The sequence below is a fragment of the Phalangium opilio genome, unplaced genomic scaffold, assembly GCF_054372755.1.
Source record: "Phalangium opilio isolate 3A_F unplaced genomic scaffold, DU_Popi_V2 ptg000225l_1, whole genome shotgun sequence".
In the NCBI taxonomy this organism is placed as follows: Eukaryota; Metazoa; Arthropoda; class Arachnida; order Opiliones; family Phalangiidae; genus Phalangium; species Phalangium opilio.
This window is the reverse complement of record NW_028324219.1, coordinates 2,464,983-2,609,161: the sequence shown is the minus strand read 5'-3', so window position 1 is coordinate 2,609,161 and position 144,179 is coordinate 2,464,983. Positions and strand designations below refer to the sequence as shown.

The 144,179-nt window shown below is 37.7% G+C and overlaps 3 protein-coding genes, 1 long non-coding RNA gene, 6 other non-coding genes and 4 pseudogenes across 36 annotated transcripts; 12 read left to right on the top strand and 2 right to left on the bottom strand.

Moving 5' to 3' along the window:
• The first annotated feature begins 29,050 nt into the window (after positions 1–29,050).
• On the top strand, positions 29,051–30,121 carry LOC149615328 (uncharacterized). Its single transcript, XM_089857870.1, has one exon. It carries the CDS (start codon positions 29,051–29,053, stop codon positions 30,119–30,121), a length of 1,071 nt encoding a protein of 356 aa, XP_089713996.1.
• An 11,943-nt stretch (positions 30,122–42,064) lies between these two features.
• On the bottom strand, positions 42,065–44,005 carry LOC149615327 (uncharacterized). Its single transcript, XM_089857869.1, has 3 exons — positions 43,937–44,005; positions 43,198–43,317; positions 42,065–43,120 (listed from the first exon to the last, which is right to left on the bottom strand). Exons 1-3 carry the CDS (start codon positions 44,003–44,005, stop codon positions 42,065–42,067), a joined length of 1,245 nt encoding a protein of 414 aa, XP_089713995.1.
• A 2,931-nt stretch (positions 44,006–46,936) lies between these two features.
• Positions 46,937–47,942, bottom strand: LOC149615325 (uncharacterized). 27 transcript variants are annotated; one of them, XR_016376190.1, is made up of 6 exons: positions 47,830–47,942; positions 47,664–47,742; positions 47,486–47,578; positions 47,390–47,412; positions 47,134–47,318; positions 46,937–47,042 (listed from the first exon to the last, which is right to left on the bottom strand). XR_016376190.1 is itself a non-coding variant. In XM_089857811.1 (5 exons), coding segments are annotated over exons 1-5 (285 nt in total). In that variant the 5' UTR covers positions 47,908–47,935; the 3' UTR covers positions 46,937–47,065. The 27 variants fall into 27 exon arrangements, 7 of the variants coding, with proteins under 7 accessions (XP_089713937.1, XP_089713932.1, XP_089713936.1 ...); XR_016376177.1 differs by lacking the exon at positions 47,664–47,742 and having other exon boundaries at positions 46,937–47,066; positions 47,134–47,212; positions 47,269–47,318; positions 47,830–47,935; XR_016376178.1 differs by lacking the exon at positions 47,664–47,742 and having other exon boundaries at positions 46,937–47,045; positions 47,134–47,212; positions 47,269–47,318; positions 47,830–47,935.
• Positions 47,459–47,826, top strand: LOC149615326 (uncharacterized). Its single transcript, XR_016376193.1, has 2 exons — positions 47,459–47,559; positions 47,629–47,826. It is a non-coding gene; the product is annotated as an uncharacterized LOC149615326 (long non-coding RNA).
• A 7,892-nt stretch (positions 47,943–55,834) lies between the features above and the next one.
• LOC149615324 (large subunit ribosomal RNA) lies at positions 55,835–57,097 on the top strand (annotated as a pseudogene).
• A 16,266-nt stretch (positions 57,098–73,363) lies between these two features.
• On the top strand, positions 73,364–74,411 carry LOC149615323 (large subunit ribosomal RNA; annotated as a pseudogene).
• Positions 74,412–75,210: 799 nt separating this feature from the next.
• LOC149615322 (small subunit ribosomal RNA) lies at positions 75,211–77,314 on the top strand (annotated as a pseudogene).
• Positions 77,315–77,998: 684 nt separating this feature from the next.
• Positions 77,999–78,124, top strand: LOC149615321 (5.8S ribosomal RNA; annotated as a pseudogene; the record flags this gene model as incomplete).
• Positions 78,125–93,757: 15,633 nt separating this feature from the next.
• Positions 93,758–93,830, top strand: TRNAV-AAC (transfer RNA valine (anticodon AAC)). Its single transcript has one exon. It is a non-coding gene; the product is annotated as a tRNA-Val (tRNA).
• Positions 93,831–93,895: 65 nt separating this feature from the next.
• On the top strand, positions 93,896–93,968 carry TRNAV-AAC (transfer RNA valine (anticodon AAC)). Its single transcript has one exon. It is a non-coding gene; the product is annotated as a tRNA-Val (tRNA).
• Positions 93,969–94,171: 203 nt separating this feature from the next.
• Positions 94,172–94,244, top strand: TRNAV-CAC (transfer RNA valine (anticodon CAC)). The gene has a single exon. It is a non-coding gene; the product is annotated as a tRNA-Val (tRNA).
• A 341-nt stretch (positions 94,245–94,585) lies between these two features.
• TRNAV-AAC (transfer RNA valine (anticodon AAC)) lies at positions 94,586–94,658 on the top strand. The gene has a single exon. It is a non-coding gene; the product is annotated as a tRNA-Val (tRNA).
• A 65-nt stretch (positions 94,659–94,723) lies between these two features.
• Positions 94,724–94,796, top strand: TRNAA-AGC (transfer RNA alanine (anticodon AGC)). The gene has a single exon. It is a non-coding gene; the product is annotated as a tRNA-Ala (tRNA).
• Positions 94,797–94,861: 65 nt separating this feature from the next.
• TRNAV-CAC (transfer RNA valine (anticodon CAC)) lies at positions 94,862–94,934 on the top strand. Its single transcript has one exon. It is a non-coding gene; the product is annotated as a tRNA-Val (tRNA).
• Positions 94,935–144,179: the final 49,245 nt, after the last annotated feature.

Genomic DNA, 144,179 nt, shown 5'->3' with positions numbered 1-144,179 from the left:
TCCTACAAATTTTATTAATATTTGTCAGCTTTTAACTAATTATTAATAAAGATAATAAAAGTTTTCGAAAAATTCTTCAAAAAAGGCATGTCTTCTTTCCCTCCTAATAAAAGTCTCAAAACACAAAATTCCCTAATATCCCCATTACTCCCTAACTGCAATTATCACGCCCGAAGTAATATATTTATATAAATGATCGAGCAAGTAACTGAATTGATGTTTTTTTTTTCACTTCCCCTCGATGCCCAAAAATTGTGTTTTTGCCATAGAAAATAAACAAAAGAAGTAGCAGACCAGCAAGGCAGAGACTAACTTCAAGTTTTTACCGTTCGGGCTCGTTTTAGCTGTTAGCTGTTATTTTCAGTTGTGATCATTGTTACTGGCATTAATTTTTTTTCATTTAATTTTTTGGCTTTTCCATCGGTAGCTTTGAACGTCAGTTTTGAACTTCGCCTTTGCCCATGCTTTGGTTGCGGTCGGCTTTATTATTAAGCCTCACCAGAGATATATTTAATTTTAGAAGTAGGAATAGAGAACGGTTAGTGTTTAATTCAGTCCGACTCATAGCCCAGTATATAGCTCCAACCTCCAACACGTAAATAAAAGTTTAAAATTTCAGATTGGCTCACTTAAACTAGGTTTTTAACTTTTTATGACGTTATTGACAGGGACGGCGAAAAATACGTAATTCTTTTTTCCTCTGTCGTTATGGCCCGCCTCTTCTTTCATATCCCACCGTCCCGAGGAAGGGGGTCCGGGACTTCGACGCGCGCCTAGATTACTCTGTCCCCTATTCTTACCTCTAAAATAAAATCTTTCAATGGCCTGACATTTGCTCTATACGCGGGAGGCTATAGGCAACCCCAGGCTCCGTTTAGCGAAGCTCAATCGCGTAGCGAACCTTCCTAGCATAGAAGCCATCTCCTCTGAAGTTGTTTCTTAAATGGAATAGTCGAATATGTCTATTTGAAGGGATCTCGTGAAGCGCATATGCCATCATGAATGAGAGTTTCACTTGGCTGAAGACCTAGACGTAAAACTTTTCAAATATGAATCGACCCCAAGGAATCCGAAAATCGCATTTATATCCTCGAGAATCCAATATTTTCAAAGTTGATAATTTTGACATTTCCGGTTTCCGGTATAAGTATGCAAAGGACAACTGTGAAACCGGTAAAATATGAAAGAAAAATGCAAAACGTTTATAACGCACATTATTCCAGAGCGCTAGCTTGAATAGTTTTTGAAATATAGTGAAATATGTGCGAAAACTGCAACGCGCAAAGACTTTTTTAACAGTCTGTACATACAGAGGCTCTCTGGGAAATGCAAACGTATAGCCGCTACCGCCCTTTATTTGGAAAAAGAGAGAGACGACGCCAAAACAAACCAACCCCAAGCCTTTCTAAGACCATTATATGCTAAAGGTGAAAAAAATTGATATATTTCTTCCTTCCCTCCATCTCAAGAGATAGAACCATTAGAAGAGAGCAAACGAGAACTAAACAACATATGGGAAAATATTAATTGTCCACTGTCAACAATTTTAAAGTATGAAGTAAGAGATGAAGAAGAAATAATATTCAAAGATGTTTTAGAAGGGTTGGTGTCTAGCGTTGATAGAAGCGAAGAAGAGCGTTTCATAAAATCTATCTGTCTAGAACTTGAGCGAGAGTTGAAAAGAAAATCCGTTTATTACAAGTATAAAAGTTTTCTTAATGGAAATAAAATTCGTATAATAAGAGAATTTGATTATAATACATTGGAAGAGAAAGAGGCTACTTTCTGGAAAGAAAATATTGAGAAAACCTCCACTGATATTGAACAAGTTTGTTTTATATCAAGACTACAGTCAAACGATAAAACCGGAACTTGGATCAAAGTTAGAAAAATTAGAATTTCAGCGACTAAAGCTCATCGAATAAAGACTAGGCGAGCGGATTTTGAAAAACTAGCCAGTTCTTTTCTTAATGCTAAGAATATTCAAACATCCGGAATGAAGTATGGAATCCAATTGGAAAGCAAAGCGCGTAATGACTACAACCAAAGGTTTGCCCCACATTCCATTGTAGTAGTTCCTGGTGTGTGTATAAGTCCATCGCAAAATTGGTTATGTTGCAGCCCCGATGGCGTTGTTCTTAGAAACCCAAACATACTTTTGGAAAAAAAGATGTCCAAGTAATTTACGAGAACAGACAATTTTAAAACAGATGGAAGTTCGAACGTGCCTTACGTTGAAGTTGATGCACATTCTTTACCAACTTTGAAAACTAGCCACGAATATTATACTCAAATCCAAGTAGCTATGTACGTCACTGGTTTGAGCGTATGCCATTTCTTCATTTACACCCCATTACAAAGTTTGATGATAGTTGTCGATAGGAACGATATTTTTCTGACTGAAGTCATTCCAAAACTCGAGACATTTTACTTTAATTACTTTATAGAAAAACTAGTCGAGTATTCCTAAGTGCAATTTAAAATATCTAAGGGCTATGGCGGAAGATCTACGGATTCTTTCATCACCGTAAGCTCCGGATTCCTTGATTTAATCGAGGAAGGAGATGAAATTTTATCAGACAAAGGGTTTCCTCAAATTGCAACCCACATAGCTGAAAGTGGTTGCACCTTAGTTATGCCCTCCTTTTCAAAAGGCAATTTACTACTTCTAAAGTCCAAGAAACATCCAACATTGCTTCAGTGCGGATTCATGTTGAACGTATCGTTCAACGGATGAAGACTTATAAAGTTGTTCGATTTGTTCCAAGATCTCTTCTAAGGTGTTTTGATAAGATATTTCACGCCGCTGCGGTATTATCGAACCTTCATTCCCCAATTATCAATGAATTATCAGAAATTTAAAAAAAAATAGTCACAGTTTATAATTTAGGGTGTAAATAATTATTTTGTTTAATATAAATAATGTTTAAGGTTCATGAACCTTTGCGTTTTACAGTTAAAATTGCTTTTAAACAAATAATAAGAAGGTTTTAAACAATATATATTTTTGACTCAGGTACGCTCACAGGTTAAATAATCATTTAACTGTAATTTTAAATTGCACTTAGGAATACTCGACTAGTTTTTCTATAAAGTAATTAAAGTAAAATGTCTCGAGTTTTGGAATGACTTCAGTCAGAAAAATATCGTTCCTATCGACAACTATCATCAAACTTTGTAATGGGGTGTAAATGAAGAAATGGCATACGCTCAAACCAGTGACGTACATAGCTACTTGGATTTGAGTATAATATTCGTGGCTAGTTTTCAAAGTTGGTAAAGAATGTGCATCAACTTCAACGTAAGGCACGTTCGAACTTCCATCTGTTTTAAAATTGTCTGTTCTCGTAAATTACTTGGACATCTTTTTTTCCAAAAGTATGTTTGGGTTTCTAAGAACAACGCCATCGGGGCTGCAACATAACCAATTTTGCGATGGACTTATACACACACCAGGAACTACTACAATGGAATGTGGGGCAAACCTTTGGTTGTAGTCATTACGCGCTTTGCTTTCCAATTGGACTCCATACTTCATTCCGGATGTTTGAATATTCTTAGCATTAAGAAAAGAACTGGCTAGTTTTTCAAAATCCGCTCGCCTAGTCTTTATTCGATGAGCTTTAGTCGCTGAAATTCTAATTTTTCTAACTTTGATCCAAGTTCCGGTTTTATCGTTTGACTGTAGTCTTGATATAAAACAAACTTGTTCAATATCAGTGGAGGTTTTCTCAATATTTTCTTTCCAGAAAGTAGCCTCTTTCTCTTCCAATGTATTATAATCAAATTCTCTTATTATACGAATTTTATTTCCATTAAGAAAACTTTTATACTTGTAATAAACGGATTTTCTTTTCAACTCTCGCTCAAGTTCTAGACAGATAGATTTTATGAAACGCTCTTCTTCGCTTCTATCAACGCTAGACACCAACCCTTCTAAAACATCTTTGAATATTATTTCTTCTTCATCTCTTACTTCATACTTTAAAATTGTTGACAGTGGACAATTAATATTTTCCCATATGTTGTTTAGTTCTCGTTTGCTCTCTTCTAATGGTTCTATCTCTTGAGATGGAGGGAAGGAAGAAATATATCAATTTTTTTCACCTTTAGCATATAATGGTCTTAGAAAGGCTTGGGGTTGGTTTGTTTTGGCGTCGTCTCTCTCTTTTTCCAAATAAAGGGCGGTAGCGGCTATACGTTTGCATTTCCCAGAGAGCCTCTGTATGCACAGACTGTTAAAAAAGTCTTTGCGCGTTGCAGTTTTCGCACATATTTCACTATATTTCAAAAACTATTCAAGCTAGCGCTCTGGAATAATGTGCGTTATAAACGTTTTGCATTTTTCTTTCATATTTTACCGGTTTCACAGTTGTCCTTTGCATACTTATACCGGAAACCGGAAATGTCAAAATTATCAACTTTGAAAATATTGGATTCTCGAGGATATAAATGCGATTTTCGGATTCCTTGGGGTCGATTCATATTTGAAAAGTTTTACGTCTAGGTCTTCAGCCAAGTGAAACTCTCATTCATGATGGCATATGCGCTTCACGAGATCCCTTCAAATAGACATATTCGACTATTCCATTTAAGAAACAACTTCAGAGGAGATGGCTTCTATGCTAGGAAGGTTCGCTACGCGATTGAGCTTCGCTAAACGGAGCCTGGGGTTGCCTATAGCCTCCCGCGTATAGAGCAAATGTCAGGCCATTGAAAGATTTTATTTTAGAGGTAAGAATAGGGGACAGAGTAATCTAGGCGCGCGTCGAAGTCCCGGACCCCCTTCCTCGGGACGGTGGGATATGAAAGAAGAGGCGGGCCATAACGACAGAGGAAAAAAGAATTACGTATTTTTCGCCGTCCCTGTCAATAACGTCATAAAAAGTTAAAAACCTAGTTTAAGTGAGCCAATCTGAAATTTTAAACTTTTATTTACGTGTTGGAGGTTGGAGCTATATACTGGGCTATGAGTCGGACTGAATTAAACACTAACCGTTCTCTATTCCTACTTCTAAAATTAAATATATCTCTGGTGAGGCTTAATAATAAAGCCGACCGCAACCAAAGCATGGGCAAAGGCGAAGTTCAAAACTGACGTTCAAAGCTACCGATGGAAAAGCCAAAAAATTAAATGAAAAAAAATTAATGCCAGTAACAATGATCACAACTGAAAATAACAGCTAACAGCTAAAACGAGCCCGAACGGTAAAAACTTGAAGTTAGTCTCTGCCTTGCTGGTCTGCTACTTCTTTTGTTTATTTTCTATGGCAAAAACACAATTTTTGGGCATCGAGGGGAAGTGAAAAAAAAAACATCAATTCAGTTACTTGCTCGATCATTTATATAAATATATTACTTCGGGCGTGATAATTGCAGTTAGGGAGTAATGGGGATATTAGGGAATTTTGTGTTTTGAGACTTTTATTAGGAGGGAAAGAAGACATGCCTTTTTTGAAGAATTTTTCGAAAACTTTTATTATCTTTATTAATAATTAGTTAAAAGCTGACAAATATTAATAAAATTTGTAGGAAAATATTCAAATAACAATACTTCCTACGAGTTTCAAATTACAAGACTTCCTTCAAGTTTTAATTTAAAGATAGTTCGTTTACTTTATTGAACTATTTATTACAAACAAGACTATCACTTTCAGTTTCAATTGTTGCTTAATATTTTACTTAATCTCCCCTACCCCTTAAACACTTCTTTTATTTAATGAGACAAACGCTTAATAGGGTTCAAGTCGGGCGAAAGAGCGGCCCCGTGAAAAGCGTCACTTCCTTCGTTCGCCCGAAATCTTGCAACGAGTCGGGACGCATGGGCTGGCCAATTGTCCTTCAGAGCCTGAAACCATTCACTAAAACTATTTTTTATGTTAATTATATTAATACCGGTCACGATTAGGGCTGGTTAATCTTACGCAGAAAAGAATACCAGCGAACCGGGCGGATCTGTTGAATATTACAATGCTTTACCTCCTAATATCATTAGACTTTATGTCTGTCTTTAAGAATAAGACTAAGGGAGGGTGAAGTGAAAAAATGTGTTTTTATCGATTCTTCTAATAATTATGAGACTATTCTGCATAGTGAAACATCCAGGAAATATCTCAGAATGATTTTAAAATTCAAATTCGGTTTAGGTTTTATAGATAATTTAAAATAATAACCTCCGACCGAACGCGTAACGCCCTGCCTTCCTGTTGACAAAATTCTCGTGGCACGCTCCATGCCCAATGGAATTTATCGCGAGATTTAATAAAAGTTTCTCACGATGTGACAATCATGGTGCGTGATATAGAGCGGGCAACGGAAATTTTGTTAACAGGAAGGCAGGGCGTTAAGCGATTGGTCAGACTTGCTTATTTCAAATTATCTATAAAATCTGAGCCTAATTTGAATTTTAAAATCATTCGGAGACTTTATTTCCTGGAAGTTTCACTATGCAAAATGGACTTATAATTAGAAGAATCGATAAAAAATCACTTTATGTTCCTCTTCATCCTTCCTTTATGGGCTAGGGGAGGTCCAATAAAAAAATAGAGCAACAATTAAAGTGACTGCCTTGTTTGTAAAAAATAGTTCAATAAAGCACACGAACATTCTTCAATTGTAAACTCGAAGGAAGTCTTGTTATTTGAAAATTTTTGTCCAAATAATTTTATAGATATTTTTCAACTTTTAAAGATATTAAATGTCATTCGAAATATCTTTAAACAGGCTTGTTTTCTTTCCTTCACAATAAATTTTTTAAAACACAAAATGCCGTAATAACCCAATACCTCCCTAAGTTAGCGTTTTTGCCATAGAAAATAAACAAAAGGAGTAGCAGACCAGCAGCGCAGAAACCAACTTCAAGTTTTTACCGTTCGGGCTCGTTTTAGCTGTTAGCTGTTATTTTCAGTTGTGATCATTGTTACTGGCTTTCATTTTTTTTCATTTAATTTTTTGGCTTTTCCATCGGTAGCTTTGAACGTCAGTTTTGGACTACGCCTTTGCCCATGCTTTGGTTGCGGTCGGCTTTATTATTAAGTCTCACCAGAGATATATTTAATTTTAGAAGTAGGAATAGAGAACGGTTAGTGTTTAATTCAGTCCGACTCATAGCCCAGTATACAGCTCCTCCCTCCAACACGTAATTAAAAGTTTAAAATTTCAGGTTGGCTCACTTAAACTAGGTTTTTATGACGTTACTGACTGGGACGGCGAAAAATACGTAATTCCTTTTTTCCTCTGTCGTTATGACCCGCCTCTTCTTTCATATCCCACCGTTCCGAGGAAGGGGGTCCGGGACTTTGACGCGCGCCTAGATTACTCTGTTCCATATTCCTACCTCTAAAATAAAATCTTTCAATGGCCTGACATTTGCTCTATCCGCGGGAGGCTATAGGCAACCCCAGGCTCCGTTTAGCGAAGCTCAATCGCGTAGCGAACCTTCCTAGCATAGAAGCCATTCCCTCTGAAGGGATCTCGTGAAGCGCATATGCCATCATGAATGAGAGTTTCACTAGGCTGCAATGAGTCGGGCTGAAGACCTAGACGTAATTAATATGAGTTCTAAATATTATGATATCATGGCCCAAATAACAATATTTTCAAACCGCTTCTCCTCTTCAAAAGACGCGAGTTTTCTCTTAAAGGGAGGGGGAAGTGGAAATTAAAGTGATTTTTTATCGGTTCTTATAACACCAGTCTGCATAATGAAAAATTTAGGAAATACCTCCCATTGATTTTAGTATTCAAATTAGGCTAAGATTTTAAGAATAACTTTAAATAAGGACCTCCGACCAATCGCGTAACGCAAAATTCTCGTGGCACGCTCCATGTCTCGCGCCACAATTGTCACATCACGCAAATTTTTTCAAATCTCGCGATAAATTGATTCAACACGGAACGTGCCACGAGAAAATTGTTTATAAAAGAACAGGGCTCTACGCGATAGGTCGGAGATCCTTATTTAAAATTATCCATGAAATTTCAAACTAATTGACGTATAAAAATCGTTTTCCTGGATAATTCACTATGCAGATTGGTCTTATAGAAGAATCAATAAAAAATTAATTAATTTTCCACTTCACCATCCCTTTAATGAGCGTCTAAATTGTTTCAAAGTATCGCGCCACAAGACCAATCATATATATATGCATAAAGTGCCATAACATCTAACAAGCATTATTACGACAAAGATTCGATACTCGATTATGAATTATCGCCATTTAAATCGAAGTTGCCAGATTTTGAATAAAGGCTGATTACTCGTGACCTATTCATCCGAATTGAATTTGGTGAAAACCTTTCAAATATGAATCGACCCCAAGGAATCCGAAAATCGCATTTATATCCTCGAGAAACCAATATTTTCAAAGTTGATAATTTTGACATTTCCGGTTTCCGGTATAAGTATGCAAAGGACAACTGTGATACGGGTAAAATATGAAAGAGAAATGCAAAACTTTTATAACGCACATTATTCCAGAGCGCTAGCTTGAATAGTTTTTGAAATATAGTGAAATATGTGCGAAAACTGCAACGCGCAAAGACTTTTTTAACATTCTGTACATTTAGTGTCTGTCTGGAAGCACCTGCAAGTTAATTTAATTAAATTACTATATAAACATTAAATATTTAATTTGAACACTTACATTGATCATCATAAACCTTATTAGTTACAGAAGTTTCCCTTATACATCGTCCAGAGACTTCGGTATTAACTTCATTTGGTTTAAAAGTTACTCTTGCGTTAAAAATTTCTTCACTTTTTATTAAATTTTCGGCTTTTCGAAGACTAGAATCCCTAAAATAGTTTTATAAATCCGACATATTTTATAATTGTAGTGCTCCCCATTTTTGAACTGCCAATTTACCATTCGCGAATTTCTCGCCAATCGTTTTCAATTTCGCCCACTAGAGGTGTTGCGTGTTAGTTTGCGCCTCGATCCTCGGCGCGTATACCAGTTTAAACCATTTCCAATATATCAGTTTAGTCAAGTATAGGTATCGGCCAATCTCTATTCTTTAGGTAGGCTTCACTTTTTATTACTCGCACATACTTAGCAACACTATCCCGAATCCATTATAAAACAGTTATTGCAACGGCTGCCGAGCTTCTGAAATTTTAAAATACCTTTAAAATTAATTAAAGATAAGTTCTTTAACTAGCAGTTCTTTTTCTAAAACATACCTTCGCTTCGCTATCCTAAAGATCAACAAGCATCACTATTTTTAACATTAACCTAAACTGTGAACCTTTAGTTCAAGAAATGAGAGCGTAAGCCAAACTAGACACTGGAGGCTCTGGAGCTGGGGGTTCCCGCCGTCTCCCGAGAGTCGAGAAAAAGAACGTTAGAAATCTAAGCCTTGGTCTTCAAAAAACCAATATCGAAGAATATAATAATATCAATTACCTTCAGTTTTATAACTGGATTGCTTTTTTCAACAAAATTTCGACCTAATAGCAAAGTTTTTCTTAGCAAGAGTGTTACAGAAAACTTATAAAATGAAATAAATATTTTAAGGCGCTAAAATACTAAACAAGCGTCGACTGCTCAAAAACCAGTTCAACCATGGAGCCAGTATCTTCATTAGATGCAGGCTCCATGGTTTAACTTCGACAGAATGAACCAAACTGAAAATGTTAACTTAACTTGTTATCAGGCACAAAACTAGGCCCTCCCTTGTTTTCAATGTGTTTGAAAATTGAAGAAATGAGTATCAGGTTAACCCGACGTTTAACGCAAGAGCCGCACTTCTGTAATTAACTAAAATTAACATACTCAAATTTAATTGTTTGTGATTAAACTAGCCGAAAGCACACCCTGAATACTTATTTGTTAAATTAAGAGTATTCCGAAAAGTAATTTCGCTCTAGATTTTTAGTTAGAAGTGGTTAAATATCACGAAAAACCCCATGTTAATCTCCATAGGAAAACTGGTAAAAGCATGTGAATTTTGCTTTAACGTTACAAAAGAGAATCAAGTCATATCTACAATGGCCTACCGGCCCTGTAGAATAAAAGATCCTGGTATCGTTATGCTTAACACGATACTTTGAAACTTTTATGTAAAATTAGCGCATAATCATGGGTAAGTTTTCTTAATAATTTTGATAATATTTTAGTTGTCTAAATCCTTTAAAATAATAGTTATATGATCATTTCATTCGCCTTTTAAAGAAAAATGCGTCCATACCTGTCTGGGATTAGCGAGTGCAAGATATTCCTTAAGAAGTTCCCCGATATTTCCTTTATTTATAATGAATCTCCTATTGGCCATGGTTTTGTCCATTTTTGAATTCATTATTTCCCAAACGATATTAGCTTTTCTCAGTTCCTCATTCATCTGATTTTTATGTAAAGCCACACTTTCCTCGTCTTCGTAGGAGTCGAGATCAGAACACTTGAAACAGTTGATATATAAGTAAGTTAATGTAGTCATATTTCGATTCAACGTTGAACTATATTCTATTCCATCGAATATATTGGCTTGTGTGAAGCTAGCATCACTCTTGTCTGTAAGGTTGTATACGATAATTGATTTGACAGTTTAGCTTAGCTAATATTTGACTGTGTTCTTTTTTCACACTTCTAGGTATCGCCTTACATTTGAAAGCTTTCTTTGAGACAGTTACAATACACGGACGAATGATTTTTTTAAGACATTTTGGTTCTTTCGTGACTTTTGTTACATAAACTGAACTGAAAAAAAGTATTTTAAATCTTAGGTCTAATCACCTGTACTCTAACTACATTCATTATTTCGTTGACATCAGAACCCCAATTTTTCAGGTTCGGATATTTTGTAAGATCATTTTCCATATTTTTGCTTGTGTTCAGCAACAGCTCTGAAGTTTTGCAAATTCTGGCGGAAGTTTTTTAATTTAGTTCTAAGCGAATTATACCACCAGTCCTGTAAAATTTTTATAATATTATTTAATGTTTTAAGAATACTGGATATCAAAGAGGTGGTGAAAAAAATTAGCTTTTAGTCATTAAACAAAAGAATAAAAGCAACCATACTCCAGGTTGCATTTTCAAATGCGGGCGCCACCTACCCGAGAATTGCCGCGCTACTTTTCCATTTGCATAGGGCACCCACGAAATCGGACGGCCTTACAGGAGACGGACGAGATGATCTAAGTTGGCCGTGCCCGGAATTTCAAGTAGAGCGCGGCAACTAGTGGGGTTTTACCGATTTAAATTTTGGAGAAGACGGGTTATTGGACAAAAATTGGACTTCAGCTAGAAGAAACCAAAAGTAAAAATTATGTTTATTGAGGTTTGTTAGTTTTTATATCCAAGCTGTGATATTTGAACAAATGAAAAGTAAAAAATAAAAGATATGAAAATATTTAGGTTTGATTTTGACATGAAATAATTTAATAGTACTCGACTGGCACTTGATATAATTTATGAGGACTCGACACTGGGCTTGAGACGTAGTTTTGAAGTTGACTTTAGGACTCGAGGACTCGATACCTGTTATAAGACTCGACTCGAGATTCTATAAGAGCTTTTTTTAGGACTCGAGACTTGACTCGAAGCCCAAAAAACTGGACTCGCACAGGCCTAAATAAAACCGTACTGGCCCGAAGACCGTCAACAGGAAGAAAACCTTGTTGCGCAGGAGGCAAAGGTCCATGCTTTCATGAGATGTATCGGGATTATAAGATGGAACAACCTCTGTACTACACTGGAGACGGTTATAGGGTGCCAGTTGGTAGCTAGAGATTGCCTTTCTTCGGGATAAGGGTTGTCCGCGAATCCCCAAAGACCGTCGGAGTGACTTCCGAAAATAGCGCAAACGTTAAAGATTAGGCATAGCAACTCTGGGTCAAAACCATGTAGATCCGACAGTAGAAGGCCGTCAGGACCAAGGGCGCTGTCCTTACGGCCTTGGAAGCATGATGTTAGCTCAGCGATCGTGATAGGGTAGAAGGTAGGAGTTTATAAAATTATCCCATTAAACGTCGACGAATCAGGAGGTGAGGGTGAAGAAAATTAATCTGAAATGTCTTGATTAGAATCAAGACTTAAAATGTATCCATAATACTAAGGTTATCACTTGACTGAAGGATCAGATATTAATTTTTATTTTAAATTGAAACTTAAATGCATGCTTAAGAAAAAACAACGTTCCATTACCGTTTTCCATTGAAATAAATTATTTTACTGGTAATCAATTTCAAAAATTTACTTATCTCGGCTTTTCGACCACAATTCCATTCCCCAAAAACATTTTATCATTACATTAAATTCGTTTGAGAGTGTACGTGTATGACTTTGCGTTTTAAATGGTTCCTAAAGACGTTTCATCCCTATTCGTGCCCGGCACGGTTCGCAGTGGAACTTTTTAATTATTCTAAAAACGATCGCGGCAAATTGAATATGGACAGTCACATTTTTACTCGTGGTTAGGCATACAGATGTAATATCAAGTGTACTTAAAGCAACCGTCATTCTGTTCTTTCTCATAACTCTGGGCATGATTAGGGTTACTCCTCTATTTCAGTCTAGTTTCAATCAATGGTTAGAGACTGATTGATTTCGTGAGTTAACTACTGTCAGAGAGAATTTATAATAGGGAGTGGAAACTGAAGAATATTATGTAGCTCAAAAATCACGTGATCAACAAAACTGGCCAGGTCTATTTCCGGTACTATTTTTTGTGGCCTCTCCCTCTAGGGTGGGTCTAGAATGTGGCGGGAGGGTCTAGGGGAGATGGACACTACCTTTTTAAGGAAAGAGAAACGTCTGACTTAAAATAACTCCAAATGGCACCAGTCGCACTCGAAATCGCGAACCCTTATTGGGTAATTGTACAACCAACAGTGATTGAGGACGAACTTTAAAATTAAAGGAGAGTCATGTGACCGGAAATTTACCTGGCCATTTTATAGTATCCGCCTGCTAGGTAATTACGACTCCGGAAGCTAAAATGTGTTTACCTGATTTGTACTAAGAGATCCTAAAAGAAAATACAAAGGATGAACATATTTCCCCAAACCCCTTCAAGAAAAATAATATATCATAATAAAATTAATACTAGTTGAAAGGGGCAGTACGCCTTTATGCAAGAAAGTAGCATGATGAGGGAGGAATTGCGTGGTTTCAAGACACGGAAAAAGTATATAAGGTTGGGGTTGGACCCCAAAAAGCATCAGTTTTAGCTTGACGTCGAAATAAGAAAGTTTAGGTTAAGAGTTTTTTTAAAATACGAAATAAAAAATAAAAATAAAAATGGAGCAAACTTAAGCTCGACCTTTCTCAACGGTAAGAAAACTTTATGAAATTTTGTTTTTTTTTAAAGAGAAGATCTTAAAACTCTTCTCTATAGTTACATCTATGTTTATATCTACGGGTACGCTAGACGATGCCTGCATGACAGGCTGATTATCATTCAAAATCAGCTCTGGCATAATATGGAGGGCCAGAGACAGACGAAACTGTTTGTCAATGGCCCCTGCAGGTCTCGGGCTAGGGACCTAATTGCGCTCAGCAGATGGGATATTTGGCTGGCTACCAGCCTTTGACCGGACACTGTTGGCTAAATAGACACCTCCATCTGATGGGCCTTGCTGACGACCCTCTCTGCTGGTCGTGCCGGGAGAAGGAAGAAACTCCATCTCACATACTGTGCGAGTGCGATTACTTCGCCTCACTCAGACTAGATCACTTTGATTCACATACTGTGGGAGCCCTTGCAGTTCTCTTCCATGATGGTGGAACGAATTCTACGTTACGCCGTGGCCACGGGTTTTCCACAAATTTTTGATTACTCGGCCGACAATTTTGATAAATATAGTACGGATTAGGTTAATGCTTCGGTCTAATGATATGTCGTCTTATTGATTTCTGCTAACGTGACAAAAACATCTTAAACTTGTTGATTCTTGTCCGGATAATGCCCTCGGGGCAAACAACTGGAATACATTTTTGACCCTCTGGTGTGATGGTTCACCAATTAATAAAGCCATAAATCACTGTAAATACAAATTCCATTCATAACAATGCAATACAAATTGTTCGACCACGCCCTCCCAAACCCATTAAGACACGCCTGGACATGTTTACGTATAAATGAAAAACAGATGGGGATAAAGGTTCAGGCCCGCTTTTTTTAAGGTCATAGACAAACCGGAATGCCCCAATTAAAGAAAGGACAAAATAAATTCCAATGTATCTAACAAACAGATGAAAGGCGATAAATTCTTTTCTTATGAACCACGTTCGACCCCTCCTCCCCCTTAATGTCATATAACCTACACGTGGTGGGTGGCAAAAGGGGAATTTTGTAAACTATAGAGTCATTTCACTTCCGAACTCTGGAGAAAAAGGTTGTTGACAAGGCTAGTAAGATATCATGTGTTTCCTCCGATGCACGTTACGTAATATATAATTCTTTTTTGGTAAAGATGTCCCTTAAAATGTGTGCTAAATAGAAAACATATGAAACAGTCTAGCTATAGTCGTGTATACTTTACTCGGAAATATTAAAATCGGTAATTTTTTAATATAATAAGTAATATTCTGGTATATTTCATTCATCTGACCACATCTCTTTCGGTATGGCCGAAAATGGTCATAAAATCCTCAAAAAACTAGGGTATACCCCCATGCCACATACGGGTCATCTACAATTCTCTCATTGCGATGGGACTTTAAAGGACGTGCCTGACTGCGGCCAATTAAATTATTTCTGCACATCACGTGACTGTGCGCACTTCAGACGGTGTGTTGTTAGTTCAATCTAAAAACCTTATCCGTATGTCGACACTTAAAGAGCGAAGACATCTTCTTGACGAGCGAATTTTGTACTCTGTGTGGTGAGTTTAAATACCGGATTAAGGACTTGTGCCCGTGTTACGAATGGACAGACGATTCACAAGAGATTTAAATCAGGTACAGCAGTGACTTTCGAGATGAAATAGAATTGTGGTAGCATCATAGTTAATAGAAAAGAAATTTTGCTTCATAAAAAAGGGTATGTTTCACTTTGCATCATAACAATGTTTGTATTTTAGTCAATATTCATGTGTACTTTAGTTAATTCGTTTCTAATAAGTAACTTGTGCAAGGTAAAATTGGTGTTTTTTAGATAGTATTAAGTAAATTCTAGTATTTTACTCAATATTTATTTGTATTTTAGTAGTAGTCAGCTATAACTTTTGCAACTATTTTAAATACATCATGTGGAATTTAGTATTATTCGTATGAAATTCAGTTTTAGTTTATAATAAGCCACTTGTTCATGGTAAAAATGGTGATTTTTTAGATAGTGTTATATAAATGCCCGTATTGATATAAATTTTAATGTGTATTTTTGTAGTATTCGTGTGAAAAGTAAGACCTTCTCTAACTCAGGTTCCGTGTTAAATCCTTCTCGCACCTTTTCATTTAAGTCACTTATATTTGATTCGATTTTTTACCTCTCCGAGTGACGTGTGTCACGGAAAGGTTCTAATTTCGACGCGTCTGTCTGTTGTTACACCCCACGTGACCACGATTGCAGTTAGCAAATCGGAGCAAACCTGTTCTCAATTTCCGGACTGCATTTCTCGGAAATTTCGAAAATTGTATTCCACTTACACTGGCTATTATTCCAATGCCTGTCTAACACCACCTTCGCATGGATTTTTGTCCTGTACTTTCTGATTTCTAATCACCAATATTTGCTGCTGTTTGCCCATCCTATATGGACACCAGTCTGTACAAACTGGCTTCTACTCCGTCAGCATCCTTAAGGATAAGACATACGTGGCGATCGGCTAGAGTTACGAGAAACGTCTAGCCTCCCAATGGCGGGGCTTCCACCAAAGGTTCACGCAATTGCGGATTTTCTTATCCATACCTACGATTCGAATCCTTTATATACTACCTATATGAGAAAGGCGACGCAACAGGCGTATGCTTCATTTCAAACGTCGAAATTAGTCAAGTCTCTCAAACATGATTAATTGTTCTTTTTTAAAAGGATTTAACGCTGAATAAGGTGAATAACTAACGATGAAAATTTATTATAATAATTATATTTATTTTAGTATTTAAGATAATCTTGTCTCTCAACTCAAAATTAATACCTAAAGGGTGAAACAGCGGTCTATGTTTTTGTCTGTGTGTGTCTGTCCGTTGTAGTGCGCCGCGTTAGCAGTTCGCCTTGTCTTGATGTGGAAATAAATCCTACAAAACCTTAATATTTGGTTTTTTCATAATGTAAAATTAATATATGGAAATATTTTTCGTAATTTCGATGTCTTTAGTAGTTTTGTAGCCTGAAAGCTCTGTTTCATTTTGATATCTCAAGAATTTTTTTTATATTATTATTTGAAATGGATGTTTATATATTACTTAAGCTATACTAAATCTGTTTTTAGCATAATAATTCTTTAGTGATTACAAGAAGGACGCTACTCTGGCGGTGAAATGAACATTTATTTGTCAATAGGCCTAGTGAACCATAAAGTAATCGCTTGGGTTTGTTTTTCGTTTCTGTAATGCAGAGACATTAACGGTTCAGAGTGAGCCGAATAAATAATCAGGCTTAGATTTTATAATTGAATAAAGCATCATGGTGGGAATATGGGCCGCTTTCAGCAGAGCTCAGCGCTGTTAGCAGTGTCCTACAGAACGGGATTGGGTTTTTGAATTTTGACGTCACGCTGCTCAGCACTGAGCCAGCGCAGTCATCAAAGAAAATAGTCGGGTTTTTGGATAACGTGACGTAAAACGCGTAGTTCTCAGCTTGGCGAAAAGAACTTAAGCCTTGGTACCTTGCACGCTTTATTGCGCTAGCGTCATTTTTAAAACACCGATGACCGGAGAAAAGCGTTCAGCAAAGCCATGACGACAGAGCTCTCCGGTAAACGTTTTCCTAAATTCGCTGTCTTTTTTGGTGAGCTCTGCTGAACGCAGCCCAGATCAGTGGAAGGTTTGATCGTAATTGGATTTTAGTTTCGTGTTTTCATGCTTTTTGTGGTGCGCATTTATTTTCAGTGCGTGTAGCCACAAATAAGCTTTGGTGTTATGTAACGTTAACAGTATGTTGACTAACTAAGAAAATCGTTGAGGTGAAACGAGAGGATAGTGTTTACACGGCAACCGTGATGTGAATATGGCTTTGAACATAGAGGGTATACAGTTGAGGAGTAGAAAATTGGGCCTTTACAAACACGTAAAGGTAATATCCCTCCAAAGTTTTATCTCTTCATTTCCCGTTTTTTCCCCATCGGATGATTTTAATGCGTATAATTATATCCTTATTGGATGTAAAATGTCGTTTGATTTACATTTTATTCGCTATGCTCTGTATACTGCTTTAATATTTCATAAATTTTAACTTCAATATTTTTTCATAAAAAAAGAAACATTTCCATATCTGGGTAAATAAGTTTGTAAGTAGTCCTCCTCGGAGAGGTAAAATTTTGGTTTTCCCAACTTGTTCAGCAATAAGTTCTTCATTTTCATTTCTTCGAGGATCGCGGGGCAGCGTGGTATTCGATAGTCACTGGGCCGCTTAACCTGGGTTGAAATAAAGTTATATTGTAATGAAAGTGACATTAAGTTGATTAAATTCAATTGAAGTAAAAGTATAAAGTTCCGAGAGAAGTGCGGACTTCTCTGAGGAGCCTTAATGCGCTCTCGGAACGTAAATACGGCTTTCTTAGATTGACACAGAAACCTTTGTTGCTCGAATATGTCGATGGAAGTTTAAATAATTCAATATTATGTGCAAACATACTAACTACTGTAGAACGAATAGGAGGCAATGTAACAAGGAAAGTATTTTCGTAAGAACTTAATATTTCAATATCGTGGTATGGTAGATTTGGCTTTGTAAGCCATGCCAGTCGTAACTTCTCCCTTCCAATTTGATTGAAAAATATAAATTGCGATTTAAAAATCTTTGTTTTATGGCAATGTTTATTATGAGTAGACATGTTTGAGATATAAGGATTAGAATAGTTTTTGATATTGCACATAAATAGGAATTTAATCTAGTTTAGATATGTCTTGAATTGCAAATAATAGAAATATATTGGACTCGAAATCGCGGTTTTGAAAAAAGAAATATCTGGGATTTGAAAGCTGTCGTTGGGGGCCGAGAATATGTGGAATTTGATACCTGCCGTTGGGGGCATAATATTTCCGCTAGGTTTAAGAAATCAATTGATTTTGTCGACGGGTGATGGACGGGAAAAAGATAGCGAAGTTGTAAAAAGTGTAGAGAAAACTCCCAGAGTCGGATCGTGGTCATTCATGGCGCCCTACTCCGGAATAGATCTAACGCAGGACGCCAAACGACAAAACCGGTGGATGCTTAACAATCTACAAAGCTATGGAAATCGAGGATGATGGCCTTATGATTACGTGCATGCTTAATCACAAACCCATGTTTAATAATAAGAAATATTTCTACACATTGTCTAAATGTATACTATTTTCCGAGTGGATTTATAATCATAAGAATGTTGTAAATGAAAATTTAGGAGATGAATAAAAATCAAATATATACATATTATTCATTTTATTTTTCCATATTTATTATTATTATTTTTATTTCCAAAATATTTTACATTTTATTTGAGTCTGGTTATTTTTTGTTTGGAATTGCGTCGTCCGCTTAAGATATACTTGTGCGCGGACGACCTTTCAATGGTAATGTTGTGAGCAGTGATACAGTTTTTTTTTCTCTCTGAGAGCTATTTTTTAAATATATTTTTGTCCAATTTTTAATGGCTATTTTAAACTTTGGATAATTATTTATATATTTGATAGGTTGATCCAATATATTGTAATACTTAATGGCTATATACGAGGCGTGACTTTGACCTAGTGAAGTTAACATTTTGGGAAGTGCTAGGTTTCCAAGATTCACAGATCGGTTGTTTTTCTATTACATATTATAGCTTCTTGGAACCTTTTACTAAACCCGTCTAATAAGATTAAATATACATAAATTTGTTCGACCGACATGACGTTAAGTTCTTTATAAAGGAGTTTACTTGGATAATCAAAAGGTTTATGGGGGCAAATACGCAATATTCTATTAACCAGTACAACTAATGGACGTAGAACTGTTTGGGAAGCATTACCCCATGCTATTATTCCATACTGCAAATGGGATTGCACCAAAGCGAAGTAAACTATTCGTAGCAAATCTTCCTTTTAAAATTAAAGTGTTATAAGTTTGTGAGAAACGTATCTTAAGGTTTTCAAAGCTGATTTAATGTGGATGTCCCATTTTAGTCGTTCATCTATGTGGAGGCCCAAATATTTCACTGAATTAACTTTTTCTATTGTAGTACATGCGCAATTATGCCTTAGACCAGAAGTTTATGACTTCTTATCCTGGAAAGTATTGGACTCTAACCATATCCGGAACCATCTCTGTTAGCCAACTTCTTATTAGGTCCGATCACCGTGTCACCTGCGGCAATTCCCTCAATTTGAATTGGCAGGCTGATTTAAGCGCCAGCAGCCGGCAAGAAACGAAACTTTAAGGTGTGTCCTGTGGTTTGAGGTAACAAATGAGAAACGGTGACAAGAACAGCTGTTTTAATAGACTGCTAGAAATTCCGATCAAACTAGATTGGGGTCCTAGGCCAACGGATTGTAATGGATTTTCATAGAGTTCTAGCCAGACATTTCAACGATTGGCGCTGATGAAGTTTTGAACACGCCCCACAGTTTGAGTGCCACAGCCTCTCGGCGTGGGATTTTTTTCAGTAGATTGGATAGTTTTCCTAGTGGGGAGGAAACTTTCGACCCTCTTTTACGATTGCCATACTCCATTTTGACTTGCAGGGATGGATACTATATAATGCCTTAGTGTCCATACTTCCCAGTCATCAACTTCTGATTAGACAATGTGGTTTATGGGCTTTTAATTCTAGGTCTGGCCAAACGTTTTGGTTCCTAAAAGTAAATGTCATATATTTAGTTTTATTTAAATTTAGGCTTAACAAGTTTCTATTTAATTCAAATCGAACTTTGTTTAGCCCCAACGTTGCCTTTGCGTACACAATATTCCACGATTAGCCCACATAAATTAGTACCGTGTCATCAGCAAACGATATTAGCCAATCTGACACATCGGAGTCGCAAAAATGGTTTATGTTTACAAGAAACAGGATGGGGCCAAGTATGGTACCTTGGGGTACGCCATACTTTACCACTTGGGCGTCACTGTTGGTATTTCCAATTCGAACTATTTGTTGCCTATCGGCCAGATAACTTTCTAACAGTTCGAGTGTGATACCCCTTACGCCGTAATTTTTTAGTTTCTGCAATAAATTTACGTGGGGAATCGAATCAAATGCCTTGGCCAGATATAGGAATACTGCCAGGACCTTTTGTCCTTTATCTAAGGAATTTATAGTATTCTTTGTAAAGTAGTATATCGCATCATTTGTGCTCAGATTCTTCTGAAAGCCAAATTGATTTTTTGAGATAATACTATTTTTTCCAGATATCCAACCAAACGAGTCTTTAGACAGCTCTCAAAAATTTTTCAGAGCTGACTAAGAACTGAGATTGGTCGATAGTTAGTAACGTTTAGTCTGCTGCCCGATTTCGGTATTGGGGTTACAATCGCGGTTTTAAAGCAGTTTGGGTAAATTCAGTTAGTGATACTAAGATTCATTATATATTCTAATGGATCAATTTTGAAATTAACAACATTTTTAAGAATATAAGCGCTGATGGTATCATGCCCAGTTGCAGTATTTAATTTTAATTTTCTTATTTCCGCTTTTAATTCTACTTTGTCTATAGGATTTAAGTATATTGATTTAGCATTTTTTAGGCATTTTTCATCTGGAGGTATTACTTCGTTTGGTTGTGTAATGTCTCCCAATATTATCTGTGCCATTTTCTCGCCGATAGAGCAGAAAAAGTCATTGAATAAATTGGCACATAGTTTGGGGTTTTTTTTCAACATCAATTTCCATATTCTGTATGGGATCAATTATCTTAGCCATGGTTTCTTTTGGTTTAAGTCTGGAGGTGGACTCATTAATAATTTGCCATATCTTACGGCTATCTTTACCACAGTTACTAATTTTGTGCGCGTAATAATTATTTTTTACGATTTTAATTAGATTGGTAAGTTTGGTTCGATAATTAAGGTATTCTTCCTTTCTTATAAGATTAAATGGCTCTTTCAGGTATTTTCTTCTTAACTTATGTCTAGTTTTCATAGAATTAGCTAGACCTGTAGTTATCCATGGTTTAAGTAGTTTTTGTTTTATTCATATTATTAACGGTTGTGGTTAAAATATTATTACTTTTAGAAAGGTTATTATAAAATTGCATGTGTTCTATAAAAGTTTCCAGCGCAGAATCAACATTTGTTTTTTAGTATATTACTGACCAGTTTTCAAATCCCAACAACATTTGTAACTTTTTGAGGTCTATTTGCTCAACTTTTTTTATAAAACTGTTGCCCGGAATTTCGGTTACAGCCGTCTCTTGACAAACATTAATAAGTATCGGGAAGTGATCAGTAATATATGATTGCAAAACTACACTAATAGTTTCTTGTTCACGTGCAAAGTTAACGAAGCAGTGATCTAAACATGATTTTGGGGAGTCTGATACTCTGGTATAATTCTTAATAAGTGAAGAGTAGCCCTGCAGGTATAATATATCTAAATAATCCGAGTTCAAAGCAGCGCTCTCGTTAGGAAGTATATTAATATAATATAATAATGATTATGTTTTCGACATGTTGTTTGTTAAGTTCTGTTTATGTTAGATTCAAATCATGTATAAAATCTTTTAAAATACCATTAGGTGATCGATAGATACATAGTAGGCGATATGTTATAATACCTTTGTATTTCATATCTAAGTAAATTGCGTTAGATCCTCCAATACTTATTTCACGGCTTTCGACGTTGATTGTATTTTTTACAAATACAATCACACCATCACTATTATTTGAAAATGTCGTGGTAGATAAAGTTTGATATCCTTTAATTTGAAAATGTTTCGAGTCCTTCTCGGCTAGCCAACATTCGGTTAATACTACGATGTCAGGGGCAGGGTGGGCTCAAGCCCCCCCCCCCCGATTTTTGAACCTGGGGGGCTGAGCCCCCTCAGAATTTAGGCCAAAAATTTATTATAAATAATTTAAATGTTAATAATACCAGCAAAAATAAATAGATTTTAAAATATTATATTATTCAGCTGTGATTAGGTGATCCCCGTGGCTCAAAAACAAAAAAGGCATAAGTTTCCACCCCTCTCGACAAGTGCTAGGCCCCAGGTGAAAAATAATTTTGTCAGTCTCGAGAGAGTTAGGAATATAATAGACCCCCCTGCTAAGACAATGAACAACTCCCTTTCCTAAATAGGCCCGATCCACAATGCGGATAGAGTAGATTTTACTTGCTTTTCTCAAAATCTCACTAGGTGCTATTCACAAATGTTCTATGGCAAAAGTCGTCCAATTTTGATACTTCTCTTAATTTGAGCAAAGAGAATGTACCAAGAGGAGCAGAAAATTTGTAAATAGGGACCGGCTCTGAATTTGGAGAAACTAGTTCCGGTTGTTCACGTGACCGTGTCGTCTACTTAAAAATTACCTTTTGTACGTCAACGGTCAACCCAGACATCAACCCTTTGCCACCATTAAAAATTAGCAGCCGACATAATTTAACCAATAACATTGTCCAAAATGTCAAAGAACAAAATCTGTTTTTGAGTGGTTAACGAAACGAACTGATTTAACAAATATTTCAAGTAATAAAGACAACCAATGTATTGAATTATTATTATTGGGTGAGAAAGGGGCTCCCGTCCTTGCTCCGATGCTAGAGGCATATTGTGAACCCTCATATTCAGGCCTTGAAGAGACCTGTGGCCGCAGTGTAGCGTAGAATTCGTTCCACCGTTATGGAAGAGTCCCGCGAGGGCTCCACAGTATCTGAATCGAAGTGTTCTAATCTGAGTGAGGCGAAGTAATCGCACTCGCACAGTATGTGTGAAGGAGTTTCTTCCTTCTCCCAACACGACCGGACATCTTCTTTTCTTTATCCATCCCACATGGACACCAGTCTGTACATACTGGCTTCTAAACACCAACATCTCCTACTCTTTGTCCATCGCACATGGATACCAATCTGTCACATTGGCTTCAACTCCATCATCATCGTTAGGGTTACTAGAAAAGTCTAGCTTACCAATGGTGGAGTTTCCACCAAAGGTTCACGTAATTGCTCAGTTCTTATCCATAGTCGCGATTCGAAATCTTTATAAACTACCGATTTGAGTAAGACGAAACAAAAGGCGTGTGCTTCATTTCAAACGTCAATATTAGGCAAGTCTCTCAAGAATGTTTAATTGTTCTTTTTTAAAACCATGTAACGCTCAATAAGAAGAATAACGAACGAAGAAAATATATAATATTAATTATATTTATTTTGGTATTTAAGATAATCTTGTTTCTCAACTCAAAATTAATACAGAAAGAGTTTAAAAGCAGTCTATGTGTTTTTCTGTGTGTGTCCGTCCGTTGTTACGCTAGTGCGTTGCGTTAGCAATTCGCCTTGTGTTGATATGTAAAGAAATCCTAGAAAACCTTAATATTTTCTTTTCTTCATAATATAAAATGAATATATGGCAATATTTTTCGAAATTACGATACCTTTTGTAGTTTTATAGCTATAAAGCTCTGTTTCATCTTGATATTCCAAGAACATTTTTTTAAACTTTTATTTTAAGTGACTTTTTATATATTACTTAAGGTAGACTACATTTGCATATAGAATAAACCATGCTTTAGATATTACAAGGAAAACACTAAGGCTTAGACCCTGTCGGTTAAATCGAGTTTTATCCTTATTAGGCCTAGTAAATCGAAAGTAAACAATTGACGCCCGAACTGTAATGAAACATGGGTTTTTATTTTCGTGTCTGAAACGAAGAGACATTAACGGATCAGAGTGAGCCGAAAATTAAATACACATTTAAATAATCAGGTTTTTTTTATAATACAAGAAAGCACCATGGTGGCAATTAAACCTTGGGAAAGTCTAATCGTAGTCGCATCGCATCTTCGGAGTTTTTCTTTTTTCTATGGTGCGCGTCTAGTAACAAATCAGCCTCTATGTTATATAACGTTAACAATCATGTTGGCAAACAAAGAAATTCATTGAGGTGAAAAGAGAGGATAGTGCTTACACTGCAACCCAGTTGAGAATGTAGCTTTGATCATAGAGGGTAAACAGTTGAGGCGTAGACAATTAAGCCTTAACAAACACATAAACGATGTAACTCACAATGATGTGAATAATTTAAAAAGCAATTGTATAATATTAACGTAATATTTAATATTATCTGGTTTTTCGTCTCAAAGTTAATCGAGAAAGAGTAATAGTAGACCCTTTCGATATAGCTATGATGGAAATAAAAAGCGCTAAAATTTTGCCTTCCGTATCACTTTTAGGCTCTGGCGCTATAGCCCTTTGAATCATGAAAATGCAAGGAAATTGTATAATATTAACGTAATATTTAATATTATCTGGTTTTTCGTCTCAAAGTTAATAGAGAAAGAGTAATAGTAGACCCTATCGATATAGCTATGATGGAAATAAAAAGCGCTAAAATTTTGCCTTCCGTATCACTTTTAGGCTCTGGCGCTATAGCCCTTTGAATCATGAAAATGCAAGGAGACGGCAGTGTAGTATGCCTTAATACATACTACATCGAAAAGGTTTGAAGTCGGTGATGTGACGCGCCCATGAATACAATGCAGAAAGTATATTTAGTCGGTTTTGTGACCCGCGTCTCTTTTTCTGACGGTTGCCCGATTAGTTAGTTTTGATTCGGTTTAGTGACGATATTCCAATATTCCACCTGTTAGTAGACAAGTTTGTTTTGAGTTTTCTTTAAGCCCGCTTGATACTGATACTTATCCGAGTGCTCATCAACTACTCAATGGACTGGTTATGAAGTATTGTGGACCGACAGTCCGATAACTCTATCGGGCCGATTGATCAGATTTGGTGCCCGACCATTTTTAGGTGCTGGATATTCTACGTCCTGTTTTGAGTCGAGAGTAGGTAGAAAGTGTACGTTCAAATTCACTTGGTATTCAACGGTATCGACGGTATCGATGGTATTCAATGGTATCACGATGGTATTGACGCCATTTCTTCTCAATGGTATTTTTTTCTGGGCGCCATTTTGTTTTTCTTCTCGACGTAATTTTTTTTTCTCCGACGTCATATCTTCTTCTCGGCGCCAGTTTTTTTATCGGCAATTTCTGGCGGGAAATTTGAAAATGTTAAGCCTTGTCGGACTTCAATCAAGACCAAAGTTCATTGTGACTTTCAAAATCCTGAGTTTGCTGATAAGGCAAGCAATCAAAGATTGGGATGTCATACTACAGTTATAATATATTAGGAACTGAACGTCTTGTATACTAAGATATTTTGGGAATGGTGACAGACGGCATACATTCTGATTCAAACCTTAATCCTAATTAATGTATACCATTTATAATAATTATTTTGTCTTAACAGGGTGCAACGCACGCTAAGTTAAATAATTGTCGAAGAAAATAATTAAAATTAATTATATTTATTTAAATATTTAAGAAAAACTGGAAATTCAAAAACACTTCAAAACTTTGACACGAAATTTGAAATTGTTAAGCTTTTGCGTGGGTAATTTAAATCTCGGGTATAAAACCATACCAAACCTAACCTATTCTAAGGTTAGGTTAGGTTAGGCACTGCGAATATTCTATTTAAATCTCTACACTTAACCCCGAAGTTGATATTTTCAAATCTAGCGCCAAAGCGGAAATGGGATCGGAATTCCTGCTGTCTGTCCAAAATGTTTGTTTAGGACTATAGTCGACCTCGAGATGAAGCAAATTAACGAATATATTTATATATATATTTTGTTTAAATAATCTACATATTCTAAGCATTTATTTAAGTGGGTGTTGCTTGTCTCCGAAACAAAACATACGAATAATAAGAAAACTTGGTAAGAACTGTTTGTAAATATAAGTTATAAGCTGAATATTAAGCCTCGGATCTCTCTGTTTATAGTATATGGTAGCTGATATGCAGCATTTCATCTATAAAATAAATTCAACTTACTATTTAAGACGGGGTGTATCTTTAAAACCATTCCGGAGGAGAAAGTCATAGAATTAAAATGCTATGACTGCTTTACACGTGGTGGTGGTTTGAAATATCTAGATACGTGAATAGACACGTTGCCGGCGATAAACAAGAACCGATTAGAAATCTGGAATCTTTTATCGATAAGATATGTTTCCACGTGGTAGGAAAATTTCCAGATAGTAAACTAGAACCATTTATCGATAAGATATCTTTCCACGTGGCGGCGGTAAACTAGAACCGAAACTAGAACTGTTTATCAATATATTTCCACATGGCGGGGTAAACCAGAACCGAAAACCGATATCACTCACGCTATTTCCAAACTTATCGATGTCTTCATCGAAACTAGAAATCTTATCGGGCTTATCGATGTCTTCATTGAGACTAGAAATCTTATCGGGCATATCAAAGGTCTCCGGTTTATCATGTATAAAAACTCGTGCACGTGGTGATAAGATCATTTTACGGCTAACCAAGCTCTCTCCAGCAACTTAAGTACCACAGCAGCGGAATTCAGCAACTATAGTCCCGCAGGAAACTCTACGTTATAATGTAAGTACACTCTCTGGAGTTTTCTCTATATCCCTTATTCGGAATTAATTATATATAGAGCATGATCATAGTTATTTAAATCACTTAAAGAGATGGATTTAACTTTACAACACCCATTTACTGGGCTCGTAGCCGGGGTCACTGGTTGTGGGAAGAGTGTTTTTGTAGCTAAATTAATTAAACATCGTGAAATATGTATTTTACCGTCACCCGAAAGGATAATTTGGTGTTACACTGAATATCAGGCGAATCTTTTTAATACTATATCCTCACAGTCACCGATGGTAGAATTTCATGAGGGTTTATTAGATGTTAGCATTTTAGATGCCTGTGTGAAAAATTTTGTTATATTAGACGACCTTTAATGTGAGATTGCCAATAATAAGGATGTGACGAACCTATTTATACGAGGTTCCCATCATAGAAATACCTCAGTTTTAATTCTAATGCAGAACCTATATTATCCCGGAAAGGAGATACGTACTTTAAACCTAAACGCTCATTACTTGGTTATATTCAAAAAACACCACGTGACCAGTCGGCCATTATCCATCTTGCGAAACAGATATACCCAACCAATAGCAAATACGTGGTAAACGCGTTTAAACAGGCCACCTCCGAAAGTTTCGGTTATCTTTTCGTAGACCTCAAACCTAGTACCTCGGACGATCATGGACTACGTAGTGGAATATTACCCGGAGAACAAGCTGCAGTTTACGTTCCAAAATGACTGCCTTCATCGAGGTTAACTTCTTCCGAGTTAAAGGTGCATGGATAATTATGGAAATGGCCGCATACTTTGAGGAGACGAAGGATTACGAGATGTTGATTTTCAAATCACCTTGCCCCTTTGCTGATCTATCGCGTAGTGATAAAAGGCAATGTTCCTGGCTAACTCGGAACATTTGTGACTTACGTTTTGAGGAGGGTGACCACGACTTTAGCGAATTACCCAAAATTTTCGAGGAAATCCGTGAAAAGGCCAGCGTGTTCGTGACTAAGGGAGCTGAAAAAGCATCGGTGTTACCGGACCTCTTAAAAACTGAAGTTCTTAACGCGGAAGATCAAGGCTGCCCCCGACTGACGACCGTAGTGTGCTCTCATCCCAGAGCTTGCACCTTCCACCGGAACAACAATAATTGTACCCTGGTCAAGGTGTTCCGTTTGGCGGCATGGCTCCGTCACAGAGAGTGCGAAAGCATTTAGACTTTTTGCAATACCTTAATAGTTACAATGCGTGCCAGAGGAACGCCGCCATTAAGCTTGCCAACAAGGAAGCGATAAAGGCCATAGCAGAATGTTGTATAAATGTTCTTCGGAATAACGTACCACTCTCAGTGAGTGAGAAGAAGAGCTTGAAGAAGCATCGTAGATCTGTACGGAGAGTGGCCGATAATATTCCACATTCGAAAAGAAAGAAGATACTGATACAAAACGGTGCTTTTCTCCCCCTACTTCTGGCCCCCCTTCTATCCATCATAAGCTCGGTCGCTGGTGCTGCCATAAGCCGAGCCATAAAGTAGAAAATGGCGAAAAAATGCTATTATTTTCGCAAGACGCGTACCAAGGACTAAATAAGGCTCAAAACGATTTCAAAATCGATACCACGCTAGAGTTGGATAAGGACGATAAACTAAAGACCATTATCGACGATCCAAAACTAAACAATACCGAAAAGCTCAGTAGATATAATCACGTTTTATCAAGACAAATACATAAAAAAAGAAAAGAAAAGGAAGACCAAGAAGGTTAAACCCGGTAAAACTCGAAACTGGTCCGCCGAAATTGCATCATCGGTTCCAGCCTATACGGCGACTGATTGTTTAAACCTGTACAAGTGGATGGAACTCGCATCCGATATAAAATGGACGGACGCCGGTGAATTAATTTATGAGAAGCGTAGAATAATCGGTTCTAATATAGTAGACTTATTAGCGTATACCGCTGTGAAATCGAGGAAAAAGACCCCCGTCTGTGGTTCTGACCAGTTTTACGAACTTTAATATAACTCGAATGTTCCCAGAACTTTAATTAAACTTAGAAAAAGTGATTTGGGTCCTCCCGAAAAGCGTGAAAAGAAGGAATTTGATGAATTTAAGTTAGCTTCCGAGTCAATGGATGGTGAGGGTTTCAGAGATTGGATTTGTTTGTAGTATTTTGCCATACTGAATAAAATATGTTTCATTTATGATTTTTGTTTCAATTGATTAAAGTATTAAGCCTGTTAACTAGTTTACCCGAGTCATTTTTTAAATACCCTAGTCTTAAGCGTTATATTAATAATTTTTATAATAATAATTATAGAAGTTAGTGATTTTCTCTTCTGGCATTATCGAAATTCCCTGAATTGCACCTTTAATGGATAGCTTAAAAGAGATTTATTCTAATGTGTCCGACCCGGGTTCCTACGGTAGCGTGCAGGGTTTATATAGAGCGGCTAAAGAGCAGGGTTTAAATGTTTCGTTGAAAGAGGTTGAAAATTTCCTGAAAACTCAAGATACGTATACTCTGCACAAGAGTGCTAGGAAAAATTTCCCAAGAAATAGAACAATTGTGTATGGAGTCGACGAACAGTGGCAGATTGATTTGGCGGATTTGAAAAGCGTAGCTCGTCATAATAAGGGTTTCCGGTACCTTCTCTGTTGCATAGACGTTTTCAGTAAGTACGCTTTTGTGGTAGCGACCAAGGACAAGAAAGGGCCAACCATTCTTTTTGCATTTAAGGCTGTTTTAGAGTCTGGTCGGTCACCTAAGAGGGTGCAAAGTGATCATGGAAATGAGTTTATTTGCAAGGACATTCAGCGAGAATTAAAAAGAAGAGGGATAGAGTTCTTCGCCCCTGATTCCGAGCAAAAAGCTACGGTAGTCGAGAGGTTCAATAGGACTCTAAAGTGTCGTATGTATCGTTACTTTACGGAAAATAACACCTTAAAGTACATTGACGTGCTAAAAGATTTGGTGTGGGCCTATGACAACAATTATCATCGGTCCATAAAATGCAAACCCATTGAAGTCACCACGGAAACCTCGAAACGCCTCTGGGAAAACCTCTATGGGGGAGTAAACTTTTCACCCCCTTTAAAGTATCCCTTTGATGTTGGCGATGTGGTTCGGATAAGCAAGCATAAGAATATCTTTGAGAAAGGATATTTACCCACATGGACGGAAGAACTCTTTAAAATAGCGGAGAGATTACCTCGAAGTCCGCCGGTATATAAGATCCATGACTTGAATTCCGACCCCATTAATGGATTTTTTTACATGGAACAACTACAGAAAATTGGGAAAGACCTAAGTACCAGCGTGTTTAAAATAGAAAAGATCTTGCGGAAACGTCGCAGACCAGACGGGACACTAGAGAGATTAGTTCGTTGGAAAGGTTATCCACCGTCCTTCGATAGTTGGGTTCAGGAAATAGATATAGCATGAGTTTTACGTTACTCTACCTTCCGATTCGTCGATGGGATATTTCCCCGATAATACGAGAAGTAAATTTAGGACTTATCTGCCCGAACCAGTAAAATTACAAGCACCGTATGAGGTCGGCCTAGCGGAAATTTCATATCCACACACTTGGAATAACATGAACGTTACGTGCACGTCCACGCTCACCGGTATTGGGAAGGATCTGTCCTATTCTAGGATGGTGGAATTACCCGCAGGGTATTATGGATCTCCTACGGCAACTTAATTACGACGAGGATGACGTTTCGTGAAGTCGAGGCAAGGCCGAATCCACTTGAAGTCCCCATTGGCAAGTAATCACACATCACCGTACCATAAAGATTGTTGCAATCTGGTGAGAGAGAGAGAGAGATGGAAAATAAATATATGTTAGATTATAAATAAGACGCTAGTTGCGTAATGTAACTGCTGGGTTTTTCGTTGTCGAACGATTCCGGCAGATCCTTATTATTAGCCTGCGCTAATCTGTGGCTAATCATCGACACGCCCCCTCGTATCCCCTTCTCTATAAAGAGATGCATGTTGGGGTCAACTAAGAGGTCCAGTTTCACCTTATAGTCATAGCTAAAGCGCTCTCCCACGCAAAGCCGGGACCGGTAAAGGCATGCGCACAATCCAATTTATAGTAATCCAGGCACATTTCCCTGAAGTTTTGGAAAATGTCAGCAAGGAGTACAACGTCTGAGGTCAAATACAAATCGTGATAACCGCCTAGTGGAAGAAAAATACATATTTTTAAAACCAAACCCAACCTAACCTAAATCTAAGACCAAATGGCATTTTAAAAACCTAACCGGAATTAATAAAGATGAGACATTAAACTTACCGAGATTCTCGATTTTAAATTTATCCCACACAATTTGAGCGTGTTCGTAATCTTCCGCGGAAATATGCTCGTCCGTCAAGCTGTTGTAGAATTCTTCTTGGGTTGGGAGGCTCCTTTCGTCAAATTTCTGGACGTTATCAGAAATATATTACTTTACATGAAGTTCACTTCTCCCTACCTCGCGCCGGCCATCATCTATGAAGTATTTTTACAGGCTAGAAACGGTACCGTTCCTCCCGAACAGCGAGGCAGAGAGGTGAAAATAAAAACACTAGCGTCGTGTAGTGAGAAAAATGTGCTTTTCTTACAATCGTATCATGGTTGTATCTTATGCAGCGGCTTCTCACTTGCGCGAAATACAGTTGAATCCCGCCGTTTCTAGGAAACGTCAGATTATCTTGGCAGTGGCCATTTATCACAGTTTTCTCTCGAGAGAAAAAAATTTTCTCCTCGCGACTAGCGCGCGTCGGGAGGGGGAAAAATTCACGCCTCTTCACTATTGCAAAGTTTTTTTTCGGGTTTTCTATTCATAGATGATGTCCACGGTACTAACCATTATTGAAGTGAACTTCGTGTAAGGTAATATGTTTCTGACGTTATCCATATATTTATATGGATAAACTTGCTTCCTTAGCAAAAGTTGAACCTCTTCAGGTGTATAAAGTTCTTTCATACATCGAAACTTATCTATCCCACCGTTGGATAAGTTTTTCGCTAGTTTCTCAAGGGATGCTGGCATAAAACCCACAATGTCCAAAAACCGTAGATTCCGTAAACTGAACGAAATGTAAGTTTCCGAATTTGAGGGTATACACTTAATGTTTTCGTCCTTCACGAGTCCGAATTTTTCCATAATTAAATGGGCGTCATATCGCGATAAGTTGTGTAGAAACACGGGGATGAATTTTGGGCGTCTTCAGTTTCAAATTGCAGGCGTTGTGGGCAGCTTCCCGATAGGCTCCGCTCGAATGATCGTGGTCGCGTACTTAAACATTGTTGGCCGTAAATTCCCCACCGCAAATGTAGCACACTCTTGCCGAAATGAAGTCAGCGACGTGCCTGGGCGATAAATCCATAGGGGCATTTTCTTTCAGTTTTTCGGAGAGAGCTTCCTGTTCAACTAGGAGACTTTGAAGGAATTTATCGGCGGCATCTTCTCCACGGTTCGTGACGGGCTTAGAAGGTTTCCCATGAGGGCCCACGACCACGTAGCTAAACCCACAGGCGATGTGGCTTGTTAAACGCGTTGTCGTAGATAGGGTGGAATCGGGCATGCATGTTGCAATTTTTGGTAGTATTGCCTCGAAATCAGCAAAAATGACGTACTTCAACTGAAAAATTGTTTAAATATATATAAATTAGGGGATTTTTAATAACTTGATTAGTTTGATTTACACAACCTATAAACCAACCCACAAAATATGATAGTAAAAAACAATTAATATCTCACCTTTTCACGCCATCCGTAATTTTTGAACTCCAACACGGGATCCTTCGTCGGCAAAAGGATTTTTTGCGGCCCATGAACACCGCAGTCGATAATATGTTGGTCCCTCCGCGTTTCGGAATCGAGACCGGCAAAACGATGAAGGCAGTACCGACAATAATGAGTCGCGTGTTCGTATCCCGTAATGCTACCTAAAAGTCTACTTAAATGAGGCAATAATGTCTGGTTTGCCCTTTCGTTAATAAAAGCAGGTCTATTTGGCGATTTTTCTCTACCCGATTTTTACTTATGTACCGTGGGAAGACCTCGTTTTCGTAGCAGAATACGTTTATGGACAAGTTGTTTTTTCGCTCAAACTTTTCCCTTTTATCAACGCTAAGTTCAAAGGGAAATGTGACCCACGTTAAATTGAGTTCGTCCTCAAACTCGGTGTATTTCTGTACACGGGAGGGGTTTTCGTTACCAGAGTGTAAATGGGCTAGGATTGACCACATAAAACATCGGTTATCATCATTTTTCACATTTAACACAGCCTTTTTAACGGCGAGTTTCTTGGGTAGTTCTATAAAAGTTCCTCCGAATAGTGGTAAATACGAAATGATGTTCACTTGGAGGAATAAAATCCTATCAAGTACCCAGCCACTGCCAGTGCTTTGAAATTCGTCGATTTGATTTTTAAAAATATCACGCACGCGTCAAATTGTCTGGGCAAAATGTCCTCGGAAAGGGTTTGTTGAGTCCGACTCCTATGATACGCTAGGAACTCAACCTCTTGAGCCTCGTTCGCTAATTCCCGAGTGTAGCGCGCGCGAATTGTTAGGTACCACTTGATCCCGTGATCTCGTGCTAACTTATTTTGCAAATAGTTCTCAATATTTACGCGGTGTCGATGAACTAATCCTTCAACGTCCGTTTCCACCGCTGATGGTGTTATCCTCGCGCAGAAAATTGCGTGTCCTAAGACTTCCAATTCCTCTATCACGTCGGGGACGGGGTTGTTTGGCGGGGTAGCGATGATTGGATCTTGCCGTTGAGCTTCTTCCGCTTCCTCGAAATTATCCATGAAAGCGTGGAGATCAGCCTTTTCCTGTGAGCTCAGGGGGTCCAAGGAGGGTTCCGGGTCTTGTTCGGATGCATTCATGAATTTATGAATGTCGGCACTTTCTTGGGTGCTGAGGAGGTCCAGGGTGAATTGTGGGTATTGTTCGGTAATTCCATCCATGAATTTATGAATGTCGGTATTTTCTTGGGTACTCAAGGCGGGCAGGGAATCATTTTGGACAGCTACTGGTTGTTCCGCGGCGGACGTGGAGGGTTCCGATGTAGAGAGCTTAGACCTTTTAACTAGGACATCTCTATCATCGTCAGCTCCACGCTTCGATTGTGAGGGGCGACTACTCCCTGCTTCAGACACTACTAAACTATGTTTTCTATATACGTGATTTTTTAAAATATCACGTCTTGTAAACGTTTGCGAGCAAACCGAACATGGAAAACTAAGTTTCTCATGTTTTTCGCGTTTGTCTAAGAAGACTACAATTCTTAGCATATTTAGCGCCGCAAATATCTAACATAACCATTATGACTAGTTTAACTTTAGAGAAAATAAACTAAGAACTTACTATTTGGAGGATTCTCTCAGAGTCTGGTGGTATTCTGTCAGGCATTAGCTGAGGAATGGTATTGGTGTATAAAATTCCCGGCTATTTATACTATTCTAATCTCTGCCTCGACCCTACTAAAGTTCACCAAACCCGAGTATTGCTCCCTGGTTTCGTTTATTGTTTAAATAAAACAATCCCCATTTATATTTCCCAAGCATTGATGTTGACATGAGTAGTATCAGGGGTCACAAGCAAAACCAGAGTGCTGATTACCCCTGCTATCATGTTTGATTTCCTTTTTATTGTTTAAATAGAACTATCCCCATTTATATTTCCCAAGCACAGATGTTGACATGGGTAGTATCAGGGGTCACAAGCAAAACGAGAGTGCTGATTACTCATGCTCGCATGTTTGCTTTCCTTTTTATTGTTTAAATAGAACTATCCTCATTTATATTTCCCAAGCATTGATGTCAACATGTTTAGTATCTTTAGTTCACCTCATGTTTGATTTTCTTTTTATTGTTTAAATAGAACTATCCTCATTTATATTGCCCAAGCATTGATGTCAACATGTTTAGTTCACATACGAAACGAGAGATTACTCTTGACTTCGCGTTTGTTTGCTTTATTGCTTATATAAAACAATCCCCATTTTTATTTCCCAAGCATTGATGACTACTATATCTAGGGTTCAGGACCTTAATGACCCCATACTATCTGTGGGTAAATACTTTGAAATAGTTTCACTATTATGGGGGAGGGGTGTTTAAAACTTACAAATAATTAAATAAGCCTAATTTTAACTAACCTATTTAATTTTCATTAATATGGAGAAAAACCCAAAAATAATTAAGTTAGCCTGATTTAAACATACTTAAGTGACTAAACGACAAGAATTAAATAGTTTTCCAGTTTTATTTACAAATCAAGTTTTGAATTACATACTACTATTGTAGCAATTCTTTTACACACATCCAAACTAAGAAATGTTGAATTATGAAACAATTGAGTAATTAAATTAATATCCAAATTATTAACAGCATTTTCATAGTGAATATTCACGCGTTCAGCCCAGTCCATAATCACACACTCATGCTGTAGCTGAGATCCGTGGGATATAATACAACCATTGCAAGCCTCTGTAATATATTTAGTCAGTTGCTGATTAACTATGCTTTTAACCTCAGTGGACACTCGTTTAGCCGCGTTTAAAAATGTTACCACTTGATCGTGCTTCTCTAAAAGTTTTTTCCAAAGTGTGGCTCCAATTGTGAACCCGTTCCTCGTAGGGTATTGAGTTCCATAGTTTAACCCACTGCCAGCCTTCATTTCGCGAATGTTGAGAACTTTCCAATCTTGGTACATCTTCAGCTCGATACGCTTCAGGTTTGACTCCTCAAAGATCATAGATGACGGTGTAGCATCGTCATTCAGAAAGTAGTGGGTAACCCGTTCCCGCATTCCATGGAGTTGATAATATTCCACCTCCGTCAATGTGATCCCCTTGTACCGTCTGTTAGAACTAGTCTAACCTTACTGTCAGGGGTAACCGAGACAGTCTTGGTCGATGAGATTTCGAAAATATTGGAGGTGTTCCTATAATTATAGAAGTAAAACGTAATTTAATATATATTAATTTCAGTAATTTAAATTACTATGGTCATGCACTATATGTATATAATTACAAACTAAGAAATTTAAAACTCCAGAGAGTGTACTTACATTATAACGTAGAGTTTCCTGCGGGACTATAGTTGCTGAATTCCGCTGCTGTGGTACTTTACTTGCTGGAGAGAGCTTGGTTAACCGTAAAATGATCTTATCACCACGTGCACGAGTTTTTATACATGATAAACCGGAGACTTTTGATATGCCCGATAAGATTTCTAGTCTCAATGAAGACATCGATAAGCCCGATAAGATTTCTAGTTTCGATGAAGACATCGATAAGTTTGAAATAGCGTGAGTGATATCGGTTATCGGTTCTGGTTTACCCCCGCCATGTGGAAATATTTTGATAAACAGTTCTAGTTTCGGTTCTAGTTTACCCCCGCCACGTGGAAAGATATCTTATCGATAAATGGTTCTAGTTTCGGTTCTAGTTTACTATCTGAAAATATTCCTACCACGTGGAAACATATCTTATCGATAAAAGATTCCAGATTTCTTATCGGTTCTTGTTTATCGCCGGCAACGTGTCTATTCATGAATCTAGATATTTCAAACAACACCACGTGTAAACCAGTCTTAGCATTTTAATTCTCCTCCGGAATGGTTTTAAAGATACAACTCGTCTTAAATAGTAAGTTGAATTTATTTTATAGGTGAAATGGTGCATATCGGCTAGCGTATACTGTAAATAGAGATCCGAGGCTTAATATTCAACTCATAACTTATATTTACAAACAGTTCTTACCAAGTTTTCTTATTATTCGTATGTTTCGTTTCGGAGACAAGCAACGCTCACTTAAATTATGCTTAATTTAAAATATGTGGTTTATTTAAAATTTATATTATTAGTTAATTGGCTTGATCCCGAGTCCGACTAGAGTCTCTTAAACAAACATTTTGGACAGACAGCAGGAATTCCGATCGCATTTCCGCTTTGGCGCGAGATTTGAAAATATCAACTTAGGGATCAAGTGTAGAGATTTAAATAGAGTATTCGCAGTGCGATAGGCTTAGAATAGGTTAGGTTTGGTTTTGTTTTGTACCCCGGGATTTAAATTACCCACGCAAAGGCTTAACAATTTCAAATTTGGTGTCAAAGTTTTGAAGAAAGTGTTTTGAGTTTCCAGATTTTCTTAAATATTTAAATAAATATAATTAATATTAATTATTTTCTTCGACAACTATTTAAGTTAGCGTTCGTTGCACCTGTTAAGTCAATACAATTATTATAAATGGTATACATTAATTAGGATTAAGGTTTGAATTCGAGCGTATGCCGTCTGTCACCATTCCCAAAATAACGTTGTATATAAGAAAATCACCTTCTAATATATTACAACTGTAGTATATCTACCTAATCTTTGATTGCTTGCCTTATCAGCAAATGATTGAAGCCCGGGATTTTGAATATCACAACGAACTTTGGTCTTGATTGAAGTCAGATAAAATTTAACGTTTTCAAAATTCCAGCCCAAATAAAAACAAAATGGCGCCGAGATGAAGCGCCGAGATGAAACGATGACGTCAGACAAAAAACAAAATGGCACCCAGAAAAAATGGCGCTCAGAAAAAAAATGGCACCCAGAAAAAAAATGCCGCCCAAAAAAATTGGCGTCGATACCATCGATAGCAACGATACCATCTGTTTCAGAACAGGTATATTCTACCTACTTATCTTTTGACTTAAATAATTTTCCAATTTAATTATTTCATTGCAGATTCAAGAAAAATGTCCAGTCAGGAAGATGTGATATCTTCTTCCTAAGATTTGTGGAATCAAAATGAGGCATGCTCAACTACCTCATTGGCACATAAAGGCAAAGGTTTTGGAAATTTCGATACTCAAGAGGAGTCTACCTCACTACTAGCAAACCAATCACTGCTACCTATATATTGTCAAGGATTCCAACCTCGTCAGTGAGTTCTGATTGCATTTTTTTTAAATAGTTATTTTGAGGTTTATAACTATTCTTAATTTAGTGCCCAGGCAAAGTACTGAAACTGGTAGGCACTCATTTAACATTGGATTCAGCGAAAATAACCAGCCAACTAAAAGCACAACTTGTACAGACTGTTAATAAAGTCTTTGCGCGTTGCAGTTTTCGCACATATTTTACTATATTTCAAAAACTATTCAAGCTAGCGCTCTGGAATAAAGTGCGTTATAAAAGTTTTGCATTTCTCTTTCATATTGTACCCGTTTCACAGTTGTACTTTGCATACTTATACCGGAAACCGGAAATGTCAATATTATCAACTTTGAAAATATTGGATTCTCGAAGATATAAATGCGATTTTCGGATTCCTTGGGGTTGATTCATATTTGAAAAGTTTTCACCAAATTCAATTCGGATGAATAGGTCACGAGTAATCAGCCTTTATTCAAAATCTGGCAACTTCGATTTAAATGGCGATAATTCAAAATGGAGTATCGAATCTTTGTCGTAATAATGCTTGTTAGATGTTATGGCACTTTATGCATATATATATGATTGGTCTTGTTCCGCGTTTAAGCGATGGGAACTCCAGGAGTTGGAAATGTTTTTCTGAGGTAAAATTGGAGTTGGGTGGCATTGGAAGTTTTCGTGTGCGGAGTTGGGAGGCAATGGGAATAATGATAATTATAATTGCGGATTTGGGAGGCATTGGAAAATTATCTTAAAACATGGATATCTACGGAGTTGGAATACTTAAGTCTGGTAAGTGGTCGGGCTACAATTTAAAAGCGGACTTTAGCGTTGTTTGTCTTCAGAAGCTTCGTACGAAATTCTTTTTTTACCCGTAACCCACCGTGACACGTCCCCTCAGTGAGTCTCTCACACAAAAGGGGCCGCGGGCGCTTTCCTTTTCTCTTAAACCCATTGACAAGAGACTCCTTTCTAGCTTTGAGGCATATTAAAGTAAGGCAGTAGGCATATTGGCAGGCACAACTAATAACAGAATGGACTCTAGTGTTAGTATTTCTTGATTCGTGAAGTTCGTGGTCTTGTCCTTCAAAATAGCATTTGCGAAGCAAATCAGTCCGATTTTAATTAAATAGCTAATTTAAGAAACTAAGCGTAGAATGTGACTCAACGACAACGCGTAGCGCCTTTTTCCCCCAAACTTTAAGTTTTAATGTCTAGAAGAATTTGATGAGTAAATATTATTCCTTATTTGAAAATCATAATTTATAAGTACTCAGGCCAAATTTGAAAGAAAACTAATGAGCTACAAATTTCTATTTTTCCAGTTCTAAAGAGTGAAGAAATCTTCCAAAGACTAGAAACTAGAAAGATTTTAATGGACGAAGCTAGGAGTTTAAGAAATTTTAATTTTCATGGAAGGAATTGGGAAGAGTTTAAGAAATTTTATTTTTCATGGAAGGAGTTGGGAGGAGTTTAAGAAATTTTAATATTCATGGAAGGAGTTGGGAGGAGTTTTACATTTCGCTTGGCGGAGTTCTGCGGAGTTAAAACTTTTGATTATGGCATTGGGAGGAATTGGAGTCATTGTTGCGTATTGCCTTGGAGTTGGAGTTTAATATTTTCATTTTGCAGCTCTCTACCCTTTACCTCCCGAAGGAAGTTACATTCGAGCCACTGCTTACTTCAGAGACCCAGCACACGTTAATAGTGTGGTAGTCAGATGTCTGACTCATCAATCTGATAACCATAAAACAAACATAGGTATTTATTATTATGTTTGTTGAGAGGACATTTTCTCAATTCCTATTTCTCAAAATTCGCGTCATTGGCTTGCCGAAGGTTTTAGTTACATTAAACACGTCATCCGATGCCAAGAGGGAAATTCCATCTATCAAGAACACGCAACCAGTGGACGACTATCGGTTCTTGTACCGTGCCAGATCCTCTTATTGGTTTCCAAACCTTGAACTACGTCTTTGTGTGCTACAGTAGTTGCAAAGGTGGGACGAACCGTCGTGCCATTGATGTTTGTCTTCACGTTGGAGCACGAGTGATTAAGCCGCAGTCCATAAGCAGGTTATATTCGGGTATTTCACCTTTCGTTTATAATTACCAACAGAAGGATCCAATTGGGACGTAAATTCGTTGAGGTTCTCGTCTGCGCTAGTCCTGGAAGAGACAGAATCAAATGCGAATTGAAAAAAAAAACCATTAAGAACAGTGAGGTAGAATATAAGACTGGGAGGCCTATTGAAAATGAGTTGACGTCCTCAACAATTTGCATGAGAGACGCCTGCTTCGCGTCTACAAGTAGAACGAGTGATTAGTACTTAGAGCTAATTATGTCCAAAGGGATGGTTCTAATTTATTAATCAGGCGAATCCATTATGTTTCAAGTTCCCGTCAGACCAGACAGACACCAGAACGACCGCAAAAATGATGTTGATGAACTCTGTTCAAAGTTTGCAAGATTTACTAATGAGAATTGCTCGGGTGCCACAGGTGTTGCTCCCAGAAATGCTATTAACCATTCCACTGACTTGGTTACAGTTTCTGTTCAAGTACAGGTACTGATTTCAGTTGTCCTTGAAATAATTCATAATATACCTTTGAATGGGTGTTAATTGTTTAATTGTTTAATTGCTGGTGTAAAGGAAAGATGCCGCATTACTTCAGAAAATTCTTGATAGCATCAAAATGCTAACCAGCAACTTCAAACGGAAGGCGGACCTTGTCAAGAGGGAATACCAGAGGTTTTGTTGTAAGTATGAAACTCGATCCGTAGTTCAATTCTCGAGTGGCACTTTTCCTCGAGTTTGTCCAATTCTCAATGGTTTTTCTCATGAGCGCTTATGCAAATTATGTTTGTCACTGGTTACTGAGAGCTGGTCGTGAAGTGACGTAGGTCATAGATTCTCGTAAAGCGACCCTGGTTAGACGCTGTCCAAGGCTTAGTACAGACTAAATAGGAAGATGGACTGCAAAACCGAGTGCAGTCAATTCTCAATAGTAATTCACCAGGCGTCGCTTTACGAGAATCTATGACCTACGTCACTTCATGACAAGCTCCAGTTTCTAACCTGCGACAAACTTATGGCCAAACATATCTTATGAACTTATGATAGCTACAATCATATAATTCCCTCAGGTCCGAAGAAGAAATCAAAATAGAAAGCCAAGATTAAAGTGAGATTTCATCAAAGAAGTAAAACTTGCTCAAAAGTATTCATATGCTACTTATGTACCTGCGTGAAAAAAGTGTTTTCATGCCATGACAGGAATTATAATAGATACGTTCCCGATCATAACGATATTCTCTATTTTGTTTATTTTTATATTTGATTCTTTAAGAGTAATAAAGATAAAGAAAATTTATTAAATTAAAAAATGTCTGTAAATGCATATACTCAATGTGACTGTAAATACTCTGGGAGAGCTGTTGAATAAAGTCTTGATTACCCCTTTTCTTAGAAGTTTTCTTTAAGTGTCCATTTGTCACAGTTTGACATATTTTTGGGTAGGGATTTTAAAAGAGGGGTACTTGTAAAGGTATTCTTAAAACTAGTAAAGGTATACTTAAATAAAATGAAAGCGCCTTCTGGTCTATATTTTTAACACTCCCCCGGTAATGCTTTTAGATATATATTGAAAGCATTGCCCGGTTTTTAAAACAATGCGCTGATTAATTTCTAAATTACAGAAATGTTTAATTGATCTCCGAATAGAATTTCCGGTTTTGATTTTCACAACACACATTCGGTTTTTTCCGTCGCGACCACTGATAACTTTTTCAATTAGTCCGATTTTCCACATATGTCGCGGTAATTTGTCCTCTTGAATCAACACAACATCTCCGATTTTAAATTCTACATCATATTTTGCCAGCTTAGAATGATGCGCGGATCTTAACTCCACTAAATAATCGCGTTGCCACCTTTTCCACGTTTAATTTAAAACATTTTCGCGGTATTTTAAACGATTTGTAATTTCAACCCGTGATTTTGGTATATTTTCAGGTTTTATTTTAATTGGTGGCAGCGAATTTATCCTATGACCTATTAAAAATTCAGCCGGCGAAAGTGGGATGGGTTCGCTAAAATCATTGTAGACATACGTTATAGGCCTACTGTTTATCAAAGCCTCGACTTCAAGCAGGGCTGTTTCCAGCTCTGTATAATTAAAGGTCGCTTGACCCAAGACTTTTCGAAGAGCATTTTGGTGGTGCGAACGAGTCGTTCCCACCACACGCCGTGCCATGCAGCCCTCTCGACAATAAATTTCCATTGAATCCCTTGATTACCAAAATATTCCTTTAATTCCTTCTCTTTGAGATTAGCCCAGATATTACCTAAATCAGTATTTGCTCTTTTAAATGTTTGAGCATTATCCGTATATATTACCGATGGTATTCCCCTTCGCGAGATTATTCTCCTCAGGGCCATAATAAGTTCATCCGTGGTGAGCGAAGGAACTAATTCTAAGTGGATCGCGCTCATCTTCTGGTACCACCGAAATAATCCCGTTTTTTAATTGTTCCATTATGACCTCTTTGTAGTCATGGTAGAATTTAGGGTTTGATTCAAATTTCCTAATTAGGCCCTGCATGCGTTTTACTGCTAGCGCGTTATTAACTGGTAGTGTTTCTTTCGTTACTTTCCATGGGAATTTTACACTATACCTGCCGTCTTCTTTTTTGACATTATCAAAGAAGTTGCTAAGGGAAACATCATCTGTGTGGTTAAGGCATTCATTTTCATTTATCCCCAAGCTTACTAAATTCCAAAAGTTTTGAAAAGTTTCATCAACCTGTTTTTGCCCTAACCGAACCAACATAGTTTTAACGGATTTTCCCATTTTGCCATTGTCTCTTCCTAAACTTCCTAAATTTGTTGGTCCTTGCACTGTCCAACCCAATTTGGTTTCTTGGGCCATTAACTTCGGCGATAATCTCTCAAACCTTTCTTTTGCTACTTCCCAATAATAATCAGCCCCGATCAAAATGTCACACTGTGAATTTGATATTTCGCCATTTTTGGTATCTTCCGCTAATGTTAAACATTTTGCCTCCATAAGCGTTTCTATTTCTTTTATAGACCCGGCGCTGCTAACTGCTTCATAACAAATAAATGGTAACTCAATAGCCCTTAAATCCGAGTACTCGCTATGATTATCTTTATTTTCAAGTCTAAGCTTGACTAACTTGGCTTTGGTTTCTTTTGGCTTTTCATTTCCGCAGCTAAATATTTGTAAATTTTGTTCTCCTACTATGGGAAGCTTTAAATTTCTGGACAAATCCTGTCTTATAAACGTTGCCTCGCTCCCCCCGTCTAAAAAGCATCTAACTTTCTCTCCCCTTTGGGGTTGGGTTGGGTTCTTTAAAATACCTACAGCCGTCTGTAGTAAGACTACCCTTTCACCCGTATTAACTCTTGCCGCCGCCGAATTGACCTGAACAATCTCTTTAACATCTGTATTTTGACAGTTTTCGGACCCACTTTCTTTAGACTTCGAGTTCACCTCATTTTTTCGCACAGTGCATAGTGATGTTTAAATCCACACCATTTACATTCCTTAAATCTTACCCTGCACTGTCTGGTTCCATGCCCTAAACGAAGGCAAATATAACATCTATGGCTTTCCTGAACTATATCTAACTTTCTTTCCAGAGAGCGATTAGAGCAGTTTGAAGAATGATGTTTATTCTTACAAAATACGCAAAATACACTGTAAAAAAGTGAGATTCATCTTTGAATGCTTAGACGTGCATAGCCCCAACACTGTGGTGGTACGCTTTAACGTTCAAATTTGAATAGTTTCTTTGCGTTCAAATTTGAATTGTTTCTTTGCGTTCAAATTTGAATTGTTTCTTTGCGTTCAAATTTGAACAGATCACTATTGTTCAAAATTAAACGCTCACGCATTCAAATTTGAACGGTGCGTAAAAGGTTAGTATATCGTGTAAATTTAAGCACAAAACCGTTCAAATTTAAATTGAAAATTAAACGTTTAATATTGTATGTTTTTGCAATAATTATTGAGCAACATCGGAGAGTTTCATCGAGCATTCATATTCAATTGCTTATGTTCAAAATTGAGCAGTTCACCATTTAACAATACATGGTGGACAAGCGTTTGATGAAGCATCGAGACTTCACAGTTGTAGCGTTCAATTTTGAATAGGGAAGTTCAATTTCAAATTTCATTACTGAATTCCTTTTGGTAGGCCAAACTATATTTAATGTAGGCACTAATAAGGAAGAAATCTAATGTGTTTAAAGCTAGTACATCTTCTCAGGGCGGGCGGACTTGAAACACATATACATTAATCGTTGTGTTGAATAATAATTCAATTATATGAAGAGAGACTCCACTTTTAAGGGACGTGTTCATTATCAAGTTCCCCTCAATTATAAAGGAGTATGTTTTACGTTATCAACCGATTTGAAGGCCTATGTAAATATAAGGGATTGGTGAAATACACCATAATCCGTAACCTTTTCTTTGATATTATTATATAATGTTGTATATACAGACAAATATATATTTAACTCAGGGTAAATAAGCAAGTCACAGTAAATTGTTGAGATATTATTGGATTATTATTGAAAGTTTTGTATTGATACCCAAGATCTTGGATGATATTACACACTTTTCCTGATTGAACGCCTGACATTTGCAAACTGTTCAATAATGAACAATTGCGCTCACTTTTGAATAGGACTGTTCACGGGCCGAGCTGAGCGAGCTTTTTAAAAGCTCGGCTCGGCTTCAGTCAAAAACCGGCGGGTCGGCTCGACTCGAGTCGAGCTGGGTCTTGGCTCGGCTCTAGCTCGGCTCGAAAATGATCTAGCCGAGCCAAGCTGGCTCGATTAATGTATACATTTTTAAAAAATTGCTACTACCAACGTCAAACTTGAGAACGACTATAAATGCCATCTCATGTTTATGTTATGTTAATTAAACGAGCCGCAAAAGTGGCGGCTCGGCTCGGCTCGCTCGTCACGAGCCCGAGCTGGCTCGAGCTCGTGAATCTTACGAAATATTTGGAAATTGTAAAAATTTCTGAAAATTTTCACAAGTACACACTTTTTGGAATTGGTCAGCCCCTCGGTTTTTACAACCCAAGGGATTGCGTTCGCAGTTTCCTAATATGAACAAAAATGTTCTCTATTTCGTAGTAAATGGAATTGTGGAAGACAGTACTGCCACTTTCATCCTCAATCGAACTACACCATTTTATGGTCTTTTAGACACAGTTGCGAAAGAGGCATAGTCTATACGTCAATAATAGCTAGGTTCAAATGATAATATGAAAATCGTCTCTTAAAACGATACAACTAGAAGTATGAGAAGTAACTCCCGGTAAAAATAATTAATGTCAAGTAATTTTAATAAAATATTTGAGAAAAACCTCTCTTAACCAAAACATCTGTAGTCAAAGTTTATTTAGGACGAGTTTCGAAGATTGTGTGAAGTCGATAGATTGGATACATTTCATACTTTATATAAAGCGAGTAATTAAGGCATTACTCCACTGCACCATGCAACTCTATCCATAGTTAATATAGGACGAGCATTGATATCGTTAATAAAAAAATCTATCTAATGAAATCGGAATAGAGAAGTCGTTTTGAGGTAAATGATCAAAAGATGTTTCAAGTGTGACTCTTTGAAATCTTGTAGGGGGTATAATTCCTCTTATGGTATAATAAAACTGTGAATTTGCAACTTAAAGAAGTTTGGTTTTATTAAATAACAATGTTAAAATCTCATAATTAATTTTGTTGTTATCCGTGAATCTAACCAAAAGATTCAATAAAAAGTGAATATCCACTAAAACATTACGTTAATTTAAGGGTGAAACCTATCTCTTTCATAAAATTTTTGTAATTGGCCCCTAAAATATTAACGATAATTTTTTGGAAGACCCCCTTCGCATCTGTAAGAAAAGCGCCATATTTTCCTCTCGGAAACTTTATATTTCCCCACATTAAAATCGACACGCACTGGCCTAGATATCTCGGAGGCTCCGGTTGAAGTATGATCCCCACAGATAAAGAGGTACCACCCCCGCCCCCGACACTTTAGATATAAACTAAAGGATGAAAACTCCGATCTCCTATCGAGTCTCCATGGTACAGTGGTAATGCCTCGCGACAACGACCCGGTGCGATGTAAAAGAATTTTAATTAAAATAAAATCTCTAACCGAGCTCAGTTACACCTATCGGTGGATTGAGGTACTATGGAGTCCCTTTAAAGTTCAAATCAGACGATTACGAAAGCGAAAACTCTAGTCACAACTACTACTATTACCAAAAACGGATTTATGTACTAAGAACATCGTATCATAGCTTTAGCCTCTGGTACCATCCTCACATACTTTATTGAGAAACTTCGTCAGCTTATACTCGGACTTCGCCCACAAATTTTGTATATAGCGACTTCTAGTGGTCGAAAATGTTATTCTTATCTCTGTTTTCGTGGTTAAATAATTATATTTTTTTTTGTGAAATTGCGCCAGTGGAATTAAGTTTTAAAGTGAAGAATATATAAAACCATAAGTTAATAATGCCTCTAAGTACACAAATACGGGTTAAAACTGGGCATCTTCTGCAGGCTTCTGTGACGTCAGAACTCGTATAGCGCTAAGATCCGAAGAGAGAAAATTTTGAAATTTCTGTCGCGGTGCAGCCACCAAGCGGTCGAGACAAAAAAAAATCATCCAGTGGAATAAATTAGATTTTTACGTTTCGTATAGGCAGGCACTGGGGGGGGGGAACGAATTTTACTTGAGCAACCCCAAATCCCTCTCTCTCTCTCTCGTGAGATAGAGGCGGTTTCAGTCCTGAAACATTCTAAAAGGGATAAAAGAAACGCTAGGCTAGGCGGTACAATTTTGTATTGAAGTTGAGGTGATAAATGATACGGAGAGAGTATAAGGTTTCATTAAAGGGAGCCAGACAAACACTATTGCAATAGAAGTGGAAGCGATTTGTGTACTTAAAGGCATAATTAACTTATGATATAACTGATGTTTCTTTAAATTTTTTCTTCAAGTATCTAGTTTTTCTTTCTTTGTACTAAAATTATTATTGTAGTAGATTTATAAGTGATTATAATTATATGCTTTACTTACGCATTATATTATTTAAAGCGCAAAATATAAGAGAATAAGGCCGATAGAAGGCGATCGCGAGTTTTTTTAATTACAAGCCACTCTTATCAAAACATACAAGGTAGTCGAGGATGGGTAGGGAATTTGCTACGTTTAACGTTCTTCTTGCATAAATCCGTTTTTGATAGTAGGCCTAGTAGTTCAGTGGTTATATTACCAGCAAAAAACGTATCTTCGTAGCGGTAACCGTTGGCTGCTGGCACCAGTCTAGAAACCAGGGAATGAACCCTTCTGCGTAGTTTGAATTAATCTACTTTAAACATCAAAAATGTATCTAATTTAAACCAAAGGGTTTATTCTAAATAGCGGTTATAAATAGTAATTAAAAACGTAACTGTTACCTAATAAAAATGATTGCAAGAGCCGGGATAAAAACATTGGTTGGTTTGTTGACAGGGTTTAGTGATCGTGTGATTTAATCTATCAATTATTTTACCACTTATTTAAACAAACAAAATGATCTACGCAGTGGTTACCGTTGGCGGTTGCACCAGACATAATCTCTGTAGCGTTTATCGTTGGCAATCTGGCCATTGTTTATTGTTTTCTTAGGTAACGTTAGAATGGGCGCAAAATAATTAATAATTCAATTGTTACCTAGTACAAATGATTGGAAGGACCTGAATTAAAAATATTGGTTGATTTGGTGACAGGGTTTAGTGATAATGTGATTGAATCTATCATTTATTTTACCAGTAAAAAACGTATCTTCGTAGCGGTAACCGTTGCCTGACGGCACCAGTCGAGAAACCAGGGAACGAACCCTTGTGCGTAGTTTGCATTGATCTACTTTAAACAACAAAAATTGATTTAATTTAAACAAATTACCTAATTAGCGGCTATCGTTGGCCAATGGCACCAGGTGAAACACCTTAAAACGAACGCAACACGGCCAATTGGTCTCTAGTCTACAATAGTACAATCAGCCTGTCTTGAACTTTTGACCGAGGCTTAGTGAAATCAGTGAATTTAAAAATTATCGGCTAAATCTTAACTTTAAATTCTTTTGTATTAAATTATAATGAAGTTTAACTTACGAGAATAAAATAAAATTGGGACTGATTAACCCCTTCTTTTAGATGAAAAGTGGAAAAATTCGCCTTAAGCTCGTCCATAAACAGAGCGGACGACGCATTTAGTAAACAAAAACTTCGCTATATTAGCGGTAAAACAGCGTCCAACAGTACGTTTCTCTATGATTTTAGCTAGGATTATACCACGTAAGTCCAACAGAATAAAAGGTCGTAAGTTTAAGTATGTGCTTAAAAGTACAAAAAGTAATACTTAATATTAATTGTTTTCAATAAAACTTCGAAAGGCACCAGAAAAATGTTCAACCTTTCATTTAAAACCATTTTCAGACCTATCGAATAAATAGTCTTCAAAAAATGGTCGAGACCATTTGGCTATCACAGCAAACATTTCCCATGTTATTCCTATGGGAAAATTTCCCTTTTTTTGCCAAAATGTCTGAATTTTTTTATTGAAATGAAAACCAACCTTAGCAACTTTATTTTCTATAATAAAAACTAAAGGAGGGATCTCTTTGAAATTTTAACCACATATTAAGGGTCCGAATTTTAGTTCAGTGGAAATTTTTCAAAGCAGTAACCATAATAGGAAAAAAGTTACATCGAATCAAAAAACCACCCTTATACATTAAACGCAGTATGAGGTCTTATCTAAGAGAGCAACCGCTCTCTCAGAATTCATTTAGGCGAAAGACTCCTCTTGGCGAATTTTCTCAAACAGAACTCTCGCGTGACCGACTGCTGCAAACTTTACCCATGAACACGGATCCGGTTTGGAGGAATGAGGGGCAGGGGGACTGAAAGTAGGACTGTTCTCGAGCCAGCTTGGGTTCGTGACGTGCGGCCGAATTTAAGCCGAGCCGAGCCGAGCCGACACTTTGGCGGCTAGATTAATTAACGAGCAAGCTTTTTTAAGGTCGAGCCGAGCCGATGGGCATTGAGCCAATACGACTCGCGAGCTTAGTCACTGAAATAGTGCCATGTCTCCACCAATAGCGTTCCGTTGTTTTTTTACATGAAATAGAGCGTGGGAAAATTTGCATTCTCTCCCCTATAACGAGAGCATATAACGATTTCTTAACTTTTTACCGAGCGGGTTTTACTGAATCACTACATTCCTAAACATGGGATAGTTCTCAAGTCTTACGTTTAACAGAGCCAGCTCAGCTAGTGACAGTCCTAACTGCAGGCTCCTGCTCAAACTTACTACTCTATGGGTCTTTATCATTAGGCAGACAGTTTTTAGCCACATCGTAGTATACGATAGGCTCTTAGTTTGACTCGATCCGTGGTAGCTGTAGTAGTAGTTACAGTGGCCGGGGTTGGCGCTTTCGTTATCGTTAGATTTTAGCTTGAGTGTATTTCGATAGTACCTCAACCCACCCATAGGGGTAACTGAGCTCGGTTAGAGATTTTATATTAATAAAAATACTTCTTGGTCTCAGCAGTAATTCGAACCCGGGTCGCTCACGCAGTAGTAAGACACTCTACCACTATACCACGATACCACGAGGGTTTGACAGAAACGGCGAGTTTTCTTGGTTTAATTTATCTCTGAAGGGTCGGGAATGAGGGAGGGCCCTATTTTTCTGTGGGGTCGGATACTTTTTTATTTTTGAGGTCGGATACTTCTGAATTTGTGTCTTTTGCTTTATATTTATTTTCTTTTTATTTATGTGCTAATTAAATAGATAACGATGTTCCTACAATTAGGGCCTTGCCCTTAGGCCATCTTGTTTTAAATAGATTATAGCACATTCTTTTTAGGTGAGGTTTATAACACACGCCACTTTCTCAACACAATTAAAATTAAGACTATGTGACAGATATTAATTAAAAAACGTCTTGGTTTCCACCAAGGTCCCAAAAACCCACGATATGAGTGAGGTATATCAAATGACTGAAGTCCAGATATTGCAAATTTTCTTTAAATATTTTTATTCATTTAATCCTTAAAACTATTTAGTTAAATCAACTGATTTTACTGTTTATCAACTTATTCCCTCTACATTAATTGAAAAAATTACATATCTACGGTTTTTAAAGAACATTTCCATTTTTGGAAAACCTTTTATCACGAAATTTATTGTTTTGAAGGGATTTCGTGTCGATGTTCACTAACTTGTAAGCAACTTGACGGATATAGTTTTAGTTGTTACTGGCTTGACAAATAATCAAGTTTGTATCTCGGGTTGGTCAGGCCTCAATCCAATTATTTGATGACCTTTTGGTAGGACCAGCTCTCCCTTTTTCAACATATAGCCAAATAAGCTACGAGTGAAGAAGCCTCCATCGCTTTCTCGACCGTAGCCTCCAAAATCAATTATAACAAATTTATATTCGGCATCAACAACAGCGAGCAGCACCGTGCTAAAATATCCCTTGTAATTAAAATAGTCACAACCAGAATTCTCTGGACACTCAATTTGGATGTTTTCCGTCTATCGCGCCTAAACACAAGGGAAAATTCCATAAAGCGAAAAATTTATCAGCTATACTTTGCCATTGACTTTTGTCAGGAGCCTAAAGAAAATAGGAAGTTATAAGACATGTGGTACTAAATTTTCAATCATAAATTACTTACTGGCATATAGGGTCTTTGCGAAGGGGGAAAAAGGGAGGAAAAGAGGGGTGGAAACCAGGCTCCAATATCCGGTACCAGCCTCCGCCATATGGAAAGCCGCCAGATATATTCGTCTAGCTTAAAGCTAGTTGTGACACCCATGCTTAGCGGCTAATATCTGTTTGTAAAATTATTAGAGAATTAGTATAACCATAAATTGAACTTAGATAAGTAGGAGACATTTCACCTATATCAAAGGAATATTATACTACAACGTAAACAGGTATTTAATTTAAGGTTTATATATAAATTACAAATTTTATTAAGCCTTGGCAACATTTTTTGGCTACCTCAGGCTCTGCTGACCTTATTTTATGAAATGCCAGCTGTGAAAAAAAAGTGATAAAGGAGAGCTTACATTTAAAGAGTTGTATTTAGAATCTCTTAACGTTGATGCCGACAAAGTAAGGTACAAAAACAAAATAAGCTTGTGTGGGTTAGATCCCTGTGAGCTAACGGAAGGAGATTGTTGCTACGATAAGGAACTTCTGGAAAACTGGCCGAATATAGAACATTCGGACATAATTAACTAAGACGAATTCCAAGCTATACTAGCAGATTTAGCAGATGGATCCGAGGACTGTGCAATTCTTAGCATTAAACCACCCTTTAGTGACCGGTTTACTCCAAAAGCAATATCGCCGGTCTCGAAAAATTCGACTACATTATTTAACGATGAAAACTTGGACCTCAATTTCAGTCAACTTTTAAATTTGGCGGAAGAAAATTTAAATACTTTTACCATTAGTGAAACTGAAGCAGTAAAAATTGAAGCAATAACTAAAACTAGGTCTAATCAGATGAAGTTATTTAGTGTGCAAGTCAATAACGCGAGATACCCAAGTTTATTGTTTTTTTCAAATGCCCGAGGAAGAAGATAATTACATGCTAATGTGTGAAAACCGATCCTGTAAACATAAATGGTTCCATTACAAATGTTTGGGTATAAAATGGGCACCAAGAGCAAAATTGTGGTATTGTCCAAATTGCGCGGTGTTATCACCTTTCAAAAAAAAGGGGGGGACAAAGCGTCAAAGAAGGGTACAAAAAGGGAAAGAAAATTAAATGTGTTCATCTAAATTTTTCCCTAAACTACTTACTGATCTCATTTGTTCCTAGGCTACCTAAGTTTTGGTTACACTTGTATGGTGTTTAGTACTGAAAGTAATTTCGCTAATTTCTTCCTTATTTAAATTACTTTTATTTTTATGTAAACACAAAACTGTCACTTTTGTTACAATAAAAATTTATACATTTATACATTTCTTTTCATAAAACTGTAGACTTCAATAGATTTGTTAAAGCACTGGCAAGAATGGCAATTTTATCCAAAAAAGTAATTTCATCCCCCTCTCTTTGTCACGCATCCAATGGGTAAACAACCTTGTAGTATTTGGTATTTGTTTCGCAAGAGACCAATTACCCTCTCAAAATGAATTCGTAGGTTTGCAGTTTTTCTTGTTTCGTGAATTTTCAATGATGTTAACTGGTCTTTTCCTCGTTTGAAGCTCGGAATTGCTAGTCAAGCGCAGCAAAAAAATTAAACTTTCCTCCATATTGAACCCTCTATCTGCCATTACTAGATAACCAGGAAGCAATTTTTTAAGGATCCCACAATTCTCTGTCAAATGCTTATCGCTATCTTCCCCCCACCCAACGGTAAGAAATAAATGAGATGACACCCTGTGGAGTTACGCCTATTAAAAATTTTGCTGTATTATGATATTTGTAATTAGACCATGTGATCGCTCGCGTAATTAACGATGTTGGGCGATTTATAAAAACTTTGAAACAATTTATAACAACCTCTACATGATCTCCAAAGGATTTCTTAACCTCTAGGGGCATGGTTTTCCGTAATTCTTCTCTTTCTGGCCACGCAACAAACCTCTGAAGTCGAACGTTACAGGCGTCAAGCCACCTATCAAATATTCTAGACGCTGTAGAGACGGAGATGTCGATTCGATAAATAGGGATAAATTGATTCTCATCCTCATGAAGAAAAGTAAAACTCCTGAAACTGATCTAGTTTGTTCCGGTGGGATTTTGGGATCGCGACATTGAAAACAATCATCAACACTCTAAAGGAAGGCAGCCCCGTGTAAAACTTGGTTTTCTTATTGTTGTTTGCAAAAGTGTCTTCCGTGAGAAAAACGTCCAAAACGTTTTCTTTAGTCGAGCACAGCTCGAAGCTGATGTTCCGGTGGTCAAGTTCAAGTTCCTCCATGTTTTCCATGGTCATATCAGTTTGGGTAGATATTTCATTTGTTTCCGGACTGAGAAGTTTCCTAATATTTTCCATAGTGAGATTAGTTTCAGTCGATACATCTTTAAACTCGTTGCAGCCCATCTGGCAAGCAACGTCAATACTTGAGATGAATGGTACTTCGTGGATATTTTGAGACGGACCAGCTCCTATCATATCTGGCGCACTTTCACATTCAGTTTCCATAGCTCTAATATCTATAAAAATATACATTAACATTCCTTATTTTATTCAAATAGGGAGATCACATTACCATCTTTATCACCAGAAACTAATTCCATTACTAGCAAATTTGCTTCTTTAGGCTGATATGTTGTTTTACTCGGAGCAGCTTCAGTCAAATCTAGGGTACTTTCACAGTCTGTAGAAGTTTCCATGGCTCTAATATCTATAACATTATTCTAATTTAATATTTCTGAGTTTATTTTTAGATTGTTCCAAAATAAAAGCATTTTATTATTATTATTAAGACAACATTACCATCTTTATCACCAAGAACGTTTTCCGTTGTTAATGAAGTTCCTTCATTAGACTGATACATGGTTTTAATCCTTAATTTTCGACTTACTATTCTTTTCCAACGTGAATGAATCATATTGGGATTTTTTAAATTGTTTTTGCCTAAGAACAAACTTGGTGCCTAATCTGGATTGGTTTGATCGAACAGCGCTGATGGTTTTCCTGTAAATGTTCAATCATATCAACTTGCTAATTAAGATTACTCTTACAACTAATAATAGGTTCTTACCTGAAAGAAAATGTTTTGAACATACGTGTGGGCCTCGTTTATTAGGCGAAAGGGTTATTGTAAATAACTCTTTTCTTTCTATTCTAGTAATCCAAAGATTCCTACGCTTTTTTGATAAGTCTAATGCAATTGGACCTTAGTACAGCTGGTATTTTAAAAAACGACAACTTATTCTACTTCCGATTCCGCGAATTTTCGTTACATTCCTTCACCGTACAATAAATACCGCCTCCCCATTTTAAATAACCGCTTAGATTTCATTCAACTGAACTGCAACGAAACTTATCGCAGGGCAGGCCGTATAACTCTAACAACCCGTTTAAGAGGCCAGTCAATATGGCGGCGTAGTGAGCGTAAAGGGGGGAAAGGGGACGGAATCCTGACGTCACGCGCAAAGACCCTATAGATTTCGTGAAGATTTACCCAAATACTTTCGCAAGTTTCCTTAATGATTTTTAGCTACATCGTCCTATACGATGAGGCTCTTAATTTGAACTGAGCCGTAGTAGTAGTACTTGTAGCCGGAGTTTTCGCTTTCGTTATCGTTATTTTTTAGCTTAAAAGAAACCGCACATTACCACAACCCACCCATAGGGGTAACGGGGCTCAGTTAGAGACTTAATATTAACTAATATTTTTTTCGGATCGCAGCCGGGAATCGAACCCGGATCGCTCACGCAGTAGACTGACATTCTACCACTAAACCATAGGGACTTGATAGAAACTCCCAGTTTTTGTCCTTAAGTTTTATCTCTAAAATGTCGGGGCGATGTAGGGTAGGGTACCTCTTAAACTGTGGGGTCGGATACTTTTGAATTTTTATCTGTGGAATCGGATACTTATGAATTTGTATGTTTGGGGTTTTTATATTTATTTACGTTCTACTTATAACGAGTTTTCCGGTTTCGTTCTCGTTCGGTAGCTATCGCCATCTATGTAATGATTGACTGGAACGTTTTGGCGGTTAATTCAAATGTGGGTTTAGATAGAGCTAACATAGTGTTAAATGAGCGTAATGCGTTTGATCATTTTAGCATTGCTAAAGGTAATTCGAGGGGATAATCACTAAAATGGGTAATCACTATAATGAACTTGTATCTTTGGGGTTATACTTCTGAACTTGTATCTTTGGGTCGGATACTTCTGAACTTGTATCTTTGGGGTCGGATACTTCTGAACTTGTATCTTTGGGGTCGGATACTTCTGAACTTGTATCTTTGGGGTCGGATACTTCTGAACTTGTATCTTTGGGGTCGGATACTTCTGAACTTGTATCTTTGGGGTCGGATACTTCTGAACTTGTTTCTTTGGGGTCGGATACTTCTGAACTTGTTTCTTTGGGGTCGGATACTTCTGAACTTGTATCTTTTAGGTCGGATACTTCTGAACTTGTATCTTTGGGTTCGGATACTTCTGAACTTGTATCTTTGGGGTCGGATACTTCTTAATTTGTACGTTTGGGGTTTTTAGCCACATCGTATCTTTGGGGTCGTATAATCCACCAGACTTCACTAATTAAAATGAAAGTGGCGAATTTAATTCTTAAAATAACCATTAATAATCTCTAAGTTTTCGCCGGAATATTACAATTACAGCATGGGTAAATCATTTCAGCATTGTACTCATTAGGGTAAGGTATAGAGGAGTTATCCACTCATTTGGGTAGGGTATAGAGGGGCTATTCACTCGTACGATGTGGCTACTATTACGAGCTCTTGGGCCGTCTTGTTCTAATTGTGCTGTGTCCAAGGCGATATTGAAAAAACAAGGATCGAATGCTTTCACCAGACGCTAAATATCTACAAATTTTCTATTCCTTAAAAATCAAATTCATTAAAACGTGCAAAAACATTTACCTCAGATTAACGGAGATCCTCCCTTCGGGGCTAACAGCCACCCTAAATCGAGTATTTTTTTCATAATTGACATCTCAACCATAGAAAGCAATTAAGCAAAGTGGGCCTTGGTCATACGAAAATATAACCAGAAGTTTACATCACTTTTTTAAGCTGTAGTTCCTTCACTAGGATGTGATAACTCCCTTTAAATTTTCTGCTTTCAATTAATGGCTGTACCCAACGCAAGGGAAATTAAATGAACGCGCGATTTTTCGAACAATGAAAATACGTCCGTATTTGGATACGTGACGTTACTTTAACGATACGGTTTCGCAAGGCTTAGTGGACTACTTGCTTTAGTTGAGAGCGTTAAAAGAAATAAACGAAAAATTCAAGACGTTATGACAATGTTTGTCGTTTCACCTTTGTGTGAGCGGCTGCCGGCGATCTCCGCTGGTTTCCGTTCGCACTCGTCGATGCTCATTTGGTCAGCAGCGAGTAGGTCGGTAACCCACCCGACCCTTCTTGAAACACGGACCAAGGAGTCTAACATGTGCGCGAGTCATTAGGTCATGAATAGGCCCAAAGGCGAAATGAAAGTGAAGACCGGTTGCCTTGGGATCCCGCGAGCCTCGTCGACGGGGCGGAGCAAGAGCGTACACGTTGGGACCCGAAAGATGGTGAACTATGCCTGGGCAGGACGAAGCCAGAGGAAACTCTGGTGGAGGTCCGCAGCGATTCTGACGTGCAAATCGATCGTCAGACCTGGGTATAGGGGCGAAAGACTAATCGAACCATCTAGTAGCTGGTTCCCTCCAAAGTTTCCCTCAGGATAGCTGGCACTCGGAGAATGTAGTCTCATCCGGTAAAGCGAATGATTAGAGGCCTTGGGGTCGAAAAGACCTCAACCTATTCTCAAACTTTAAATGGGTGAGAAGTCCGGTTTGCTTGACTGAAGCCCGGACGGCAACTTGGATCCGAGTGCCAAGTGGGCCACTTTTGGTAAGCAGAATTGGCGCTGTGGGATGAACCAAACGCCGGGTTAAGGGGCCCGATACGAGACGCTCATGAGATCCCATGAAAGGTGTTGGTTGCTATAGACAGCAGGACGGTGGCCATGGAAGTCGGAATCCGCTAAGGAATGTGTAACAACTCACCTGCCGAAGCAACTAGCCCTGAAAATGGATGGCGCTCCAGCGTCGACCCCATACCCGGCCGCCGCGGCGGAATAAACCATGGTGTTTTGAGCCGCGGTGAGTAGGAGGGGCACAGAGGCGCGCGTCGAAGGTGCCAAGCGTAAGCTCGCCTGGAGCCGCCTCTGGTGCAGATCTTCGTGGTATTAGCAAATACTCAAATGAGAACCTTGAGGACTGAGGTGGAGAAGGGTTCCGAGTGAACAGCAGTTGAACATGGGTCAGTCGGTCCTAAGAGATAGGAGAAATCCGTTCCGAGGCAGGACCTCTCATTCGCAAGTCCCGCTGGTGACCGAAAGGGAATCGGGTTAATATTCCCGAACCCGGACACGGAGATCGTCCCCTTCGGGGTACATTGCGGTAACGCAAACGAGCTCGGAGACGTCGACGGGAGTCCCGGGAAGAGTTGTCTTTTCTTTGTAAGGATTCGACTCCCTGCAATCGGCTCGCCCGGAGATAGGGATGGTGTTTCCGTAAAGCACCTCGCCTCTTGCGGTGTCCGGAGCGCTCCCGTCAGCCCTTGAAAATCCGAGTGAGAGGTAGTGATTTTCGTGCCGGTTCGTACCCATATCCGCAGCAGGTCTCCAAGGTGAACAGCCTCTAGTCGATAGAAAAATGTAGGTAAGGGAAGTCGGCAAAAACGATCCGTAACTTCGGGAGAAGGATTGGCTCTGAGGGCTGGGCCGATCGGGCTGAGGTCCGAAGCGGGTCTGGCACTGCACCGGGACTGGGCGAGACCGACCGGCAACGGTTTGGTTCAGCCCGGACCAGCTTCGGGGCCTTCCCGTGAAATATATCAGCTGCGCGACTTGCTGGGTCTCGTGCCTGGCGCGACCGTTTCGGTCGGCAACTAACAGCCAACTCAGAACTGGCACGGACCAGGGGAATCCGATTGTCTATTTAAAACAAAGCATTGCGATGGCCGTTAGTCGGTGTTGACGCTATGTGATTTCTGCCCAGTGCTCTGAATGTCAAAGTGAAGAAATTCATTCAAGCGCGGGTAAACGTAGCCTTGGAAGGTGTCGCCTCCTGCGTTCGCTCCGCATTGTCCGGCTGGGTCCTGCCTGTTTCAGAGCCAGGTGGGATTCGGTGCGGTGCCACATAGGGTTCCTTGAGCTCAGCCTTCCCCCGGAAGGGGAAGAACTGGCGCTCTTGTCGGGACCCGTGCCGGTGAAAGGGTTCCACCGTACACGGAGTATAGCCGCTAGGCGACTCTTCTGTGATATTAGGGTGTGGTTCTTGAGTAGCGGGCGGAGTGTCTAACGATCCTGATCGCAATCAATGACCTTGGTCGAATGGTGCCCATGCAAAAGTAATTGTGTTCGCTGCAGAGTACAAGCTCCACTAGCACACGAAACGGTCTAGCTTTCATATTTGCCGTGATCTTAGTAGTTGCCGAGTGAGGCCGTTATAGCCGGCGGTTCTCCAGATTAGATGGCAGCACGCCCGAGGTGGCCCGCATATTCCCCATTGGGGTAGGGTCACGCAAGCGTGTGTTATGGCATTCGGGGCAGGTAAGGTAAAACCTGTCCCCGGGGTCTCTTCCCCCGGAATTGGTCAGCCCTTCCTTATCAGTGGTAAAATCCAGTCAATAGTTTGAAAGTGAACGGATGTGGCCAGGCTATACCCGTGGTGACCTTTACCACGTACACATCCTAGTAGGGCGACGTCTGACCCCTCTGTCGTGGGAGGGTTCCCGTTAACTTCCTTTGAAGCACGGGACCGCCTTTGGCGGCAGGCGCTCGTAACTATTGACTCTCCTAAGATAGCCAAATACCATTTTGAACTACGGGACAGTACCTGGGCCAAGGCATCCGTGCAGCGGCTTGTCATTTTTGAAGGTGTCCTGTGGGGATATAAGTAAGTATTTGGCATGCGCCTAAGTACACGTCCGCGATTTAAGCACGTGAGAGTCGGTCACTGCAGCATTGAGCTGCAGGCCAACGTACAAGGTTTGTCCTAACTCCCTTTCCCACTCATTAAAGACCAAACCATGGGGTGTAAAAATTATGGTCTCTGGCAAAACCCAACCTTAATGAAAGTACAACCTACGAGTAATTAAGTGTTCCTTCGCCGTTATTGTATTTAAACTTTCAATTTTCTGCATCAGAAGAGAATGGCGAGTAAAACTAAAGGCGCAGGAGCGCAAGCTTTATTTATTTACGGCGTGAATAATGGGCATCATTGCCCTCAATGCAAAGGGACGGTCTTCGCGGACCACGTCACCTGGAAGAAGCATATTAACACACATAATCTCAGTTCTATTTACCAAGGCGCTATTTCCAAGGCAATAAAACCTTCGATAGCGAGCGTTTCTACTCACTATACGCACTGCAAGAAAAAGAGTGCCAGTCTACCCTCTAGTGCACACTCTTTGTCTGACCCACCGGTGACCCAGGACTTTCCATGTCGTTGGTGCGATTCGCGATTCCGAACGTTTCCCGGATCACGGAAACTTGAGCAATTTGCACATCGCACACTGTATGAAGCCAGTCTTCCTCGTACTAAGAATGCCCGTTGGAGTGTGGAGGAGGACCTACTAAGAATGCCCGTTGGAGTGTGGAGGAGGACCTACTAAGAATGCCCGTTGGAGTGTGGAGCAGGACCTAGTCCTCGCTACGTTCGAAGCAAATATGGATGAAAAAGATCCGCTAATTAATAAAAAGCTAACGGCCCTGCATCCATCAAGAGGTTAAGATGCCATTAGATTGCTTACCGTGCAATAGTAGCGAAACTTAGATCCGAGAACCAATCTACGGCTTCTTCTACTTCGGAAGACGACTTCTTACCTGAAAGAGAAACGATTATTAATAACCCTATACCCGATACTTACCCTGACGAATCCTCGGACCCCGACGGTGAAATTCACTTGAATGCTCTAGAAGCAACGATACAACCTGCAGTCACAGGGGTCGAAAAGTTGAGACTCTTTTTCGAAGAGCATTCTGGAGATGAGAGCCCACTTGTTTCTTTAATCTGCAGTTGGTGCTCTGGATGGTACCTTCGTACTGGAAAGTGTAAGAAATCTTCTTTCTGATTCGACTCTAAATGGTCCAGTTGAAAACCAACTTCCCCGTCCACCTCGGGTTTATAAGAGCAGGCGGGCCGAAATTCGTGCGCGGTACCGTTACCTGCAAAAACTGTACAATGTTAATCGAAAACGCGTGTCCGCAAAAATTTTTGATAACATCGACGAGATTACCAAGAAACCAACCTTGGAAGATATTAACTCCACGTTCGGGGACTTGTTTTCGAAACCTTCTATAGCTGACCAGGAGCCTATTAAATACGGGGCTCGCAGAAGTGAAACTTACTTTCCTATCGAACTTCCCGAAACGTCTGAAGCTTTTCGAAAATGCGGGTCATCGACACCCGGCCCAGATGGACTAACGCTACAGTGGCTTAAGTCGTATAACATCAAAGCATTAACGTGTATCTTTAATGTATTTTTGTACTTTAAAAACTTGCCGATGCATTTGAAAAGATCAAGAACGGTGCTTCTCGCGAAAAAGGGGGATCTCTCCCAGGCTGTCAATTGGAGACCAATATCAATCTCCACAATCCTGGTGCGTTACTTTCACGGAATTTTGGCGTCTGACCCGCGCTGTCGAATTTCACCACGCCCAGCAAGCCTTTTTACCGTACGACGGTATAAGTGTGAATACACTTCTCTTGGATTATATTCTTACCAACTCCAAGAAGAACATGCAGGAGGTTTGCGCCGTCTCTATTGACCTTGCAAAAGCCTTCGATAGCGTTTCTCACCAATCCATCTTTCGTTCACTTCGTGCGGCGGGTATAGAAGACCAATTGATCGAATACATTGCCCACTCGTATCTTGACAGCTCCACTACAATTTCCTGTGGAGGGGTTCACACCCAGGAAATTAGAATCTCTAATGGTGTCAAACAGGGAGATCCCCTCTCTCCCTTGCTGTTCAATTACGTTATGGATGAATTGGCTCGTACTCTACCGAGTCACATCGGTCTCAAGTTTGCAGATCGTTTGTGCAACATATTATGCTTTGCAGATGACATTATCTTAATATCATCCAGTAAACCGGGGATGAACGTTCTCCTCACTGAACTTGAAACTTTTTTGAAGTTACGCGGATTGGCTCTTATTACAAGAAAGTGTAAGGCTCTCGTTCTTACGAAACTGGGGAAGAAGAAGAAACTCATTCATGACTCTACACATAAATTCTTCTTATCTGACCAAGCTTTAGAAAATATTACCAAAGATAACTTATAATCCTACCTTGGTATACAATTCTCTCCATCTGGGAAGAATCGCCCGGACTTGTGTCCTTTCCACAGCTTAACATCTAAACTACGCGGTGCTAAGATCAAGCCGCATCAAAAAGTTGTCATGATGAGGGATTTCTTACTTCCTCGTTTTACTCATCTCCTTACACTTTCTAACTATCCAAAATCAGACCTAGTTTCGTTGACAAATCTGTCAAAATATTTGTGAGACAATTTTTACGTTTACCGAATTATAGTCCGGAGGGGTTTTTCTATGTCGGGCTGAGAGACGGTGGCCTTGGTCTTCCTTGCTTTGCTACGCACACTCCGATAAACTCACTCTCTAGGTTATTAAACCTGAAAAGTTCGTCGAATCCTTTAATAAAAATTTTAATAAAGACGCAATACTTTGCAACTCTTCTTAACCGATTGAGGAACTTTACCTTACAAATCGGAGAGACGAAGGACGACATCAAGAGCTTCTGGAGAGAGAGAAATTGTTTGAGACTGTGTAAGGTGCTGGCCTTCGTGAAGCGCTGGATAGTCCTATATCCAATACATTTTTAATGGACACCAAGAGAGCAAAATCATCTTAGCAATATTGCGAATGGATCAAATTACGCCTTAATATCCTCCCGTGTAGAGGTTCCCCTTCGAACCAAGGAAATAAGAACTGTCGTGCTGGCTGCCCAAGGGTTGAAAGCCTTTCTCCCATCAGCAACTCTTGTCCACTCTCTAAGGCCAAATATAAATCTAGGCACGACAAGCTCATAAATCTCATTAAATCTTCCTGCAAAAAGCCAGGGAGGCTATTCTCTAAGGTCCTTTTGGAGGAATTTCGATCCGAATCTTTTCATTCGGAGTCAATTTCTCCGAATGAAAATAAAACGTATTCAGTAAGAACCTTATCCTAATAGTACGGTGATAACCTCTCCGAATCATTCGGCGGCCGAAGGAGATGGTCGAATCGAGCATTCGGATATTTTACCGCCTCTCTTCCCTCCATCAATCTTAGATTCGCGGAACTTTCGCCGGAGTTTTCTAGTATTTTTCCCCGTACCTTTTCGCTGGCACCTTGGCTGCGGTTCATATTTTTATTTAGTATGGCTGCTTTGTTTTTTCAACTTAAGCTTCATCGTTTGCGATATGAACATGGTAATCGCATTGCCCGTCGCCATTTTAGAGTTCAAAGGGTTTTTCGAGACTTAAAATCAAGCGTGGGCAAAAGTTTAGGTAAAGCGGGAATTGGCTTTAGGAATGGGCGGGCCTTGGCGAAATCTACAAGGTAGATCGACGGCTTTTTGTAGATTTGAAGGTAAAAAACGTCGTTGAATTTATCCTACATTTAAAGGGTATGGGCAGCTTTAATTTCATATCATATTTTTTATCTAAAATAGACTAAACTTAAACTTTCGAGTCTCTTCTTTCTAAATATCAAGTTTTTAATTTAATTTAACAAACATTTCTATACTTAAAATTAATTTAAAAATCGCCAAAACACCGTTCTGGATTATGCTATACCCTTGGCTTTCCAGCTTGTTTTTTGGGGGATTGACGTCAGACAACGGAAAAAATGGGAGTCCGCTGAGTCGGCGGACTCCAAATTGATGTTATGTGTCGTCTGCTACTATTTACGGCTACCGGCCCGCCTTAAATCTTTGCTTGTTTAAAGCGTGTACTTTTTAGTTTCTAAATTAAATATAAAATAAATATCAAATATGTCTATCTCTGGCTCCTGGGCAATTACATCTGTTGGCTGGTTAACTCGCGCCTCAGGTTCAAACTGATAGGGTTGAGCACCTAGATTTCCGTGTATCCTACGCCTAACAACAGCACCCTCCCCGTCAGACTCAGACGAACCACTTAAGGTAATCGAAAAATCCGACAAAACATCGACAGGATTATCCGACTCACTACTCGAACTTGAAGACATTACAGGCTGAGGTTAATTAACAAACTTTCCGCAAAATTTACTATGTAGGTCTTTAATAGGAAACCGTTAAGTTTTTATAAGAATCAATGCAGACGACGCTTCATTATACGATAGTAGTGGTGGGGACTCCGCGACTCCCAACTGAAGATTTATTTTTCCCCGAGTCCCGATCCAAATACCCCCTAGTGAAATGCCTGTTGCTCACGTCATACACATTGTTAGATGGCGGCCTATTTTAAAAAATGGGGGTAGGAACTCTACATATTTAAATACATATTCCGAAATAACTACTAATCGGAGAGTTAAAATTTTGATATTTATCAATTCTTTGAAAGAAACTCTATCTTTTTTTAAATGAATGAAAGGTTTTTCAAATAAAGCTGCGCATACCCTTTAAGGGATAATTTCGCGAGATCCAATCACTTAACACAGATTTAGTTGTCCATTTTAATATTTTTCCTACCGGGGCTTGTAAGTTAGAGCCACCTATTTTTGACCAATTGCATCAATTATTAATAATTGCTAGATTAAATTTGGTTATTTCCTTTAGCATCTATTTAAATTATTAAATTTTGGTAGGTGTGTAACCATTGATAGGGGGCTAATGATCTACATTAATGAATTTATCATAATCTCACGAGATCCACCCAATTGGATTATAATTTGCGATTAATTAACGTTGTTATTTTAGGTTCTCATTGCCTCATATTTAACCCTACTAAAACTTGCGCTAAGTTTCATTCAAAATTCTACGTATACTAACTGTTGTTTAGCGTTGTAACCCTCCGTAGAATAATTTAACTAAGGGAGAATCTCCCGAGGGCCATAAAAAAGAATTAAAGACAACGTACTTTAAATATCCAAATTAAGAAGACAATTCTTCTTTAGTTTATTAACGAAATAACAAAGGGATAACAATCTCGTAACCCAACTTGGTTAATACAGAATAACTCGGTCTTAGAAGACTTTAATTCAAAAAAGGAGAGAACTGGTCTCTTCAACCGTCAACAGTAATAATAAAAATATCAATAAAGTAAAGTAGGGAGGTGGAGCATGTAACATGGAGGCATATATACCCTGCCAGATCCAAGGAGTAGAAACTCCAAGGAATCTGGCAGCCATGTTACATCCCCCCTCTTTAGGAACTTTTGTTTAGAATACAAATAGAATATAAATTTTTTTTTCCAGTTTAGGGTTACCCCGAGGAACCCTAAAAATCATTAGCAGGGGTATAGTTATTTTAAAGTTCGTTCACAAAATGTTTTTCACGAAAAATTGATTTCTTCTTCATTGGTGCTGCATGAGCTTCTGTTCAATCTTCATACCCGAAAGGCTTCCCTTTTACCGTGATATTAGGCTCTCCATATGGAGGATCAAAGTAGTGGGTAGTGGACGTCCTTTTTCGGTCATCTAACATTAGATATATTAGTAATTTCTTTTTGTTGCTTGGGAGATAAATTCCCAAGGGAAAACAGAGATTGGCTCTCGGGCAAAACAGAAGTATTCCCCTTTTAGGTTCGTGACGTTATTATTATTAAGGTAAACTTGAACCTCATAGGGTGACCTTAACGTTTATCATCAGGGGGTCGATAATAGATATCAACTTCGTTACCTCAGGGCTGAACCGTCGCCCTCTTACACACCTCTCGTCGCCATCCCAATTTAAAAGGTTCTAAATAAATGTCGGGTAATGTAGCCCTGTTTAGACGAGGAATTCTCATTGATTCCGACAACGTGGTCGATGAACTGTCAGACACACGCTGTGATTGGAATTTCGAGTGAGGTATCTGTTCAGGGGTAGATATTTCCTCCGAAAGAGTAGAAATCGGTTCAGGAGGTACTATTTCCTCCGAAAAACCAGAAGAAGGGGAATGGTGTAACGCCGGTTCTGATACTGATTGTTCAGAACACGTTGATTTGTTTTCCGGCGTTAGAATTTCTTCTGTGAAACTGGATGTTGGTGTATGTAGCTTAGTTTCCACGACTGATTCATGACCAGACGGGGAAGCCTCCCCTGCCGCAGAAGGCGGACTATCGTTAGAGGGATGATCGAGCTGAAAAGCCCTCATATCATGATAGGTAAAAAGGAGGAGAGGAGAGTCTTCAAAAAGGGCCATGCCCGGTTCACTATCGGAGTCTGTAGGTTGATGTGAATCATCTCGAACTGCAGGAGGGATCGGTTGATCCGCTGCTTGATCGTCTAGAGTAGTTGATGTCGAGGTTTGAAGAACATCAGGGATAGCCGGAATGATCGGTTGGTCGACTTCCTGTCCGTCCTGAGGTGACGGTGACGTAGAAGATGACGATTATTCAGATGACGTGGTTGAGGAAGTCTCCGTAAAAGGGTGGTCCATGGTACCACCATTGGTTGCGGGACTAGGCTCGGGTTCATCTGCAACGTTCGACTGTGAAGTGGGGGCATTTTCGGTATTGTCGAAGACAGCTACATTAGTCCAATAAAGTTTTAAGTGTTCTAAATTAACTTTCCCTACATTCTGTCCTGGGATAGCATCTTCTAGCTCGTAGACTACGGGAGAATGTTTAGCAACAATTTTAAAGGGACATGCCCATTTAGGACTAAGCTTTTTCATAAGCTGACCTGTCGTACTGGATAAAGGATGTGTTTCCATCCATACAAATGTTCCTACCTCAAATTCTAGAGGGTCGTGACGGAGGTCATAGTATTTCTTCTGGTGCGCTTTAGCTAACTTAGATATTTCATTACTGAATTCTAATTGTTCCTTAAGAACCTTTAAAGCTTTACTACGACTGGGGTCATCAGGGTCCTGAATGGGTTCTTCAATGTCTAAATCCCAAGGGAGACGTGGCTCGCGCCCTAAATTCAAAAAGAAAGGGGATCTGCCCGTGATCTCATGGGGTGCGGAATTTATAGCGAATTGAAGAAGGTCAAGGGATTCATCCCATCTATCATGGTGATTCCCTACAAAAAACGAAACTAACTCGCCTATTACTCTATTTACTCTTTCGGTGGGATTTCCCTTAGGTGTGTAGGGAGTGGTAAACTTTGGGTTTATTTTAAAAGCTCTGCACGTCTGCAGCCAAAGTTTCGAAGTAAACTGAACCCCTCTATCACTAAGGATAGCTTTAGGAGCTCCTCACCTAGTGATAATAGACTTGAAAGCCTGAACACAAGTCTTGGCTGTAATAGTTTTTAGTGGAATCATTTCCACGAATTTAGTCATATAATCAACAAAAACTATTAAATATTTATAGTGGTGTCTACTTGAAGGGAAGGGTCCCATTATGTCGACACTAATTTGGTCCCAAGGACTTGTTATTTCTGAGGGTTGCATTAGCCCTGGGTTTTTACTGTTTCTAGCCTTAAATAGTTGGCATAAAGAGCATCCTCTAACATAGTCTTGGACAACACTAACTATAGTAGGCCACCAATATCTATAAGTCACTTTACTTAGGGTCTTATCTTTGCCCCTGTGAGCTGATAGTGGGTGGTCGTGTAATAACCTCATGGCTTCTAGCCTTAAACGAGGAGGTAAATAAATTTTCTCAGGATGGTTCCTGTAAGGTCTTCTATAAAGAAGATCATTCTTTAGTTCGAACATTTTATTCCTAACTGGGTTAGGTCCTTGCAAGGAATTTATAATAGGGGAAGCAAATGGGTCTTCCCTTTGAGACTTTCTTACGTCTTCTAATGTGAAGACTGAATATAAAGCTCTAGGACCTGGAGGACTTATCCGACCTTCAACAGAATCACTAGAGGAAGTTGAATTACTACTACCGGTAGAATTTTGACTTGGGATCTTGGTTACTAGCAGAATTAGAAGTGGAGAAGCTAAAGTTTATACTTCAAACGTTTATCGGGGCCCTCGACAAAGCGTCTGCTACTACGTTCTCTACTCCTTTTTTATGCTTGAATGTAAAGTCAAATGTTTGAAGGTACATTGCCCATTTAACCAGACGAGAATTTGGTTCCCTGATATTATACAACCATTGCAGAGCCTGATGGTCAGTGAGGACAGTGATTTACGACCTTCTAAAAAGGGCCTAAACTTCTTAACCGCCCAACATATGGCTAAACATTCTTTCTCGCTAGTGGAGTACCTAGTTTCAGCGTCTTTAAAACCTGTGCTAGCGTAAGCTATGGGAACTTCTACATTGTCTTGTATTTGGGAAAGAAGGGCACCTAACCCTGCATCACTAGCATCTGTAGTGAGAATGCACGGGGAATCCCTTCTAAAGGAAGCTAAGGGATGAGCTTTACAAATTGCTTCCTTAATTTTTTCGAACGCCTGTTGCTATTCGTTGCCCCAAATAAATTTTTGATCCTTTCTTTTAAGCTTGTTAATAGGGGCTACTATTTGGGAGTAGTGACCAATAAACCTATTATGCCATCCTGCCATCCCTAAAAATCTCTGGACTTCCGTAACATTTTTAGGAGGAGGGAATTTCTGAATAGCTTCTATTTTAGAAGGATCTATATGCACCCCTGTTTCATTAACTATGTGACCGAATATGGTAGCTTCTTTTTGGGCGAACCGACATTTCTTTAACTGTAGGGTAAGACCCGCTTCCTTTAATCTATTTAGGACATATTCTAAACACGTTAAGTGTTGATCCCAATCTTCGCTAAGCGAGATTAAATCATCTAAATAGTCTATTAATTGGAAGTAATCGGCATCTCTAAAGATCTCGTCGATTAAGCGCTGAGAGGAGCTAGGGGCATTACATAGCCCAAAAGGGAGTATGTACATTAAATTCGTACTTTCCCATATGAGTCACGAAAGCAGTTTTTTCTCTGCTTTTAGGGTGCATTTCCACTTGCCAATACCCTGATTTAAGGTCAAGTGTTGTTATAAATTTAGGTCTTCCAACCCTAGCTAACATGTCCTCTATATTAGGGAAGGGATAAGGGTCTTTGATGGTAACGCTATTTAGTTTTCTGTAATCAATACAAAACCTGTAGGGTTTACCCCGTTTTGTTTGATCAACTAAAACTACGGGCGAAGCCCAAGGAGATACAGAGGGTCTGATTATCCCGTCATCTAACATTTCCCTAACATGTTGTTCAATAATTTTCCTTTTCTGGTCATTAACACGATAAGGCTGAGACTTTATGGGCGGACTATTTCCCGTATGGATCTCATGGAAGACTAGTCCTGTTCTTCCGACCCTATCCGAAAACAACTCAGGAAATTTCAATAAAAGGGATTCTAATTGGTGACGTTGTTCGTCAGAAATAGGGGCTGCGGAAACTGCGTCCCTAATGTTATCTATAATCTCCTTATCTATAGGATCCTTTTCAGATGGAGTTGAAAAAGGGATCCTTAAAGGGATAGGATCAACGTTTTCCGACTTGTACAAGATGAGGGCAGTTTTAGGTAAAAAAATGTGCCTAAAATTATGTGTGCCAAAAAAAATCGAATTAAAACGTTTAAAATTAAGAAAAGTACGTTAGATATTTTGAAATTCAAACTAGCCGCGAAATACCGCCCAACTTGTTTTTCACACTATGACGTTGTAAATGTCTCTTGATTCATTGGTTGTTTGGAAATAGGAGAATGAAGGGAGCTCTAGACCACTGTATAGTAGCTTTTCACTTTCACTATCACTGGGGAAACGGCGCATATTTGAGAAGACCTTTGTAAACATAATTCTGATTTTTCATGTTTATTATCCTTTGTTCTCTTAACTCTCGGTTACGTTGTAGAGTAAGGATGATAGAGATTTGTCAAAATTGTTAGAGGTAATGTCCAAAACACCACATTTTTGCGCTATTTTGGCAAAGGCTTAGCTTCCATGTATAATAATGGTATGGCCATATTTTAGCCTAATGGCCCTAATCTAAGCTTTGACATATTTTTAATTGTAATTAAACATAGTAAAACTATTACTTTGAACACCAAAATTACAGTGAAACTGTTTACCTTCCTTTATAACTTTCAAAGCATCCCCGTATCGAAATGAGTTATATTAATTTGGCGAAAATGCAGAATAGTATGAAAACTACTTTTAGGAGTAAATCTACTGTACCTCCGAGCGAGAGGAAAGTCGCGGGAGTAATTTAGTTTTTTCGCTCGTGTTTTTGCAAACGCCTGTGATCGGAGCAGCGCCGAAATCTAATACTTTTAAAAATTAATTAAAAATAGTTAAGTTATTAAAACTATCAATATCTATATATTTTTGAAAACGTAATTTTAGGTTCTATCTGATTTAAAAAAATGAAAGCTTTTCATTAGTAGTCAAAAGATCGATTCTATCCCTTTAAGTTACCCACTAAACATTGTGATAATTCAAAATCTAACTTGACCCTATTTTCTTCAAGAAAGTCTTGACCTAATATAAAGTCACTATTTAGGGAAGGAACTATGTAGAATTTAAATTTGAATAGACCCTTAAAGAAAAACGTTCAAATTTCCCAACCGTCTTTTGAGGACTGACAGAGCATTCTGGGTAATCAGTATATTAATCTGATTGGTTTAGACGGTTATGGGCCGATTTTGCGCAGTAGTGGCAAGGAAGTGTACTTTAAAAATTTAATGGCGGAACTAGGAAACTGAAGTTTCAGGTGAAAGTGATTTAGGAACTGTTTTGGAACAGATTTCGCTTTACCACAAGCTCACAACGTAATTACCTTGTTGTTTTTCGCAATGGAGTCTCAAATCGTAGAAAGGTAAGGAGATTTCCAAAGATTGTCATTGAAATTACACAGTTTTAGATTTTGGCAAAGGCTTAGTAAAGTTTTTATAATTTATTCAACGAAACCTTTCGCCACTAGATGGCGTTGGTACTCTATTCGAAAAAATCCTGACTCGGCGATATAAGGTGTCCAGCTTGTTTATTTTCTTTAAGGGTCTATTGTTTCTCACTTTCATTTGATTTGAGAGTAAACTCTAGTTCGTGAGAACCTTTTGTAAATGTATACCGGCCGTCGCCCCAAACTACACAGTCTAGATCTTCATCTTCAGGTAATTCTGAAGAATTTCTATATTTACAGATTTTCTGCCATTGATCTAAACTAACAAAAGAGGCATCGGCCCCACTATCTAATTTAGCTTGAACTGTCGCGTGTTCAAAAGTAACGGGAATGGTAACCCTTTTATAAACTGAACCCTTCCTGACGGATTCGATCCTCAGGGGGAACGCGACACGTTTCTTGTTAGGGGAATTTATCGGGCACCGGGAGAGGGACCACGAGGGACCTCTCCCGTCTGGGCTTCCCCCGACTTGATAATCTTTTTCTCTTGACAGTCGGGTGCTAGATGACCTGGTTTTTGGCATTTAAAGCATGTTATACCACGTGTAGATGGGTAGGGCAAGGCTAATTGACGACCAGGAGACCTTGATCTCTGATTATTATATCTAGCAAAAGACCTTTGACCTCTATTGGAAGTATTTTGAGCTCTTGCTTGAGATCTAGAGTCTAAGGGTTTCAAGGGCTATTCCCATTTAGAATGTGATGGAGAAGTAGGAGGATTACAAGGGCTTTGACAATGCCCGGGGGAACACTGACTATGGGCAGAGCCCTTATTAACTGGGCAAAAAGACTCAGCTTTAACCTTAGGTTGTGGGGGTGATTTCCTCTTTTCCCTTTTCTCAGCATTCTTTTTCCTAATTTCAATATCCTTTTCTATTGTTTTACAGGAATTTCTTAACTGTTCCATTGTAGTAAATTGTAGGAAAAGGAGGGGAGTTCTTAGTTCATCTTTCAAATTGCTCTTAATTATAGGAACCAACTTCTTTTCGGTAAGAGGATGGGTCATCCCTAAATTCAACTTCATAACTTCCCCGAAGAAATCCTCTACCGACTCCTTATCTTCCTGACTTCTATTATTAATCTCTATCTTAAGCTTAGAGTCAGCTTCGGAGTCTCTAAACTAAACTTTAAAATGTCTCTTAAATGTCTTCCAAGCTAAATGAGGATGGGAAGGATTTAAACTACACATATCGTCATATTGACGGACTAAATCCCTGTACCAATACAAGGCATGCCCTCGTAATAGGAGAGGCAATGCCGCTAACCTGTCTTCATTTGGTAGCTTGTGAAATTTAGCATACTCCTCAAAAGCAGCTAAAAATTCTGTGGCATTTTCGCTAGACGATCCCATAAAGGCTAACCTTTCTGGCGGTTCAATAGGGACTTTTCCCGTCTGAGGAGTTGAACTTCTATTTATTAACGTAGGTAGATCCCTAACTAATTTATCCAAACTAGTAGCTATAGCTTTATGTATTGCTACATTTTGGGTAGAATTATCTGCCAGTGTTTGGAGTAAGGGTAACATAAAGGCTCTTAATTGCTCATTGGTAGTATCTGGTCCCAATTGAGGGATTCTTCGAGACGGAGAAATTTGGGTTCCGATAGTTCTTACTCTAGGATTTGGTAAAGTGTTTGAAAAACTAACTTAAGGCTTATCACTTTTGGATGTTGATTTGGGAGGAACAAGGGAATCAATCCCAGTTTGAGGAGGGAAATTAGAGGGAGTTGAACTTCCCTTAGGGGCAGAAATATTCTCAGGAGGGAATAGTTGGTAAGGAGAGAATTCCGATTCTGAAGAGGCGGCCGTCCTCTTTCGTGTATCTGAATCCTCTTCGTCTTTCTCATCCTCAATTCGAAGAATCCGGATGAAATCCTCCAAAGGATTATCTGTCTCTGGCGGTGCTAGCGTGTCGCCATCGTCTTCCGTAGACGTAAAGAGATCTTCTTTTGATAGTTCTTCCCTTTTCTTTAGTATTAAATCATCCTCCTCATCCTCAGATGTTCGAGGAGACCTCCATGTTTTTTTGTCCGAATATGCCATTATTTATTTATTTAATGTTCAGTTAATAAATCAATTAAATGTAAAACAGTCAAGTTAAGTTAAGTTTACAACAATATACAAGTAAGTTATCTAATTCCATACATTCATTATAACGAAAAGTTTAATTTTAATTTATTACTTAAATTAGTCAAGGCTTAACACCACGTGGGGGGCGGATATACCGACAATGAGTAACAAGTACTTTTACGGGACTGACCAAGGCTTACGGCCTAGTCATTTCAGTTCGAATGTCCCTGTTCGGGCGCCATTTTTATGTAACCCTCCGTAGAATAATTTAACTAAGGGAGAATCTCACGAGGGCCATAAAAAAGAATTAAAGACAACTTACTTTAAATATCCAAATTAAGAAGACAATTCTTCTTTAGTTTATTAACGAAACAACAAAGGGATAACAATCCCGTAACCCAACTTGGTTAATACAGAATAACTCCGTCTTAGAAGACTTCAATTCAAAAAAGGAGAGAACTGGTCTCTTCAACCGTCAACAGTAATAATAAAAATATCACTAAAGTAAAGTAGGGAGGAGGAGCATGTAGCATGGAGGCATATATACCCTGCCAGATCCAAGGAGTAGAAACTCCAAGGAATCTGGCAGCCATGTTACAGCGTGTTCTATAATACCCATTTTAAAAGAATATTTTGAAGCAATTTAAGAATAAGTAATTTTTTATCAAAAAAAATAAATAAATAAATAAATAAATAAAAAAGGAAAAAAAGCACTTGTTTCTATCCTAAGAAAAGAAATCGAAAAAGAGAAAATTTGCTTTGTATTGAATGTGTTCCCAATACAAAGACCATTTCCCAAAATTTCAACTCCTTGGAAAAAATCAAAGTTTCCATCCCTTCAATTCAAAGCGCGCCAAATAAAATTGTCCAATAAGGAAAAAGTGGGCGTCAAAAGGTACCACGTGGCTTAAGAGGAAGTGACGTCCATTTGGATTGAGAGAAAATTTTCGAAGTATCCGAATGACGATAAGGATTGGGGTTAGAGAATACGGTTTTTTCGGTCCACTCCGAATGAGCCCGATCCGAATCATAAGGATTCGGAGTGATCCGAATGATTTTCGATTTTTAGAGAATAGCCTCCAGGTGCTGAAATCGCCATGGAACCGCGACTTGTAGATACTATGGGTAACGTACATAAACCTGACTTGGTGATCGTCAGTGCTAGGGAGTTGATGGTGTGCGCCGCTTACTGCCCTAGGGAGACGCCACGTAGTCTCAATAATGCTTACCAGAGCAAGCTGGACACTTATAATAAACCAGAAGTAATTGAAGCCCTTACTAAAGTCTGGCCTGGCAGAACTATTACGTTCTCTGCGTTCGTAGTGTCAGCCCGCGGCATATGGTGCCAGCGAAACATCTTAATCTGCGACTATCTCGGCTTGGGCGCTGGTTTTCGTCGACTAGTGTGCCAGATTGCTCTGGAACAGACTATAAGGATATATAAAAGCTTCATGAGTGCAGCTCACTATTAAATTTAGATTTAAAAAGTTAATTAACTTTATGACTGCACTGAAGGGTTCGCGAATAACAAAGTGTTACTAAAATAATTCGGACTAAATTTAAACTAATTTAAAACTAAAATTAAATTAAACACTTACCTAATTAAAACTTACCTTCGTTGAACCTGAAAAATGGAAAAAGAAAAATTATTAATGTTAATAATGTAACTATACTTACCTTGTTTTATAGTTACGTGTTATCACGCATTGATTTGAAAAAAATGGCTTGTGCACTGCTACTTAATACTATCATGAACCCATGTATTTTTGAGGCACCAAATAAAGATTTTATGTAGCCAAATTCCTCGTCATCTAATTAGTGACGCACATGAATGGATTAACGAGATTCCCACTGTCCCTATCTAGCGAAACCACAGCCAAGGGAACGGGCTTGGCAAAAACAGCGGGGAAAAAAGACCCTGTTGAGCTTGACTCTAGTCTGACTCTGTGAAGAGACATGAGAGGTGTAGGATAAGTGGGAAGTCGCTCGCGGCCGCCGGTGAAATACCACTTCTTTCATCGTTTCTTTACTTACTCGGTGAAGCGGAGAGCGAACCGTAAGGTTCACCTTTCTAGCACTAAGTGCCGGGCTCTCGTGGCTCGACGCGATCCGCTCCGAGGACAGTGTCAGGCGGGGAGTTTGACTGGGGAGGTACATCTGTCAAAAGGTAACGCAGGTGTCCTAAGGCTAGATCAGCGAGGACAGAAACCTCGCGTAGAGCAAAAGGGCAAATGCTGGCTTGATCTTGATTTTCAAAATGAATACGGACCGCGAAAGCGGGGCCTATCGATCCTTTTGACTTTAAGAGTTTTAAGCAAGAGGTGTCATAAAATTTACCACAGGGATAACTGGCTTGTGGCGGCCAAGCATTCATAGCGACGTCGCTTTTTGATCCTTCGATGTCGGCTCTTCCTATCATTGCGAAGCAGAATTCGCCAAGCGTTGGATTGTCCGCCCACTAATCGGGAACGTGAGCTGGGTTTAGACCGTCGTGAGACAGGTTAGTTTTACCCTACTGTTGACTCGTCGTTGCGATAGTAATCCTGCTCAGTACAAGAGGAACCGCAGGTTCGGACACTTGGTACATGTGCTTGGTCGAGCAGCCAGCAGTGCGAAGCTACCATCCGTGGGATTATGACTGAACGCCTCTAAGTCAGAATCCCGTCTAGTCGCTGCATCGATATCGTTCGTGCCTTTTGCGTTTGTTGGCTACGCTAGTCGAGACGCGCTTTACGCGTCGGTCTCGGCAAAAAAGCCTCCCTAAAGAAAGCACTTCAAAGCTTGCAGAGTTCGCGGCTTTGGCTTTTCGATTCTAACCTTCGGAGAAACGTAATGGCATCAAATCGTCCATAGACGACTTAGGTACCGGTCGGGGTGTTGTACTTAATAGAGCAGCCACCATACTAGGATTTACTGAGACTCATCCCTTGACTGGAGGGTTTATAACCTCGTGTGGGGGTTTCCAAACAACCGTTTTCTTATTTTTTTTATATACACAAGTTCCTTAACTACGGTATCCTTATTTATAGATTTCAAAGTTTTTAAATCTTTTTTTGTTTTTTTTTGGATGTCCACAAACTACGGGAGGCTTTTAGTTTTTTGTAAAGAAAATGATGATAATAATAATAATAAGTTATGGAGTTTCGTTAATAGGTTCGCTGGCTTCACTTTTTTTCATTAAAGTGACATTTCTCTACATTCAACCACCTGATACCCCCCTCAAGGGTCTGCGTTTAGTCTAGGCGTCCCTATTTACTATGTGCCCAAACCATTCCTTGAAAATGACACCCAATTTGTGATAATTGAAGGACAAAGAAATACGTCACGTCTCCCGGAACTTCTGGCGAGAACGAAAGTCTAGCCGACTTTCGGCCCGTCGAAGGGATAATTCTATCAGCTAGTCCCAGATCGTCCTCGTAACGGAGGTGCAACGTTGGTGGGCCAATTGGTAATAATTGCTATTCGATGGCGAGTTTGTCTCGTAAAGGGCAATAATCCAAGTATCTCAGCGGTCACGTTCGAACACGGTGATTGAAATATATTGCCTCGGGTGAATGAATCGAGAAACAGAAGCGAAGAAAGCCGTTCGCGAGAGGGTTCGGCTTTTCGTTTTAACGTCGATAAAGTTGGAACCGTCCGCTTTAAGCGGCGGTTCCACGCCTTTAACACGGCTCGTCGGTCCTTAATCGGGCCGGTAGTAGCGCGGGACTGGCGTCAACTGACGGCAACGTTATTCGTTGTTACCTGGTTGATCCTGCCAGTAGTCATATGCTTGTCTCCAAGACTAAGCCATGCATGTCAAAGTCCATGCCGAAATGAGGTGAAACCGCGAATGGCTCGTTAAATCACTTATGGTTTCTTAGATCGTACTTTTTTACTTGGATAACTGTAGTAATTCTAGAGCTAATACATGCAGCAGAGCCCCGACCTTAGGGAAGGGGCGCTTTTATTAGACCAAGACCAATCGGGCTTCGGCCCGCTTACCATGGCGACTCTGGATAACTTTGGGCAAATCGCACGATCTCGTATCGGCGATGTTTCTTTCTTATCAACTTTCGATGGTAGGCTACGCGCCGAGCATGGTCTTACAGGGTTCGTACGGAACCTGGATATCCTGGATAACCTGGATAAGTCAGGGATATGGAAAATAGGGGAAAAAGTCAGGGATAAGTCAGGGATTTAAAATATTTTCCTAAAAAGTCAGGTATATGTCAGGGATTTTGTTTGACATTTCAAACCATTCTTCATGCAATGCTAAATACGAACCATCTGTGAAAAGTAGGCTCTGGTAAACACGTTAAAATGGTCAGGGATATAAGCAACATTTGGTCAGGGATAACCTGGAAAAGGCAGGGATTTTCAATGTAAAAATTTCGTACGAACCCTGTCGTAACGGGTAACGGGGAATCAGGGTTCGATTCCGGAGAGGGAGCCTGAGAAACGGCTACCACATCCAAGGAAGGCAGCAGGCGCGCAAATTTTCCACTCCCGGCACGGGGAGGTAGTGACGAAAAATAACAATACGGGACTCTTTTGAGGCCCCGTAATTGGAATGAGTACACTTTAAATCCTTTAACGAGGATCCATTGGAGGGCAAGTCTGGTGCCAGCAGCCGCGGTAATTCCAGCTCCAATAGCGTATATTAAAGTTGTTGCGGTTAAAAAGCTCGTACTTGAATCTCAGTTCCAGACAGGCGGTCCGCTCCGGTGGTTACTGCCTGGCCTGAACATCCTGTCGGTTTTCCTTAGGTGCTCTTCATTGAGTGTCGTAGGTGCCCGACACGTTTACTTTAAAAAGATTGGAGTGCTCAAAGCAGGCGTCCCGCCTGAATAATGGTGCATGGAATAATGAAAGAGGACTTCGAGTTCTATTGTGTTGGTTTTCGGAACACGAGGTAATGATTAAAAGGGACAGACGGGGGCATTCGTATTGCGACACTAGGGGTGAAATTCTTCGACCGTCGCAAGACGAACTACAGCGAAAGCATTTGCCAAGAATGTTTTCATTAATCAAGAACGAAAGTTAGAGGTTCGAAGGCGATCAGATACCGCCCTAGTTCTAACCATAAACGATGCCAACCAGCGATCCGCCTGAGTTACTCAATTGACTCGGCGGGCAGCTTCCGGGAAACCAAGGTTTGTGGTTTCCGGGGGAGGTATGGTTACAAAGCTGAAACATAAAGGAATTGACGGAAGGGCACCACCAGGACTGGAGCCTGCGGCTTAATTTGACTCAACACGGGAAAACTTACGCGGCCCGGACACCGGAAGGATTGACAGATTAAGAGCTCTTTCTTGATTCGGTGGGTGGTGGTGCATGGCCGTTCTTAGTTGGTGGAGCGATTTGTCTGGTTAATTCCGATAACAAACGAGACTCTAGCCTACTAAATTGGCGACGGATCAATTGTGTCGGTCTTCCTTCTTAGAGGGACAAGCGGCGTTTAGCCGCACGAAACAGAGCAATAACAGGTCTGTGATGCCCTTAGATGTCCGGGGCCGCACGAGAGCTACACTGAAGGAATAAGCGTGTGTTTACCCTTGTCCGGCAGGACTAGGTAACCCGATGAACCTCCTTCGTTATAGGGATAGGTGCTTGTAATTGTCTCCCTTGAACGAGGAATTCCCAGTAAGCTCGAGTCATAAGCTCGTGTTGATTACGTCCCTGCTCTTTGTACACACCGCCCGTTACTACTACCGATTGAATGATTTAGTGAGGTCTTCGGACTGGTGCTCGGAGCGGTTTTGGGGTCGCACCGACGTACCGGAAAGATGACCAAACTTGATCATTTAGAGGAAGTAAAAGTCGTAACAAGGTTTCCGTAGGTGAACCTGCAGAAGTATATCGAAAAATTGCGGTTCGGAAAAGGTTTAACCGGCGCCATTGTATGGGTACGAGTTTTTATTAAAACGAGTTACTCGGCGAAAAAACTTTTCAAAATTTTTATAATCTTCTTAGGAAGAAGGGTTTCGTCGCCGTAAAGAACGTTTCGTCGCGTTCTTTACCCGAAACCCCCACCGGCAAGAGTTCAACGGTAAATCCGTTCATGACCTACCGACGATGCGATTTCGTTCGCGGCATAGCAGTGCCTTCACGACACGAGAGGCGCCGTAAACTATTCTTACGGCGTCGAAGAGTGATCAACGGGTGTACAGACCGAAGTTTGGATTTTCCCTCGTGGTGCTCCCTTCGAAAGTCCCTGGCTGGCTTTGTCGCGTCGTGATTGCTCATGAACGGGTCGCGACGGATAGAAATCGCTCTCCGGTGGAATCAATAAAATCTCGGCGGACCACACTGCTCGAGTGTGGAATCGTTCGTGTCTGAGCGCATGGAAGATAGAGGGTTCGGGCCGCGGAATTCAACTCCGTGGCAACTCGATCGATTCCATATTCAGGAGTTTAACCTTTTTCCGCGGTGAATTCCCGGCACTATCCGTATAACCTCTATCATAGGGCGTTACCAAGAGTCCGCCTTTCTTAACAGAAAGCGCTTTATATCAAGGGTTTGTATTTTTGAAAAATAAAAAAAAGTACGAGTCGATGAAGAACGCAGCCAGCTGCGAGACTTGGTGTGAATTGCAGGACACATTGAGCACTTATCTTTCGAACGCACCTTGCGACCTCGGGTCTTTCCCGAGGTTTCGCCTGTCTGAGGTTCGGATTACTGACCACTGCAACCGCTTTTCGTACTCGATCATTCGAAGACGATTAGTCGGTTCTAAGGTGACCGTTTTTCTTGGTTCGCGAAAGTTTACCTTTCGGGAATCGAGATCGGTTTAAATTTCGTGTTTCGTCTCGTTGGTCGACTCGCCGTGGCTTTGTCGCACGTTCCATGCCTTATAAACCATAAGGACCAGAGCGGCTTCCGAGTAATGCGTAAAAACATTTAATTATTTTTATTTCGTTAATACTTAATCAATATTTAATTCAATCAACTGATTCTACTGTTAATCGATCTATTCCCTCTTAATTAGTTTAAAAAATTACATATCTACGCTTTTTCAAGAATTATCTACGCTATTTCAAGAATAATTCCATTTTCCGAAAACATTTAATCGTGAAATTAATTATTTTGAAGGGATATCGTGTAAGCACCTTGACGGACTTAGTTTTAATTAAGGCTGGCTTAACAAATTTTCAAGTTTGCACCAAAAAAATTTAAATCTGTTGTTGATTAAGAATTAAAGAAATAAAAATAATTAAAAAAAATTGCAATATCTGAACTTCAGTCAAATGATTAAACGTCACACATATAGTTTGTTTTTTTCGGCCTTGGTCCAAACCAAGACGTTTTTTTATAATATCTGTCCCTTCAGTCTTAATGTAATTTAAATTTGAATAATTTTATGTTTTTTTTGTACCGCCATACACTACATTTCTAATAGCTTAAGGAAGTACTTGAGTACCGTTAATTACATTTAACTTATATCTAATAACATAGATTCCGATAAGCATATCATGTTGTACTTCTTTATGAAGTAAGTTAAAAAATGACAGTATATGAAACGTTGAATATAAATGTTTATTTGTTTTATACACTCTATACATTTATCATTGAGAATTTTTGAGGAAGTACTTGAGTATCGTTAATTACATTTAATTTATATCTAATAACATAGTTTCCGATAAGCATATTATGTTGTACTTATTTATGAAGTAAGCTAAAAAATGACAGTATTTGAAACGTTGAATATAAATGTTTATTTGTTTTATACAATATACATTTATCATTGAGAATTTTTGAGGAAGTACTTGAGTATCGTTAATTACATTTAATTTATATCTAATAACATAGATTCCGATAAGCATATTATGTTGTACTTATTTATGAAGTAAGTTAAAAATTTACAGTATTTGAAACGTAGAATATAAATGTTTATTTGTTTTATGCACTCTATACATTTATCATTGAGAAGAGCTAGAAGATGATGTCTATATATTTTGAACCGTGCCAAAAAGCTTTAAGAGAGGGGAAAAGTAGAAGCGGTCAAAGGGAAAGAGGGTTGTATAGGCGCTTGCTTCGAAGATTATCTTTTTAACGGATATGAGGAAGTATGGCCGTGAACACGTGTGATCCACGTCGCATCACAGGGAAAGGAAAAATACATCGGCCCCACCCATTTTTCACCGGAATACAAAAGGATATTTCAGTAGAACAAAATTGATTGAATCAGGGATAACGAGAGATCGCAAGTGATGTGGCCTAATTTTGAGCTAGATCCTCTTGTTTTGTTTGGCAGCATTATAGAATGGAATGTTGTTATATTTAATTGCCGCCGGTGATTTTGCTTAATTTAAAAATGAGAGTTCTTCGTTTGCGGGGAATATATAGCAATAGACTCCAGGGAATTAGTTCTTGGGGGTTTGTGGATAATTTCTAAATAACTATAACTATTTCCTATAACTTGGAAGAACTTCCATATCGCTGGAATTTAACTCTTAATCTTAAAGTAATATCTTTGATTTTGATTAGTTTTGTAGAACTCTCAAACCATGAAATTTAATAAAGTTTCTACTTTTTATTTGAAATGAGATTTTGATTAATAATTTATTTCTGTACTTTTCGCTTATTTTTCATTAATTTCTTCCTAGTTTTTTCCCATACAATTTCTTTCTAGTTTTTTCCCATTATAATTTCCTCCAAGTATTTTTCGCCTACAATTTCCTCTTAGTTTTTTTCCCCTACAATTTCCTCCTATTTTACCCCTACAATTTCCTCCTAGTTTTCCCCCTACAATTTCTTCCTATTTTTTTACCCTCAATTTCTTCCTATTTTTTTACCCTCAATTTCTTCCTAGTGTTTTTCAATGTTGCCGTTTACGTTTTACACCAATATCTCCGTTTATTTCAAGGGTAAATTTCCTATGTTTCCTTAATTTACTATTTTTTAGTGATCACCCTTAACAACGCTAGTTTGGCTGGCTTCTCTTTTAAAAGGAGAGACTTTATCCAGAAGGATGATTAAGACATCAGTCAAGTTACTGACGAATCTGTCAAGCTTGGTGATTGTTGTATCACTAACCTCGTACCAGCTGTTATCTTTTCGAATAAAATTCAGATAGTGACCTTGGTTTAAAGATGTACCTTTGTGAATGATGACGCCCCTAGTTTCTTAAAGGCTTTGGTTTAAAACCACTTTCTGATTTTCGAATCCCGATATTTTGGTTAAAATCTTAATAGGGTGACCATTTACTACAGTATCTCTTGGAAACCACAGAAATGCGTACATCTTGGCAGAAATCAATACATCACGTTCATCAATTTCTCTGTGTTTACAAGTTCCGCATGCCATCATTGTTGGTCTCATTCTTTTGATTAATGGCTTCCAATCAACTTTAGCGATGTTTGGCAAAGGAAGAGTGAAGATGCAGCTTTGGATAATGTTTCGAGAACGTTTTTCAAGGTGACAGTTCGGGCATTTGGTAACGTTTTGCGACTTTGACCATAATAGTTCTTGAAGAGCGTTAGAGTCACAAGTTTCCATTTCTTCGCATAGTTTTGGAAAGAGAACCCATAAGAATTCACTAGCATCTTGTTGTTTGTGGGTAAAGGGCAGACCAACAGCCGTTCGAAAATTTAAACCATCGTCGCAGGAACTCGAATTTGAATTTTCAACATGCTCAATAGTGTAACGAAAGCAAGTCAAAATAGGCTTATCGCTCAATGATCCTTTATGCCCTTTAACTATGTTTCTTAATTCCGGAATCAGTAAGAGCAATTGCAAAACTCCATCTCTATTTTCAAATCCTTTCAAGGGAAAAATTTCCTTACTTTGAAGACATAGTCTGATCTTTTTATTTGGTCTTTCTTTTGCCGTTTCATCAGGTCGCTCTCCTTCACCTTCTAAAATACTCTTCGACGTCGGCCTTTTTGTACTTCTCTTTGCTTCCGATTCCACTATTCTAGGAGAGCGGTCGCTCTCTTAGATAAGACTTGATACCGCCTCTAATGCTAAAGGAGGGTTCTTTGATTGGCCGTAACTTTTTTCGTATTGTGTTTGTTGCGTTGACATTTTGCCAGTGAACTAAAATTTGGGCCCTACTTTTGTGGTTAGAATTTCAAAGAGATCCAACTAATAGTTAATTCTATAATGAAAAAAGTTGTTAAGGGTGGTTTTAGAATCCATAAAATGAATCCTACATTTGGTGAAAGATACAATATTCTTCCATAGACATAACATGCGAATTTTATGAAAAAGAGGATTATGTCAGCAGGCATATAAGGAAAACTATTCATTCGATACGTTTGGGAACCATTTTAAATGAAAGAGAACAGTTAAATGTAGCGCCTTTTTTAGTTTCATTAAGATCAATTAAGTTTAAGTATTGATTTTTATCATTATTAACACATACTTTGACTTACGTCGTTTTGGGTATTGGAATTACACCGTTTTACCACTGTTAGAGACACGCATTTTAGCCCTAATTTTTTATTATGGACTTACGGCGTTTTTGTCGTGATTCAGCCGTTAGAGGGATATTAAGCAAGAAAAACATGGCGTTTGAGCTCTTGTAGGTGCTTTGCCCGGGTGCTTGTAGGTGATTTGCCCGTGTGCTTGTAGGTGCTTGTGGGTGCTTGTAGGTACTTGTGGGTGCTTGAAGGTACTTTTGGGTGCTTGAAGGTACTTGTGGGTGCTTGTGGGTACATGTGTGTGCTTGTAGGTACTTGTGGGCGCTTTTAGGTACTTGTGGGTGCTTGTAGGTACTTGCCCCGGGTGCCTCTGGGTGCTTGCAAAGGGTGCTTGTAGGTAGCGGCTTCGACATCGTGCATCGCATTTTCCGTTTCAACGACGATTTATTTCCCTTGAAGGGCATTTTCATCGTCATAGCTTTCTGCATCAGAAATAGTTGATGTCTCTTTGGCTTTTTCGGAGGCTTTGCGCTTCTTTTCAACTTCTTTGGAAACCGAAAATTTCTCATGGTATTCTCTCATGGGGGTTAGCTTTTGAAAGCCTCAGCGAAGGTTGCAAATTCGCCCAATAACTCAGTTTCGTTTCGCCATGGTTTGAACAGAATTAGTAGAGCGTGGCAGTACTTTTCTGGTTCCTCTATTGGGTCGTGAACGTAATGTTCTATTATGTAGGGCTTAATCCTCTTTCTCATCAAACCGAGATTATTTTTCAACTCGATTACACTTTCAGATTTTTTCGCTGTCTCCGAGTACTTGACGTAATCGTAAAATCGGCCGAACTCGCGCAAGCTTAAATCTTCCAAGCTATCGGGTCTGTTGGGATACTTATCGTCCACAAAACCTTTTTGGCAAATGTTAATGTTAATAAACTTGGAGCTGTCAGACTTTTGAAACAATTTCTTACCCAACATCACGTCCAAGGCTTCGTAAATACCGACCGATTTATTTGTGAAAGATTTCAGTCCATAAGCGAACAGTCTTTTAGACAAGCTTTCGTGTGCCAACTCAGCGAAACACTGATCCATTTCAGCCCGATCTCCCTTTGTCACGTACGACGTGACGTATATCGCCACTTGTTCCGGGGAATCGGCGACAAACTGCAAATCCATATTGGCTTTCAATGCCAAAAGTAATGCCGGATTGTAGTCATTGATAAAAACTTCGCTCTCATTTCTGGGCAAATCATACAGGCGTTTTTGGCTTCGTTTCATTTTACGATGACGCGTAACTGATTCAGCAGAGTTCAATGTCGCAACGTTTGTTACGTTTCGAGGAAAACCGTAACGACACACTTTGAGCTCCTTATTTCCTCTCTTAACCTTTCGGTAGCAACTGCTGCAACATTTATGTGTTTGAAATTTTTATACTAGCCGGTAAAGTTCTGGACTTTAAGCAGCTTTTGGGATTGAACAAGTGACATACTTTTGAACGTACTCCAAAATAGCTATTGCCGAAGAAGAACCAATCACGGGAGCTTCCTCAGCCCACAACAAGCAATGATAATGGCCAAAGCCGCGAGATTGGTACTCGACGCGTACAAAATGATGCGCTATCGGTCCAAGAACCGGATTCTCTTTACAAAGCACAAAGTTGCTTAGGAGAGACCTCACTTTGTTGTGAAAATGTAAACTAACGCTAAGAGGATCTAAATTTGATAGTTCAGCCACCGACATAGATTCGATCCCTGGCAAGTCAGCATTTACTCGTCGTAGGTGGTCGTGAAATTCAATGTCATCGTAATCGGCCGGATTAAAAGTTAAAAGCCAAGTAGGGGGGGCCATACTCCCTAATCATGGCCAAAACACATTTGAGAACTTTATACTAATAATCTTTGGTACCTCGAATGTGGGCCATGAAAGTCGCTAAATTACTCTTGAGCTCCGAATCTCGAGAATCAACTTGATTCACGAAATCACTGACCGATACGTTCATGGGTTTTTTCACGCGTAGAACGTAATTCAAACTACTGTTAATGGATTTCATTTCGGCCTCTTGGTATAAATGGAACATGAACGCATAATCTCGTCTAAACATTGGATTCGCCTTCAAAAGACGAGAAAGTTGGTATTCAGTTTCCGTTATTTTCCCAAACGGTCTTTCGTCGTGCTTGCCATAGCGAGCCATTTATATTTCACTATAACAATACAACTGTATTCATACGCTATAAGTTATCACCATAAGTCTATGATACTCTCTATAAGTATGGGTCTATAGGATATATGCCAACAGCATTAATCACCTACGTAAATAGTAAGAGTTTAACAATAGAATTTTTCCTGGAATTGAAAAGTACGGAACTAGCGCCGCGCGCGGAGTTAAAATGGGGGAAGGAACTCGCGGCGCACGTGGGGAACCCCGCGGGGGTGAGGCAGAGGGGGGAAAGGAACTCACGCGCGGGGAACTCGCCAAGATTCACCGCGGCGGCGGTGGCGGCGAATAGTTCAAACCATTGAAATATGCTAATTTTAGTTCCCAGGCTCCTAATTTATACCTCTACCGTGGTAGAAAGTGGGGCCCTATACTACTACTATGCCCTAGTGCTGTGCGAGTACTCGATAAGACTCGAGTACTCGGCTCGATACTCGATAAGAGATTTTCTGAGACTCGAAAAAGTTTCGAGTATCAAACCAAGGCTCGATAAATACTCGAACCTGCTTTTGGAAAGCCTTCAACCCTGAAAACAGGATGTAGTAGCTATAAAAATCTACAACAAAGTAACAAGAAAGTAACGCTTATTGGTTAACAGACGCACATTAGTGCTCATTGGGTAGTTTAGATCATAAGGCCAGTGCAATGTAGTAGGGTAGTAGCTCCTACCTGGTAAAATAGTGGAAGTAAAAGTAATGAAATACAGTTAAAGTTGCGTTTACTATTATTATTTTATTAATTAATTTATTTATTCATTTATTTTTTTTTTAAGTTTAGGTTCGTTTGGAACTTTGCGCGAAGTATAACAATGGCTACAAGTGACTTCGGTGAGGAATGAGATTCCGAAGAAGATATTAATGAGGGATTAAGTTACTTAAATTTAAAGGGAAGAAGACTAATACTGTCTGGGAATTGATGGAAGTAGTTGTCGATGATCAAAATTACACCAAATGTCTATTATGAGAGCGATAAATTAACAGAAAGTGTGAAAACACTAGAAAATCAATTCCCAATTACTCGATAAATACTCAAAACAAATTTTCCAACTACTCGATACTCGATTCGAGTACTCGAGACTCGGCTTGATACTCGATAAGGGAAAATTTCAATACTCGAGACTCGACTCGAAACCAAAAATTCAAGGCTCGCACAGCCCTACTATGCCCCACCCGGTATAGCTCCTCAAGGGTCGGGCCCTGGTAACCAAACCCCTTCAGGCGCTTCTGGTGCCGTTTCTGTACCACCTGATGTGTTAACGGCCATTTTGTCCCAATTAAACCAACAGGTCGCGGAACAAAAGCGCCTTCGGGATTTGGTCACTCAATTAATAACCGCCCATGTTAATGTAGCTAATCAGGCTAATGTCGCTAACCAAGGTGTTCTGACTTTACCCAACCCCGTGGAGACGCCAGCAGGTTTGCCCTCTGGTACTGTACCCGCATCTAATATTGGTACTGTGCCTAATCCGACTCCTCCTGGCCCAATCGCCACGAGAGGTGGCAGTCTCGGGGGCACGCCGTCTATTCCATCCGCTCCCGCGTCATCTATTGGTTAATTTTTATCCAATCCAAACTATTCCAAATACGGCCACCGCAGCGCCAGTTTTTTATTCAACCCCATTACCTGCACTTTCCCATTCGGAAAACATGACTGACCCAGGTCCAAACGAATTTTTAGGACAGGCAAAACAACTGCGTCATAGTCTTAACGTTGCTGACGATTACTTTTTGCAAAGGTACATTTATCCCGCGCTGCATGGCCCCGCGTTTGATTTTTATGTAGAAAATGAGCCCTTCGTATCCTATGCTGTTTTCGAGGCGGAACAAAAAGACAAGATTCACGAAAGAATGCAAAAGCCGAATGAATCGATGGCAGAATTCGTAGATAACCTTCAAAAATTATTTAACCAGCTAAGCGAACCGAACGCGGAAAAGAAAAAAATTAAAATAATTAGACGCAATATGCGGGACAACATCAAAAAGTATTTAGTGGTCAAATTGGACAAATACGAAAATATTCGCAATTTATTGGACGATGCATTAGGGGTCGAGCAAATAGTGAGACGGGAAGATCGTGATTTACGTGAGAACAGCCAATCTACGCGAAATCAGACCCCTGCAGGGCAAAATAATCCTCACAGAAATGGTGCTATCGCAAATTCATCGCAACCCCCTAATTCGGGCGGGCGATCAAATAATAACAATGGCCGACTCCTCAATGTCACAAGTCGATCCCACAATAACAACCGTCCCAATCGATCCCAAAATTTTGGAAGCCGTCGAGTGGCCCAACCAATTAATCCTCCCAGGGCTCCTGAAACATGCGGGAATTACTGCAATCCCACCCATACTTGCTATTGTTGTGGAAAGGTGGGACACGTCCGTCCCTATTGTCCAGATCTACAAGATAAGCAGTTGGCTCCGGAAACCTTCGAACGAGGCGACGCGGGCACGGCCGGAGATCACTCCGCCGCGTCGGTGCCGCCGCGAGCATAAAAACTACCCAAAAAGAATGCACGGGAAGCTTACCATTAGGGGACCAAAATTTCATCCAAACAAGATTTTGTAAATATATTTTTTGGTAACTTCCCGTGCTTAGCACTCGTCGACCCTGGTTCCACGTACACAGTTATTCATCATGATTTAAAACCCCTTACGGAACAGCAGGGCTATAATACTAACAACAACCGAAAAATATTAATGATCATTTTGTTGATAAAGTCGAAAACACCTATGGTCTGCGCCTACTTCCAAAAGTACAAAAGATCTAAGAACGTTTTTTTTGTATTCCGAAAATTGAAGAAAGATTTTTGTACTCCACGAATTATCGCGATTCCAAACTTGGATCCGGATATTTTTTGAGAGTTTAAAAATACGTCGAAATTAATAAAATAATTCAAAGTTCAAGAAAAGGAATGTTTATTTTCTTTGGATTGAATTCCCTTACGGGACGATAGTGACGGCTTTAAATTAGGCTTACAATAACTCCCCTCACTATTGAACCTAAGGGACTTGTAACAAACCCCTCAAACGACCGGCCCCAGAGTATTTTCACGAGGATGAACTGTTACAGCACCAAAACCTTAAACAAATGAATAAAAACGTTGTCGTGATATTTAATTTTTAATATAAAAATGAATCAATTTGTTAAATTCTTACCTCCAAATCTCGGAAGGTGAATGTCGGGAGGCCATCTCTCCCGGGTATTGGGCCTAGGATGGCCGTGTATCGCAAGATGGCTTCTACTTCTTCACCAACGGCAAGAAGACTCGCGGACATTTTCTATTTCTAAAATGTGGGTTTATCTCCTAAAATATTATTCGGGAATGATGGTTCTTGAAGGAAGGACCGATACTTTAATACACTATCACTGGAACGAATATATTAGTATAGTATAATACATATACAATCTGAAAGAATTCAAACTCACCTACGACAATACCCATAATCCTTATTGATGTATTTTAGTTACGATGGAAAGCGGTAACTTTTTTATCAGTAGTTAAACCCACCTCGAACTAGTTTCTTACGTGGTCAAATAGGATTTTAAAAATACCATAAACTCATAAAATATCTGATATACATTAAAAACCGAAGAAATGACTATCCATTATTAATTCACCCGCAACGATAACCCGAAAACACGCCTTCGCATCACGTTTTGACGTTTATTAAAATGAAAAAAGTTCGTTTCGACAATGTACCCGTAATGCATTATATTGAACGTGAAAATAGAATAAACTATTTCTTATACGATGTCGTAAGATTTAAGCAGCTTATTTCGACCATGAATTCGACGTTGGAACCGATTTTTTTAAAAACAAAGGTTTGATCATACTCGAGCTAAGAAAAGAGAGTCTAGGAAATCGGATCTAAAATCATATAAGAGGAAAGGTTCAGGTTAGAAGCTTTCATTCTTCTTCAATTAGTCAACGTGCGAACAACGCTAAAAATGGCTCAAGAATCGCTATTTCGGTAATTGGATGTTTTTCATTTTACTGAATATTCTGTTATATTTATATAGCTTTATATAGTGTTAATGATTTGCTTCCAATTATAGCCTGGATGTTTGCAACATGGACTCATCCGATCCTTCGTTACACGACAACAAACGCGGGTTTGATCTATTGTTTAAAGCGCCATTAGGATCGACTTATAGAAAGAAAGATGGAACTCTGGTCAAATATGTTACAATTTCAAGACAAAAGAACAATGGAAATATGTTTTTAAATATTCGTTCATTCCGATATTCAACCGAGATCAAAAGATGGTTACCAACGCAAGACGGTGTCGTACTAGCCGATACACACATCGCGAAATTTAATGATGCGAAAGATAATATCCGACTTTCAAATTCGTTTAGAGGTCATGATCATTTGCTTTTATCACCCGCTCAGTTAACTTACCCTTTATCGGAACACAATACCGATAGAGAGTGGATAACTATTTTAAACACGGGAGTAGAACATAATGTCGTAATAACACGTCAGAAAAAAATTCGTGTATTATTACTGGGATAATGCTAACTCCCGAAGAATGGAATTATCTAAAATATCTAATTCCGACATTTCATTTTATATTTTCGCCTTCTAAATTGAAGGAGGATTTTGAAGCGCAACAAACATTAGCTTATCTTCTTACGAGAGAAATAAAAAAAATAGCGGAGACTTCGTGTGTTGGTTGCCAAAACTCTTATGAAAACCAACTGGGCACCTCTGCATGACCTTAGATTGGAGTGGTAGAGTTTCCTCGTTCTTCGATCAAGCCGTTCAAAATTTACGGATGAATGAGGTATTAAATTATATCAACTTTTATCAAACCGTTTTAAGCCGCGTCCCTGAGAACTCTCAAGAAATTACCGATGTAGTTAATAGTTTGTTAAATTTAGAAGACTTTAAAACCGATCTTACGAATCAATAAAATAAACACGATACAATAACTTCCCGTTTCTTAACCAGTTATGATACTGAAATTAAATATTAAATTTCATTTTATATTTTTAATTAGGTTGTGTACTTTGTTTTTGGCAATTTCCATCTGTTTAATAGCTTTTTTAAATTTAAGTTTGCTATTTTCAGAAAAGAAATATTCTGTTTTGTCTGTGTATACCAATATAAATGTCTTTTTTAACCGTGATTTCTCTTCTGGAAAAATGTTGGTCTGTCTGTTTTATATCAATAAACATATTTAACATTATATATATATATATATATATATATATATATATATATATATATATATATATATATATATATATATATATATATATATATATATATATATATATATATATATATATATATATATATATGACAACTCTTTTTATTTATCCTGATCATAAGATGATACGACTCTCATCATAATGACGCGTTTTGTATTCATTGCATATCAACCGCGTCTTTGGATGTTTTCAACGACAATTCTAGTAGTGAGTTTATGATTTTATTACCAAAAGAAATACATTTACATGGGAACTATGAATGCGGGTGGAAAGAGTTGATAATGCCTTTGCAATATGAAAATGTCCCGGATGACTGTACCCATTTTCACTTAGTTTCATCTGAAAAAGTTATTGAAAATTCCTCAACACACGTCATGGACTGAAAAAAATTTGGGAAAGGTAAACGGTCCGCGGGGGGTTATGAATTATACAGACTTTTAGAGGAATGGCTTCACAATCTCGGCTACAGTAATTCCGATGGACGATTAAATTTCAGACTTTTTGAAAGTAAAAGATTTATGACAGATTCGAATTCTAAAGAGATTTTAAAACTTTAATGAAAATGTACGCTGAAATTAAAGTTTCAAAAGGGGGTTTGGTTAAATTTAGTCCGGAATTGGCTAAATTATTAGGGTTTAAGTGTAAAGAGGATAATGAGGATTGGGTCGTGTTTCGGGGGATAGTTAGGTCTGATGAATTACCACATGTTGAGGACATGGAACCGGGGGTAATTATAAACTCCGAAACGTCATTAATTTCCGAAACGCAGAAAATTTCGCAAATAGACGAATCTATTGAACTCAATATCCCACCCGGCTACTATGTTAGTATAGAAGAGATTTATAACTCCATGATCCAGGTAATTCCCCGTGAATTTAGAAATAAAGTAACAATATCTAAATCGTATGATGGGAAAACACGGATAGCTACTAGCTATACGACGAATACGTGAGTAGAAATTCATTATTCGTCATCCCTCTAACCGTGGATGAACTATGGGGTTTACAATATTTAGAGCCGATTAAGACGGGATCTTTAGAGTTACTTTTAAAATTTAAAACGGATTTAACTGACAATATAACAGTCATTTTATTTTCCGAATTCGAATCAACATTGAAAGTATCCAGGGACAGAGGTATCACGTATAATTAGACAACCCCTCATAACTGAGGAAAGAAAATGGATACCCTGCAGTTGGAATCTATTCTTTCCAAAATTTGCGTTAAAATTTTTACGGGGTTTTCCCTTCCGATTTCATCGCTAAAATAGGAAAGGAGATTACTATATGGTTTTTAACAATCAAACGAGTGATCAGCCAGGACAAAAAAAGGGGGAATGACCTAAACAAACCAACGGGGGCATCCAGTACAGGTACTACTGACGCTAGAAATATCCAGTTTTTTGCTATCTTTGCGCGCAAAATCGTTCTCTACTGTCAGCGCATCCGAAGAGATTGTGAACTCTATAGTTTTCACTTGATTTAAGAAGTATAATTACGCAATAAGCACGTGCATTGGTATAAAAATGTCTGAAAAATCTGACGAAAGTTTGTATGGTTATTCAACACCACCGAAATCAAAGAGACAAGGACTTACTACATCTGAAAAAAGCGCTAAAGCTTCTTCTGGACCTAAATCTTCCAGATAAAAGGTAAAAACCTTTAAAGATAGTTGGCTGCGAATGGATCAATTCAAGGGTTGGTTGAGAGGGTTGAAAAACGAGCCTTTAAAAGCTCTTTGTACAGCTTGCAACACAAAATTAATTGTGGGAAAGTGAACTGGAAAAGCATGCAAAGGCTGCTAAGCATGTGTTAAACGTGAAGAATATAACAAATACAAGAAGCTGACAGAACTGGATGCAAGAGATTGTTCAGCTGAAAAATTATATGAAGCATTTAAGGAATGTTTAAAAAAGCACAGTGTTCCCATTGAAAACATTATAGCTGTGGTTTCAGATGGTTGTGCAATTATGGTGGGAGAAAACAATTCCTTCATGAGTAGAATAAAAGTAGACGTATTGAAAGTAATTTTACTTAAATGTATTTGCCATTCTGCCTTAGTCGCGAGTAAGGCTTGTGCTAAACTTCGAAGATCTTGCGAGGAGTTAATTATGGGTATATCTACCTATACTTCAGGAAGCACAAAAAGATGCGCCTTGTTGACTGAATTTCAAGAATACTTAGTTTAGAATCAAAAACGTTTTTAAAACTATCAAACACCAGATGGTTATGTCTCCATTCTTGTTTATTACCATTGGAGCGCTCTAGAACATTATTTTCAACAAGCTGTTGTTGAAGATGGCTTGAAAAGTGGCGAAACAATTTTAAACGAATTAAGTAATCTTTACACAAAAACATATTTCTATTTTATGAAGCATGCTTTGAATTACTTCAATTCATTTAACGCTTTTTTCCAATCACGGAAAATATTGGTGAATAAGCTAGCTGAAAACTCTGAGAAACTTTATTAGGGAACTAGGGCAGACTTTTCTGAAACCTGAAGTTCAAAATGATAATTTCAAAACGATTGCATCTGATAACCCAAGAAATCAAGTTACTTATGATAAAGTCTATCTTGGCCCAGAAGCCGAAGCGTTCATGCGCACACTGCCAAAAGAGACGAAACATGAACAAGATAAAATTAGAAAATTTTTTTACATTAAAGTGCTAAAAGAAATACAAAGTAGGCTTCCTTTAAATAATAGTCTCTACAAGAGTTTCAAGTTTATAGAACCCCTAAGTCGCCCTTTGGGCTAAAGAAAGGAATGATCTGAGCGACCTTACTGAATTGGCCAATAGTTTAGGAGACTTTAATAAATTTAGCGACAGAATGGAGAAGCCTACCATTTTCGGTCAATGAAAGAGAGAAAGAAAAATGAACCGCTGTAAAATTAGACGATTTTGGAAACAAATTATCTCATGTTAAAGATTTCGATTATAAATTAAAATTTAAAATTTGAGTCATTTCCTTGCCCATTTCAAACGCAGAAGCTGAAAGAACATTTTCTAAGGTGACCGACGTTAAGAAAAAGGAAACAAAATGTGCAATGAGTGTTTAAATTCTTGCTGTATTGCTGTATTGTAAGAACCAGCTTTGAAGCTAGAAACATTAATTGTGTTAAGTTCAAACCAGAACCTCGCCATTTGGAGTTACATAAACTTCAAATGTATTCATAACTAAATAAATTAGTTATACATCTCTTATTTTTTTTCCATTAGACCTCTGAATTTTTTTCTTGCTCCATTTCTTGCATTACAGTTTCGTATACAGTGCTTTGTAGGCATTGTTAACGGTGCTTACTTAAAACGTAGTACGGCTATAAATGTAAAACTCACGTCAATTTTGCTCTATAGGGAGGTTTTGGGAAATAATAACTATCGGCGGGAAATTTCGGTTGCACCCTTGCGAAATTGAACGTTTGAACATTGGCAATACTGGGAGGACCGAGATGACTTGAAATTTGGTTTTATTGAAATGAAAATGAAATGGTAATAAAAGTATGAAGTTCCGAGAGAAGTGCGGACTTCTCTGAGGAGCCTTAATGCGCTCTCGGAACGTAAATACGGCTTTCTTAGTTAGAACACAGAAACCTTTGTTACTCGCAGATGTCGATGGAAGTTTAAATAACTCAAAATTATGTGTAAACATACTAACTACTGTAGAACGAATAGGAGGCTGTGAAACAATAAATATATTTCAAAATCGTGGTATGGTAGATTTGGCTTTTTAAGTGACGCCAGACGTAACTTCTCCCTTCCAATTAGTTTGAAAAATATAAATTGCGATTTGAAATCTTTATTTCACGGCAATATTTTTAATAAGTAGAGTCTTTGTTTGAGATATAACGATTTGAATAGTTATTGATATTACAAATAAATAGGAATTTAATCTAATTTACATTTGTCTTGAATGGAAATAATAGAAATATCTTGGACTGAAAATCGTTTTTGAAAAAAGTAAATATCTGGGATTTGAAACCTGCCGTTGGAGGCTGCTAATATCTGGAATTTGAAACCTGCCGTTGGGAGCTGCTAATATCTGGGATTTGAAGCCTGCCGTTGGGAGCTGCTAATATCTGGGATTTGAAACCTGCCGTTGGGAGCTGCTAATATCTGGGATTTGAAATCTGCCGTTGGGGGCTGCTATTATCTAGGATTTGATACCGGCCGTTGGGTACTGGGAATATATATCTGCGATTTGTCTCTGCTTTTTTGGAGGGACTGGGAATATGTGCGTTTTGAAACCTACTTTTTTGGGGGTACTGGGAGTATCTGCGTTTTGAAACGTGATGTTTTTGGGGGGACTGGGAGTAGGTGGGTTTTTAAACCTTGTGAACGTTTTTTTTGGATCTGCGATAACTGACTCTCGGCCGGTGCTCAGGGATAATAATCTTGTGGTTACGTTTTCTTCGCTGGCGGTATCATATTAATTTATTGTAAAAGAAACAAAAAACTGAGACTCCAAGTTATATAAAAACTATAATTTTTTGAAACCTGCATCGGAAACCGCTGTCACGTATCTATGGTGTAGTGGTTATCACGTCCGCCTAACACGCGGAAGGTCCCAGGTTCGAGCTCTGGTAGATACATGTTTTAACCGTCGTGATTGGGCATAAAAGTAAGCTAGATCTTTTGGAAAACTCAGTGCTGTCATGTATCTATGGTGTAGTGGTTATCACGTCCGCCTAACACGCGTAAGGTCCCAGGTTCGAGCCCTGGTAGATACATGTTTTGACCATCGTGATTGGGCATAAAAATAAGCTAGATCTCTTGAAAAACTCACTATTACTACGTATCTATGGTGAAGTGGTTATCACGTCCGCCTAGCACGAGGAAGGTCCTAGCTTCGAGCCCTGGTAGATACATGCTTTAACCGTCGTGATTGGGCATAAAAATAAGCTAGATATTTTGGAAAACTCAGTGCTTTCACGTATCTATGGTGTAGTGGTTATCACGTCCGCTTCACACGCGAAATGTCCCAGGTTCGAGCCTTGGTAGATACATGTTTTTACCGTCGTGATTGGGCATAAAAATAAGCTAGATCTTTTGGAAAACTCAGTGCTTTCAAGTATCTATGGTGAAGTGGTTATCACGTCCGCTTCACACGCGAAATGTCCCAGGTTCGTGCCATGGTAGATACATGTTTTAACCGTCGTGATTGGGCATAAAAATAAGCTGGATCTTTTGGAAAACTCAGTGCTGTCACGTATCTATGGTGTAGTGGCTATCACGTCCGCCTAACACGCGGAAGGTCCCAGGTTCGAGCTCTGGTAGATACATGTTTTAACCGTCGTGATTGGGCATAAAAGTAAGCTAGATCTTTTGGAAAACTCAGTGCGGTCATGTATCTATGGTGTAGTGGTTATTACGTCCGCCTAACACGCGTAAGGTCCCAGGTTCGAGCCCTGGTAGATACATGTTTTGACCATCGTGATTGGGCATAAAAAAAAGCTAGATCTCTTGAAAAATTCAATATTACTACGTATCTATGGTGAAGTGGTTATCACGTCCGCCTAGCACGCGGAAGGTCCCAGCTTCGAGCCCTGGTAGATACATGCTTTAACCGTCGTGATTGGGCATAAAAATAAGCTAGATCTTTTGGAAAACTCAGTGCTTTCACGTATCTATGGTGTAGTGGTTATCACGTCCGCTTCACACGCGAAATGTCCCAGGTTCGAGCCATGGTAGATACATGTTTTTACCGTCGTGATTGGGCATAAAAATAAGCTGGATCTTTTGGAAAACTCAGTGCTGTCACGTATCTATGGTGTAGTGGTTATCACGTCGGCCTAACACGCGGAAGGTCCCAGGTTCGAGCTCTGGTAGATACATGTTTTAACCGTCGTGTTTGGGCATAAAAATAAGCTAGATCTTTTGGAAAACTCAGTGCTATCACGTATCTATGGTGTAGTGGTTATCAGGTCCGCTTCACACGCGAAATTTCCCAGGTTCGAGCCCTGGTAGATACATGTTTTTACCATCGTGATTGGGCATAAAAATAAGCTGGATGCTCCCCCTTTGGGCTGTGAAAGGTGGTTTAAAAATAGCGACGGGTTCGCCCTCTGTCCGTCATACTGAAAGCGAATATTTCCAGGCTGCCAAAAAAGGCGGGATTTTTAAAATTTCAAAAAGTTAAAAGTCAACACACGGTATCAATCGCTTTGGAAGAAAATGAAATAGCAATTAAATGTCCATTAATTTAAGTATTTTTTGCCTCTGGGGTTTTTTTTGGTTTTAGGAGAAGCTGAAAGAAATTTTTCTTTCTCTCTTAGCTTCTTTTTCTTTTCTTTCTCTTTCCTAATATTCTCGTTTCTTCAAAACATTTTTGGTTTCTAAGACGAATGTTGTGGTAAATTCTCATTCTCAGATAAAGTTTAATTAGTTTTTGGTTAGTAACGTCGCACATATCAGGAAATGATTTCACGTGTTGCAGCTCTTTAGCTAGTTTTTCTGCAAGCTGAGTTTCGCATTGAAAAATTCTGAAGTTCTCCTTGAATACAAATTCCATTTCCTCAAGTGTGTTGAAAAAGGAAGTTGAAATTAGGTTTAACCTCCCCACATCGCTTCCTTCTTCTGGACGATAAGATTTTAAAAGTGTGAGGGTTTCTCGGGTATGTGTAAGTTTCTTTTGGGTTTTAGGTAGAGAATTTCTACAACGTTAGGCTTAGCTACCGGCTACGTGTATTCCGAAATGTCCAACTCACGGGAAGAGACCGAAGAATTGTCCGACTCTTGGCTTTCGCGATGTAATTTGAAACTCGGGCACGATTCGGGATTACTCACTTAAATTTTTTAAAAATAATTAAATTCAAAATTACTATCCATCCGAAAAATAATTTGGTTTATCATGAGACTTAATTCCAAAAATAAATAATTCTAATCCAAATCACTGGTAAAATAAATAAAATCCATGATTCAATTCGATTTAAAACTTAATTGGGAAATGCGTCTTCGATTGTTCGAGAAGGGAGAGTTCCAAGATGGCGACGATCTTGCTCAAACTAGAACTAACCTGTAACGAAGTTCGCGAATCGGGCCCGACCACCCCGACGGAGAAGAAAAGCGACGGGACGGGAAAAGAAAGAACCGAGGGTTAAAAACGACGGGCACGGCATTATTTGTAACTCGGGGTTCGTTTCACTGGGTACACGGCACCAATTGTAACGGAAAAAACGTCCGTTGACAAGGCGTTCAGTCAATCCTTATAAAGGAGGAGCGTTGTCACAACGCTAAGTGTTAAAAACATATTACCCAGGTTCTTTCTTGGTTGTGCCGCTTTCGGATTGTCCTTGGTTGGAGACTAACTTTTAACTTAATTTAAATTAGAAGACATATTGATGAATCAAAAACTCTTTGACTTTTATTAACATAACTTAAACATAAATTAAATATAAATCATAAAGACGAGACTGAACCATGAGGTTCAGCAAAAATAGTGACGACTACATTTTACCCGGGTGTAAATGCCGCTGCGTTAATACAACGTAAAATTTCTCCTTTATTCCTTCCCAGTGGGATGCTAACTCCTTTCCGCAAAGGGGGGAAGGGTGGCAACCGGAAAGAACTAGATATTCGGGGCTACGATAGTTACTTGACGGCAGAGGACTGGGCATAAACCAGAGGTTTGAAATTTTTAAGCTTTCGTCCACTGTCGCAGGGTTGGCAACTACCTATCCAGTCCGGTTTAAACCACCTGGTTTAATCCGGATTAATCCACTTAAAAAGATCCACCTAAAATATCCGGCTTAATTATGAATGGGGAAAAATCAAATTTGTGCCATAAAAATAATTAAAATACAACCAGAAACAATTAAGGCAAAAATATGTGAAGCGATAACTAAAGATTATTTATTATAAATGATAAAACTAATAGTTATGTTACCAGTTACTGTCCAGTTTCAGCTTAAAATATTTTACCAGTATCACTCGAACTTAAAGCATAGCGTTGGTTCCAGTGGACAGGTTGACTTTCCTTACGAACTCCAGTTTTGGCTTGGGAAAGCTAGAGGCATTTGTGGGCGGGATTTATACGTGCATGTATAAATCCCGCCCACTAGCCTTTGCCAAGCCAAAATCGGAGTTAAGAAGGAAAGTCCCTTTGTAAGGGATCCACTGGAGCCGCGCTAGTGTTAGGTTCGTGCACTTAGGAAAGAAATAGATTTCAGGAAAACATTTTAGCAGTTAAACGATTTTATATTGGAACCGAGGCTAGGGGTCGGGTCGGGGAGTGCCCCAAAACTTATATAAGAGCTAAACAGAAGTACTTTGCCTCCAAAAAAACCTAAAATGACTCATTTTTTTAAAAAATCCGGATAAATCCAATAAAATCCGGTTTAATCCAATAAAAACCACTGGTCTGGATTTTATTCAAATTATCCGGATTTTTGCCAACCCTGCACTGTCGTCTGCAACGGTTTCTGGGCGAAACCGCTGCAACATAATAGTAGAAAGCATAATTAGCCTCTGAAAATCAAAGTGTTACTGGTGTTTTAGCGTCTATTTGCAAACCTTGGCTTAATTCTGCCTATAAAAAGAGTTATAAAAGATAGTCAACAATCATCAAGATCCAGATGCCATATTATATGCAAGACTTGCACCCGGACTGTTCAGCGGCCATAGAACTAATTCAACACTTGACGGAGGATGAGTTGAAAGACTTGCTTAACAATGATGAAAGATTGGACGGAATGGTCAAAGACTTGAGACAAGTGAAGAATGCGCTCTTTGCTAGTAACAAGAGTTTGGTGGCAATCAATTTATCCCATCAACCCAGAATTGAAGAGTCACGTCAGCAACTATTAAACCTTTATGAACAAGCTGTTGAATTGAAAAAAAAGTATAAGAAAAGAAATCCAAGATTGATGAACTAATGAGACAAGTTTCTCTGGATTTCTTGGAGACCCAACTTTGTGTGGAGCTTTTTCTGGAGATGTTTTTGTTGCATTTGAGGAGTGTCAAAACTGAGAAAATGTCTGATATTTTAGATCAAAGTTCGAGACAAAACTCCACAAGCTCTTCTTATTTTGGAAATTCAGCTAGGGCTAGCCCATTGCCTGCAAGACCCGCTCCTTCAAAACCATTACCAAATGCGGGTTTCCCCAGACCTTACCCTTACAATACTCCACTCCCACAACCTCCTCTTGGTTATAGAGTACCCAATTATTATCCTAATCGATAAATTTTAATTGTATAATTTTACCTTAGTGTATTTTATTATGGTTTAGTGTAGTTTTAGAGTGTTTTATTGTACTTTTAGTGTATTTTTGGTTTTATTGTAGTTTTATTGTACCTTAGTGTGTTTTATTATGGTATACAGTGTTTTGGTGTGGTTTTATTGTACTTTTAGTGTATTTTATTGTGTTTTACTGTGTTTTGGTGTGTTTTTATTGTAGTTTTAGTGTATTTCAGTGTATTTTGTTGTAATTTAAGTTATTCGTCATAATTAAAGTGTGTTTTATTGTACTTACATTTTTTTATTATTATTTTTTATTTTTTACACAAAGATGATTTTCTCTCATCAGGTAAAGTTTGTCGCATTTGAAGCAACGGTTTTTCTTGTCGCATTCGGTAGTTTTTAAATGCCAAAAAAACAAATTTTACAGTGTACGGTCGTGGTGCCTCTCGCTTTTATAACGGATTTAGCCGTAAACCGACAAGTTACACCTTCTTCGGAACATTCGGCGTCACGAGCGTCCTTCGCTGACGAATACGTACCGCATACTAAACACACTCTATCCGGACTCAAAGGTCGAAATTTTTCTTTTATTGGGTGTATACAATTATTTTTTGTTACAAAAACAGTGTGATGTCTTAAAGGACAATTGAGATCTTCGTCGCAATTAAACGTATGTCCGGCGTGATCCGGAAACTCAATAAGGCTTCCGTCACATTGATAGCATCCAGTCGGATAAGGTTTAATTTTATCGGTAGACATATTATCAGGAACTAGTACTAAACGTTTTATCGACTAATACGTTAAGAATATATAGAAACTGTCAATTAAAAATTAAAAGCAAAAACAAAATCTATCAACGTCGACGTACTAAGCATTCAAAATCAAGAATAATTGAATCAGAACTCTGGTTATCCAGCAGATATACTTTTCGTAACGGGGGGGAAGAATCATATTATATTAATAAATCCACGGTACTATAGTCATCAACCGAATATACCCTCAAGTAACATTGGCTCGCTCGTTAACGTATCGGTCTTTAAACTCGTTGTTCTATGAAGTACGAGATCGAATCCCCTTGTCGAGAGTACTTAACAAGCGAACCAACGTTACTTTTGTAAAGGATATATTTTTATCTCTTATAACTAACAGTTGCTTTTCTAAAGCAAAGACAAGGTTGGTTGATGTCAAAGATAACTCGAAATATACGTATAACGAATACGTTGGTTCGCTATATCTCAAGGTGAATAATATAGCTCCTAGGTATTATACCGTGTTAAAAATATATTTTGCTCCTTTATAACTAACAGTTGCTTTTATAAAGCAGAAACAAGGTTGGTTGATGTCAAAGATAATTCGAAATATACGTATAACGAATAGGTTGGTTCGCTATACCTCAAGGTGAATAATATAGCGTCTATACCGTGTTAAAAATATATTTTGCTCCTTTATAACTAACAGTTGTTTTTATAAAGCAAAGACAAGGTTGGTTGATGTCAAAGATAATTCGAAATATACGTGTAACGAATAGGTTGGTTCGCTATACCTCAAGGTGAATAGTATAGCGCCTATACCGTGTTAAAAGTATATTTTGTTCTGTTATAACTAACAGTTAATGTCAAAGATAATTTGGAATATACGTATAACGAATAGGTTGGTTCGCTGTACCTCAAGGTGAATAATATAGCGCCTATACCGGGTTAAAAATATATTTTGCTCCTTTATAACTAACAGTTGTTGGTTATAGACTTCGTTCCATAAAATACTATTAAGTTTGCTAGGACCCGAGGATTCGTTGTACATCAAGGTGAATAATATAGCGCCTATACCGTGATAAAAATATATTTTGCTCCGTTATAACTAACAGGTGTTTTTATAAAGCAAAAACAAGGTTGGTTGACGTTAAATATAATTCGAAATATACGTATGACGTCAAGGTTATAATATATTTTTCTCCGTTATAACTAACAGATGTTTTTGTAAACAGATTGATTTATATCTATGATAGTTCAAAATGTACTTATTTTAACGTGATACGTCGACCGTTCTAGATACAGTATATAACGCCGCAATTCGTAGCGTACAATTACTTGAGCCAATATCTCTCGACCATAAACTATCTAAATTCTCACGATGACTTTGAACATGGTAAGATTTTTTTAACTTTCCACGTTGTTAAAACTGCATGTCCAATTGTATCATTATTGTCTTTAGACGGCAAATAAACTTGGGAAACTATCGAAATTAAATTTAATCAGAGTGAAAATATCGGTGTAAAATTAGCTAAATTAATTAATTAATTTAGCTAATTCTACACCTGATAAAATTTAATTTCGATAGTTTCCCAAGTTTGATTTGCCGTCTAAAGACAATAATGATACAATTGGACATGCAGTTTTAACAACGTGGAAAATTAAAAAAATCTTACCATGTTCAAAGTCATCGTGAGAATTTAGATAGTTTATGGTCGAGAGATATTGGCTCAAGTAATTGTACGCTACGAATTGCGGCGTTATATACTGTATCTAGAACGGTCGACGTATCACGTTAAAATAAGTACATTTTGAACTATCATAGATATAAATCAATCATTTTACAAAAACATCTGTTAGTTATAACGGAGAAAAATATATTATAACCTTGACGTCATACGTATATTTCGAATTATATTTAACGTCAACCAACCTTGTTTTTGCTTTATAAAAACACCTGTTAGTTATAACGGAGCAAAATATATTTTTATCACGGTATAGGCGCTATATTATTCACCTTGATGTACAACGAATCCTCGGGTCCTAGCTAACTTAAAAGTATTTTATGGAACGAAGTCTATAACCAACAGCTGTTAGTTATAAAGGAGCAAAATATATTTTTAACACGGTATAGGCGCTATATTATTCACCTTGAGGTATAGCGAACCAACCTATTCGTTTTACGTACATTTCAAATTATCTTTGACATTAACTGTTAGTTATAACAGAGCAAAATATATTTTTAACACGGTATAGGCTCTATATTATTCACCTTGAGGTATAGTGAACCAACCTATTCGTTATACGTATATTTCGAATTATCTTTGACATCAACCAACCTTGTCTTTGCTTTATAAAAACAACTGTTAGTTATAAGAGATAAAAATATATCCTTTACAAAAATAACGTTGGTTCGCTTGTTAAGGACTCTCGACAAGGGGATTCGAACTCGTACTTCATAGAACAACGAGTTTAAAGACCGATACGTTAACGAGCGAGCCAATTTTACTTGAGGGTATATTCGGTTGATGACTATAGTACCGTGGATTTATTAATATAATATGATTCTTTCCCCCCGTTACGAAAAGTGTACCTGCTGGATAACCAGAGTTCTGATTCAGTTATTCTTGATTTTGAATGCTTAGTACGTCGACGTTGATAGATTTTGTTTTCGCTTTTAATTTTTAATTGACAGTTTCTAGTTTTTCTTAACGTATTAGTCGATAAAACGTTTAGTTCTAGTTCCTGATAATATGTCTACCGATAAAATTAAACCTTATCCGACTGGATGCTATCAATGTGACGGAAGCCTTATTGAGTTTCCAGATCACGCCGGACATACGTTTTATTGCGATGGAGATCTCAATTGTCCTTTAAGACATCACACTGTTTTTGTAACAAAAAATAATTGTATACACCCAATAAAAGAAAAATTTCGACCTTTGAGTCCGGATAGAGTGTGTTTAGTATGCGGTACGTATTCGTCAGCGAAGGACGCTCGTGACGCCCAATGTTCCGAAGAAGGTGAAACTTGTCGGTTTACGGCTAAATCCGTTATAAAAGCGAGAGGCACCACGACCGTACACTGTAAAATTTGTTTTTTTGGCATTTAAAAACTACCGAATGCGACACGAAAAACCGTTGCTTCATATGCGACAAACTTTACCTGATGAGAGAAAATCATCTTTGTGTAAAAAATAAAAAATAATAATAAAAAAATGTAAGTACAATAAAACACACTTTAATTATGACGAATAACTTAAATTACAACAAAATACACTGAAATACACTAAAACTACAATAAAAACACACCAAAACACAGTAAAACACAATAAAATACACTAAAAGTACAATAAAACCACAGTAAAACACAATAAAATACACTAAAAGTACAATAAAACCACACCAAAACACAGTAAAACACAGTAAAGTACAATCAGACTAGCAAAACTTGTAGATAACTTAAAGAAATCCTAATGTGTTTTAAAATTATAACACATAATACTAAAGGACTAAATAATAACATTAAATTTCTTAATGAATGTAACTTAATGGAAAACACAAATTCCCGTTTAGCTTTCTGGCAAGAAACATTTTTAACCAAAATCGTTTTTCCGAATTATTTTTTAAACAAATACGTGCATAGTTTTAATGGTTTAACAAACCACCAAGCAGGTGTTTCAGTAACACATAATAATCGTTTCTTTAATGCAAACGCGATCAAAATAGAAAGTGAAACAATTTTACAAGGATATCTACAATATACCTTTTTAAAATTTACAAATGTTGATTTTGATGTCTCCATTTATAATGTTTACATGCCACAGTCCAATGTTAAAGCTCTGGAACTGATTGATAAGATTATTACCCATATAGAGAACAAGGACATAACAAATATAATAATACTCGGTGATTTTAATTGTACATTGGATTCCACACTAGATAGGTGCAACACAGCTGAAAGACGTAGTAAACTTGTCAACAAAATGAAATGTTTAGTAGGATCCTATGACTTAATTGATGTGTACCGTAAATTTTTCCCCAAAAGTCAAGAAATGACATGGCAAAGTTTCTCCGATCATGACCAAAAAGCCCGACTAGATCGCTTCTACGTATCACCTACCCTATGGCCAATGGTAAAAGACATAAAGATAGTCCAAGGCCTGAAATTTTCAGACCATTCACCAGTAATCCTAGAACTAGAAATCAAGCAGTTAAATAGAAGCAACTTAAGTGACACATGGTGCTTTAATAACTCTCTACTAAATGACTCCAAGTTCGAAAATGTCTTTAAACACTCTTGGACCCACCGGCTAGATTTACTACCCCAATTTGTGGAGAATATGTTATCTTGGTGGGAAAAAACCAAGTTCACATTAAAGAAACTAACAAAAGAATATTCGCAAAATAGTAGTTTAAAGCGAAAGGAAGAATCGAGATGCATTTCTGAAAAATTACTAAGCGGGAGCGTCAAGTCCGAACAAGAAAAGATCTCACTCCTTAAACGACTAGAGGAACTAGAAGCAAACAAAATTGAAGGCATAATCACCCGAACCAAAATAAAGACTGCAGTCGCAGCTAAATATCCATTCAAGAAATTAATAAGAATTGAACAAAATCAAATCGAAAAAGTCACAAGCGTCAAAAATGAAAAAGGGGAGGAAACGTCAACACAGAAAGAACTTTTTACTGAAATCGTCAGACACTTTGAGTCCTGTTTCAAGGACGAAGAAACGGAGAACTGTCACGACTACATAACAATATTACCCCGTCTAAGCGAAGAGGATACCAAGGTCTGCAATAGCGCCCTTTCGAAACAGGAAGTCGACGAAGTTGTAAAGAATCTAGCCAGAAATAAATCCCCCGGCAGAGATGGCATAACCAACGAATTCTACACACACTTCTGGCCTATTATTGGAAATACCCTCTGGCTAATTTTTACACAGTTACTAGGCCAACAACAAATCCCTAGCTCCTTTACCATCGCCGTTATAAAACTTATATACAAAAAAGGAGACCCAAAACTTCTAAACAACTGGAGGCCGATTTCTTTACTAAATTCAGATTTCAAAATTCTTTCAAAATGTCTGACAAATAGAATCGGTACCAAGATTAATAAAATTATCGACTATGACCAAACGTCGAGTATACCGAAAAGGAGTATTACATCCAATCTAAATATAATGAGGGATGTAATCCACCACTACAGCTTCAACTCTAGCGAAAATTTAGCGATAGTAGCGCTCGACCAAGCGAAAGCCTTTGACCGGGTAAAACACATGTACCTATATGAAATCCTGAAACACGTTGGTCTTGGAGACAAAATAGCAAATTACATTCAAGCCGTATACTCATCAGCCGAAGCATGCGTGAAAGTGAATAATATTCTTTCGGCAAAATTTAAAGTCTCCAAAGGCATCCGCCAAGGTGACCCAATGTCAAGCTTCCTATTCAATTTGTCAATAGAACCTCTGTTATGCCATCTCCGAAGTAAACTACGAGAAGACTCTATAAATCTACCTTTCATCCCGAGACCATTAACAACTCTATCCTTCGCTGATGACCTCAACACTTTTATCACCACAGACCAAGGCTTTACGATTCTTTCAGAAGAATGTGCAAATTACTCGAGAATGAGTAACGCCAACTTTAACCTAGGAAAAAGCAACGGATTATGGCTCGGAGGGTGGAAAAATAGAACGGATCTCCCGATAAACGTACAATGGAACAATGATCAAATAAAGTCCTTAGACGTCACCTTCTTCACGAAAGAAAATATTCTAAACAAGCACGCAAATATGGTAGCAGACGAAATAACAACCTCAATGGAAAACATTTCTACTTCAGTCTTTGGCCTGTCATACAAAAACAGAGCGCAGTTATGCAACATCCTCCTCAGCAAACTATTCTACACCTTACCAGTGCTGTTCACACCGAAAGAACTATTCAAGAGACTATTACACGAATGCGCCAAACTAATCTGGACTAACGACAGACACTGGTTAAATATGGACGATATCCAACAGAAGATAGGCCAGGGAGGTTTCGGGTTAATAACCCTAACAAAAAGATGGGAAAATTTCGCCTTTAATAAGTTACAACGTCACATTGAGGGACTTTACCACCCCATAGAAGGAGCCTTTCTAGATCATTATTTAAAACAAACGAACATATATAAATTTGGTTTAAACGTTCTTAGCTTCCCAGACAAAGAATTCAACTATGATTTTTGCCCAAAATATTACAAGCATTTATTCATGTTTTGGAAAACGATCCCAATACGTTTAAAAAAACCCACAAACATACAGAGTTTTTTAAACTTACCTATTTTAAATAACCCTTTGATTAAATTGGACTTTTATCATCCAAAATGGAAAACACCAGGCTTTCAACTTATCAGGGATATCAACGATCACCAAAAAAATTGTTTTAGAAATCCCTTTATTGATATAGGACTAAGACCCCAAACAGAGCGCTCCCTTACTAATCAGTTCCTTAAGATTTCAAAATTATGTAAAGAAAAGATAGATCTTTTTTGTCTGCCGAGCAAAACTAACCCACCCCAAGAAAAGACAATTTGTGAGATGGAACTTTACTTGGATGATAAGTATGTCAGCCTTGAAAAAATAACAAAAACCCAATTTAAAGAACTTACCAACCCACATTCAGAACAATTAAAAAACAGATTTCTCGCGATTTTTGAGAGTCCAAACAATATTAAACTTAAATTAAATCCCATATGGCATCCGTGTTTTTTCCCAAAGGAAAACAGTATTCTTTGGAGAATAACCATAGGCAATATAACGTTACCAGTTTTAGCATCTAGATTGTAAAATCTTAGTCCCCAATGTCCATTCTGTGAAAAAGAGCAAGGAAATATCAAGCATATATTTTTTAACTGTGGGATAACCCAGAGCTTTTTAACAAAAATTACAACCTTTATACAAATATTCAATCCTAATTTTAAATTAATAAACAAAATGTACTGGCTGTATTGTGGTGAAGAAATAGCATATTTTAAAATCATAATCATTATTTTAAATATAGCCAGACTTTCAATTTATTTTACATATCAAACTAGAATGAACATAAAAGAAGTAGACCCTGAAATTATGTTAGTAAACTATTTTAACAAGAAACTATTACTATGTATTTTAACCGAATATGAATATTATGAAAGAAATGACAAAATAGCTTTTAAACTTTTTATAGAATCGGGAATTTGTAAATTGGAGGGTAGGAAAGTAAAAATGAAAGTAACCTTGTAAAATTAGCTTTATAATAATAATAATAAAAAAAAAAGAAAAGAAACTACAATAGAACACAAAAATTACAATAAAACACACAAAAACTACAATAAAACACACAGAAACTACAATAAAACGCACAGAAACTACAATAAAACGCACAGAAACTACAATAAAACACACAGAAACTACAATAAAACGCACAAAAACTACAATAAAACGCACAGAAACTACAATAAAACACGAAAACTACAATAAAACACACAAAAACTAAAAAAAAAAGTAAAGTACAATAAAACACTCTAAAACTACACTAAACCATAATAAAATACACTAAGGTACAATAAAACACACTTAAATTATAATAAAAAACTTAAATTACACCAAAACACACTAAAACTGCAATAAATCACTCTAAAATTCACTTAAACTGTAATAAAACACAACAAAACACAATATTTACTGTTATTCTTTACAATTAATTGACAAGCATTTTTCTAGAAATATTTTTGACATTTTGATGGTTTAATCAAACATCTACAAAAGAGCACTATTCACAATTTAACAAACTAATGTCTTATTTTAAAAGTGAAAAACAATTATACAATTAAAATTTTGATGGTTTAATCAAACATCTACAAAAGAGCACTATTCACAATTTAACAAACTAATGTTTTATTTTAAAAGTGAAAAACAATTATACAAGTAAAATTTATCGATTAGGATAATAATTGGGTACTCTATAAGCAAGAGGAGGTTGTGGGAGTGGAGTATTGTAAGGGTAAGGTCTGGGAAAACCCGCATTTGGTAATGGTGGTGAAGGAGCGGGTCTTGCAGGCAATGGGCTAGCCCTAGCTGAATTTCCAAAATAAGAAGAGCTTGCGGAGTTTTGTCTCGAACTTTGATCTAAAATATAAGACATTTTCTCAGTTTTGACTCTCCTCAAATGCAACAAAAACATCTCCAGAGAAAGCTCCACACAAAGTTGGGTCTCCAAAAAATTTTGGGCAATGCTTTCAGTCTCTCCTTCAACTTGGGCAGCGGCAGTTTGAAATAAAACCAAGGTATTATCCAGAGAAACTTGTCTCATTAGCAGGCCTGATACTGAGTCACTTTTGTCACTAAAAGTCACTTTTTTTAAATTCAGTCACTAAAAGTCACTTTTTCTGAAATTAGTCACTAAAGTCACTTTTTTTCTGAAATTAGTCACTAAAGTCACTTTTTTTCTGAAATTAGTCACTATTTGTCACTTTTTTTTTGAAATTTTCAGTATTTTGATATTTGAATTCTAAATCTTTGCTAACAACTTAGTATATTTCAATCGTCTAAAGTTCTAAACACAAAAAGGCACAGTTCCTTTCCTTAGACTTAAGTTTTTGTTTAGTTGGAAGTGTACTTAACTAAACCAAATTGTTTTCTGGGAGCCGTAGAGATCTCGCTCCTGTCCCAATTTTATTTGTCTCCCATCAAAAACTACCAGCAAGTGCTTAGGAAATTTTCAGATATACTTGGCCACCAATTAGGATAGGTACTTTGAAATTTAGGAGCTTCAAAATATTTTTCTCCTTGCGAATATTAGGGTTACCACAAGTAGAATAATCTTACACCAAGTTCCTATGTAAGATTTTTTGCCGTAGCCTCTGTGTCTGAAAGTTCTGACGTTAAGCTTTTTAAAGTTCCCAACGGAGCTCGCGTGAATGGAGAGATAAAATTTCTAAAATATCGGCCACGACCGAGAACGAGCTTTTGAAGCAGCGCTCCACAGCGGTGGAGAGTGAAGTAAAACAGGCGGGGTTAATTTTTTTATCCGAGTGAGTTCAAGCATGGAGCGTTCATCCAAGTGCACGATGTTTGCGTTTTTTATGGCAACGGTGTATCGTGTGGAGTGCAAACCTTTTTAAAGAAAGCCGACGGAATTATATTTTTCTGGCGCGGAAATACTCTGAGTTTGTTTTGAGAGCCTTTTATCCATTTCTAAATTAATACATTTACACCCGATTCGTTATTCGTAACTTGCTCCGCCATAACGTAAACTCCGATCGTCTTATAAGATCTCCGTCTCTCTATTGGCTGAGTAACTCACCACAAGCGGACCCAACCTCCAATCCAAAAATTGAAGTTTCGTACATTTTTAAGGGGGGTGGAATTTTTTTAGTGAGACCCAGCTTTCCGCGGCTGATGTTAGTTGGCGCCGAGAAAAAATGTTAGTAGAGAAAACCTTTGGGTGTTCAACTACCGTTTACTCTACAGTAAATACATTCGGCCTAGCCTTGGGATATCAAGTTTTAGGAACACTCGAGATGAGACGTTCGTTAGAGAGAACCTGACACACAATACCCTCATTCCTAGGCTGGAAAGCTATGTCCTTTTAGATCATCTCCTTTTGGGGTTACTAACCGATTAATTGCAAATAGTCAAGCCTAATATTCACGAGTATTAGGGTTAACTATTCGCGAATACTAGACTTAACTAGTCGCGATTAATCTTATAGGCCTAACTATTCGGTATTTGATTTGGAATAAACTATTCGATTCGGTATTTGATAAGGAAACGTTTTTGGTATTCGGTAACCGGTTTGATACCCAAAATGTGCTATTCGCACACCCCTAGTATAAATACAAAGTGAATCAGATCAAGTGTTACGTTCTACATATGTTAGGACCCCAGTAGGGCAGTTTTTCAACCTTAAAATGTTTTTATTTAAGTCACTTTTTAGTCACTTTTTTTAAAATTTTTAGTCACTTCCGTCACTTATTTTTTGGGTGCAGGAGAGTATCAGGCCTGCATTAGTTCATCCAGGAGCAGATGACAAAGGAGTCTCGGACGCTAGCTTCCATAATGTAGAGGGCAATGGGATCCGCGAACGTCACGGATATTAACCAAAATCATTACGCCAAGCCACCTCTCGTAGGAAATTTGAGCCTTATTTTCCAACCAATAGCGTGGCTGCAAAGTCTCGAAAGGAGATCTGGGAAATCGCGTCTGGAGCTTTTCTTTAAAAATACGTATCGTCTGCTTATAATTAGCCTAGGCTTAACGAGTATTAGAGTTAAAAAATGGATTTCAACGACTTTTTAATATTTTTTTAGACTAAAATTGATAATGAAAAGCCCAGCGAGTGACGTATGTACACTATTAAAAAACTAAAATGTGTTTCAGTGCCAAATTTTTCTAAATTTCTTCTTGAATTAAATGATAGCTACAAGAGGTTGGGAAAAGAAATCACTCACGATCTTCTAAAACCCAAAAAGTAAGAGACAGTGATTTCGTTTCCAACCTCTTGTAGCAGTCAATTAATTCCTACCTTTAAGGTCGCAAAATGTAGTCTTATCTTTTATCTTAATACCAACGATTACAGCTGTTTGAATAAAGTAATTATATTGTGTATATTAATGTCGCGATCGGGTAAGACGAACCTCAGTAGCTACCGTTAGTCCGTTATTACAAAAAAATTCCCAGCAGACTTTGGCGCCAGACATAATCCACCAAAAGCATCGTCTGCTATAATGTCTGATAGCGCCTCTATGGCAAACGATACCGCTACAGCTGTGACGTACGCGGGTCCCATTGCCCTCTATATTGTGGAAGCTAGCGTCCGAGACTCCTTTGTCATCTGCTCCTGGTTCATCAATCGTGGATTTCTTTTCTTATACTTTTTTTCAATTCAACAGCTTGTTCATAAAGGCTTAATAGTTGCTGACGTGACTCGACAATTCTGGGTTGGCGGGATAAATTGATTGCCACCAAACTCTTGTTACTAGCAAAGAGCGCATTCTTCACTTTTCTCAAGTCTTTGACCATTCCGTAAAATCTTTCATCATTGTTAAGCAAGTCTTTCAACTCATCCTCCGTCAAGTGTTGAATTAGTTCTATGGCCGCTGAACAGTCCGGGTGCAAGTCTTGCATATAATATGGCATCTTGATCTTGATGATTGTTGACTATCTTTTATAACTCTTTTTATAGGCAGAATTAAGCCAAGGTTTACAAGGCTTTCTACTATTACGTCTAAGATGAATTTCTTATATATTAATTACGCTTTTACGTGTACCTTTTAATTTCCATTAAAACAGTACCAAAATCAAAATAAACTCCTTGACAAAAGGTTGAATTTCTGAGTCAAGTGAATTGCGACGGGCTTTTCATTAAGATGTAGTGCAAATGCCATGCTATAGAAATTCTCAGAAGGATATTTTCGGTTTTGGTTGGTCTTCTAAAAGTTGGTGTTCCAAATTTTAAAAAAAGAAGAACGAAATATGCAAAACGTTAAACGACGCACTTACCAAACAAACAGCACCAAAGTGCAACATTAAAATTCTAGATGAAACAGAATATGTTTATTAAACTTGGATTACATGTTGGTATGATAAGACTATAACATTGGATTTTCCCGAACCCAGCAATTCTACAGAAATTGTACACTTGCAAGAACATAAAATAGAAGATATATGATTTCTGCCGAATTTCGATTGTACCAGTTTGAACACAGAGTGAAAAACGGACATGAAGTAACTGATTACGAGTAAACTGTTATAGCTTTATCATTGCAATATGTACTGTCAGTTTAAAAACCATATTCTTTTTCATCTTGAATTATGGTGTTGAACTTATTGTTGGCATAAAGGTGCTATATCTTTTGTAAGTGCGTCGTTTAACGTTTTGCATATTTCACTCCTCTTCTTTTTAGACTTTGGAACACCAACTGTTAAGAGACCACCCCCTCCCGCTCCCTTGGGGTCGTCGCCGCTTGTCCTTGGAGTAGAGTGGCGGAGGGGGCTTGAGTTCGGTGTGCCGGTCAGGGTTGGCAAAAATCCGGATAATTTGAATAAAATCCAGACCAGTGGTTTTTATTGGATTAAACCGGATTTTATTGGATTTATCCGGATTTTTTAAAAAAATGAGTCATTTTAGGTTTTTTTGGAGGCAAAGTACTTCTGTTTAGCTCTTATATAAGTTTTGGGGCACTCCCCGACCCGACCCCTAGCCTCGGTTCCAATATAAAATCGTTTAACTGCTAAAATGTTTTCCTGAAATCTATTTCTTTCCTAAGTGCACGAACCTAACACTAGCGCGGCTCCAGTGGATCCCTTACAAAGGGACTTTCCTTCTTAACTCCGATTTTGGCTTGGCAAAGGCTAGTGGGCGGGATTTATACATGCACGTATAAATCCCGCCCACAAATGCCTCTAGCTTTCCCAAGCCAAAACTGGAGTTCGTAAGGAAAGTCAACCTGTCCACTGGAACCAACGCTATGCTTTAAGTTCGAGTGATACTGGTAAAATATTTTAAGCTGAAACTGGACAGTAACTGGTAACATAACTATTAGTTTTATCATTTATAATAAATAATCTTTAGTTATCGCTTCATATATTTTTGCCTTAATTGTTTCTGGTTGTATTTTAATTATTTTTATGGCACAAATTTGATTTTTCCCCAATCATAATTAAGCCGGATATTTTAGGTGGATCTTTTTAAGTGGATTAATCCGGATTAAACCAGGTGGTTTAAACCGGACTGGATAGGTAGTTGCCAACCCTGGTGCCGGTTGGGATGGTTCCTTGAGTTCGCCCTTGGTTCGGACTTCGGACCTTTCCCTGCCCCATTCCGTGAACGTTTTGCTCGGCCGCTTCGCCCCCGCCCGGGTGTTGCTTTGGCTCATTCCCAGCTCTTGGCAACCCTCGGGGGTCGCGGATACATTCTTGGGCCGTATGGCACTGCTGCGCTCGGAGGGAAATCCCTCGTCCCCTCGAGCCTTCTGCTGCCTTAGTCCAGCCCTGTCACCGACCTCCTCCTGGCTAGGCTCGCCGCCGACGGTGTAGCGCTCACTTCACCTGCTTCAGGGGCGTTTGTCGCGTCCGCTGGCTGTAGCCCGCGTGCTTTGACGGTGGTTTCGCAGGCTACATGGGTACAGTGATGCTAGACGTTTGGGGCCCCCCAGCTAGGTGCAGTGCCTAATCGAATGTTATCTGATGTTAAGAGACCAGCCAAAACCGCAAATATCCTTCTGGGTAATGCTTTAGTATGACATTTGTACTGCATTTTAAAGAAAAGTGCGTCGCAATTCACTTGCGCGATTAATGGTAATCATTGATCAAAAATGACTCATTTTGTACAATTTTCGATAGTTTTTTCTCTGTATCTCCAATATTAAGTAATATTTACCAATTGAACTTTTAACATGCCATAAGAATGAAGCTCTTTACACATTACAAACGACAAAACACACTTAAACCTACTAGAAGGCTAACTTGGTGCACCCGAAAACCACTTAGTTTGGCAACATCCTAGAACTCAGTGGAAGTCAAACATATATAAATATTGTCACAATGAGCCTTGTGAAATTTTTCTCAAAATATCGCTCCTTTATAACATAGTGTTCTGGTCTTATAATTCGTTAAAAAAATCGGAATTTAGGAAAGTATCCCTTAACATCGTTCAAGATGAGGGGTCGGTCATACACGAAATCCCGTACACCAAACGCGAAATCCAATTTAAGTAATCTGAAATCCATAACAGAATCAGAAATCCGGAAGGAAATCAAACCTATTTTTGCTGATTTTAAAATCCCATGGAAAATCCGGAATCAGTAACGAAATCAAAAAATGCTTTAAGAAATCACAAAAGCAATAAAAAAATCAGAAGCAAAATCAAAAAATCAGCAAACAAATTGCGAAATCCGTTACAAAATTCACGAAATCCAGAATAAATAAAAATAAATCACAAAATCCGTTGAAATCACGGAATAAATCTCAAAATCCGAGGAAATCACGAGAAATACCCAAAATCCAACGAAATCAAAGGAAATATCGCAAAATCCGACGAAATCATTGGGAAAATCGAAAAAATCCGACGGAATCACGGGGTTAATCTCAAAATCCCATGAAAAACGTTGTATTTTACCGAATTTTGAAATCGAGCAAGATCCGACGAAATAAAATGAAGCTGCTGGCCCATTGGGCCGAATGCCATTAGACCGAATGTCCCATTGAACCGAATCCCGTTGGACCGAATATAGCCAAAATGTGCGGGTTTATTATCTTAAAATTCTCATTGCTATTAAAAGATATATTTTTAAAACCAAATTAAAAAATACCTCTTTTGGTTTAAAGAAAATACCCTTGTCCTTAAGCTTGCGTCTATCAATACACTTTCCTATCTAAATAATGATACTGTGATGATCAAATCCCAAGTTTAAAAGGATGCCTCTATTGTAACCGAGCCGAATCAAAGCCAACCTGAAATGACCCGTAAAACAATCAATATTTGGGAAAAGGCATATATTTATTGTTCAAGAAACTAAATAAATAAAGCGTTAATTGCTCCAGAATCTTCATAAAATAATTTTTTGGAAAAGGCCCGTTTTTATTATGCAAGGACCTCAATGAAAAAAACAATATTATGGCAAATCGGTTATTCTACCACTTCCAATCCTAACCTAACCTAACCTGACTTAACCTAACCTAACCTAACCTTACCTAACCCAACCTAACCCAACCCAACCTAACCTAACCTAACCTAACCTGACTTAACCTAACCAAACCTAACCTAACCTAACCAAACCTAACCTAATCTAACCTAACCCAACCCAACCTAACCTAACCTGATTTGACCTAACCTTAACCCTCTAAAATATTACCGTAATTTTAATAAAATTTACGCAAAATATTTCAAATACTCAAAGGCCATTATTCCAATAGTATTTTTTATTACATTATAGTTTTCCACACTGTCTAACGTAACTGCAATTAAGTTCAAATGAAATTAATAATCAATTGAATGAAACTATTATTACGTAGTTTACTTTTTCTTTCGGGGAATCGATCCAAGAACTATCGCACGGTAGTCCGATACTCTTCCACTGCGCCACGGTGAGACGAAAGTTCCAATCGCTAAATTAACTTATATAGCCTTATAAGTAATAATAATATTCCTAATAAAAATCTCAATAGACAGAAACCGCACAAACGGCGGGATTTTAAATCATATTTCAAATAAAATCGGTCGATTGGGAATTCGGTCGAATGGGATTCGATCCAATGGGAGGACACCAAAATGAAATCCAACGAAATCGAAAGAAATCAAATTGGATTTCGAAATTTTTTACACTTTTTCCAAAACTTCCAACCCTTAGGTTCAAACACTTAAAAGCGTCAAGAAAACGATGATGTTATTCCAGTTTGACCAATAGTCTTTTTTATCATAAACATGATATTCGAAGCTTTACGAGCTCTATCTATGGCAATTATCTCGTTTAGTTGTTGAACTCTGGTTACAAATAAGAAACTTTAGTTTATGATCTGTGCCACCTTTGATTTAAATTATGATTATATTCATATTTACTGCTTAAAGGAATATCATATGGCGCTGAAAGAATTGTGCACGTTTAGCAGGAAGACCAGCTTCGAAAGACGACTTTTTCATGTATCATTGACTAAAATCTCTCAGAATATGTCAGCTAGATACGGGGCTTTCCTTATGACATTCACTTTACCAACATTTAATAAGGTATGAGGATGGGCGCTATACCAAGTGAAAAACCATGGCACAAGCAATAAGAGATTAGTAGAGGTGTGCGGTTAACCGTTTCAATCAAACAATTCGATCGAATACCGGATCGAATACCGGATCGAATACCGAACCGAATAATTCGATCCGGTATTCGATAAGCCTATTTTCAATATTCGATACGAATATAGAATACCGAACTGACCATTCGGTTAAAGTTCGACTACCATAAATTTAGGTCCTTGGCACTAGAGAGAGACCCACCTTATTTTAAAAAATACCATCCCAAAAATTTTATTTGTCTCCCATCAAAAACTACCAGCAAGTGCCTAGGAAAATTTTAAGAAATACTTGGCCATCAATGAGGAGAAGTAATTTGAAGTATAGGAGCTTCAAAATGTTTTTCTCCTTGCTTTGTGTTAATTTTTCGCGAATATTAGGGTTACTACCCGATTAATCGCGAAACGTTAAGCCTAGCATTTGCGAGTATTAGGGTTAACTATTCGCGAATATTAGGCTTAACTATTCGCGATTAATCTGTTAGTAAAAAATTTCCCATGGCCGAACTATTCGGTATTCGATTTGGAATATATTATTCGATTCGGTATTTGAGAAGGAACCTTTTTGGTATTCGCTTACCGGTTCGATACCCAAAAAGTGGTATTCGCACACTCCTAGAGAATAGGATCTAGTGTAGAACGGTCACTTATAATTTCAAATCATTGTTTAATATTATTAACGTGAGTAGTGTAGTGAACGATGTGTTTTCCCTGCACTCATAGTGAACGGGTCGAGAATACATTGTCCTCTTTGAAATGCAAAGTTCAAGTTCATGGCCAGAAATGTCAATGTATTTTTTTGGAGTAAAGGGCATATAAAAAGTGTAAAATAAAGATTTAATTTCAAAATCCGCAGGGTTATGAATATAATTGAGCGCAATTTTATCCACTATAAATCAATTCCGAGGAAAATTATTTACGAGATGTCAAGATGGAGACGACCTCTGGAGGAAACTTTACCTTCGACAATCAAAATAGTCAGTGGATCTTTTCTTTTGTGGCTAATGGGTCTTTCTATTGCATCCATCGTTCTCTTCGGAGAAATTATTTCTATCTACAAAGAGTAATATTAAGAACATATTGGTCTGAAACAAATCGGCTGCGATTAGAAAATCCAAAATTCCACATTCACCATTATTACGGTGAATACGTTAAAATACTACAAGGCAGAGTTATTGATATTTGCAACTTTTTGTTAAGTTAGAAGGGCTTCTCACTTTTGCAACGTACAGTACAATGTGCAGAGCCCTTGTCGTTTTCTTTCCTAATTTGACTACTGTGGTCAAATCGAAATCAATAAGCATCAAAAGGTTTAAATTTTAAGTATAGGTGTGCGGTTAGCACTAGTTTCAATCGAATATTTCGTTCGAATACCGAAGCGAATAATTCGATAAGTCCATTTGTACTATTCGATACGAATAACGTATACCGAACTGACTGTTCGGTTAAAATCGGCAACCATAAATTTAGGTCATCTGAACTAATGACACCCACCAAATTTTTAAAAATATCATCTCAATTTTATTTGTCTCCCATCAAAAACCACCAGCAGGTGTCTATGAAAATTTTAAGAAATACTTGGCCACCAATGAGGAGAGGTATTTTGAAATTTAGGAGCTTCTTAATGTTTTTGTCCTTGCTTTATATTAACTATTCGCGAATATTAGGGTTACTACCCGAATAATCGCGATTAGTTATGCCTAGTATTCGAAAGTATTAGGGTTAACTATTCGTGAATACTAGGCTTAACTATTCGCGATCCCAGCAGAGGGAGATTATTCTGGGGGATTCAGTATATTGAGAGGACATCCAAAAAACCTAAAAAGAGCTATTTATTCCTAGAGTTCCAAATGTCCGCATTATCGCCATCCCCAGGACATCCATAGTAAAACCTTTGTGACATCCCTCTGACATTCCTCGGAATTTGAGGGGTTATTTATTATGTCCATTCAAAATACTGAGTAGGTTCTAAGAATATTAGCTCAGAACTTTGGGACAACCTATTGACACTCCATGGATTTTAGGGGGGGGGGGATTTATTATGTCCGTCCAAAATGCCGAGTAGGTTCTTAGAACATAAGTTCGAAAATATAAAATATATACCTCGCTCCCACAAATGTTCTGAGAATGTCTCTGGATTATGAATCGTTGTTGATATGAATATGCTTAGGATATCTTGGGTATTTCTTAAATCGAGCATAGATACATCCAAATAACATTGTTTTGATGTTAATAGTAAATAAAGACCAAACTAATTCCAAATTAAAAACCTGGCCGTTTTATTTGTCAGTTTAAAAAGAACATCGTATCGTAAAATTGATTACTCGTTGGTTTGCTAAAGTTGCCTTTTTGAAGTTGTTTCTTTTGATTTTACCCGTTCGGATGCATGATTAAACCATGATTTTATATGTTACTCAACATCTGAAACAGTGGCCTCCTTGAAACTTTTTAGTCCTCTAACAGTCTCTGCATGGTTAGAATAATTAAATTAAATATTTAAAGTTGATTATGAATTTAAAGGGTTAATGAAGGGCAACATCTTATCGTTAATCAATCAAGGCTGTGGAATTATGCATGAAATCATTACCAAAAATCTCGTTAATGAATAATTTTCAAAATTGTCATTTTCACTTGCTAAGCCTAAAGCTGTTTTGCAACGAAATTTGGCACATATTAACATTTCACGAGACGAGAGAGAGTAGTTTCCTGCGAGCAGTCACGCAACGCATACTTATTATTGCCTTTGATAAACAGTCACTGATTGCACGCGGAAATTTCCTTTCACTCGTGAAACTATACATATTAAAATTAACGAGTTGAAATCACAACTTTGAGAAAAAATTAATTAACGAGAACTTTAAATGAGTTTTCCCTATGCTTCTAAGTTTAATTTCCACAGCTTAAATAGACTAAAATAATTTGTCGCCGTTTTACATTAGAATTACTAGAATGTTCGTTACCTATTGTTATTTTCATCAGCGTTAGATTGCATAGCGTCCGTTTACCTTTCCTGCCTTCCCAGCTATATTGTCTAGCAAATTCGTCTAGGAGGATGAATATCGTTCCTGGAGAGGTAACACAAAAACGGTCATCAAAGAGCAGTTAAATAAAATATGGTTTCCCAGGACATTACTCCATGGTGCAAAAAAGTAGCAGTCAAAAGAATGACTCATATCAGCCTATGCCCTAATAAAAAAGTATTGCATGCTACCATGATACCTTGAATTTACTTTTGTACAGGAGGCATACTTCTACCCATTTAATGCACATCTGCCAGGTAAAAGTTCAATAACGATGTTAGAAGGAAGACTATTAAAATTGTCTCATGTTTCTAAACAAGTTGATGAGGCTGGTGTTTGGGGGGCCATATCTCAGTTGCAAATTCTTGTACACCCCATGTTCTTTGACACTTCCACTCAGTTTGACCCAAAGAACACGCCCCTTGATTTATGGCAGACATCAACATTGTTTCTGAAAAAGGAACCTTGTGCAGATATTTCATGTGGGTGGATCCAAAGACTATTTAATGTTTAGTGCCTATATAGACGGGAAACATTTCTCCGTTTGTTTTTTAATGTTGAGAGTTAAGGAAGGTTTGTTTAAAATAACATAAAACTAACGTCTGAATTAGCAAGCTAAGCATTTGGTCATTCTTTGTTTTAGATGGATAGAGGAAAGTCTTCATTTTCTGCAAAGTGCAACGCATGGAATATACTACAAAGAGTATCTGGTGATTTTGCAAGTGTTTGGCCACCAAACATTTCGAGGCTATTTTTTAAGAAAACTCTAGTTTACCCACAACAATTATCTATGATCGCCAGCTTTGGCTATTTAAATGGCATTCCGGTGCAAACGCTTATTGATGCGTTCTCACGTAATAAAGTTGACCACATTTATGAAGACCCATTAAGATGTGTTATACTTCTGTTCAATTTGTGGGACACATGTACCGACATTAAAATGTCGATTGGTAGTTACTCCATACCGAAGAAGGCTTACTGTTATTTGGACGGAATCAAGTAAGTGGAATTAATGTTTTTAAAGTACCATGATAAATGTAAAATGGTTTCAAAATAATTAGATTTCAAGACGACGTTTTGGCAGAAAAAAACATTTATTGGAAATTTTCTTTGAATATGGTATTTATGAATAAAAGTTCTTATTTTATCTCATAAAATAAGTACTTATAACTATAATAATATAATGTTAAGTCATTCGATAATTAATTTAAACAACTTGTATTGATGGTTGCGCGACTCTTATACTAGAACCAGAAGGGAATTCCATCGCGTAATCTGCTACAGTGTGAATAGCTCAATTCGGGTTGAAGTGTTTATTGCCAACTTGAGCCAACGGTTTGCGACACCAACTTAAGGAATTTTCATTTGAAAAATGCAGATTAGGCTCTGAAATATTATTTTTTTCTTCACTCACTCGAGCACCCTTAAGACATTAAGCGTAGCAACATCGACAGAAGCTCGTTAGCCAATCAGGGAAGGGGAGGGAATTTGAGGTTGGAAAGAGTCTTGTATCTGGGTGCTCCCAGCCAAGTCCAGCACTGACATCCTTTTCTCGAAGCAACTCGTGGCACTTTTAAGACCACTTTAACTTCGTGATGGGTACAGGTAAAAGTCTGCAATTTTGCTTGCCGCGAGAACTGTCAATCCTAGCTATAGTTTCCAAATTTCAAGTTCCTACCCTATATACTTTTCGAAATATCGCAGGTGAAATTTACCTTATTTTGTCACTCACTCACTCACTCACTCACCGATCATCAAAATTCTAAGGTACTTCTAGGGGAGATGGAAACTTAAAATTCATGATTTAGTTTTCATTTATTTTATAAAGCACATAAAAATTAAAACATCCCGAAATTTTTATAAAATTGTTCTTTAGTTTTTTATTTTAAAACTAGATGGCGCTGCCGTCTTTTCAACAGAAATAGTGTGTGTTCTTGATGAAAGAACGTAATGGTCCAAAGTTAACCGAAAGTTAATTATATATTAAAGCTAATGGGAGTAGTAGTTTAAAAGAAATGTGTCGTAACTGATGCTACATTCTTATATTAGGATATCGCGTACAATCTTTATAACATATTCTCTGCGGGTCGAATGGGGTAATTCAGCGTAAATATGGACAAACGTTAGCGATTATATTGGCAAACGAAGTACCACGAGAGGCTCTTGTTTTAATATAACTACCGAAGTATAACGAGAGGGTCTACAAAAAGAAGTGAGATCCTATGAAAAACATTAACATGTACAAAAATGGGCCAAGCCTCGCCTCGTGCCCTTTCCGCCGTAAAACGTTCTGAGATCCCATGTAGAGCCAAGTCTGCCTTTTGTTCTCATTCAATAGCCAATTGAACAATTATGTTATAAATTAAGTCCTTTTCCTAATTAAAAACCAATTCTACAGGGCCGGTAGGCCCTTGTAGATATGACTTGATACTCCTTTGTAACGTTAAAGCAAAATTCACATGCTTTTACCAATTTTCCTATGGAGATTAACATGGGGTTTTTCGTGATATTTAGCCACCTCTAACTGAAAAACTAGAGCGAAGTTACTTTTCGGAATACTTTTAATTTAACAATTAAGTATTCAGGGTGTGCCTTTTGCAAGTGTCATCAAAAACAATTAAGTCTAAGTATGTTAATTTTAGTTAATTCTGAAAGTACGTCAAAAAATTACTTTTGGGTCAGAAGTCAGCCTAACCTTATAGCGCGCTTAAACCTATTTCTTCATTTCGTTCTCGTTGACAACTAAAAGGGCCTAGTTTTGTGCGTGCTAACAAGTTACTTAATCGAGATAAACCTTTGAACTAAACTTAATCGAGATAAACCTTTGAACAAAACTTAATCGAGATAAACCTTTGAACTAAACTTAATCGAGATAAACCTTTGAACTAAACTTAATCGAGATAAACCTTTGAACTAAACTTAATCGAGATAAACCTTGGAACTAAACTTAATCGAGATAAGCCTTTGAACTAAACTTAATCGAGATAAGCCTTTAAACTAAACTTAATCGAGATAAGCCTTTAAACTAAACTTAATCGAGATAAGCCTTTAAACTAAACTTAATCGAGATAAGCCTTTAAAATAAACTTAATCGAGATAAACCTTTGAACTAAACTTAATCGAGATAAACCTTTGAACTAAACTTAATCGAGATAAACCTTTGAACTAAACTTAATCGAGATAAACCTTTGAACTAAACTTAATCGAGATAAACCTTGGAACTAAACTTAATCGAGATAAGCCTTTAAACTAAACTTAATCGAGATAAGCCTTTAAACTAAACTTAATCGAGATAAACCTTTGAACTAAACTTAATCGAGATAAACCTTTGAACTAAACTTAATCGAGATAAACCTTTGAACTAAACTTAATCGAGATAAACCTTTGAACTAAACTTAATCGAGATAAACCTTGGAACTAAACTTAATCGAGATAAGCCTTTGAACTAAACTTAATCGAGATAAGCCTTTAAACTAAACTTAATCGAGATAAGCCTTTAAACTAAACTTAATCGAGATAAACCTTGGAACTAAACTTAATCGAGATAAGCCTTTAAACTAAACTTAATCGAGATAAGCCTTTAAACTAAACTTAATCGAGATAAACCTTTGAACTAAACTTAATCGAGATAAACCTTTGAACTAAACTTAATCGAGATAAACCTTTGAACTAAACTTAATCGAGATAAACCTTTGAACTAAACTTAATCGAGATAAACCTTTGAACTAAACTTAATCGAGATAAACCTTGGAACTAAACTTAATCGAGATAAGCCTTTGAACTAAACTTAATCGAGATAAGCCTTGGAACTAAACTTAATCGAGATAAGCCTTTGAACTAAACTTAATCGAGATAAGCCTTTAAACTAAACTTAATCGAGATATGCCTTTAAACTAAACTTAATCGAGATAAGCCTTTAAACTAAACTTAATCGAGATAAGCCTTTAAAATAAACTTAATCGAGATAAACCTTTGAACTAAACTTAATCGAGATAAACCTTTGAACTAAACTTAATCGAGATAAACCTTTGAACTAAACTTAATCGAGATAAACCTTTCAACTAAACTTAATCGAGATAAACCTTTGAACTAAACTTAATCGAGATAAACCTTGGAACTAAACTTAATCGAGATAAGCCTTAAAACTAATCTTAATCGAGATAAGCCTTTAAACTAAACTTAATCGAGATAAACCTTTGAACTAAACTTAATCGAGATAAACCTTTGAACTAAACTTAATCGAGATAAACCTTTGAACTAAACTTAATCGAGATAAACCTTTGAACTAAACTTAATCGAGATAAACCTTTGAACTAAACTTAATCGAGATAAACCTTGGAACTAAACTTAATCGAGATAAGCCTTTGAACTAAACTTAATCGAGATAAGCCTTTAAACTAAACTTAATCGAGATAAGCCTTTAAACTAAACTTAATCGAGATAAACCTTTGAACTAAACTTAATCGAGATAAACCTTTGAACTAAACTTAATCGAAATAAACCTTTGAACTAAACTTAATCGAGATAAACCTTTGAACTAAACTTAATCGAGATAAACCTTTGAACTAAACTTAATCGAGATAAACCTTTGAACTAAACTTAATCGAGATAAACCTTGGAACTAAACTTAATCGAGATAAGCCTTTAAACTAAACTTAATCGAGATAAGCCTTTAAACTAAACTTAATCGAGATAAGCCTTTAAACTAAACTTAATCGAGTTAAGCCTTTAAAATAAACTTAATCGAGATAAGCCTTTAAACTAAACTTAATCGCGATAAGCCTTTAAACTAAACTTAATCGAGATAAGCCTTTAAACTAAACTTAGTCGAGATAAGCCTTTAAACTAAACTTAGTCGAGATAAGCCTTTAAACTAAACTTAATCGAGATAAGCCTTTAAACTAAACTTAATCGAGATAAGCCTTTAAACTAAACTTAATCGAGATAAGCCTTTAAACTAAACTTAATCGAGATAAGCCTTTAAACTGAACTTAATCGAGATAAGCCTTTAAAATAAACTTAATCGAGATAAGCCTTTAAAATAAACTTAATCGAGATAAGCCTTTAAAATAAACTTAATCGAGATAAGCCTTTAAACTGAACTTAATCGAGATAAGCCTTTAAAATAAACTTAATCGAGATAAGCCTTTAAAATAAACTTAATCGAGATAAGCCTTTAAAATAAACTTAATCGAGATAAGCCTTTAAACTAAACTTAATCGAGATAAGCCTTTAAACTAAACTTAATCGAGATAAGCCTTTAAACTAAACTTAATCGAGATAAGCCTTTAAACTAAACTTAATCGAGATAAGCCTTTAAACTAAACTTAATCGAGATAAGCCTTTAAACTAAACTTAATCGAGATAAGCCTTTAAAATAAACTTAATCGAGATAAGCCTTTAAAATAAACTTAATCGAGATAAGCCTTTAAAATAAACTTAATCGAGATAAGCCTTTAAAATAAACTTAATCGAGATAAGCCTTTAAAATAAACTTAATCGAGATAAGCCTTTAAACTAAACTTAATCGAGATAAGCCTTTAAACTAAACTTAATCGAGATAAGCCTTTAAAATAAACTTAATCGAGATAAGCCTTTAAAATAAACTTAATCGAGATAAGCCTTTAAACCAAACTTAATCGAGATAAGCCTTTAAACCAAACTTAATCGAGATAAGCCTTTAAACCAAACTTAATCGAGATAAGCCTTTAAACCAAACTTAATAGAGATAAGCCTTTAAACTAAACTTAATCGAGATAAGCCTTTAAACTAAACTTAATCGAGATAAGCCTTTAAACTAAACTTAATCGAGATAAGCCTTTAAACTAAACTTAATCGAGATAAGCCTTTAAACTAAACTTAATCGAGATAAGCCTTTAAACTAAACTTAATCGAGATAAGCCTTTAAAATAAACTTAATCGAGATAAACCTTTGAACTAAACTTAATCGAGATAAACCTTTGAACTAAACTTAATCGAGATAAACCTTTGAACTAAACTTAATCGAGATAAACCTTTCAACTAAACTTAATCGAGATAAACCTTTGAACTAAACTTAATCGAGATAAACCTTGGAACTAAACTTAATCGAGATAAGCCTTTAAACTAATCTTAATCGAGATAAGCCTTTAAACTAAACTTAATCGAGATAAACCTTTGAACTAAACTTAATCGAGATAAACCTTTGAACTAAACTTAATCGAGATAAACCTTTGAACTAAACTTAATCGAGATAAACCTTTGAACTAAACTTAATCGAGATAAGCCTTTAAACTAAACTTAGTCGAGATAAGCCTTTAAAATAAACTTAATCGAGATAAGCCTTTAAAATAAACTTAATCGAGATAAGCCTTTAAAATAAACTTAATCGAGATAAGCCTTTAAAATAAACTTAATCGAGATAAGCCTTTAAACTAAACTTAATCGAGATAAGCCTTTAAACTAAACTTAATCGAGATAAGCCTTTAAACTAAACTTAATCGAGATAAGCCTTTAAAATAAACTTAATCGAGATAAGCCTTTAAAATAAACTTAATCGAGATAAGCCTTTAAACCAAACTTAATCGAGATAAGCCTTTAAACCAAACTTAATCGAGATAAACCTTTGAACTAAACTTAATCGAGATAAACCTTTGAACTAAACTTAATCGAGATAAACCTTTGAACTAAACTTAATCGAGATAAACCTTTGAACTAAACTTAATCGAGATAAACCTTTGAACTAAACTTAATCGAGATAAACCTTTGAACTAAACTTAATCGAGATAAACCTTTGAACTAAACTTAATCGAGATAAACCTTGGAACTAAACTTAATCGAGATAAGCCTTTGAACTAAACTTAATCGAGATAAGCCTTTAAACTAAACTTAATCGAGATAAGCCTTTAAACTAAACTTAATCGAGATAAACCTTTGAACTAAACTTAATCGAGATAAACCTTTGAACTAAACTTAATCGAAATAAACCTTTGAACTAAACTTAATCGAGATAAACCTTTGAACTAAACTTAATCGAGATAAACCTTTGAACTAAACTTAATCGAGATAAACCTTTGAACTAAACTTAATCGAGATAAACCTTGGAACTAAACTTAATCGAGATAAGCCTTTAAACTAAACTTAATCGAGATAAGCCTTTAAACTAAACTTAATCGAGATAAGCCTTTAAACTAAACTTAATCGAGATAAGCCTTTAAAATAAACTTAATCGAGATAAGCCTTTAAAATAAACTTAATCGAGATAAGCCTTTAAAATAAACTTAATCGAGATAAGCCTTTAAAATAAACTTAATCGAGATAAGCCTTTAAACTAAACTTAATCGAGATAAGCCTTTAAACTAAACTTAATCGAGATAAGCCTTTAAAATAAACTTAATCGAGATAAGCCTTTAAACCAAACTTAATCGAGATAAGCCTTTAAACCAAACTTAATCGAGATAAGCCTTTAAACCAAACTTAATCGAGATAAGCCTTTAAACCAAACTTAATAGAGATAAGCCTTTAAACTAAACTTAATCGAGATAAGCCTTTAAACTAAACTTAATCGAGATAAGCCTTTAAACTAAACTTAATCGAGATAAGCCTTTAAACTAAACTTAATCGAGATAAGCCTTTAAACTAAACTTAATCGAGATAAGCCTTTAAACTAAACTTAGTCGAGATAAGCCTTTAAAATAAACTTAATCGAGATAAGCCTTTAAAATAAACTTAATCGAGATAAGCCTTTAAAATAAACTTAATCGAGATAAGCCTTTAAAATAAACTTAATCGAGATAAGCCTTTAAACTAAACTTAATCGAGATAAGCCTTAAACTAAACTTAATCGAGATAAGCCTTTAAACTAAACTTAATCGAGATAAGCCTTTAAACTAAACCTAATCGAGATAAGCCTTTAAAATAAACTTAATCGAGATAAGCCTTTAAAGAAACTTAATCGAGATAAGCCTTTAAACCAAACTTAATCGAGATAAGCCTTTAAACCAAACTTAATCGAGATAAGCCTTTAAACCAAACTTAATCGAGATAAGCCTTTAAACCAAACTTAATCGAGATAAGCCTTTAAACTAAACTTAATCGAGATAAACCTTTAAACGTAGGTGAAATTAACTCAAAAGTCAAAACACGATTTATTTGTTAAATTCATGGACACCTTATTTAATTAAAATTAAAACTACACTTATCTTTCACCCAGTATCAATTGTCCTATTTAATCTTTACAATTAAATGAGCACTTAAGTCCATATTTAACCGCATTTCAAGTCCATATTTAGACCCATTTCAAGTCCATATTTAGACCCATTTCAAGTCCATATTTAGACCTATTTCAAGTCCATATTTAGACCCATTTCAAGTCCATATTTAGACCCATTACAAGTTCATATTTAGACCCATTACAAGTTCATATTTAGACCCATTACAAGTTCATATTTAGACCCATTACAAGTTCATATTTAGACCCATTTCAAGTTCATATTTAGACCCATTTCAAGTCCATATCTAGACCCATTTCAAGTCCATATTTAGACCCATTTCAAGTCCATATTTAGACCCATTTCAAGTCCATATTTAGACCCATTTCAAGTCCATATTTAGACCCATTTCAAGTCCGTATTTAAACCCATTTCAAGTCCGTATTTAGACCCATTTCAAGTCCGTATTTAGACCCATTTCAAGTCCGTATTTACCCCCATTTCAAGTTCGTATTTACCCCCATTTCAAGTTCGTATTTTCCCCCATTTCAAGTCCGTATTTACCCCGATTTCATGTCCCAATTTAAAACCCCTATTAATCTCATATCAAACCCCTGTTCACCCCATTTCAGGACCATGCGCCTGATTTACAGGAATATTTTTAGTCTTTTTCAGTGGGACTTCACTACCTTTCCTATTGTGTTTGTACACGTTGAAGGCTCTCTTATTATATCAATCCTGACTGAACACGATTTTAAGTAAAAATGTTAATGCCGTTAAAATTATCCAAATTAACTCTTTTGGGCAACAAGTAATGGAGTCAGATTGGTTTTAATAATGAGCATGTTTTAGTTTTTAAAACATAACTTAAAAACCTTTCTGAGGTCTGTATGCACAATTTTTTAAAAATACATGCTTATTGGAAAATATTTCATGGCATAAGAATTTTATTTTTATTTTACAAACCGAGATTAATATTAGGTCATTACTAATCAACTCGGGCCTTTTACAAAAAATCGTTTATTTTTCAAGGTCCCTCAACAAAAAACGTTGAAAATATTGCTTGTTTTATAGGTCGGGTTAGGTAAGGCATATGTTAGTTAGGTTACTTGTCATTGAGACACAAATTTCAAGCATTGTACCTCTTAATAGTAGACATAATGTTATAAATTTAATAAAAAAAGTTCAATAATAACAAACGTTTTATCGTTGACAGCGTTTAAAAATAAAAATATTTGCTTTTAATAATATGTGGTTTTTCATAGGCACTATATTACGTTAGAAAATTATTCTTGGGAACTCATTCTATGTTCAAACTTCGTTTAAGTTCGTTACAGTGTTACGTAATTTGACTTAAAAATTAGAATAAGCGAATCGCTTTATAACGGTGCATTTCTGCGATTTAAAAATATTTCATTCTTCTAAACTATAAATTTTGCTTAATGTTTTACAAAATAGATGGGATTATTGCTCATTATACATAACCACTCGAGTTAATCAGATGTTAACGGGCGTAGATAGAATTTTAATTTAAGCCAAGATGTTTATCCCGTTAGAAAAAAAACCGCCAAATTGCGGTAGTTTTCAGCCGAATTGGAATTCGGTCGTAAGGCAGGCAAGCGGTTAATTATCATAGTACAATTAACTTGAAATGGGTCAATAGGGCCTTAAAACGGGGGAAATAGGGTCTTTAAATGGGTAAACAGGGACTTGAAATGGTGTATTGACGGATTTGTTTTACACCATAAATGTGGTGCTAAATATGGAAAAAATAAATATTTAACAACTATTTCACTTCACTTGGTTTAATAATGTGACAGAGGTAGCGTACGTTTTCCATACTTTTAACACCATTAAACTAAGTAATATTAGAAGTTCAACAGATTGCCTAACAAAGATGTTAAAAACCACTGTAAATGGTGCATAAATGCCTAATACTTGCAAATAATATTAGCAAATGGCGTGAATTGATCATAAAAATGGGGTTAAAGTACACCCTAAATGATGTATTTTTTGGAACCGGAAAAAACAGCATATATGGTGTTTGAATGCACCGTTATATTTTAGAGTGCAAATGTATGACGGTAAAGCAAACATGGTTATTCAAAATTTAATTACATTAAGACTGAAGTGACAGATATTATAAAAAACCGTCTTGGTTTGGACCAAGGCCGAAAAAACAAACGATATGTTTGAGGTTTATCAATTGACTGAAGTTTCAGATATTGAAATTTTTTTCTAGTTCTTTTTATCCACTCAATCCTTAATCAATATTTAATTCAATCAACTACTGATTTTACTCTTAATCGATCTAGTCCCTCTAAATTAATTGAAAAAATTACATATCTACGCTTTTTCAAGAACAATTACCTTTTCCGAAAACATTTTATCATGGAATTAATTATTTTGAAGGGATTTCATGTCGATGATAACTAACTTGTAAGCACCTTGACCAACATTGTTTTAATTGTTGCTGGCTTGACAAATTTTCAAGTTTGCACCAAAAGAAGTTTAAATCTGTTTTAAGTTGTTGATAAGACTGTCGTTTACAGTGAATGTCGTCCACTTAAGACAAAGCAACAAAGTTTATCCTGCGTGGTTAAGGGTAAAGATCACATAAACCGAAATACTTCTCAGAACCAATGACTTGTTGTATTTATTTCCCGCGGAGATAATATGGTTAAACACATCATTCATTACTAGTTATGCCAAAAAGGTCACATTTAACTCCGACACCCCCTCCCTTCCTCTATGTTCCCAATATATTGCATTTTATAATCACCAGTGGTTCCAGTGTATGGGTCATCTGAACCGTCGCAACACACTCGGCCAATTTTACCATATAGATCGAAACCTTTTCACATTAGTAAACGGTACATGACACTCCGGACTTTACCGCCAACCTTGTTAACCTAACACTATAAAACATTCGTGTACATGAATGGTTATGGTTATGGCTTGACACTCGCTAGCGCCCGAACGACCGATCACTCAGTGTAATTGGTGTACATTTGTAAGTGAGTAGACCATTTTGAAAATTACATACAGAGAAACTAAAACACAGGTGTGATCCCGCCATTGGGGTGTTTTCTCTCTTTCATTTTCTCGCTCGTTTAGAAGCACCGCTATAGGCAGTGCTATTTGACTAGCCTCCTGCCCGTAGTGAACTTTGGCATCGTCTGGCGATGACCCTTGGTGCGAGGGAGAATACACCCCAATGGTGGCCTCGCCCCTGTGTTTTCCGAAATGATCTTTACGCTTGCTAAAATGATTACGCGTAATACGTAACCGCTGTAAAGTAGGGGGTGACGTTTCAAATGAAGACTGAGTTATGACCAAGAAATTCCAGTGCAACTTTACCTTCATAGAGGCGACAATAGAAATGTAGCATTTCGATATACGAAATTAAATGTATATATTTGCGCAACACCCTGGTTTGGCATCTATGAAATATTTACATTTTCCATTCGAGTTATGCCAAAGTTCGCTTGCTCTTTTTAGACATCCAGTAGAACATTTCAAATATTCAATACTGATCCCTCAACACGTACTTCCTTCAAAATAATTAATTCCATGATAAAATGTTTTCGGAAAATGTAATTGTTCTTGAAAAAGCGTAGATATGTAATTTTTTCAATTAATTTAGAGGGACTAGATCGATTAAGAGTAAAATCAGTAGTTGATTGAATTAAATATTGATTAAGGATTGAGTGGATAAAAAGAACTAGAAAAAAATTTCAATATCTGAAACTTCAGTCAATTGATAAACCTCAAACATATCGTTTGTTTTTTCGGCCTTGGTCCAAACCAAGACGGTTTTTTATAATATTCTTTGACTCTATCATTATTATACATCTTTGTTCCTATCAAAAATATCGTGACTTGGCAAGCGCGTATAAACTTGTAAATAGGGTAATGCATAACTCACCATCCATATAATTTGTACATAGGGTTGTGCATGACTCATCTTATAAACTTGTACATATCCCCTCGACCATAAACGATTTAGTGAACATCCCTTCGATTATTTTAAAATCGGCGACGATTTAGTGAATATCCCCTCGACTTCCTTTTAATATTACTTATCTGCGATTGCCAAGTCACGATATTTTTGATAGGAACAAAGATGTATAATAATGATAGAGTCAAAGAATATTGGTTTTTAATTAGGAAAAGAACTTAATTTATAACATAATTGTTCAATTGACTATTGAATGAGAACAAAAGGCAGACATGGCTCTACATGGGATCTCAGAACGTTTTACGGCGGAAAGGGCACGAGGCGAGGCTTGGCCCATTTTTGTACATGTTAATGTTTTTCATAAGTCAGTTGTACAACATTATGGATATGTAGAGTGCCATTCTTCTTATATTATTCCTTTCTGCTAAAACCAAAGAGAAAAATAAAGCTTTTATTATTATTTCTTTATCAACCCCAAAATGGTTTAAGAAGCGGTTGCGTTTTTTAACTATGTCGGACGACAAGCAAGCAAGAGATTATGATCCTTAACAAGTAGAAAGCCTAACCGGCTCGTTACCCGTGCGATGAAGTACTTACGGGGCTATAGATTATTATCAAAATGATTTTATATAAAATGAAATGTGTTTTAGTAGCGTATCATCACCCGCAGTGGTGAATGTGGAGTCGTCCGATATTGATAGTGCCGATGAAAAAGAACTATCGCAGTTCCTTAAAAAGTACGTAATGATCGGCCTACTAAAGGTTTGAGGTTTGGCCATTGTACGGATTTCTGATTTTATGTGTAACATTTTGTTTGTTTGCGTAATATGGTAACTTAGAATAAATCATAATCACGATATTTCTTAAATATGCCTAACATTGTTACGAGTGTAATAGCTCTGTTTTGTGTTTTGAGATCGGATGAAATTGTTAAACCATTTAAGACATTTTTTCCGAGGCTTAAAGAAATAGAATTAATGTTTCTCAATATTTTTACTTAGTCATTCTGATACACGTGAAGTTCATGATGAAAATGACTCATGAAGAAGTTAACGAGGATGAACCATGTGTTCATTTGGAATCCTTAGTTGGCAACGAAAAAATAATACCTTGGAGGCTGAGAGCGATTTAGTAAAATATCGCACGTATACCATCACTTGAACTTGCTCAATTTGTCTTTGAAGAGCGGTCTGAGTCTAGCGATGTGCAATAAATTTAAACATCCATATCGCTCGTTTCAAAACATGTCCGCGATTGTTATCGATAGACGTCGACTGTTTCTATAAACACAATTCACTATAAAGGTCCTTGAGAATCGCTACGACGTCCACTTCATGTCATAACTCATCCCGTGCGTGTGCTAGAAATTGCTTAAAGGTATGGATTTTTCAAACTTTAACGTAGACGATATGTTTCCTCCTCAAAGCTTCGATGGTTGGATTAGCCCCCATGATAGAAGTTTAAGATTTGAATTAATGAAATCTTGCCGCGAAGTAAAATGAGTTCTTGACACATTTAAATTTATCCATAAGAGGCGCATTCCCTACAATATACCCTTAATTCAAAAGATTTTGCGAATACGTTATTTCTCCATCGCATGGATGTTAAAGACTGGGTTAGTGATTATGAAGGCAGGACGTACCCTTCCCCATATTATGGTCCATACTTGTCCCATAAAACCGGACAGGGTCAAATTATTCAAATTTCCCTGGATAAAGCTAAACGGTATAGTTTATACCCTATCCCGCTTGTCAATGCCAAGTTAATTAATGACAGTTTTTTAGTTAGATATTCTATCTTACAACAAAAATTTATCGATCTTGACTTTAAGCTCTTTCGGTACACGCGAAACAGCTTATACGACGGTGATGCTTTGCATTATGATATGTATCTTGAAAACTCGGAAAAGCAGTTCTATCAGGTATCACATGCTTTGGACATTGTCCTAAAACGCGAAGTGGACATGACCAATTTAAACATAGGTCCGATACTTGCGACGTAGAAGGATATTATTATGGAGGATATAAATTTCACGGACTAAAACGATTTTGCTTGCTATTGAATTTCTTTTACACTCTATCGCTATACGCCTTGGTGAAATACACTAGACAGATACGTGATAAAACGTCCGCGTCAAATCAGTTAGCATGCTATTATATGAAAAAGGCTTTTCACATAGTGCGCTTTTTACCTCTCCGTGTGACGTAGTCAAGGAGAGGTTCTGTAACGGCCGTGTCTAAGTGTCTGTCTGTCTGTCCGTCCGTTGTTACACCAACGTGACCGCGTTCGCAGTTTGCGTATTGTCCCCATTTTCCTTACCGCATTGACAGTTCACAGAAATTTAGAAAATTGTATTTCTCTCTGTTGGCTACTCTATACTTGAGTTCTCACACCACCATGTTTGGTCTTCCTCCATCCCACATGAACACCAGTCTGGTACTTTTCTGGGTTCCAACACCACCATCTTCTATTCTTTGTCAATCCCACATAGACACTACTCTGCACTTACACTGGCTTCTAACACTACCATCCACTGGTCTTCTTTCTATTCCACATAGACACCAATATGTATCATTGGCTTCTACTCCATTATCACCGTTTGGTTTTAGGATATACGCGGCGATCAGCTAGGGTTACGAGAGTGGTCTAGCCTCCCTAAGGTGGGATCGGCCACCAAAGGTTTTCGCAGTTGCGCTTTTTCCTTACTATTATAAGGGAAACGATTTCCATATATATACCAAAATTTTAAAAGAATCGGGTAAGAGGGGTACGCTTCAATTTAAACGTCAATATTAGCAAAGTTTGAGAAGATAATAGGTATAACTTTATTTTAAACGGTTTAACTATTTTTAATGTTAATTATTGAAGATTAAAATAATTAAAAATAATTATATTTATTTAAATATTAAAGATAAACCTCTCGTGCAAAAAGAGAGATTACCATTGCCTCCATCTACCAGGGCCCGTGCGTGCGATATATTTCCTTCATTGCCTCCTATATCTATCAAGGCCCGTGCATTGTGATATATTTCATTCATTGCCTCCTATATCTATATATTTTTCAAAACAACAACAAAAATGGGAAGCTCCTCTCAGAAACATAATAATTTCTTTTCTCTGTATATGAAATGAAAATATGGATAATATTGCGCTCCTTCTTTAATGGTATGAATCCTTGCCTGTCTCTTAATATTTTACGTAGGAGTAATGCGTTTTTAGCTTAGTCTAGAGAGGATAAACATAAGCGAGATTGTTTCGGAAAAAAAGTATTGCTTCCACTAATGGGTTTATACTCCTTGTTACTGTTGTATAGAGTAATCATGATAAAAGCTTAAAAAATTACGAGAGGACAGACCTTTTTTATCCTCTTGTTTTATTCTTAATAATAATATAAAACATTTATTCTGTATCCAAAAATATTTTTGGTGCTGAGATTGCTTTAGAAAAATCCAAACGGTTAGGCATTGGTAAAAAAGACATGTGTAAGCTATTTGCATAGATGATAATTGTTTTAAATAAGACTGAAGCTTCCACTATTGTGTTTATGCTCCTTGTTTGTTTCATGAAAACCATCTAGGTGTAGATAACAGTCAGACCAAAAATTTCAAAAATATATGTTTTAAATCTAATCAGATACGCCCACCTAGTTGAAAATGGACCTTTTAAATTTGCAGGAGCCATTCTTGAGAATTTGACATTGCTTGTAGGTTGCCAATTTATCTACCAGTAAATATTTGTGTTTGGAAGTTGGATATTAAGTCAAATTAAGTGGTTGTAAAGAGCCAGCAGGATTTTGCCGCTTCTTTTTGTGGGTATTTGATTTTTGTATGTAAAATGAAGGAAGATAATGTTGAGAGTAATGATGAAATGCGTAAGCGCAAAGCGCGGGAAAGGATGAGGGCAAAAAGGTCGATGTTTTCATTGGGTACTTAAGTTTATATAATCTTCTCGACACGGATAGGTAATATTTTGGTTTTCCCAACTTGTCTACAATAACCGAACAAATGTTTGCGTCGTCTCCTTTCGAGATTGCCGGATTTTTTCGTGAAAGCGATATTCTCTATTACTTAGTTAGGTTAATATAATCATGGAGAAACCGGAATGGAGCGACGAAGAGCGTGATTTTAGGGCGAAGAAGAAGAGTAAAATTCAATCCGAACCTCCGGTAGCAAAGAAGTAGGGATGCAACGATGCATCGGCCAAGAATCGGCTTCGGCCAGAATCGGCCACTTGGCCGAATAATCGTATCGGCCGATTTTTCTAAGGTAATCGGCCGATTTTTTTCGGCCGACTCTTTTCGGTTAGATCTGATCTTTTGAGCTAATATAAAGGAACTAACAAATTTGCAATTTAACAAATAACGTAAACGTGTCTGTGCGCCGAGGTAGTTGCGCGGGAGAGCCATGGTGCCCGGCCGTTATGGTTTGCCTTCCCCCTTCTATCTTTGACTCTCCTTTCGATTTTTGCTCACTGCTACTTCCCATCCGTTCCACAAACAATGTCGCTCTATCGCAGTCTGCATTTTATTATTGTCAGCAGAAGTGAGATGAGACTAGAAGTACTGAGCTAACCAAATTCTTCACTCGGCGAAAGTGAATATTCTTGATAACACACGTTGGCCCTCTGGTGGCGGTTTCAGAATTTCCCCTCCAAAATGTGAGACGCTCGCGGTGGTAAACGGCCGAACTAGATTCAAGTACAGGCGTCCTTGTTCCGCGGCTTTAGTTCGAGGGGAAGGGGGTAGGAAATATTTTTGGAACTCGACCAATTTTTTCTTTCTAGTGTAGGCGCAGGGATGGAAGCGGTGGCATAAAATCCTCAAATTTGTTCACTAGTGCCAGGATCTATTACTAATGCTAGAGCCCTTGACTTCTTGTCTCATCTCACTTCTGTTGTCAGCTATCCCTCTGATGTGTTTGGTGGCATTGTCTTTAGTGTGTATTCCTGCAGTCCCTTGTTTACTTCAAGTAATAATACTTGAAGTCTTGAATGCTACTTCTTGTTTTTTAAAGGATGAGAAAGGAAAGGGTTTTTTTAGGAAATGAAACTTAAAACTCACGCTTAAAATTCTTTTTTCCTATCCGGAATGCAAAGGAAGAACTAATCAAAAACCAGTTGTAGCAGAAAGAATGGACTAAATGTGTGTTGAACTAAATGAACTAGTATCTCGGAAACCAAACCAGATACATTATTGTCCTTAGACATTTTTGACAAGTAGCACTCCTATACTATTGCCTAAAACGTATAACCTTGAGGCTTCGGCCGATTAATCGGCCGAAGCCGATTTTTTAGAGACCGATGCATCGAATCGGCCGATTCCGAAAAATTACGAATCGTTGCATCCCTACAAAGAAGGTATTCAACCTTCTTTGGATACTGGACAGCCTGATACTCGAAGCGTCTCCCAACTTTCAAGATGAAGAATTCACGAAGATGAACTTGACGGAAATGGAGAATCAACTACGGGACTTGCCGAACCTATTTGTATTATCGAAGAACCAGGTCTCAATCGCAGCTGATATGACAACGTTGATGCTACGGGTGCATGAGGAAATAGCTGGGAAGGGTAGTTCTCAACCTGATAAGATGATGTCTTTGACTATGTTGAGAGATTATGTTATCGCTCATTCAAGGGAATCATATTTCACGAGATTGTATCCAAAATCAATCGCCAATGGCTAAAGAACTGGCTCTTCGAGTGGAAAAAGAAAAATTTGAAAACACCATTGTCCTGCTTGCATTCCACTCTGAAAAGGATCTCTGTCTCGTGGATCAGTTGGACACGCGTCTTTCGTCCATCAGTGCGCATACCATCATGTCAGATGTCGATATACCGTTGTTTCCAATCTCGGCGCCCTCGGTCTCCAATTCCAGTGTAGATGCCATTGAAGAAATGTGCCCGGCAGAGTAGTGCTCCAAAATCTACCTCTACTGGATCGTGTCGAATCTCACAAACGTAAGTAACAGAGGGTGGCTATTATATGACCTTTAATAAGCTCCTTTCCGTTGCTCAAGTCTCCGAGGGATATATCATGTGCGCGAGATAGAGACTGCTTGGAAAAAGTTCACTTTGGAAGTGCGACTACTCTCTACCGAAATGCACCGCGAGTATGCCAAAGGCCGGTGGTCCGAGATCCCGAAACGATTTCTAAGCATGCAGGTGGATGAAAACGATGATGAATTGAAGATGGCGACGTAAATTATGAACAGAACAGAGACGGAGGTAGTGGGCAACTCGTCGTTAAAAGAGACGAATAACTCCGCCGTTTACAAAAAAAGTACATCGGACTAGAATGTTCTCCCTTGGGCGACGCTCGTAGATGCGTGGCATATATGTACTCCGAATTTTGGTTCGAACGGTATAATGACGTGGGCAATAAGTTCCGCATTAGGGGAAATGCGAGCCTGGTTTACCTAACGGTACCTCGAGTATTTTCGTTCCCCTAGGGCCCTATTTTACATCTGTAAATCTACCGAAAATAAGTACTTCGATTTGAACCCGAATTTGGAGGTCATTGAAAAATAATTCTATCACCAATTGGGTGATGGTACCCAGGTTGAATCCATTTTTACGGGATATGCCCAGCATTTAGATAGAAGGTTGTCAAAAAAGAATACGCTAATGATAATAGGACCCCGCGAAAGCGACAAATCGTACTTGATCGACTGTATCTCAACGTTCTATATAAAAGTCGGACATATGTTAAATCCTGGTCACCATAATAAATTCCCATTTAATCTATGTGTTGACAAAAGAGTATTGGTTTGGAAAGAAGTTAATTACCCTCCAGAATTTGAAGAAACTTTTAAAAATAAAAATAGGTGAACATTTACCTCGAACTCCTTTAATTTTAACAATAATAAAAGATCCCATCATTGATAATAGGATACTTATGTAATTTTTAATTTATGTTCTACATATATATATAAATACGATAAGTATCCAAAACCTTTAGTTTGAGAAAAATTAAAAAAAAAAATATAATGCGCGATACGGAGTGGGTGATGGTTAAAATAAAATCATTGTTTCTATTTGTCTTAAAAAACTACGTGTTTGTTTGTTATGCTACGGTTAACAGGTGTATTAATAATAAAAGCGAGTAAAAAGAGAAGGTCTAGCACTTACAAGACGATGAACAAATATGAAATTTGAAATCTAGAACGTGGTTTCTTATACTTCGCGAATGAGATTCTAGAACATTCCATCGGAAGTTTCTTATCAATTCCAGACTTTAATCAATAAAACAGGATGTACCGAGCAATCTAACAACCGTACCCATTCTCAGCTTAAATCCAGGAAAACAAAAGGACCAATACGACATACACTTTGTAAGAAGGTATAAGTGAAGCGAAATAATTTACCAACCCGTCCAGACAAACTATTTCACAAGACGGATTTCTGGGAAATTTCCATGCGTCACCCTCTTGATTCGTCATAAAACGAAACACTCGAAAATAAATACACAAGAAAACCATATTTCTCAATCACTTTATTACGCGTCTAATTATTCGAGAATACACTGAATTAATTAACTGCATTCAACTTCTTTCAATCTCGAAACTTCGATTTTATTCCATAAGTACACTAGCACCGAATAGGTTCTTTTTTTCAGTCAAATTGAGTATTAACAAAAATTGAATAACGTCCTCTCCCAAAAAACAAATTCACGCATTACATTTTTAGATGTTGAAATGTCGTTGAACTCTTGAAAATAGATCCCGCGGTTGGCGCGATATTCCGTGGTAATTAAACTTCCACAATAATTTAAATATTTCCGTAATGCGATTAAATCAGGAAGAAAAGAGGTAAGATGGAGCGGTAATATGCCTCTTCCATGTAACTAAGAGGGAAAGACACCGGTGTAAAACTCTGCCTTCTATATCGCATTTCGGCTACTGCGCTCTATCATACTCAGGGTTCCCTACCACTTATTTACATCGAAAAGGAAATGAAAGTTTAAAAGGTGTATCAAAAAATTTACTGCAAATTACTACTTACCTAAAATTGTTTGTAATGTTTTCTTGGTCAATAGCTTAACTCGTTATTTACTTTATTAACATATTAGTTCTTAATCCAATACTACTTAGTCTTAGCGTAAATACTCTTAAGACGTTTGGGAGAGAGATAAACATTAAGTCTTTATTGATCTACATCTAAAGGCTCTCTGCTGGTATTTTCAGAGAGGCCTGTTTATTGTCTATTGAGGAATGGCTAGCTAGCGGCCTCTAGCGGCTTATTGATACACTGTTCATTTCGTCGTCATCACGGATTTCTTTCACTAGGTTTTCCTGATGACCAAGTTCGCGTCTTTTTTAGCCACATCGTATATATGATGAGCTATTAGTTTAACTTTTTAAATATACTTCTAACCCAAAACGATCTCTCTTAACTCATGTAGCGTTGAACTGGATAATTCATATAAAACACGTAGCGGACAGCTACATTTGGGTCTTCACAAACAACATCATAATACTCTTAGACTTACCCATTCAGGCTCCAAATCATATGGGAGAGAGATAAACATTAAGTCTTTATTGATCTACATCTAAAGGCTCTCTGCTGGTATTTTCAGAGAGGCCTGTTTATTGTCTATTGAGGAATGGCTAGCTAGCGGCCTCTAGCGGCTTATTGATACATTGTTCATTTCGTCGTCATCACGGATTTCTTTCACTAGGTTTTCCTGATGACCAAGTTCGCGTCTTTTTTAGCCACATCGTATATATGATGAGCTATTAGTTTAACTTTTTAAATATACTTCTAACCCAAAACGATCTCTCTTAACTCATGTAGCGTTGAACTGGATAATTCATATAAAACACGTAGCGGACAGCTACATTTGGGTCTTCACAAACAACATCATAATACTCTTAGACTTACCCATTCAGGCTCCAAATCATATGAACTTAACCCTAGGCCTATAACCATTCTAATAAAATGGAGTCTCTAGCTAGTGGGCGCGTTGTTGCACTACCTGAGCGCCCCTTGTTTAGATAGGCGGAACTAGATATAAGTTACAAGTATATATAGCTTGACCAGACTAAGGAACTGAGTTAGTCAATCAGTTAGTAGAGTAGTTAGTCAAGAAGCTATTCAGTGGGAATCCCGTGATTTATCCACTTGCTAATATTAATCCTAGTGTACCGCAAATTAGGTTTAGTACTATACAGACAGGTTTCAACCCCTTTTCTGTTGCGCCTTCACAACCAAGGCTTACCACTAATACGCATGCCAATGTTAGTGTGACTAGCTCTTATGTGAACGTTAACACTAGGCCTACAACCAGTACTACTTCAGTGGTAGGGCAAGAACCTGTGGTTACCTCAAGTATTTTTCCTTCCACAAATCCATTTGGTAACATATCACCAATTTCGAACATTTCTTCAGTGTCAGGCCTACCAACAACTTCTGGTCTTTCACACTTTGTTCCTCAAGGAACTTTACCAGTAGCGGGTCGGGGTTCTGTACCTTCCTAAGGACCTTTACATTCCACCCCTATTAATCAATTTTTAACTGTTCTGACACCAGATCCATCCCTTGCCATGCTAAACGCTAAGCTTACTGAAATAACAGAGCTAGTGTCTGTTTATGTAGCTTCCAGTACCACGATTTGAATGCTACTATAGCTTCAAGCGTGTCACAAGGTGCTAGGGTATTAAAACCGGATTTTAGATTTAATGGTAATTGAACAAAAGCTGCCAATTTCCGTTATCAATTAGACGGGTGCCAATTGCTACATTCCCTAAATGGCGTTGACCTTTTTCGATTAATGCCTACTTTAATGGTGGATGGAGCAAGAGTATGGTATCGGCAGGAGAGGATGGAGGAGGAAATATCCTTACTTTACTTTAAGCTAAGATTTCAGGCTTACTTTATGTCTGAAGATAAACAAGGGTTTATGAAGACAGAGTTAATTACTACTAAACAAAGTCAGGATGAAAGTGTGGTTCAATTTATTGAACTTATGCAAAGTATGAATTTTGCCTTACGTAATCCATTCAGATAGTTAGAATTACTTTCCTTGTGAGAAGGAAACTTACGTCCTGACATTAGTTTATATTTACAAATAAATTATAATACCATTTCTGAGTTAAGCTTACATGCTCAGACAGCAGAATCACGACTTAGGGCTTGTCAAACTAGAGTAACCTCTAGTTCTTCCAGAAGTGATGGTTCTCGATGTATGACCGCAACTAGTCAGGATACCAAGCCAAATCTAGTTCTAGTAGCTTTACTAAGCTAGTATGCCATAAATATGGCAAGTCGGGACATAGTACTAATTGTCCGGATTCAAAGCCTGTTTCTTCTTAATCCAAGGCATCGCAATTTAGCAAGAAGAAGAAGAAGGGAAACTAGATAACAAGGAGGATAGAAGAGGGTCCCTTTCTTGCATTTTTAAAACCCCTCCTAATTCCTATATTTTAGCTTCTTCTAGTGTTTCCCCTCATACCAGTCTATCGTTTGCCTTGCCTTTAAACTTTCTCCATACTAGAATTATTCTAGCTAGAGTAGATCAGGGTTCTGATACTAGTTTTATATCAACTAAGGCATACTAGGACATACTTATGGACCTTCATGACACAGACCCTGACACATATTCACAAAATATCGAAGATTGCATCTTTTTGCCAAATGGGCAGTATTTCACTACTACTAGTACTGTAGAATTAGAATTCACTATTTATGGGACTTCATTCACACACTATTTCCACATTGTCCCTGATCTGTTCTGTGAGATCATTCTGGGCGCGGATTTCCTAATGAGAAATTTAGCTATCATAAACTTCCCTAGTGTAACGGTAACCTAGTTAGGCAAACACAATTCTTTGTTACCAGGACCACCGATCTCAATTGGTACCATTGAATCGGCCAGTGAGCAGCAAGACATTAGTCCTGCAGTAGTGGAAAGTATTATGACACCAATTCAAATCCAGGAACGAAAACCGTTATTGTTGCACTTTCCAGCGGTAACTACAGCTATTCCAGGTCGTACTCACATGACTACACATACTATAGATACAGGAGATAGTAAGCCTATAAGTACTCTTGCCTATCGATGCACAGAAGCAAAAAGAGCAATCACTAAGGAACACATAGACAAAATATTGAAGGCAGGACAAATACGTCCTTCCCGAAGCCCCTGGTCCTCCAAAATTTGCCTAGTACCTAAAAAGGAAGGTGGATGGAGATTCTGTATTGATTACAGACCTCTTAACAGGGTTACTAAACCAGATCCGTATCCTCTTCCTAAGGTAGAAGACATTTTGTTAGGCATAAATAAGCCAAAGCACATAACTTCGTTAGATTTAATGAGTGGGTTCTTTCAGGCTCTTATGAATCCTGATAGTATTTGCAAGACTGCCTTTGCTTCCCCTTTTGGAAAGTACGAATTTGTGGTGATGCCCTTCGGCTAGTGCAATGCACCTACCACTTTCCAAAAACTCATGGATGAGGTGTTCAGAGGTAAATCTAAATTTACTAAAGGTGTAGATAACAGTCAGACCAAAAATTTCAAAAATATATGTTTTAAATCTAATCAGATACGCCCACCTAGTTGAAAATGGACCTTTTAAATTTGCAGGAGCCATTCTTGAGAATTTGACATTGCTTGTAGGTTGCCAATTTATCTACCAGTAAATATTTGTGTTTGGAAGTTGGATGTTAAGTCAAATTAAGTGGTTGTAAAGAGCCAGCAGGATTTTGCCGCTTCTTTTTGTGGGTATTTGATTTTTGTATGTAAAATGAAGGAAGATAATGTTGAGAGTAATGATGAAATGCGTAAGCGCAAAGCGCGGGAAAGGATGAGGGCAAAAAGGTCGATGTTTTCATTGGGTACTTAAGTTTATATAATCTTCTCGACACGGATAGGTAATATTTTGGTTTTCCCAACTTGTCTACAATAACCGAACAAATGTTTGCGTCGTCTCCTTTCGAGATTGCCGGATTTTTTCGTGAAAGCGATATTCTCTATTACTTAGTTAGGTTAATATAATCATGGAGAAACCGGAATGGAGCGACGAAGAGCGTGATTTTAGGGCGAAGAAGAAGAGGAAAATTCAATCCGAACCTCCGGTAGCAAAGAAGTAGGGATGCAACGATGCATCGGCCAAGAATCGGCTTCGGCCAGAATCGGCCACTTGGCCGAATATTCGTATCGGCCGATTTTTCTAAGGTAATCGGCCGATTTTTTTCGGCCGACTCTTTTCGGTTAGATCTGATCTTTTGAGCTAATATAAAGGAACTAACAAATTTGCAATTTAACAAATAACGTAAACGTGTCTGTGCGCCGAGGTAGTTGCGCGGGAGAGCCATGGTGCCCGGCCGTTATGGTTTGCCTTCCCCCTTCTATCTTTGACTCTCCTTTCGATTTTTGCTCACTGCTACTTCCCATCCGTTCCACAAACAATGTCGCTCTATCGCAGTCTGCATTTTATTATTGTCAGCAGAAGTGAGATGAGACTAGAAGTACTGAGCTAACCAAATTCTTCACTCGGCGAAAGTGAATATTCTTGATAACACACGTTGGCCCTCTGGTGGCGGTTTCAGAATTTCCCCTCCAAAATGTGAGACGCTCGCGGTGGTAAACGGCCGAACTAGATTCAAGTACAGGCGTCCTTGTTCCGCGGCTTTAGTTCGAGGGGAAGGGGGTAGGAAATATTTTTGGAACTCGACCAATTTTTTCTTTCTAGTGTAGGCGCAGGGATGGAAGCGGTGGCATAAAATCCTCAAATTTGTTCACTAGTGCCAGGATCTATTACTAATGCTAGAGCCCTTGACTTCTTGTCTCATCTCACTTCTGTTGTCAGCTATCCCTCTGATGTGTTTGGTGGCATTGTCTTTAGTGTGTATTCCTGCAGTCCCTTGTTTACTTCAAGTAATAATACTTGAAGTCTTGAATGCTACTTCTTGTTTTTTAAAGGATGAGAAAGGAAAGGGTTTTTTTAGGAAATGAAACTTAAAACTCACGCTTAAAATTCTTTTTTCCTATCCGGAATGCAAAGGAAGAACTAATCAAAAACCAGTTGTAGCAGAAAGAATGGACTAAATGTGTGTTGAACTAAATGAACTAGTATCTCGGAAACCAAACCAGATACATTATTGTCCTTAGACATTTTTGACAAGTAGCACTCCTATACTATTGCCTAAAACGTATAACCTTGAGGCTTCGGCCGATTAATCGGCCGAAGCCGATTTTTTAGAGACCGATGCATCGAATCGGCCGATTCCGAAAAATTACGAATCGTTGCATCCCTACAAAGAAGGTATTCAACCTTCTTTGGATACTGGACAGCCTGATACTCGAAGCGTCTCCCAACTTTCAAGATGAAGAATTCACGAAGATGAACTTGACGGAAATGGAGAATCAACTACGGGACTTGCCGAACCTATTTGTATTATCGAAGAACCAGGTCTCAATCGCAGCTGATATGACAACGTTGATGCTACGGGTGCATGAGGAAATAGCTGGGAAGGGTAGTTCTCAACCTGATAAGATGATGTCTTTGACTATGTTGAGAGATTATGTTATCGCTCATTCAAGGGAATCATATTTCACGAGATTGTATCCAAAATCAATCGCCAATGGCTAAAGAACTGGCTCTTCGAGTGGAAAAAGAAAAATTTGAAAACACCATTGTCCTGCTTGCATTCCACTCTGAAAAGGATCTCTGTCTCGTGGATCAGTTGGACACGCGTCTTTCGTCCATCAGTGCGCATACCATCATGTCAGATGTCGATATACCGTTGTTTCCAATCTCGGCGCCCTCGGTCTCCAATTCCAGTGTAGATGCCATTGAAGAAATGTGCCCGGCAGAGTAGTGCTCCAAAATCTACCTCTACTGGATCGTGTCGAATGGTAATATCCTATTGGATAGAATCCCGTTGGATCGAATTCAAATTTCTAAAATTGTAGCCAAATTTAAAACAATTTATAGCCCAAAGAGCGATTTTCTACTGAATGGGAATATTTAAATGGAAGAGCTTTCGACTGAATGGGATGGGTTTACACATATAAAATCATAGCGTTTTCCTTGAGTT

Coding starts and splice junctions, on each gene's coding strand:
- LOC149615328 (XM_089857870.1), top strand. CDS start 29,051: ATGGATAGCTTAAAAGAGATTTATTCTAATGTGTCCGACCCGGGTTCC.
- LOC149615327 (XM_089857869.1), bottom strand. CDS start 44,005: ATGAACACGTCCCTTAAAAGTGGAGTCTCTCTTCATATAATTGAATTA. Junction 43,318..43,936: donor TATTCAACACAACGATTAAT/GTATATGTGTTT, acceptor GTATTTTGTAAG/AATAAACATCATTCTTCAAA. Junction 43,121..43,197: donor ATGGAACCAGACAGTGCAGG/GTAAGATTTAAG, acceptor GTGAACTCGAAG/TCTAAAGAAAGTGGGTCCGA.
- LOC149615325 (XM_089857806.1), bottom strand. CDS start 47,907: ATGGACGAGCTTAAGGCGAATTTTTCCACTTTTCATCTAAAAGAAGGG. Junction 47,319..47,389: donor CTTCCAATCATTTGTACTAG/GTAACAATTGAA, acceptor AACAATGGCCAG/ATTGCCAACGATAAACGCTA. Junction 47,046..47,228: donor TTTGTTTGTTTAAATAAGTG/GTAAAATAATTG, acceptor TGATGTTTAAAG/TAGATTAATTCAAACTACGC.